The sequence below is a fragment of the Saccoglossus kowalevskii genome, chromosome 8 (genome assembly GCF_978046115.1).
Source record: "Saccoglossus kowalevskii chromosome 8, keSacKowa6.1, whole genome shotgun sequence".
Taxonomy (NCBI): Eukaryota; Metazoa; Hemichordata; class Enteropneusta; family Harrimaniidae; genus Saccoglossus; species Saccoglossus kowalevskii.
The window spans coordinates 14,061,573-14,183,468 of record NC_140648.1 but is presented as its reverse complement, the minus strand read 5'-3'; the positions used below and the strand labels follow the sequence as shown (position 1 = coordinate 14,183,468).

The 121,896-nt window shown below is 35.1% G+C and overlaps 6 protein-coding genes across 8 annotated transcripts; 2 read left to right on the top strand and 4 right to left on the bottom strand.

Annotated features, from left to right (window-relative positions):
* Positions 1 to 533: 533 nt before the first annotated feature.
* Positions 534 to 17,346, bottom strand: LOC102803195 (uncharacterized). Its single transcript, XM_006818176.2, has 11 exons — positions 17,224 to 17,346; positions 11,680 to 11,796; positions 11,447 to 11,558; positions 8,770 to 8,833; positions 8,239 to 8,322; positions 6,831 to 6,976; positions 6,439 to 6,588; positions 5,812 to 5,851; positions 5,535 to 5,603; positions 4,296 to 4,423; positions 534 to 3,854 (listed from the first exon to the last, which is right to left on the bottom strand). Exons 1-11 carry the CDS (start codon positions 17,309 to 17,311, stop codon positions 3,818 to 3,820), a joined length of 1,035 nt encoding a protein of 344 aa, XP_006818239.1. The 5' UTR covers positions 17,312 to 17,346; the 3' UTR covers positions 534 to 3,817.
* A 10-nt stretch (positions 17,347 to 17,356) lies between these two features.
* Positions 17,357 to 20,556, top strand: LOC100370514 (rRNA methyltransferase 2, mitochondrial-like). The gene is made up of 3 exons (XM_006818175.3): positions 17,357 to 17,874; positions 18,039 to 18,192; positions 18,741 to 20,556. Exons 1-3 carry the CDS (start codon positions 17,719 to 17,721, stop codon positions 19,166 to 19,168), a joined length of 738 nt encoding a protein of 245 aa, XP_006818238.1. The 5' UTR covers positions 17,357 to 17,718; the 3' UTR covers positions 19,169 to 20,556.
* Positions 20,557 to 20,863: 307 nt separating this feature from the next.
* Positions 20,864 to 66,357, bottom strand: LOC100329056 (regulatory associated protein of MTOR, complex 1). Of its 3 annotated transcripts, XM_085502218.1 has the most exons (32): positions 65,917 to 66,357; positions 62,626 to 62,728; positions 60,707 to 60,789; positions 60,341 to 60,499; positions 56,878 to 57,025; positions 55,969 to 56,161; positions 53,704 to 53,763; positions 53,411 to 53,511; positions 53,045 to 53,189; positions 50,671 to 50,845; positions 50,137 to 50,220; positions 49,542 to 49,652; positions 49,248 to 49,322; positions 49,006 to 49,071; positions 48,316 to 48,507; positions 47,920 to 48,060; positions 44,693 to 44,822; positions 43,805 to 43,903; positions 41,800 to 42,074; positions 40,742 to 40,842; positions 33,899 to 34,079; positions 33,601 to 33,702; positions 32,888 to 32,996; positions 32,479 to 32,593; positions 31,555 to 31,679; positions 30,531 to 30,632; positions 30,308 to 30,414; positions 29,871 to 30,001; positions 29,612 to 29,698; positions 29,337 to 29,453; positions 28,811 to 28,940; positions 20,864 to 23,426 (listed from the first exon to the last, which is right to left on the bottom strand). In XM_085502218.1, the coding sequence occupies exons 1-32, from the start codon at positions 66,064 to 66,066 to the stop codon at positions 23,361 to 23,363; spliced, it is 3,963 nt and encodes a 1,320-aa protein (XP_085358344.1). In that variant the 5' UTR covers positions 66,067 to 66,357; the 3' UTR covers positions 20,864 to 23,360. The 3 variants fall into 3 exon arrangements, with proteins under 3 accessions (XP_085358344.1, XP_085358342.1, XP_085358343.1); XM_085502216.1 differs by lacking the exons at positions 56,878 to 57,025; positions 60,341 to 60,499; positions 60,707 to 60,789; positions 62,626 to 62,728; positions 65,917 to 66,357 and having other exon boundaries at positions 32,888 to 33,029; positions 55,969 to 56,164; XM_085502217.1 differs by lacking the exons at positions 43,805 to 43,903; positions 56,878 to 57,025; positions 60,341 to 60,499; ... (1 more) ...; positions 62,626 to 62,728; positions 65,917 to 66,357 and having other exon boundaries at positions 32,888 to 33,029; positions 55,969 to 56,164.
* Positions 66,358 to 68,847: 2,490 nt separating this feature from the next.
* On the bottom strand, positions 68,848 to 75,039 carry LOC100371384 (small ribosomal subunit protein uS4). The gene is made up of 4 exons (XM_002741179.4): positions 74,954 to 75,039; positions 74,063 to 74,288; positions 73,463 to 73,649; positions 68,848 to 69,124 (listed from the first exon to the last, which is right to left on the bottom strand). The coding sequence occupies exons 2-4, from the start codon at positions 74,268 to 74,270 to the stop codon at positions 68,947 to 68,949; spliced, it is 573 nt and encodes a 190-aa protein (XP_002741225.1). The 5' UTR covers positions 74,271 to 74,288; positions 74,954 to 75,039; the 3' UTR covers positions 68,848 to 68,946.
* A 6,542-nt stretch (positions 75,040 to 81,581) lies between these two features.
* On the bottom strand, positions 81,582 to 99,472 carry LOC100372444 (uncharacterized). The gene is made up of 10 exons (XM_002741186.4): positions 99,323 to 99,472; positions 97,860 to 97,951; positions 95,555 to 95,664; positions 90,397 to 90,519; positions 88,756 to 89,107; positions 88,243 to 88,393; positions 86,845 to 87,038; positions 85,474 to 85,662; positions 84,537 to 84,612; positions 81,582 to 84,266 (listed from the first exon to the last, which is right to left on the bottom strand). Exons 1-10 carry the CDS (start codon positions 99,399 to 99,401, stop codon positions 84,112 to 84,114), a joined length of 1,521 nt encoding a protein of 506 aa, XP_002741232.1. The 5' UTR covers positions 99,402 to 99,472; the 3' UTR covers positions 81,582 to 84,111.
* A 19,098-nt stretch (positions 99,473 to 118,570) lies between these two features.
* On the top strand, positions 118,571 to 121,097 carry LOC100372293 (tubulin alpha-3 chain-like). Its single transcript, XM_006824632.3, has 3 exons — positions 118,571 to 118,668; positions 119,499 to 119,721; positions 119,910 to 121,097. Exons 1-3 carry the CDS (start codon positions 118,666 to 118,668, stop codon positions 121,034 to 121,036), a joined length of 1,353 nt encoding a protein of 450 aa, XP_006824695.1. The 5' UTR covers positions 118,571 to 118,665; the 3' UTR covers positions 121,037 to 121,097.
* Positions 121,098 to 121,896: the final 799 nt, after the last annotated feature.

Here is a 121,896-nt window from a genome sequence, read left to right as displayed (position 1 = left end):
CTATGTCACACTATGGTGTAGCCAACTATGTCACACTATGGTGGAGCCAACTATGTCACACTATGGATGAGCCAACTATGTCACATTATGGTGGAGCCAACTATTTCACACTAAGGTAGAGCCAACTATTTCACACTAAGGTGGAGCCAACTATGTCACACTACGGTGGAGCCAACTATGTCACACTACGGTGGAGCCAACTATGTCACACTACGGTGGAGCCAACTATTTCACACTAAGGTGGAGCCAACTATGTCACACTACGGTGGAGCCAACTATGTCACACTATGGTGGAGCCAACTATGTCACACTATGGTGGAGCCAACTATGTCACACTATGGTGGAGCCAACTATGTCACACTATGGTGGAGCCAACTATGTCACACTATGGTGGAGCCAACTATGTCACACTATGGTGGAAGGATGGTGAGAATTATGCAGGAATATGTCACTTTTCATCAATTGGTTATAATGGACATGTATTATTCTGCTCACTGCTGTTGGTGATAAGAAATTTATTCACATCTATAAAGTTGTGGTACAATTATTTTATTTAATGTAACCAAAAACCTGACACAAGAACAAAGCAACTAGACCATGCATGACTAATAAACAGTCCCTGTATTGTGTAAAATCAACAATCACACTAATATACTTGGTAATAAATAATCAAAAATATAAAACATATTGACACTGGCATACATTTGTACTGGCGAGTTAAATATATACATAATATTTAGGTTCAAAAACTATTTTTAAAGATACAAAATCAGAAATACAAGGTGTTATGACATTAATGTTACATTATTGTTGGTAATTTTTAAGTACATTCAGTATTAGTTTACGATGTAGACAACATTTTCCTAAAAATGTTTGTGTCCCGTACACAACAAGAATATCTATACGTGGTCCAAAGTGGCATAGTCAGCAGTTCCAGCATGATCTGATAGCACTGCAGAAAACAAACTAAAAAGCTGCTACTTCATAACCGTGAATATTGTAATAGGTATATGGCCAAATTATTGAACTTTTATACATACATTTTCTCATGTTGCATGTAAATACATAAAACAAGCAGCCTATCGGCTGAGATAGCTCCGCTGTTAGCAATGCACATTTCAATTAAAGAACTGAAGACATCATTAGAAAATGAACAATATGAATAGTATCAAAGCAATCGGACTTACAGTTTTTAACAAGAAGTCGAAAATATCACTTTTTACCAAAAATTACAAAAATATTCACCAAAATAAATTAATTAGAGAATTGAAGATATCATCACAAAACGAACAAATCTGAGAGAGGTCCACATGTAGTACCTATATATGTAATATCAAAGCAATCGGACTTACAGTTTTCAACAAGAAGTCGAAAATATCACTTTTCACCAAAAAATGACAAAAATATTCACCAAAATTAGAGAATTAAAGATATCATTACAAAATGAACAAATCTGAGAGAGGTCCACATGTAGTACCTATATATGTAATATCAAAGCATTTGCACTTGCGGTTTTTAACAAGAAGTCGAAAATATCAGTTTTTACCAAAAATGACAAAAATATTCACCAAAATTAGAGAATTAAAGATATCATTACAAAATGAACGAATCTGAGGGAGGTCCACATGTAGTACCTATATATGTAATATCAAAGCAATTGCACTTGCAGTTTTTAACAAGAAGTCGAAAATATCAGTTTTTACCAAAAATGACAAAAATATTCACCAAAATTAGAGAATTAAAGATATCATTACAAAATGAACAAATCTGAGAGAGGTCCACATGTAGTACCTATATATGTAATATCAAAGCAATTGCACTTGCGGTTTTTAACAAGAAGTCGAAAATATCAGTTTTTACCAAAAATGACAAAAATATTCACCAAAATTAGAGAATTGAAGATATCATCACGAAACGAACAAATCTGAGAGAGGTCCACATGTAGTACCTATATAGGTAGTATCAAAGCAATTGGACTTGCGGTTTTTAACAAGAAGTCGAAAATATCAGTTTTTACCAAAAATGACAAAAATATTCACCAAAATTAAAGAATTAAAGATATCATTACAAAATGAACAAATCTGAGAGAGGTCCACATGTAGTACCTATATATGTAATATCAAAGCAATTGCACTTGCGGTTTTTAACAAGTCGAAAATATCAGTTTTTACCAAAAATGACAAAAATATTCACCAAAATTAGAGAACTGAAGATATCATCACAAAATGAACAAATCTGAGAAAGGTCTACATGTAGTATCTATATATATAATATCAAAGCAATTGAACTTTTGGTTTTTAACAAGAAGTCGAAAATATCACTTTTTACCAAAAATTACAAAAATATTCACCAAAATTAGAGAATTGAAGATATCATCACGAAATGAACAAATCTGAGAGAGGTCCACATGTTGTACCTATATATGTAGTATCAAAGCAATTGGACTTGTGGTTTTTAACAAGAAGTCGAAAATATCAGTTTTTACCAAAAATGACAAAAATATTCACCAAAATTAAAGAATTAAAGATATCATTACAAAATTAACAAATCTGAGAGAGGTCCACATGTAGTACCTATAGATGTAATATCAAAGCAATTGCACTTGCGGTTTTTAACAGGAAGTCGAAAATATCAGTTTTTACCAAAAATGACAAAAATATTCAGCAAAATTAGAGAATTAAAGATATCAACATGAAATGAACAAACCTAAGAGAGGTCTACCCAAGGTACATATACACCAAGTATCAAAGCATTTAGGCTTGTAGTTTTCAAGAAGAAGTCGAAAAAGTAAAACATTGACACGGACGACGACGACGGACGACGGCGACGGACAATCACTCATATGATAAGCTCCGCTTGACAAAGTCGACAGCGGAGCTAAAAATGTCAAAACAATTTTTATTTCATTTTATTATATATTAAACATCGTAATGAATAACTTCAATTATTCTCAACACTTCAGCATGGCAAAATCCCATATTCAGAATCTTTTGTATTAAAAAAGAAATAGAAAAATCAGCATAATAATATGTCTATTATAACTGAACAGAAATAAAATTTCTTGCAATACATCCCCATTTCAGAATACAGTGAAGATATACACCACTCACAAGGTGTGAGGTGTGCATCACTAGTATACTGTAAAGGGGGTAATTATTCACTGGGTTTTAATTTAGCTTATTTCGCTGACTGGAAAAATGCGCTAAATTAAAACACAGTGAATATGTAAAATTTAGCATAGAACACATTATCACATAAATGACAAAACCGTGAATTTAAAACCCACTGAATATGCCTGAAATGGTAAATCAGTGAAATTTAAACCAAGTGAAAATTAGTCATTTTACAGTAATTTGCAAGACGCCTTTAGTTAGTTTGCTTGTCTTGGGCTCAGGAGCTTTATTTAAACTCCATAAGCTAATAAAATAAGGGACTTCTTCATTTTAAAATTTGTCTGTAGAATTCTTATTTAAAAGCTAAACAAAGATGCACCCTGCTGATGTGAAAAGATTTTATAATTGGTTACAAAAAAAAATAAAAAACAAAAAACAAGATCTGAATGATACTGACATCCTTTTAAAGGAGAGTGTCTATTGCATCATACTGTGTAGATCACCACAAATTTATCTCAGTTTATTGAAACCTCGATGAAATCTAAGTATGCTATTCTGGACTTAAATGATAAAAAATATTTGGATTTAGGACTAAAAGAAAGCATTAGCAATATGATTCTTCAATGTACTTTATGTTTCCAATATTAATGAGAAACAAAGCATTGAATTGGTAGTACAGCGTTAACTATTAAGAGCACATGCTTCTATTTCGGCAGTGGTTTTCTGTCAGGAGGAATAAAGCTGTGAATAAAAAGAGTATAAATAATAATATCCAAGGAAGAAAGGATTTTTCAAAATCTGATACAGTAAATGATGTTGCTGAGATGGTGGTAAATTGGTTCGAATATTCAAATTTTTCAATATTTTTATTACTACCCGGAATGGTTGCAAGCACTCTGGTTGGTACACAATTCAGCGTGTCATTGCAACTTTTAAACAATTTTGTGTTCACTAGCACCCTGTTGTGAAAACTGCCCATGTGAATAGGAAGTGTTAAAAAACGAATATTTACATATTTATAGTGGCCAGCAATGTATACACATGTGGGTCAAATGAGTTAATTCACGTGACTATGATGAATACCGCCCTCTAACAAACATCAAGCTTTTGCTGCTGTTTTTCTTTATACCTGCGCATGTTACAGTGTACTGATTTGGTGACATTAATAACGGATATACGTACCTCGCAGACGCTTCCCATGAGTTGATTGTTTCTGGTGAATAGTACTGATTTACAAGACGGCGATCACTTAGCTGACTCTGCATTTCTAGAAACTCTTCAAATGTCATTTCTGGTTGGCACTGATTGCACTAATTAGACAGAATAAATTCATCAATATTTGTATAGACAATAAAAGACATGCTGCAGTGTTAAAGTAACTGTAACTATGAACTGTAAAACCGTATTTGCTCTGTATAGCACATGCATTTACATGAATCACAGAGGAATGTCATGTCATTTTAATGATTTAGTAGTATACAATAAAAGCAATCTGTTAATACATTTCTGAGATGAGCTTTTAATAGAACAAATACAGTACAGTTATATATATTATATAAAAGGACAATTGTTAAACAATCCAAAGAGAGCAACCAATCCCCTCACCAGCTAAGTCCACTCACCAGATGTGTAAGAGAGTGTGCTTAGTGTGTAAATGTGGATATACACTGTTAAAACAATGTGAGGTGAGTGTACTTGATGTAATTAAAATATATGATAGTAGTATATAATTAACCATTACCTTGACAGGACAATACATTATTTCTGCATTAGGGGTGAGGGTTATACTTTTGGATATATTTTTTTTTTGATCTTAGCTCATATGAAGAGGAAATAATTCAATTCAAACAATTTCTTCCCGATCATTTTCTTTGATTACATTTGTGCTTTAAACCTTTAAACAAAAAAACCTTTGGGAAAATTTGGTTTGCATAATATTGAAACTGCAGTTTTTAATAAAAACACAGAATCAAAATCATGATCAATGTTTCCAAATAGCATACACCACAAAATAAACTTCCAAAGACTGAATATTCAGCATGTGTTTGTCATATCACAGTCATCATTGTCCACAACATGAGAGTTTAAATTGCCACAAAAACAAAAGTATTTGAAATTGGAGATATGCAGATGTTGATATGCCTTCAATGGCTATCAACGTTTGGTTACTATTGTATTTGAAGTAAAAATAAAAGGTCAGGATTTTTAGGAGACATTAGAAATAATCCCATTTTGCAGATAAAAGTGAGTACCAGCAACGTATATGGCTTACATTATAAACTATAAGCCAGTGATTGTGATCGGATATTAACACTATCAACCATGACTACATGAATGCATATTAGATGTATTTTTTAGAAAGGATTGCAATGTCAGAGTTAATCATTGGAGGAATGTGATTAACCAACAAACAACTCCTACCTTTCTGATTGCATCAGCAACAAGATGAATATAGAATATAGTGACTGTTTCATGATAACCACGTTGAATCTAAAAGCAAGTACACAATATAAAGAGGACTGCATACATGTATACATGGGTTTCCTCCATCATAATCACAGATGTCAGCCTTCAATCCATTGCACAAGCCTCAGATTTTAATTTCATCACAAATAATGAATCAACTGGCAACAAAACTACTACTCAATTTAACAAAAACAACATTTAATGGCAATTTAAAATAGATGAATTTGCTTACCTTGTCCATGTTTTTTTCATTGTATTTTTTAATTCCCATTCTGTAAAAAATTAATTTCATTGCATTATGTTAGAAACTGGTTCTACCACTTCATTTGCATACACAGTGATTTGATTGCTGTTTCATTTTGAAGCATGAGCACTGTATTAAAGTATATAGTGTTTTCTTGATCACAGCCTTTTCTTACAGAGCGCCCTCTATCAAATTTGGGAACTCAATTGTTTTGTACAATTGCATGTGTTTGAATGCAGTCAATCATGATTATGATCAACAGCTTTTGTAATCACACTGATGATTGTCGTGATAGACATTAGAGAAAACAAGAAAAATCAACAAACAAAACTTTTCTAACATTTTTAAAACTCAAGGCAGTCACAAATATTCTGTGAGATTTCATAAAATTAGTTGCAGTGGTCAGAAAAAAACCTATTGTTATTACAATTATATGTCCATTTCCTGATCTAACTGTACTTGATACTGACTAACATATGATTACATCTAAATTAGCTTCTCTGAAACTATTCCTACTACTGTTATCTTGAAAAACACAGAAAAAGATGCACAACGAGACATTACTAAAATGGACTGGTTGAGGGTGCTCATTCATAAACAACCACTTAAGCTTACTTGATGAGCGGTGTAGCGTCATCTTTACCATGTTGTTTAATGTAGTTCCATGCCATTCGTAAGTGAGCTGCATGATCCCAATCGTCAAACAATAAAGTGGTTTCCTCAAACGCTTTCATAAAAATCTCATCCCCTACAGATCGATACGATCTAAATTAAAATCAGAAATAATTCATAAAAGTATATGATGCTCAAAAAGTTAATTTTTTTATTTATTGATTGGCAGGTCAAAATACGAGAAACTATAGTAGGATTTTATATGACAAATTTAATTTGGTCTAGGAAAATAAATGATCACACATTAAAAATGATTTTCAATTTTAAACAGTTGCTATATACAACCACTGTTGAATATTGGTTATTTTTATGTGGCATACACAATAAGCTTATACCTTTCCCAGTAGAGTAATGGCTCATCTGTGAGTTCTTCACTTGCCTCAACTACTTCACCATACCATACATGATGATCTCCTACAGCATGTACATGATGTGCTTTGCATTCTAATACTCCGGCCACACCTTTCAGAATTGGTAAACCCTACATGGAAAATAAAAAGTTGAATTTACTCAATCACTAGTAACAATGTTTTACGTTTTGCTATAGTGCCTCTGAACAGTTCTATCAGAATACTATCAAGGTAAGTTTCTCAGGTTTTGCATTTACAGAACTGCTCTGAGAAAATTTACAGACTGAGGTGAATAATAGACATTTGTATGTATAGGTTATAGACTGACAAGCAAACTACTGTAAAACATGTCTTTTTCGCGAGCATGTTTTTTTAACAAATTTAGCGAGAGAACTGATTTGCTCATTCAAGATGTCGCTAATGACTTTATCATCAATTCAAAATGGCCGCCAAACAAAGAAATAAACAATAACAAGAAAGTTTCGCTATATCAACATTTCGCTATTACGTCATTTTACAAAAATTCGCTAAAATTGCATGCCGCTTTTTCAACATGTTTTACAGTATACTAGGTATTGAGGTCATCATGAGGTGTGATCTGAATGGTGTTAAAACCTTGTATAGGAAGATTGTCATTCTATACCAGGCTTCTAACATGGTTACGGTCACAGTTGTGTTTATTCAGGATGACTTTTGTCCATCACATGTTAATTTCACTATTGATCTCACTAATGATACTTTTATTTTCACTATTATTGTGAATTTTGATAGTGAAATTGACATAATCAACTTTCACTGAAAATTAAAACAAAGAATACAGTTTGAAGCATGTGTTACATCACCCGTTCCAAATGATAATTTTCATATTTCTAAATTTCAGTTAATTTAGCACAGACATACTGCGATCTGATTGGTTGAAAAGGCTGAGCAACTTAGTGAGGTCACTGAATGCTAATAAGGCTCAGAGCAATCACACTGCTGTTCAGTGAAAAAAATGAATATTTGGAACATGGAAATCATATATAAGGTCACAAGAATATGCATTCAGACACGTTTCACTGTCGCTATGCAGTGGTCATTATACTGCTGTGATTAATACATATATAGGAATAATCTTATAACCACATCATTTATTACTACTTAAAGCGGGAGCGCTAGAATTGAGTCCCAAGCGACGATAACAACACACGCTAAAAACGCGAAGGCTCATGGATAGACTCTTGTTTGTAAACAATGACAAGCAATGCACAGGTGACGACGACTCCCTCGCATTAATATGTGCCCAGTCACATAAGACAATTCCTGACAAGAAAATTACACCAAAACTGACATTAAATTTTTGGTATATTCACTTTCAATAACAATCACAATACACATAAACCAGCTGGCTTACCATAGACGAGCTGTTGCATGGTATTTTATGAAACTGGTCTGTATTTTCACTAAATGGCTTTGAAAATCTACTTCCAAAATGTGCCTGTAGAATAAAGCAACAAAAAGTTGATCAATAGAAATTTGGGGAAGTGTGGATTTGGAACGGAAAGAATATTTTGAAAAAAATTACACAGGAAAGATTACATTTTTGGGAAAAAAAATTAGCAAAGGATTGTTACTACCCCTCCCCAACAGAGTTTCTACCAGTAATCATGACACTATGTAAAGATATAGCATGACGATAGAGAGATGTATTTGAGAATCCATTTTTGTGCTCATTTCAGAATTATTTACCTTTACATTATTATATGATATTTTTATTTATCAGTGATTTCATCATATTGCTCTACATTCAAAACACATATACTGTATTTGTTCTATTAGAAACACAAGATAAAAATTTGCATCAAAATATAGCCTAGATAATAGCACAAATACTGTAATATAGTTTCCTAAAAAAAAAAACCCAAACCTGATCAATACAACTAACCTGATCTTTTGCTAATATGTTGATAGCAAACTTTTGGGTCTTCAGTAACAGCTCATGCATGGGACTGTAAAATATGAAAACAATATAACTGTGTTAGTTCAACCATGGACAAACCGATACTTATATGTACAATAATGATTTAGCCATCACCAATGTCTCGTTTTAATATTCTAAAGTTTAAATGTTTTTTTGTTTTTTCTGCATTAAGTACAATTATAGAATGAATTCTACTAGCACTTGCCGTGATTGCTGTCATGTTTATGCTATTATACTGTATTGATCTGTATATACACCAACATGTCAGAATACAGAATATTATTATGACAGATAGGTTGGATACTTAAGGTGGTTCAGTTCAATTTCTATGTGACCAAATGATTTCAAGAATATTTAAATGGTGGAAATATTTTTTTAAAAATTTTCATGACCGACTTTTTTTCATTTTAAAATTTTCTATTCTATGTTGAAAGGCCATGTTTTCACTTTTCATACGTATTATTCATAATCAGACTAAAGTTTAGGGGTTGGTCAATTTGTGTAATCTTGGATTAGGGGGTGGATACCTGAATAAATACAGTATATGGAAATGGTAACCAGCTCGAAACACAAGACATTATTACTGTAGAAGCAATGATTTTCACTACTTTGATATTTGATCTTATTCACTAGGTTTTAAATTCAAAGATGAATTCTATTAAAAATGATCGCATTGATTTATTTTAGCTGATTTTATTTAACAGCAAAAATTAATGTGTTCAGTCTGAGCATAATTTTACATTTTATTTTCAAATACATACTGAACTAGCACTATAAATGGTACATTTAAGATGGAATGTATAGTGATTACCGGGGTAACTGAAATTATGATAGTACCCATTTTCTTTGGTGGTATTTTCTCCAGATTTCATACTGTACCTGGAAAAGCATCATACAGGTTACAGAAAGCCAAGTTTAGTTTTAACATGACACAGACCAGGAAAGCTTTGCAAAACTTGAGTTTATCAAGCAAGTGTCTAGCAATATCAAAATATGGTGGCTAATTTGCATATACACAAGATGGCTAATTTGCATATATAATGGTTAATTTGCATATGTATACAGTGGCATTTCCATATATGCATTGCCTAATTTACACATAGTGGGAAATTCACGTACATACAAAATATATATAAATTTAAATAAATATACAAATGTAGCATATTAATAACTCCATGGTATTCTTGATAATTTAATAGTGGCAGTGTCAATAAGTGTTTTTATATTATCAGACATAGACTTTACGCTATATTCATTGTATTAATCAAAATTATACCTTGAAATTTTGACTCCCTAGGTGGACAGAACACGAAACATATATTCATTCATATATTGAATACAAACAACAAATATTTACTAACAGAGCTTATCAAATTTATAAAAACAGCAAATACCATTAGAGAAAACCACCTAATAGGTCATTAATATTTTTTACATTATTCCATGTTACTGTATTGTAGTAGATTTTAGATATCTAACTTGTAATGTTTATTTTAACACTTTTATTGCATTTCATAAACCAAAATAGATATGTAATTCATTCTATAAGGTTGTAATAAAGAATTATCTTATCTTATATTGCATTCATTGTCCAACCTATTGTACTTAGTTGATGCAAGAAGAATGTAACATGAGGAAATTATGGAAACTCTTTGGTGAATACCCGCTTTGATATTTTCATTAAACGTATGAAAGATGTCACCTTTGGCAACTTGATTAAACAAATACACTGATATACATTGTGGGAGGTCACTGATTGGATGGTACCTACGAGCGAGTGCATACAACATGTGATCAGATTAAAATGAACACATGTATATAGGTTGATTATATTACACAAGTTGCCTTGGAGAGACATGTGTGTGTCATGTGACCTGAATAAACGGACATGATTGGATGGTATCTACGAGCAGGTGCATACGATACATGATTTGATTGTATGGAGGCCACTGATTAGTGGATTAGGACAACACTTGGTGTGCAAATATAAACACTTGGTGTCTATATAAACTGTGTTGTAATATTACATGTAGCTGATTTTCCATATGACGTTTGTATCTCGCATTGAGTTAAACAAAGCCCTGGGGAATGGGGAAGGTGCATGTTTGTGCTAGGTGAACTGTCTACGCCCATGTGTCTGTGAAGGCATTGAAAGACTACCATTTCATACAGGATAATGCTATTACATTGGGAATCTACCATGGTAACTGTGTCAACGCTAGTCTACGCATACATGAATACAGATGGTGAATCATTGAAAGACTGAAGAACACCTGGTAAGGTGATATTTGCACAAAGACAACACCAGATATTCAGAGTGGGGGTTTATTATGATGAATTGTATTAATGTGGGAGAAGTCTTTAAAATTTAGGTATTATTATTTTGATCTACTAGTGTATTTATTTATTACATTATGTTGTCAGCCAGGAATGTTATAATTTTTATTGTTTAATATTTGGTTGAACGTGTCCCTTGCATGTATGTATGAACTGGTCTATACAATAATCTCTCGTTTGTACATTGTGAGTCGCCCATGAATGTATTGAAGTTCTGTAGTGTACCAGAACCCACAAACAGGAGGGGAAAAGTATGTTAATTTATAGAGATTTTTTTTATAATGATTACTGAGTTGTTACTTACCTTGGGTCATGAACACAGACTGATATGATAGGTGGTTTGAATGATACACTAGTAAATGAACTACAAGTCATTCCTCTTTTTGCTGTATCATTTGATGTAGTTAAAACTATAACTGCAAGACAAACACAAAACTTGTTACTTGTAAAACCACCACGGGGATACATTTCAACAGAAATTAATCATGCATTAGGATTAATAATAACAAAAATCCGAAAAGTGATCATGACTGTTACCTGGTGAGGGTACTCGTCGCATGACATTGCCAAAATTTCTTAGAAGTGTTTCATGTGGGGATTTTGAAGAATCTTCCAAGGTATCCTTAAGTTTAGGTGCAGGCTGTGAAGGCACGGCTAAAAAATAAAAATACAATCGTTAAGTACTACATTTAGTGAGAGTACAGGCTCGTCTTTCAAACCAGGTTGATAAAACTTATGGTAAGTAAATGTTTTTATAAAAAAGAATACCCTAAATACTACTGGTAATATTCACAAATTGTATGTACTTAGAAGATACACACAAATTTTACTTCAGTAACTGTCACACGCAACGTAATATTACCGTAATTGGTATAGTACAGGTGTGATGGTTCAAATACCAAAATGGCAACAGCAACAGAAAGACTTCCCTGGCAGCGATGTTAACATGCGAACACGGAGCCAACAAATGAGGTTTCAACTGGTACTGGTATTATTATACTCTGCAAACATCAAGTACAATAACGCGGTAAAACTCCACTACTCCAATAACTAGATACTTAAACTCCAATACAATTCAACGAGATCTCCGATCTGAACTCAGTGCTGAACAACTCCCCTATATACACCCCACTGTCTATAAATAGACCATTACATCAGCATACATAATGAGTCTGGAATTTACTATAAATTTCTAGAATGTTCCATTACCTTCTATTGCCTCCTACAGTGTTCTATTACCTATTCAACCAGTTTCTTAAAAAAATCTAGAATATTCCACCCAGACACAGTACGGTTCTAGAACATTCTCAGTCTCTGAATGTTGTTAACCATATTTATGTACATGTATATGTTATCATAAAAGATACATAGACAATCTGACTAACTGTGACATTTCATCATCACACATGCCGGGGGAAACAAACTGGAGGGCCTCTCGAAGATGGGAAATGCTTTGTACACTTACAAAAAATAATATCTTTGTACAAATTACGGAAGAATAAAATAGCTGATTACATTTTACACCTTTCCCATGTCTACGAATTAACTTTTTTTATTTATGTGAATTACATTATTACGTAGAAGCTTAAGGTAGAAGCCTAGTCATAATTTTTGACAAAATTGGTCATAAATCGCATGACAATGTTCATTAGTTTATTATGTACAATCATGAAGCTAATGTCTCATGGTACAATGAAATAGCATTATTGGGCAGGACTCCAGAAGACGTACCTACACTTTATGCAAATTTCTTTTAATTATGCTAATTTATTCATGACGTAGCAGTTTCTGTGCTCATGAATATTCATTAATTTGTGGGTCAATACATTTTAAAAGGGGCGATATATTATTTTTGGGGGAAGAGTTAGAAAGGGGGATCAGTAATCATTAGGGGGTCAATACAAAAGAAGGGACCCATTTGGAGAGCAGCCATGCTCCTCGTGTCTGTTGTTGCACGTGACCTACAGCTGTCAACTGTGTTCGTTCTTCGTCGACTTCGACTGGCTTCCATGTGAGGTAGTATTCTTGTGTTCTGTTTTTCTGACTTGAGTTTTTGAATCCGCTGTTTATGTTTTTAACGTCTTTCATGTCTTTTGTAGGAGTGTCCAATCCGTGATTCGAACTTGCGATCTTTGAGTTCCCAGCGCACTGTCTTGTCCACTGTACCACGAGTGTCTTCACACAAATAATAGGATTTAAGTCCTATTCATAGGAGCACTGTCTTCACTAGCATTCAAAAATCTAACTAAACATACTGGATTCGAACCAGCGATTGCTCACATTGCTGACAAAGTACAAATCAACTGAGCTATATGGGTAGTCATGCAAATTGAATAATTTGTTGTCATATTTAGCTTTATTGCCAAATAGTGTTTGTGAGAAAAAGATGGGTAGGCAAGGGAATTGAACCCGGCTCCTCCTGATCACTATGTAGAGAACTGACCCACAAGACCACGATGGATTGACTGGTTGTCTTTGCAATTGATAAGAGTATATAGTGTGTATATATATAGAAATACAACATATTTCTATTATTGAGTTACAATTGTCCAAAAAATTTGCAATTTTGTGTTTTTACTTGTGTAAACTATATACATGGCATAACCCGTTAGAGTACATTTTGCCAATTGGGTGTTTGCCATTTGCGTTGCCCATACCTGACCCGACCCTAACCCTAATGCCAAGACACGTTCCTGTTAATAATTCCGTTGCCCATACCTGACCCAACCCTAAACATAATGCCAAGACACGTTCCTGTTTATATTTGCTCAATAATGATACTCTGTTTTGCACTGTCTGCGGGTAAGTTGCATTGATGTCAACTGATTAAACAAGTCGCGTTTAAGTAATTTCCACTATTAACAAGTGGTTAAATTGTGACAATAAATGTGTGGACAAATATTTGAGATTAATTTTGGTGTAGACAACTCGTTTAATTATTTTACACCATTACAAGTTGTTAAATTGAGAAAATAAATTTCTCAACAAATATTTAATACTTATTTTGGTGTAAACAACTCGCGTTTGATTAATTCCCACAAATACAAGTTGTTAAATTGAGACAATAAATGTGTGGACAAATATTTAATACTTATTTTGGTGTAGACAGCTCTTGTTTGATTAATTCCCACAATTCCAAGTTGTTAAATTGAGAGAATAAGTGTGCGGACAAATATTTTAGACTTATTTTGGTGTAGACAGCTCTCGTTTAATTATTTTACACCATTACAAGTTGTTAAATTGAGAGAATAAATGTATGGACTAATATTTGAGTCTTATTTTGGTGTAAACAACTCACGTTTGATTAATTCCCACAAATACAAGTTGTTAAATTGAGAGAATAAATGTGTGGACAAATATTTAATACTTATTTTGGTGTCGACAGCTCTTGTTTGATTAATTCCCACAATTACAAGTTGTTAAATTGAGAGAATAAATGTGTGGACAAATATTTTAGACTTATTTTGGTGTAAACAACTCGCGTTTGATTAATTCCCACAAATACAAGTTGTTAAATTGAGAGAATAAATGTGTGGACAAATATTTAATACTTATTTTGGTGTAGACAGCTCTTGTTTGATTAATTCCCACAATTACAAGTTGTTAAATTGAGAGAATAAATGGGTGGACAAATATTTTAGACTTATTTTGGTGTTGACAGCTCTTGTTTAATTATTTTACACCATTACAAGTTGTTAAATTGAGAGAATAAATGTGCAGACAAATATTTTGGTGTAGACAACTCTCATTTGATTAATTCCAACAATTACAAGTTCTTAAATTGACAGAATGAATGTATGGACAAATATTGACCATTATATTTGTGAGTAAATACCTGTTGTTTAATTAATTTCCACCTCTACAAGGTTGTTAAATTGAGAGAAAAAATGTGTGGATAAATATTTGATACATATTTAGGTGTAAGAACTCGTGTTTGACCAACTAACCCCATTGCAAGTTGTTAAAATAATGAAATAAATATACTGGTATCATTGGATATTTGATTTAATTGTGAAACTTTCTAACAAAATGTTAACAGCTGGCTTCAAACCCTCAATCAACAATTCCGCAGACACAGTATAAATTCCACAACACCACAGAAGATATTCGTCTGTTGCCTGAATTGTTTTCGTAATACATGTATAGGGAACGCCATCGACACTTTAACAAAACTTACCTTGACTTGGGTCTTGTTTATCTCTTGTGACTGGAAACTGTTGAACAAATTGCTCGTCGTCCAGTTTAAGACGTAAGTTATTTTATTATTTATTCATTCAGTTTTGTACGGTGGAGTTTTGTGAGGTTTATTATTTTTTCGCGACGTTCTTTGCTTACTTGTTTACGGTTTGAGAGATTTCAGTTTATTTGATTTACGTTTTTACGGTAGCTCTGAGCGGGACTCGAACCCACTGTCTTTTCAAGCTAATTTTGTTTTATTTTGATGGCACGCTTGTGTAGCACGCCACGACGTTGGTCATTAAGTGGTGTTCATTTTTCTAACTATTCCAGTGTTCCGATGAGTTGAACGGAAAAGCCAAAACGATTGCTCGTTTCTGATTGCTTCGGTTCTGGTGAGTGTGTATCTCGTGTGATTCGAACCCATGTCGTTTGTAATGGGCGGTTTTTTATTTCCCATGTTGGCTACGCCGTAATATGCAACCACTTCCCCGTTTTATTGTGATTTTGAGAGTGTTTAATGATGTCTTCCTCGCCCGTCACGCCATGACCCAGTTTCAACCACACGGCCATTTTGCAACAAGTGCGTGACCCTCGGCGTCACCCGACTGACTATATGATCGTTCTGTTCAACTGTTAAGCTAGGATTTATTACCGTTATTATCATTATATTGTCACATGATTTATTTTACCTTATGTGTAATGTCTTAAGTATCTTTATTGTAATTTGTATATACCAATTCGTATATACCGAGGAAACGACCCCGATTGAAGGTCATGTATTTTGTGACGTCACCAATTCGTGTGTAGGTACGGCTTCTAGATCCATGCCCATTATTGTGTGTGTTACAGTTATGATTTTTGAGAAACGTGTCCTAATATTTCTTGAAAATTGCTATTCTTAGAACAATTCAATAGAACACATTGTTAAAAAAAATTGCATTTTTTTGACACTTTTTTAAAACCCAGATCTTTTAAATAATTCAGAACAACAAAAAGTACTCCATCCTTAAGGTACAGCGCTCCAATATATGACAATTTCAAAACCCATGTCAATTACACAAGACTTTGTATAAGCATTCTTCTACATTATGGGTTTCTAAATTGCTAATAAAAATATGGCGTCACCGCACTCATTTCCATGGTAACAAAACTTTATTATGGCTCTTCAAGCCTGGACAAAACAGGTATATCACATCGTGTATCACTTACCACATCAAATAATAAATATTCAAGTTATTAAATCTCCCTTTACTTTAATGATTATTGGCAAAATTATCTAAAACTTTTATTTTAAACAGGTATGTGACCCTCAACTTTTTTTAGGTCAATATCTTTATATTGCCTTGGAGTACAATTTATTGTAAAATGAATTAATTCTGGTTTTTTAAATTTATTAGTAGGCTTCTACCTTAAGAAAATACTCCTTGTCGACCCTTCATCATAATAACGGAACAGGTTCAAAACGTATACACAGTGTTGATAAACAATTGTAATGTATGTAGATTATCAATCGAAGTTGTTGTTTTTTTTTTTGGTACAGAATTTAGATTTTTTGAATCGTACGAGTGCAACGTCACGTCTCTGTACGCACGTCACGAGTAACGTGTTCCATTATTAACCGGAAGTATTTAAATGTTTCACAACTTGGCATTGCATTAATATTATAATGTTAATATTGTTCAAATTCAGGTATAGTCCCCAAAGCTATTTATTATATGAAAACGTCAACGTTGTTACCATCTCTACGATTGTACTACCGCAGACTAGGAAACGTACTTTCAAGGTCAAGGATTCCCCAGTCCGAAAACCGTCGAGTAGAGTTTCATGTCTAGGCTTCATGGCCTAACTGAAGTAATGTCTGTCAGTCATGTATCCAAACTGGTATACCCGTTGATCACGTACCTGAAGAGCAGAATCTGTAGCTTTTCGTGTCACATACATCTTTAAAAAATAAACGAAATATCACGAGAGATCGTCGACACACTGCCATCCCGTAAGTGGTTTGTAAGTGGTCGTCTGCGCATGCGGATTGGCCATTACCGGTACGTCATAACACGTCACATTTTACTAGTAGTACGTCAGGGGGTTTCCTGGCTCACCTCATTTCCATTAATGGATTTTGTCGGCTACCATGCTTCCATGATATTATTCGATGTATTTTGCGATAATTAAGATAACGCTTGGTTTAATCGCTTCAATTATCATTGTGAATATTATTGGATCTTTTATAATATGGTTAACTAATGCCACAAGTCCGACAAAGAGTTATCGAGCGAAAGAAATTGAGGAGGAAAGTAGTAGCGATGACGATGATACCGACACTGATGATGATGATGACAACCTCCTTGTAGCCCAGTCTTCATACATGGGAGGGCGTGGTCGTCGTGGGTAATAAGTATGTTGTTGGCAAGCTTTAGCCGCGTGTGTACACGTCGATTCCACCGAACCACGACTGTCTTCAAAAAATCACCAACAGACTTGAAGGGGAGATCGAAAAGTTCTCAAGAATGGTTGAGCAGACAGTTGAACGACCCATACGTGAAAAGGGCACAGGTAGTTTTACAAGTTTTAACTTTTTAATCGATAAATTTGGAAGTTTATTCTTGGAATGAATTCTTTTACGTTATTATGTTATGAATAAAGAGGTGAAATTGAAAAAAGCTACAAACATAATAAATTCAAAACGTGTCATCATATATCTGTGTTTTTCCATATAGATGGGCAACTACCGGGCGAGGAGTGCTTTTAAATTAATAGAAATTGACGATAAATATGCTATATTGAGACCTGGCAGTGTGGTAATAGACTGTGGGGCTGCCCCTGGTGCATGGACACAGGTGACTGTTGAGAGAATCAATGCAGAGGGCAAAGGTCAGTATAGGTACCACATGTATCATTTGTACAATCTGTTTAGTCAGACAGGCTAAAATTTGAGAGATGTATGTTGACAAATTAACAGCTCTCAAGTTTCCAGTCATTATTTGTGTTATCTAAATTAATGAAATGCATGTACTAATAATACCGGTAGATAGAATTGTATTGCCTGTCATTTTTGTTATCTTCTCGTCTGAATTAGTAATGGTAGGAATTATGGATGTCAAAAATGACACACAGTGGCTTGTACTAGTAATACAATTTAACTGTGACTTTTATCAAACATTGAAAAACTGTCGACCCCTCTGTGAATCAGGTACTGTACAATATTGTTTGATAAAAGTTGTATTTAATGCTAACAACACTTAACAAGTGTTTTCCAGAGCTTTGCATATGAGTTGTGGAATGAGTTTGGTATTTTAGACTCCATGTTGAGATTGTAAGAAACATTCCTTTCTTTCAAATAATTGTATCGATCATCGCTGGTTCTTGCTTCAAAAATAAAAAGATATGGATTGAAACAGTTTGTATTCATTCATTTTCAGATGCCAGTCATTCCAAAGGCCAGGTTATTTCAGTTGACCTCAAGTACTTTCAGCCAATCAATGGCGCTGTAATTATTGACCAATCAGATTTCACTTTAGAGAGCACCCAGAAATTGATCTTTGAACAGATGCAAAAGAACCAGGCTGATGTCATAATCAGTGACATGGCCCCTAATGCATCAGGCATGCATGCAATGGATCACGAGAACATCATGGTACTGTGTCAAGCCGCTTTTGGATTTGCTAAACAGGTTCTGAGAAATAATGGAATATTCTTGTGTAAATTGTGGGAAGGTGGACAAAGTGGAAAATTCAAGAAAGATCTGGCTAAAACTTTTAAAACCGTAAAGATTGTAAAACCAGACTCCAGCAGAAAGGATTCAGCTGAAATGTTCTTTCTTGCCAGAGGTTTTCACAGAACAGTCTAGACTGGTTTAAAAATGCATTTAAGGTTTTCACAGAAGATTTGGTTTAATTATATGGATAGCTTTGTTCATGAAATCTCACTGTTAAAATATTTGCCCAATTATAAACCTGATGAGAAAGTGATTTATAAGCATAATTTACATATGCAGCGGTTTCAGAGAATCCAATTGAGATTGTATTCAGCTCAATCATTTAAGACGATAGTAATACGTTGTGACTTGTAAGGGTTTGCTGTTTTCATACCCATGCATAGTATGTGATTTAAGAGTCTAAATGATAGGACATTATGGAAAAAAGAATCTGAGAAAAACACAATAACCACTTTTTCATTTCACACACACATTCAGATTTTGTGGTTAGCTTGCAGTTCACATGACTTTAAATTTGGTCTTCGTTCTACATATATCACACCTGTTGCATACTGTATGAATTCTAGACACTGAGCACACCAGCAGACGGCACATGGAGTTTTTGACCACTGAAAAGCTTTAGTAATCAAATCAACAATGAATTAATTCAGCACATACTCAGGAATAAAAACTTTGCAGTTTCTAACTGAGAAAAATTCTTTGTAATTCATTGATGTTGATTCGTCAGTAAATGTTGTTAAACATGAAAATCACATAGAACTTTCTTTGAGTAGGTCAATTCCAACCAATTTGAGGGGCAATGGTTTATATGTGATTATAACAAGATAAATACTTCATGGTCAACAAAATACATTTTAAAATTTGTTATCGCTTGGATTTGAGGTTGTTTTTTTTTACCATAATTTGAAATCAACCAATATTTAAATTAATTGAACCATTGCTACATTCATAAGATGTTTTTATGGTGATTCATTCTGTAAGCATTGAGTGAATGCACTGAATCAGTCTTTTTAACATTCATGTACGATTAACGCTTTAATAAACATCTTTAGTGATAATGCAAAACAGTAGAAAGAGACCATTTATCTCACTTAACCAGAAAAACATTTGTTTTCTTCACTTTATTCAGAACAGAATGCTACTTACAACATTCAGGCATTTCTCACGCTAAACTTTCCTGTTTGAGGTAGGCATCAACGGCAGTAATTAATTGAGGCTTAGAGAATGAAAGTGAGTCGGAGTAAGGGTTAAAACAGCATTGTTGTTCTCTACTTTAATTACAACATATGTAGCATTGCTAGTTAGTATTCAAACCTATCGTTAATTTACCAACAATCCGCTTGGAGGGGGATCATTACCATGAACGAATTTGCTGATGGACATTGCTCATTTAAAGGTCAAAAATTGATTGACTCCTTCATTCTCATAACTTATGACCATAATTTAACACATGAACTGACATGTTTCTTGGCTGTACTGGTGTGGACGAAATAAATGAATGATTCTGTATTCATATACCATCTTTTCGCAATTACATGTACTGAAAAGTACTATTAATGCTTGTATATAGTAAAACAAAAACTAATCATAAGACGCATCCAGATTCATGATGTAATACCAGTTGTGTAGAGTTTTCAATCGTAAAAATGGCCACCAGTCAGTCATTTTTTTAATGCCATGCACATGTGCCCTGTTTTATATTTCACCAAATTTTAATCATGTAGAGTTAGATAATGCATGTTACATACATGCAACAATCTATGCACACAACGATAGACTCTTAAAAACCAAACATATAAAATACACTAAAATAAATCAAATGCAAACTGATGCAATACAATTATTTAATATTACAATTACTGAAAATTACAACATAAAATGTATCCAATAAAAGAATACAGCAAGTAATGAAAATATGGAGATGACAAATTAAAAGAAACCCCCTTTTCATTGCTCAAACTTCAAATAAATTAGTAAAATGTTACAATGAAATTATTTCATTTATCTCAAGGTATTCTCCACAATGAAGTCTTTACTTCTGTTCACTGTAACACGGTTGAGCCCACTGTGGATGTTACTATTGAGAATATATAGACGTATTTCAGTGATGAATTTGTTTGTTATTTCTAAACTGATCACCAGCTTAAACTACCGGTACTATATTTCTCTGTGATACTCCAGGGAGAATTCATACCCCATCTACTTCATGTGAGGTCCTATACTGGAAAATGGAAGCTAAGCATAGAGTAGCCATGTAAAGGAGTTTAAAAGGGTGGTGGTCATTGCAACTGAACATTTGACCAACATCTTTATACTACATGTAGTATGGAACCCATATTGTACATTATCACGATGACCACCTCCCGTTTAAAAACTTCCTAATTTTCATATTTTTGACTAGTAACTATTTTTTACATGCGACATGATTCGCATTGAAATACTTCTAATAATAACAAACAACTGTATTTATTTTTAAATTTATGAAAGGATCACATTGACTTGATTTATATGTATACATTCTGCACATAAAAAAAGGATTCTTGGAAAGTAGTTGTAAACAAAGTAATCATTTCATTGAAAATGTTACAAGTAATGAATGCTGATTAAAGCATTTAATTTAACCGTATAAAAAAGCTATCGTAGCTACATCAGGTGTACTGGTAGTCACAAAGAAATATACAAAATTCGTAACTTACAAGATATTACACTTTTTATGCCAGTTACTTATTTGGAAGGATCGTTTTGGATATGATGTTTGGGAGGGAGAGAGGAAGTGGTTACATTGTAATGTACCTTAATACATTTCAATTGTAGTACATATTAGCTTTACTAGATGGGCATACACTTCAAAAACAGTCCACACAACAGAAGACATTGTTAGTTGGTTTTACCATGGAGGTATAAACAGATGGTTTTACAAACAAAATAATTATATATGTGCTTCCTTGGGAGATGTAGAAACACAGTAAACAAACTCACTATGCAATTACACTGCGCATGGAAACTCTCAGCTGTACAGAAACATATTAGAAGATGAACAGTTGTTTTATAAGCATGTTATAACTATTTAATTGCATCTCAGTTGACCACTGATCTTTTAACTAGTGAGATAAATTAATTCTAGACATACTAAAAATCCCCCTCCCCCCATGTTAAAACACTGTAACATGTTATAAAAGAACACTGATTGACTACAGTGGACGCAAATGAAATTTGATAACTTACTCAATAAAGGCCAATGAACTTTCTTTGCCGATATAAAGATTATTCTAGTGAACAGGTCATGCTATAAACTCATTTATCTCCTCTTTGTATCACCATATTGCAACAAGTGACCTGATTGCTGTTGAGATTTTCTGAGGGCATATTATAACACCACCAACCTGAGTTTCCTTTAAATACATCAGTATCTATCAGTATACAAGACTATAGAAAGTATTAAAATATTATTTCTGGAAACTGCATTTGCAATTCACTAACTTTTAAGTTAAAGTTCAATATATAAATTATTTTTTTTAAATCTAGTAAAACCCCAAAACAATCGTAAAGTGTGCAGCTGGAGACCTCCTGTGTCGATAACAATATAGTATACTACTATCCTGGCCTGAATTTCTGCCATGTTTACATTAACCTCGTACATTTAATTTTTGAAGTTGAACATTGCTTCAACGATAAATCACACAATCAGCTGCATTTTATCTTAAATTACATATATACAGTATCAAATCACCCCCTTCTAAACCCTGAGCACCCTCACGTCACTGTCAGAAAATAAAAAAAAATTGACATCTTGCATTAAGTGTGCTGCATCAAAAGCACAGGGATCCAACATTGGCAATATGAGTGATGAGTGAATCATCGACTATGATGAGCTAAAATTCAGCAACTGAGTCTTGTTTTTGTTTTAGCTACCAAAAAGACATCCACAATCGATACACATCTGGTCAGTGAAAAGAGTTCCGTTTCCTTCTTTATTTTACAAAAAACATTTCTTCAGATGAATTTTCATCTCATTTACCTAATATTACAGATGACCACCTGCAACCCTACGTTGATTCACTTGAGTATTTAACCATAAATTTGCCAACACGCTTCTGATACTTGATAACCACACAATACAGGCAGTTCATTTTTAAAGCCATACCACATATATAATACTAATAGTTTGTGAAAATCACACCCAGATAAAAAGCTGTTTTCCAGCATACGTTGGTAAGTTGCAATGATATAATGTGACTGACTCAACTAAACAATCAACTCAATGATCACCTAGATTGCGTAAAAAATCTTGTTTAGTTTCCTCATTGACTTCTTCTGTCCTTGGTTACCGTTTTTTATCTGTAGTATATATAGATAGGAAGGAGTCCGTGCTGCCAGCTGCTAGTAAAACCTGTGGTGAGGGAGAGATTAAATATTGAAATCGAGACATGGATGCAGTTGAAAAATACCAAAATGTGTCATTCACATGCCGTACAATGAGTGTGATCTAACTTCCAGTGATTCAAATACCTATATAGAATGAAGGCCCTATAGAAAAACATGGTAGTATGGAGACCCTATAGAAAAACATGGTAGTATGGAGACCCTATAGAAAAACATGGTAGTATGGAGACCCTATAGAAAAACATGGTAGTATGGAGACCCTATAGAAAAACATGGTAGTATGGAGACCCTATAGAAAAACATGGTAGTATGGAGACCCTATAGAAAAACATGGTAATATGGAGACCGTATAGAAAAACATGGTAGTATGGAGACCCTATAGAAAAACATGGTAGTATGGAGACTCTATAGAAAAACATGTAGTATGAAGGCGCTATAGCAAAACATGGTAGTATGGAGACCATATAGAAAAACATGGTAGTATGGAGACCCTATAGAAAAGCATGGTAGTATGGAGACCATATAGAAAAACATGGTAGTATGGAGACCATATAGAAAAACATGGTAGTATTGAGCCTCTATAGAAAAACAGTAGTATGAAGGTGCTGTAGAAAAACATGGTAGTATGGAGACCATATAGAAAAACATGGTAGTATGGAAACCCTATAGAAAAACATAGTAGTATGGATACCCCATAGAAAAACATGGTACTATGGAGACCCTATAGAAAAGCATGGTAGTATTGAGACCATATAGGAAACATGGTAGTATGGAGACCCTATAGAAAAACATGGTAGTATAGAGACCCTATAGAAAAACATAGTAGTATGGAGACCCCATAGACAAACATGGTACTATGGAGACCCTATAGAAAAGCATGGTAGTATTGAGACCATATAGAAAAACATGGTAGTATGGAGACCATATAGAAAAGCATGATAGTATTGAGACCCTATAGAAAAACATGGTAGTATGGAGACCCTATAGAAAAACATGGTAGTATGAAGGTGCTATAGAAAAACATGGTAGTATGAAGGTGCTTTAGAAAAACATGGTAGTATGGAGACCCTATAGAAAAACATGGTAGTATGAAGGTGCTATAGAAAAACATGGTAGTATGAAGGTGCTTTATAAAAACATGGTGGTATGGAGACCATATAGAAAAACATAGTAGTATGGAGACCCTATAGAAAAGCATGATAATATGGAGACCCTGTGGAAAACATGGTAGTATGGAGACCTTGTGGAAAACAATAGTATGAAAAGCCTATAGTAGTAAGAAAAGCCATAGTAGTATGGAGACCATATAGAAAAACATGGTAGTATAGAGGCCCTATAGAAAAACATAGTAGTATGGGGACCCTATAGAAAAACATAGTAGTATGGAGACCATATAGAAAAGCATGGTAGTATAGAGATCCTATAGAAAAACATAGTAGTATGGAGACCATATAGAAAAACATGGTAGTATAGAGGCCCTATAGAAAAACATAGTAGTATGGAGACCCTATAGAAAAACATAGTAGTATGGAGACCATATAGAAAAGCATGGTAGTATAGAGATCCTATAGAAATCAAAGAAAGCTTAGAAAGAACTCCCATGTGCTGAGAGTATTGGAGACACATTAAATATAATTCGAAATTACTTAGCTGAAAACTAATTATGCAAATCAGAAAATTAATATGACCAGATTTGAGTGTAAAACTAATGAGGTCTGCGCAATGTAACAGAAAATCTATGTCTCCAAGTTTAATTGAAATGTGATTAGAACCAAAAAATTATGAATTATTATGCTTATTAGGGAATTAATATGAACAGATTTTTACCCCAAACTAATTAGGTTTGTACATTGTCCTAGAGCATCTTTGTACTAAGTTTCATTGAAATGGAATAATTAGTACCGTGAAAACTCCAAAATTTCGACCCCTCTAAAAATTCGATTGGCTATTTATTTGCCGGGTTTCGGTGTTTTATTTACCTCCAAATTTTCGACTCCACTAAAAATTGCCGACTCATTCTTATTCGAAAATTGCGACCAGTTTTAGTTTTCCCCCAAACGAAAAAAAAAAACCGATGTGAGCGTTCAAACGGGACCTTCCTCAAAGGCATGAATCCGGGTTTCTGATTGACTGAGAGATTTTTATTTTATTGGTAACGAAAATATATTCTAAATAAACGAAGTTTCAAATAAAAACGAACACAAAAATCTCGGCATGCTGCGTTTCTGAATTGTTGATTATTACTGTACTCAGTAGTGATTATAATAATGTACACAAAATAAATTTGTTGAATGGTTATGAAATACAAATAAAAGTCAACTAAGTTTCATCGTAAGCGAATGATTCCGGTCTCGTATAAACGTTTGATGCTGTAGGATATCCGCCATGTTCTCTTAGGTCAAATAGGTCAAATCGCTAATTAACCAATCAAAAAGCTGGATGATGCCAACGTGTTCAAATTACCATAGCTTATTTAAATATGTTAATGTTATTGAACGCAATGCGAAGAGATTGATGTTGTAGTACGATATTTTGGCTTGGATTTTGATGCGAAAACGGCATGATTTTTTTTTAAATAAAAAAATTAGTTGTTTTTAAAAAATAAACTGGTCATCTGAAGAATAATTTAACATTGTTCACAGTGATAACAGCTCATTCTCGAAAGGAAGCTTACCCGCTCACGCTAGTCACGATAAAAATCATACACGTGTACTCTTGAATAGACAGACGTCAATGACTACGGTAAAACTTAGACTCTATTTTAGCCGGCAGGATTGATTGAAATGTCCGAAAAATGACGCCAAAATACACCTTAAAAGTCCCATTTTATTTTCTTAAATCCCATTTTATTTTTTAATCCAAGGGCGAATTTACGGCAGAATTTGGTCCCTCAAATAAGGGACACGTGAGCTTTGATTGTAACCGGATACATTGCACTGGGTCGGGGAGATAGTTTGCTAAACTTCCATGTATCTTTTGTCCAATGGGTACCTGTACTTCGAACATTCGCAAGTTTTCCTAGGTAGTGCGAGACAGCTTTGTCTTTTGACCTATTAGTTTTGTGCTGACCTCTTCTGCGCGTCTTGATGTTTTGTTTTGCTTGTCATAATACTCACTGATTGATGACTTTGTTTAGATTTTGAGTTACAACTCGGCCACGACTCTAAAAACATGTCACATTTCTAACGCAAATTATTTAAAACCGGTCGAAATTTTGGAGTTTTTACGGTACTTTAGATATCAGTGTGAAAGCTTAAAATTGGTTAATTATGCAAATTAGGTAATTAATATGTACAGATTGTAACCCACAATTATTCAGGTCTGTCTATTGTCCTACAGCATCCATGTACATTCATTGATATGTGATGTATAGTACCTGAGATATCAGTGTGAAAGTTGGTTAATTATGCAAATTAGGTGATTAATATGCACAAATATTTACCGGAAACTAATTGGGTCTGCATAATTCTAGATTCATTGAAATGTAAATGATTAGTACTTTAGATATCAGTAGAAAAGCTGAAATTAATTATGCAAATTAGGTAATTAATATGCACAATTATTTACCCTAAAACTAATCAGGTCTCTGCATAGTACTAAAGGATCTATGTACCAAGTTTCATTGAAATGCGATGATTAGTACTTGAGATACCCATGGAAAAGCTGAAAATTAACTAATTATGCAAATTAGGTGATTAATATGCACAAATATTTATCGAAAACAATCAATCTCTGCATAGTCCTTGAGTATGTAAGTACCAAGTTTCATTGAAATGTAATGCTAACTACTTATATCAAATGCTGAAAATTAATTAATTATGCAAATTAGGTAATTAATATGTACTGATATACCATAAAAACTATCAGGTCTGTGCAGTGTCGTATGACATCTATGTACCAAGTTTCATTTGAAATGTGATGATTAGTACTTGAGATATCAGTGGAAAAACCGAAAATTGACTAATCATTATGCAAATTAGGTAATTAGTATCCACGGATTATTACCAAAAACTAATCAAAACCTAGCATTAGTTCAGAGCATCTATGTACCAAGTTTCATCAAAATCCAATGAGTGGTTGTTTAGATATCAGTGGAACAGTCATGGAACCACTAAAAAATAGCTAATTATCATGTAAATTAGGTAATTAATATGCACGGATTTTTACCAAAAATTAATCAAATCTGCGCATATGTTCAGAGCATCTATGTACCAAGTTTCATCAAAATCCAATGAGTGGTTCTTTAGATATCAGTGGAACAGTCATAGAACAGCTAAAAATTAGCTAATTATCATGCAAATTAGGTAATTAACGAGCATGGATTTTTACCAAAACCTAATCAAATCTGCGCATTGGCCCAGAGCATCTATGCACCAAGTTTCATCAAAAACCGATGTATGGTTCTTGAGATAGCAGTGGAACAGTCGGACACACATACACACATACACACATACACACATACACACATACACACATACACACATACAGACACACTAACTGCAAAGACTCCCATTTTGTGCTTCGCACATGGGAGTCAAAAACATGGTAGTATGGAGACCATATAGAAAAACATGGTAGTATGGAGACCCTATAGAAAAACATAGTAGTATGGAGACCATATAGAAAAGCATGGTAGTATAGAGATCCTATAGAAAAACATGGTAGTATGGAGACCATATAGAAAAGCATGGTAGTATAGAGATCCTATAGAAAAACATAGTAGTATGGAGACCATATAGAAAAACATGGTAGTATAGAGGCCCTATAGAAAAACATAGTAGTATGGAGACCATATAGAAAAGCATGGTAGTATAGAGATCCTATAGAAAAACATGGTAGTATGAAGACCATATAGAAAAACATGGTACCGTAAAATCTGTATTAGAAGCCGCATCCCTAATAGAAGTCGCATCCATTCTATTTGAATAGTTGAGAACCAAAAATTCATCATTTCTCATATGTGTAGATGCTCTAATAGAAGCCGCATCCCCTCTGTTGCATTGTACCATTTTAATAGAAGCCGCGGCTTCTAATACAGATTTTACAGTAGTATAGAGGCCCTATAGAAAAACATAGTAATATGGAGACCCTATAGAAAAACATAGTAGTATGGAGACCATATAGAAAAGCATGGTAGTATAGAGAACCTATAGAAAAACATGGTAGTGTAGAGACCCTATAGAAAAACATGGTAGTATAGAGGCTCTATAGAAAAACATAGTAGTATGGAGACCCTATAGAAAAACATAGTAGTATGGAGACCATATAGAAAAGCATGGTAGTATAGAGATCCTATAGAAAAACATGGTAGTATAGAGACCCTATAGAAAAACATAGAGGCCCCATAACACTATGCACCACCTTATAAAGCCATGAAGGTACTTTACTTACCCTATGTGGATGCATAGCCATACAACTAATAGGTCCAATACGCTGACCCATAAAGCCGTCATGGTATTTAATAGTACTTAAGTTATCACCTGCTAAGTTGTATACACTAATAATTTGATTGCTTGAACCACTGGAAAAACAAACAAATAAATGATTGTGTTATCAATTTTAGTTGAACAAGTCACTGTCAATGATATAGTTTTATTATAGTCAATTTTTTTCACCAAAAAGATGTACATATGTACCCACTAAGTCATGCTTGTAATGTAATGGCCTTTATAGCCAGTTGTATCATTTTAATAGAAATCAGCTCTGCCATTCCATCGTTTCAAGTCAGCAGTTAAAAACAGGAGGCAGACCTTGAAAGACTGGCAAGAACACTGTTTACCTCATTGTTCATGGAAAACCAAAGACAAGGGTGACATAGAAATATTTTTAAAAATAACTAGTCATTGAAGTGCCAGCAACGTAACAAGAGAAAACATGAAGATGGATAAATAGATATAAATATCAATGAAGGACTCACCATGCTAAAACTTCAGCTTGTTCATGAACTTCTAATGATGTAAGAGACTGCACTGTATTGATTGTATTCACTGATTCTGTAAATCGTGGATCCCAGAATTTAACATCACCAGCAACACTGAAACATTATATGAAAGATTTACTTCATTTTGTAAGTGATATAAAAACCATCATGTGATTTCAAACAACATCTTCATAGTCAATGCCAGCTGTAAAAAAGGTGAATAATCTCAAAATAGGATTGTTGATAGCTCAAGTATGTACATAAATTCCTACCTTCCACTTATAATATTGCCATCACCACCTTTTTGTAAATGTACCTTAACTACCCATCCTTGGTGTTCTCTTAATGTCATCACACGACTGTGAAAGATAGAAAGGAAAATTATGATTATCTCACATAAAAACATTTCTTTAGGAATAATCAATTTTGTTTAATGTAGTAGTACTTAATGTACTATTGTGCAGAAAAGATGGTAGTGATGATCTACCTACAGAGTCACATGCTAGACTGGTAACGCAACTGTATACCTACCATTCCTGGGGCCCTAATCTTCTATCGTAAAGTCTCACAGACCCATCCCCACATCCTGCTATAAGTAATGATCTACCTACAGAATCACATGCTAGACTGGTAACGCAACTGTCAGCACCGGTTGGGATATCCTAGAAAATAAAAATCAGAGACAACTTTTGTCAAGCAGTGTAGCATGAGGTCACCATTTGTCATTCCTGTATCTCTATATTCCTATACTCCTGATTTTTTTTTATACATTTTGTCACATTCCGTATTTGGGACTATATAGCAAAAATGTGGGGTCATCTTTTTATTATAGGCCCAGTTGATGTTAACAAAGGTTCCTCAAACTGGTATCTGTAAATGAATCTCAGCAAGTGAATTTATTTGGACCTTTTATTTGGTGTGATTTGAGCATGTGAGCTTAGATATAAAGTACATGTCAGCATAGTTACCTGTAACCTTAACTCTCTCTGTGTATCCCATACCCGGATGATCCGGACATCACCAGATGCTAGTAACATACCGGATTCTTGCTCCCAATCTATCACTAAACCAGAACCTGAAAAAAAAGATACACAATCAAACAGAGATACCAAAGTGTGGAACTGTGACCAACACATACAGTGAAGTTTCTTAATATTGGTAAAACATGGTGAAATCAGCAACAAAACTTACCCCTTGTGGATGGCAACATGTCAGTTAAAGCTTGCAATGAAGTTACTAACTCTAATTTACGGTCTATAGAATAATTCCTCCATATCCGTACAGCACCATCATCTAAAACAAGCATACATTATTAGCTGCACTTAAATACAAAAGAAGATAATGTCACAATAATATAAGGTTATTACGAGGATACTGCAAAGTACGCACGAAGACAGTACAGTGGGAGTATCGACTGATGCGTAGCGAAGGTCGATGCAACCATGGACTGTCTGAGTGCATAATTTGCTGTATCCACGTAATAACCTTATTATTATACATCTTTTCCTCCCAGAAATATATAATGAAATGCCGAAATCCGAAATGTTTAGAGCAGATTTAGTGAACTTCTTTGTGATTGGCCTGCTCAAACCCTGTAGGCAGCCAAGTTAGTTTTTTATTATTACAGGACGCGTAATCGTTCCATATTTGGAATTCGTGTTTCCTAATATGGTAGGATGAAAATACCCAGTGCAATACCGTAAAATTATGGAACGCTGTAACTTATGGCATTACGGGACAAATGTGTGATAATTTCTGTTATCACCATGTCCTTGTCACCTTCAATGTTAACATTATAGTGGTTAAATTATATTCAGAGATTGTTACTTTATTTGTTTATTAGATATCTCTAAACTGCAATTTCTATTACAATGATGCAATGCAACAGATTGGATGAGGCTTCTATTAGCACATTCACACATTAGCGAAATGGTGAATTTTTCGTTGTCAATTATTAATAATAATAAAATTATGGGTGCAGCTTCTATTAGGGATGCGGCTTTTAATACAGATTTTATGGTAGCACCAGTAGGACTCAAACTAGATGCTGCTACATCCTATGAAACTTTTGTAAGTAATACTTTGAGGAGACAAATACTCAAAGAAAAATTTGTAGCAGAGGTCATTTCACTGAAATCCAGGGATAGTCACAGTGACTTAATTATACACCTTCAACTAACAAGATTGCAAAAAACATAAACACAAGTAGACATACCCGATCCTGTGAGTAAAAGTCCTATATCATGACCATTCATGAAGTCTATAGAAGTTATTCGAGTAGGTTTCACATTTCCATTAAGAAAGTAATTAAGTTTGGCACCTTGTTCCCAATTCCATGTACTGCAAGAAAAATATACAGTCAGAATCAAACTTAATTCTAATATATAATAATACTGGTTATCATATGAGGTTATTACGAGCATACCTCAAAGTATGCACAAAGACAGTACAGCGGAAGTATAGACCAACTCGCAGTGGTGGCCGATGCGACGATGTACTGTCTTTGTGCATACTTTGTGGTATCCTCTTAATAACCTTATTATTATACATCTTTTCCTTCTAAGGATACATCATGGGAATGCCAAAATCCGAAAAGTTAGAACAGAATCAGCAAACTTGTTTGTATGGAGTCCGATCAAACCCTGGTGGCAGCCATGTTTTTTTTGTTTTTTTATTCCTTGTTTTTCGAGTTTTTATAAGGCAATTTTTTTGAGGAGGGCGAAAAAATAAATAAAATTAATTCTTTTTTTCCATTAGATTTGTGTGATTCTCAAAGTATTGTAAGTGAGATTATTGATCGGAGAAAAGAAATTTTATTCTATATATAACCTTGTTTCTCATTTGCGCAAGACTTTGATCATGATACTCCCATGAAAATACAACTTGGATTTGGTATGAGGTGGGCGGTAAAAAAAATGAAGATAAAAATAATATTTTTTTAGCAATTTTTTTGTGTTTACAAGTTGGCGGGCGAGAGAAATTACGCTGAAATAAAATGTTATTTTTATTTCATTTTCGGCTCATGTTTATTCGGCCGGTTTGCAAAACAAGGGATAATAAAAGTCTGGCCTAATGCTGCAATAGAAGAACAAATAAATATGTATGTGACCTAAGTATTTGTAATATATGCGATACTAACCATATCCCTTCTCTGTCTGCAACAACCATGTGAGGTTCATACGGATGAAATTTTAAAGCAAGTGGCACATTTTGATTTTTGTTTATAAAAATTTGGTCGTCCAGACGACTGAAATCTGAGAAATAAAAACAAAGGATACATGTTAGTAATTTTGGAGAAAAGGCAACCCAAATGTCGAGTCAAACTATGGACAAATGTTATGTTTTCATTTCATATGTCACATCAGCTCGAGAATAATGGTAATGTTTTACAATATAAGAAATTATAAAAGCATAAAATAAATTTTTCACTCAAAAATTTATTAGTTGTTAGAAAACAATGTGTTTAAAATGAAGTCCACAGACACTTTGGTCATTTTAATGATTTTGCCTGACGTAGCCAATTCTTTCAAAATAATTCTTAAACTTACGAGCTTTAAGCTGTAGTTCTCTGGCTTCTTTCCGTACCCGAGCATTCCTAATAAACCGAAATTCCCTTTTGTGGTGTAGCACACTCTCGGGATCAATCTCCTCAGGCATCTGAATATTGAGAGCAACAGAATGAGACAACGTCTAGACAAAATAAAAGTATTAACCATGCAGTAGACAGATATATAACAATCAGAGAGAGAAAGAACACTTAGATAGGGGATTCTGTCAAATTACTGTAAATGACTTTGCTTTCAACAAATGTTTGCGGATTCTAGTCAGAAAAACTGACAAAAGTTCTAGCAGTGAACTTTGGATCTTTAAGACCAAGAGTTGCAAACTTTCATTCACTTGAGTACCGTCAAATTAGCAAATCGAAGTTAAATTATCAAATTACAGAAACATGAAAGAGTCTACAGTATTGCTACACCAATACAGACAAAGAAAGGAAAAAAACCAGAAGGAGTGAGAAGATTCTATTCAGGAACTCCAAACTGATTTCACAGCACTAGCATGTTTTACTTGTATTGTTTGCCATGCGTAATAAATAAACCATTTTTATCTGAAGAAGGCATTTGCAATTACTATAAATTTATCTGTTTTGTTCTATGTCAAAATTATGAAGTAGAACATTCACACAAAACTAATATAACAGGTACAACATTTCTGCTAATGAAAATGTTACAAGTTTTATATAAAATTATAGAATACATACCTTCATAACAGATTGTGCAAAGTACTTAGAACTCCACTGTGGAAATTCAGTGTCAATTGTAAGTCTTTTTGTTGATAACACTTCATCTGAATCTTCATATGTCTATAAATAGAAGACACTTATAAGTTATCTCTGTACTTTATAGTACATGTATCTGTGTAACACAGTTTACACGAGTTTTTTGTGTGGACAGACATATGCATAGACAGATGTTTTTTTGAATTCAACTTTTTTGAATTCAGATTCTAAAGTAAAAGAGAATATTCAGGTTAGCTTTTATGAACACTGCAATACTTACTACACTAGGACCCTTGCCAAACATCTTACGGGATCGTGGGAATTGATGGGAATGAAGAAACTGTGCTCCTATAGGTGGCGGGTTCTGCGGACGAGATGGATGTGGTTGCTCACCAGGTCGTAATGCTACTGGTCTTGCTATTTCATGAGGTATGTGTAGTTTATCATTTGGAGGTGAATCACTGCAAGGAGGAAAGAATATTTATTTATACAGCTCTTTCAGGAGCAGCATCCGCATTGCAACCAAGACAGTTCACACTTTGATGTTGATACAATGTATCTAACCATGTAGATTACTTCTACAACAAAAGCGGTATTACCACTGTGGCACCAAGTGAGATTTGTTTTGTCTGAGGAGACTTAACTTACGTAAACATACTATCGATTAACCTAGATTAAAACACACAATGAATGTTTGCAATCGCCATTTATTTCAAAAGAGGGTTATTTTTAAAAATCGTGATTATACAATTGAACGCAAAAACAAAACAAAAAACAAAAGAAATGTTACTATCAAGTATATAAAAAAAGGTTAGATTAATTAGTGAAAAAGCATGCACACAGTTGAGCAAATCAGTGTAAAAAAAACACATACAAAAAACTAATTTAAAAAGCTAATGATGTCGAGTTTGTGTTTTATCGGTTGTTTTTATATATGGAAACATGTATTCAGTGTTTACGGACGGGTTTGGCAACGACTGTTCGGTAGTTGACGGTGGCATCATGCTTCCCCATGGATATGGATATGCGTATGAGTACTGATAGTACATGGGGTAATACGGGTTGTACACGTTATTTAAAGTCAGTGTAATCCCGTACGACTGCGTCATCAAACCATCGTTCAGTGGTGCTATCGGTGGCGGTCCAGGTGCTATCGGTGGAGGTACGGGTGCGATCGGTGGAGGTATGATGCTTGTAGTACAGGTCGTCAGTACTTCGCATTCGGGCATATTTTGTTTCTCGATGTTCGGTCGGCTAGCTTCTTTGGGGTATTTTTTGGGAAATTTCACGGGAAATACCGAGTTCGTTTCTAGCGTCTTTTTTACTGGATTGCCATGTGCCGGTTTTGTTTTCTTCCGATTTTTTGTTGTTGTTGAAATTGTCAATAATTGTTTGGAATAACGCAGATTCCTCGTTTGTCGGCACTTTCCCTTTGAAGTGTTTATCTAGAATTGCCTTGTCGACATTCAGTACGGCGATTCGTGTGGCCAAACTTCCACTTGCTGTTTGAAAAAGATATTTTTTCTGGTTGCTACGAATCAAGGGTGCGATTTTTTCTCTAAACGTTGATTGCGATGACTCGTATGCCCGTTTTGTTTACGTCTAACGCCGTTTTCTTCCCTTTGATTTCTGTTAATAACTTTGATATTTTACCATTTAGTTTGGCGACGTCCTTTTTTTCTTCCTCGTGACCACGAGCATTCAAATCACCGCACTGCTCCGCTGTAGCGCATTTGTCGTTATGACATCGGTTGGCACGATGACCAGCGTATAGGTGGCAATTTCCACATTGGATAGTGCCAGGGATTTTTTTCTATTTGCTAGCAGTATTTGTTTGTAAGATTTCTGTGCTGGGACTCCAGATCTTGGAATTCAGTTTCCATCTTGTCAACTTCTTTTTCACGTTCACGGAGCGAGTTTTCGATTGGTGAACTGTATGTAAACGTGTCAAAAAAATCATCAGTGGCTTCCCGCGTATGACTGCCGTCTTCTAAGTCTGCGAACAATGTGCGGGGCTGGAGAGCGTCACTTTCGTTTCGCCGAGTTGATACTTTCTCTATTGGCTCGTTGTGTGGATACTTTCTCATGTGGACTCTCAATACCCAAGCGTGAGGTCGGTGTCTGTAGCTTTGCTACAGCGTTGACGATCATACGTTGATGAACTGCGCTGACTTTGGTGGAAAACAGGTCCAGGTCTTTCGGCTTCAGGTATTTCAAACAGTTGACATTCGTGAAGTCATGGCGAAGAAAATCATCGAGATATCTAAGTAAGCCCTTATCGATCGATTTGATAAACTCAAATGTGGTTTGCCGTTGTGGAGTACTGGGTGTGTTGCTTGCCATGTTGTCGAAATTGAAATGAATAGATAGTATTAGTGTGGTTAATTAATCTACAGAAAAATCGTTACGTAATAAATGTGTATAATTTTGAATAGGGGTGTACAGAGCAGGAACACTTATTTTAAAATTATTCTAAGATGAAAAAACTTAAAAATAATGTTTTTGTTTTGTTTTGTTCTGTTTGTAAACAAGATGTGACTATTTTGCTTATGAAATCGAAATTGTGGATCCCCATTGTAAATGGATCATGGAATATGCCATGCATTTTGATAAAGTCGGGTTGTTATCTCATGGGCAGAAAGCAGCACACCTGATCTACATAGAACTGCCACTGCTTTATTTATATACGCGCTTCATAGATTTGTAGAAATGGCCCTTTTTGTTCTAGAAAACTCAGTCATCAAGGGTCACCATGCATATCACAGTAGAGTGTTCATGGGCAAAAACTACCAGAGTTGGATCGAAGATTTCAATCCGCAAGATGTGAACGCAGTTGGAGTTTATGATGATGGCGTGTTGGCAGGTCACGTACCATACCCATCCAGTACAGCGTTTTCTAGGATAGTACAGCTCTACCCCCGATGTTACTGTATACAGTAGGGTTGCCTCGTCCAAGCGAACAACCATGGCCATGGATGTGGGCAAGGGGTGGCGGGATTATTATTGATTGCCGTTACATTGTTCATTCCAGTGCCACATATCAAAACCAAGTTTTTGATGATTTACAAAGCGTTACACAAGCTCTCCCACAATGCTGCCTACGTGTTGTATAACATAGAACATCACGTTCAAACCAAACGGCCCTTTTTAGGGCCAACACATCCTTCAAAAAGAGAAACACCGTGCAATATAAGTGTAAAATAGTATGAGTGTGTTCACATAACCAAGTTTAATAAAAAAAACATAACATAACGACAATAAATAACACCACCCATCACATCTGTGATGGTACATTTGTGGTACTAGTATTAAAGCAGTTTGACGTTAACCATAGACAGAGGGTCTATGCGTTAACACAATACAACGGGGTGAATGAACCCTTAAAAAGGAGATTCACTTGTCTCTGATTTTTTTAATTTAAATGCCATCAATCGAGGTCATGAACGTTAGAGGTCAACAACATAAATATTACTGCTACGCTTAAAAAAATTAACAAATAGTTCATGTATTGAGAATGCACTATTAATTCAAATTTAACTACTTCTTCAAAGTAATGGAATGGCCCACTTTCCATAGTTGGAAACGCGTCCCGGGACCCCTTTGTGTGTACACGTGATTTACTTTCGTATTCTAGCTCTGACTACAAATCGAAGCGATCATCAGATATTATGGCACTTAAGCAAAACACCAAAAATCGAATGTATGAACCAGGGCAGTTTTTGAGTACTGATTTGAGAAGTTTGATCATCGAAGAAGTAAAAAACAGAGGAGGACATGTTGAGTCCGGTGAACTCCCTCGTGGAACATTGGCGCATGTTGGTAGGAAATTCAAAGTAGACGAACGTACAGTGAAGCGACATTGGACAAGATATTGGCAAACTGGGTCCTTCCAAGCTAAGCGTCGTTCAGGTGGAAAGGACAAAATTCTTGGAAGACAAGAAATCGCGCTACTCGAAGGCCTTAAGCGAGAACGACTGTCTGTTTCACTCAATGAACTCCGGGACGAGCTGCTGCAATTCACACCCGTGCTTGGGGTCTCATAGGCAACGGTTTGTAGTACTGTGAAAAACGATTTCAGTGACGATAGCCGGCCAAGGAAAAAAATGGCAATCACGCGAGGAGAGAGATTTACGGACCGAAACTTGCGATACACCCAGGCATACTTGGATTACATCCATACAAAGGATTCATACAGAATTAAATTTATGGATGAGTCTGGCATGAAAGTGAGTTGCGGTCAGCCTAAGTATGGACATTTGAGAACAAGCAGCCTGTCGGCTGAGATAGCTCCGCTGTTAGCAATGCACATGGCATTTAAAGAACAGAAGATATCATTAGAAAATGAACAAATCTGAGAGAGGTCCACATGTAGTACCTATATGTATAATATATCAAAGCAATTGGACTTGCGGTTTTCAACAAGAAGTCGAAAATATCACTTTTTACCAAAAAATTACAAAAATATTCATCAAAATTAGAGAATTAAAGATATCATTATGAAATGAACAAATCTGAGAGGTCCACATGTAGTACCTATATATGTAATATCAAAGCAATTGGACTTGCGGTTTTCAACAAGTCGAAAATATCACTTTTTACCAAAAATTACAAAAATATTCACCGAAATTAGAGAATTAAAGATATCATTACAAAATGAACAAATCTGAGAGAGGTCCACATGTAGTACCTATATATGTAATATCAAAGCAATTGGACTTGCGGTTTTCAACAAGAAGTTGAAAATATCACTTTTTACCAAAAATTACAAAAATATTCACCAAAATTAGAGAATTAAAGATATCATTACAAAATGAACAAATGTGAGAGAGGTCCACATGTAGTACCTATATATGTAATATCAAAGCAATTGGACTTGCGGTTTTCAACAAGAAGTCGAAAATATCACTTTTTACCAAAAATTACAAAAATATTCACCAAAATTAGAGAATTGAAGATATCATTACAAAATGAACAAATCTGAGAGAGGTCCACATGTAGTACCTATATATGTAATATCAAAGCAATTGCACTTGCGTTTTTCAACAAGAAGTCGAAAATATCACTTTTTACTAAAAATGACAAAAATATTCACCAAAATTAGAGAATTGAAGATATCATCATGAAATGAACAAATCTGAGAGAGGTCTACCCAAGGTACATATACACCAAGTATCAAAGCATTCAGGCTTGTAGTTTTCAAGAGGAAGTCGAAAAAGTAAAACATTGACACGGACGACGGAGACGGACGACGACGACGGACAATCACTCATATGATAAGCTCCGCTCGACAAAGTCGACAGCGGAGCTAAAAAGAGAACCCTGCGTTGACGTCAGTCGCCATGCGGCCGGTGGTGTCAACTTCACAGTCAACCAACTAATTAGAGCTGACGACGTCAAGTACTGTAGCGTTGTCGAGGGTCCGTCGAATACCAACCGTTTCATCAATTTTTTTGTTGAAGCAGTGGAAAATTATACAGATGACTGACAACAAATCTTACAACCTGGGGATTTTGTTGTCCTCGACAACGCCCCAATTCACCATAATGAAGCTGAGGTTATACTTTCTAACTGGTTTGGAACGATGGGCATCGAATATATTTTTTTACCCACTTATTTCCCAGACTTCAATCCCTGTGAAAACTGTTTCGGTAAGATGAAAGAAATACTCAAAAGGGAACATTATCGCCGTCTCTTGCATGCCATGTATGATGCTGTCGGCGAAATTACGCCAACTGACATTGCCGGTTATTATAACCTGACTGGATATCTCCAAGTCTAACTTCTTTGTCTATGACATAAACCAAACGGCCCTTTTCAGGGCCACTAAAATATTCAAACAAGCAGCCTATCGGCTGAGATAGCTCCGCTGTTAGAAATGCACATTTCAATTAAAGAACTGAAGACATCATCAGAAAATGAACAATATGTATAGTATCAAAGCAATCGGACTTACAGTTTTTAACAAGAAGTCGAAAATATCACTTTCTACCAAAAATGACTAAAATATTCACCAAAATTAGAGAATTGAAGATATCATCACGAAATGAACAAATCTGAGAAAGGCCTACATGTAGTATCTATATATGTAATATCAAAGCAATTGAACTTTTGGTTTTTAACAAGAAGTCGAAAATATAACTTTTTACCAAATATGACAAAAATATTCACCAAAATTATAGAATCCAAGATATCATCACGAAATGAACAAATCTGAGAAAGGTCTACATGTAGTATCTAAATATGTAATATCAAAGCAATTGAACTATTGGATTTTAACAAGAAGTCGAAAATATCACTTTTTACCAAAAATTACAAAAATATTCACGAAAATTAGAGAATTGAAGACATCATCACAAAATGAACAAATCTGAGAGAGGTCCACATGTAGTACCTATATATGTAATATCAAAGCAATCGGACTTGTGGTTTTTAACAAGAAGTCGAAAATATCACTTTTTACCAAAAATTACAAAAATATTCACCAAAATTAGAGAATTGAAGATATCAACATGAAATAAACAAACCTAAGAGAGGTCTACCCAAGGTACATATACACCAAGTATCAAAGCATTCAGTCTTGTAGTTTTCAAGAAGAAGTCGAAAAAGTAAAACAATGACACGGACGACGACGACGGACAATCACTCATATGATAAGCTCCGCTCGACAAAGTCGACAGCGGAGCTAAAAAGAGAACTACCGTAATACATTGCTTGTGTTTGTGTCTGTTTGGTGATTATGTGTGAGTTTATGTAGTACTAGTATATTAGCCCTGCGTACAATGCTGTGTGTAGGGGAACGCGTCCGGTTGATAGATGTCCCTCACCACAGCCCTGCATACCTTCCACGTTGTACGTAATTCCTTCTTAGACAAGTGTCAATAAGTACACATTGGTGTGTACATGTTTTGTTTATTTTACTAGTTACTCCTATCAGACTTTATCTCAGTCAAGGTTGCAATGCAGATGCTGTACATGAAAGAGCTGTAAACTCAAGAAATAAAATGAGAGGACAGGGTCACTGGTAACACTGCAGGTATGATCGTTATACAAATTTTAGATAACCAGGAAGTGATTTCAGATGGACACACAAACAAGGACAAATTAACAATTTAGGAATACTCACTCAAGATAGCCAGGTCCAAGTTGTCTGTTTGTGGGGCTGGAGGGAGCTGAAAAAGTTCTTCTGCTTTCTTTTACTCGTTGAGGTTTGGCCGTAACTGAAGCCTGAAATGAAACACACACGCATGGTACATGAACGTATCTGATGAGGTTTGCCTGTAACTAAAGCATGAATGCCGAAAAATTTACTATATGTTAAGGGACTACAGTTGTCAACATCAAAAAGTTTCTTCATTCTAGCCATATTGTTATACATTGTTAGTATATAGGTGCATTTAGAAGGAATAGACCATTCAGTACAAATATTAACATGCCATGCATGGCACAGTCCTCGTTAGTTATCAAACTTAAGATATATAGTTTTGTTTATAGTAATATAGTTGGAACATAAACATATCAGAGATATGGATCCAGAGGCTGATGGTTGATTATGATGATTTTTTAACATTGATATGATCGACATTCAATCATATTGTTTCTGAATTGAGTACTTGTTCATATTGGAAGATATTGCTTTGGAACAGCATTAACAGCATTTTGAGCACATATGTATATCTATAATATGATGTATAGTGAATATATAAAAATTTGAACATAATCAGTCAAATCATGTCAAAAATATGGCTCTAGAACCGCATTCGTTAAAACAAAATGGCCGCCAGTCAGTCATTTTGAATCCAATTTGAAAAATAAAATGACATGCATCAAGGTCCCATAATGCCCAATGTATGTACCAACTACCAAACAAAATCCATCCAGAAATTCTTGATTTTGATGATTTTTCAGCACAAAAATGGCCGCCATTCAGCAATCTTGAATCAGATCATGAAACAAATTGATGTGCATATGTATAATATTATGTATGATATATGTGTAGTGTGTATGTAATCGGTCAAGGCATGCACACAGGTCAATCAATAAGTCTTCGTTTTCAAACGGGAACCAGAACTAATTACAAGATACTATTTTAACAATGTTAACATTCTAGCTATATTCCTAGTTAACTCAGTATTTCCTGCTGACTGTCAACACATAGCCCTGAAATATGATATTAAGACTCACCTTAAGGTTTATTGCACCGATAATTTTGGCAGCTAAGTCCCTGACATCGGGATGCGGATCACTGGCAAGAAGTATGATACTCTTCCAGACCTGTGCATACACGTTACCATATGCTGGCGCCCAGAGAGACGAAAGTGAACTCCCAGATGGAACTCTACGGATTTTGTCTGGTGTGTATAGAGTCTGGGGTACGGGTAATGGAAGATCTGCACTGCCCGCACCACCATTGCTATGGCTGCCCAAACTGCTGATGCTGTTTAATGGTGAAAGCGGGCCTGTTTAGCGGTAAAACAAGTTTTAAGTTAGTTTGTACTAGATTGAATAAATAATGCAATAACACAATCACGAAAAACATTAAATAGGATCTCCCAGGAAATCAATAGATGCAACAAACATGAATTTATATAAAACTTATGCACATTGACATACAGGCATTTTATATAATTATATATAACTTACGACCCTATAACTTGAAAATAAAGTAAGCATAAAATAAGTTATAAACTTTAAAATATGGTTAGTAGAATAAAACAGACAACTAAATAAGTAAGACATTATTAAATTAACAAGATCAAGATCTAAATAAAAGTTCAAGTAGTTTCAATCAATACCTTAATATATTGATTGGACATAAGGTAAATATGGTTGAACATAGTAAAATAATGGCTAGCAGTAAAATAAAGTTTTTTAAAAACACATGCAGTGTACTGAAATGTACAAGATGGGAACTCAAGGAACACTGGAGATTAAAACACAAAACAACATGTAATGAAAAGCATGATGTGATACTGAAGTACATGTTGTTTGTAATACAAAAAATCCTCATCCTCGACTTAGTCTCAAAAATTGTAAGGTATAAAAACAGCTACATGTCCTTTGTTTACCTAGTATCTATATCATTACACTGTGACATATATAACAAACTGTTTGGGGACATACAATCAGTTTGTTTTTGTGAAGTGTTCATTATAACAAATACATTGCGTTGGAGTACATAAGTGGGAAACATGCAGTGTGTTCATTACATCAGAAAATTTATTATAAAGGTAATATTACCGGTATAAGGTTACAGTGTATAATAATTCATATAATAATGTGAGTGTCAGTCATTCTTTGTTTTTCTATTTCATTTATGAGGTTGTATAATCTAAGCATTCAATGCCAACTCAATTTTTGTTAATGATTGTTTACTGCGTATGAATTTCATCTGATTACATCCTGAAAATGAGTTTTGTTGACCTGGTCATAATGACGTCAACTAGTAATCTAAGTCAAACCAAATGTTGCAGACATAATGCCTTTTGTTTCCATGAGGTATGTGGTGGAATCTTTGGTTAACAATTAAATTTATACAAAACACAGAATATCACTTCACTAGACATGTTAAGTAGCTTTTGTATTCACAGATTTTTTAATGAAATCTTCAAAAATACCTGGAATCTATTTTAATAACAAGGTTGTTCCAGAAAGACCACTCAGTATGCACTCAGTACTAAGATTGCACTGATCTCAGTGACGAGATGGCACTGATCTCAGTGACGAGATTACACTGATCTCAGTGACGAGATTGCACTGATCTCAGTGACGAGATTGCACTGATCTCAGTGACGAGATTGCACTGATCTCAGTGACGAGATTGCACTGATCTCAGTGACGAGATTGCACTGATCTCAGTGACGAGATTGCACTGATCTCAGTGACACTATCACACTGATCTTAGTGCTACGGTCACACTGATCTCAGTGCTACGGTCACACTAATCTCAGTGCTACGGTCACACTAATCTCAGTGCTACGGTCACACTGATCTCAGTGCTAAGGTCACATTTATCTCAGTGCTAAGGTCACACTGATCACAGTTGCAATGCTCAACCTATCTTAGTTGTTACATCTGGAACAATGTCTTTATAGCCACACATTATTCATACATTGTCACTACTCAGCAAAATACACATCAAGTGAACGATGTAGAGAATTCATAGGAAGATTAAAGTAGAAGGTCTCACCATTAAGAAGATTACTGGTACTATGGCTAAGAGGTAAGGCAGTATTCACTCTACGTAAAGAATTCGATGAGGCACCTCTTCTCATACCCAGGTCACCATCTTGAGAAAGTCACGAGGCAAGAAATAACAAGCGAATAAACAATAATACATTATGGGATGTAATACAGGAAAGTGATGGTGCGGCCATTTTGAATAATTGTTGCAAGCAGAAAATAACTTTTTCGAGGCTGGCAACAACTTTTCAAAACAGGTGAACTATAACAAAAGCACAAGTATGTAATATGACAAAGACGATGATATAACAGATACAACAAACAAATATGTATTGCAAGCCAAAAAGATATTTCACATAGTACAACAGGAAAGCAAGATATTTTGCAATTAAAGAATCTGAAGAGAAATCCTTTTTACCAAGCCATTCACAAAATTTGTCTTAAATGCCATACTATCAGTTACTATGACAATGTATATAACTTCTGAAAGCTAAGACATTAAAGAACTTTAGACATATTTTGTAAAAATGTACAAGAAAATAGTTGCGTCTGAACCATCTGTGTATAGCACATAGAGTATGAGATGTAGGTAAAGCTTTCAGAAACAATATGGGTATACATTGTCATGGGTACAAATCAAGTACTAGTATTTACATAAAATGCACAAAACGATCCCATAGGCAGTATAAATAGGAATTCCTTGTCAATCAGATTCCAGTTAATGCAACCCTACCACTATATAAAAACTTATGATAGTGAAAGTTGAAAACAGTACATGCACTCAGTGATGTGAAAATGTAAAGATATTACACCACATATGTGTACCCTGTTTATAACCATAACATGAAATAAACTACAGACTGGGAAATGAGTCAGGTGCTATTAATATTCATACCTGGAGGTGGACCATCAGGACTTTGTAACTCCTGTGATCGTTTCTGTTCTCCTTCTATCCATTGCATTGCTATCAACACAAAGTGACTTTCAAACTGACATACAAACTCATGTAATGAAACTGCTAACTCCTAAAAAAAGAAAAGACAATACTTTTGGAATCAGAATCAGGTAATTCAGAGCAAGGAGGACTTTTATTCTGAAAGCATTAGAGCAAAGCAAAGCATTGTGGGTGTAAAGCAAAACATTGTAAGTGTAAGGCAAAGCATTGTGGGTGTAAGGTAAAGCATTGTGGGTGTAAAGCAAGATATTGTGGGTGTAAAGCAAAGCATTGTGGTTGTAAATCAAAGCATTGTGGGTGTAAGACAAAGCATTGTGGGTGTAAGGCAAAGCATTATGGGTGTAAAGCAAAGTATTGTGGATATATAGCAAAGCATTATGGGTGTAAAGCAAAGCATTGTGGGTGTAAGGCAAAGCATTATGGGTGTAAAGCAAAGTATTGTGGATATAAAGCAAAGCATTATGGGTGTAAAGCAAAGCATTGTGGGTGTAAAGCAAAGGGTGAGGGGATAAAGAAAATTATTGTTGGTGTAAAGCAAAGCATTGTGGGTGTAAGGCAAAGCATTATGGGTGTAAAGCAAAGTATTGTGGGTGTAAAGCAAAGGGTGAGGGGATAAAGAAAATTATTGTTGGTGTAAAGCAAAGCATTGTGGGTGTAAGGCAAAGCATTATGGGTGTAAAGCAAAGTATTGTGGGTGTAAGGCAAAGCTTTGTGGGTGTAAGGCAAAGCATTGTGGGTGTAAAGCAAAGCATTATGGGTGTAAAGCAAAGTATTGTGGGTGTAAGGCAAAGCTTTGTGGGTGTAAGGCAAAGCATCGTGGGTGTAAGGCAAAGAAGTATTGTGGATATAAAGCAAAGCATTATTGGTGTAAGGCAAAGTATTATGGGTGTAAAGCAAAACATTGTGGGTGTAAGGCAAAGCATTATGGGTGTAAAGCAAAGTATTGTGGGTGTAAAGCAAAGCATTATGGGTTAAGGCAAAGCTTTGTGGGTGTAAACCAAAGTATTGTGGGTATAAAGCAAAGCATTATGGGTGTAAAGCAAAATACTGTGGGAGTGAGGCAAAGTATTGTGGGTGTAAAGCAAAGCATTATGGGTGTAAAGCAAAATATTGTGGGTGTAAGGCAAAGCATTATGGGTGTAAGGCAAAGCTTTGTGGGTGTAAAGCAAAGTATTGTGGGTGTAAAGCAAAGTATTGTGGGTGTAAGGCAAAGTATTGTGGGTGTAAGGCAAAGTATTGTGGGTGTAAAGCAAAGCATTATTGGTGTAAAGCAAAATATTGTGGGTGTAAAGCAAAGCATTGTGGGTGTAAAGCAAAGCATTGTGGGTGTAAGGCAAAGCATTGTGGGTGTAAAGCAAAGCATTGTGGGTGTAAGGCAAAGCATTGTGGGTGTAAAGCAAAATATTGTGGGTGTAAAGCAAAGTATTGTGGGTGTAAGGCAAAATATTGTGGGTATAAAGCAAAACATTGTGGGTGTAAGGTAAAACATTGTGCGTGTAAGGCAAAGCATTATGGGTGTAAAGCAAAGTATTGTGGGTGTAAGGCAAAATACTGTGGGTGTAAAGCAAAGTATTGTGGGTGTAAAGCAAATCATTATGAGTGTAAAGCAAAGCATTGTGGGTGTAAGGCAAAGCATTATGGGTGTAAAGCAAAGTATTGTGGGTGTAAGGCAAAATATTGTGGGTGTAAAGCAAAGTATTGTGGGTGTAAAGCAAATCATTATGAGTGTAAAGCAAAGCATTGTGGGTGTAAGGCAAAGCATTATGGGTGTAAGGCAAAGCTTTGTGGGTGTAAAGCAAAGTATTGTGGGTGTAAGGCAAAGTATTGTGGGTGTAAAGCAAAGCATTATGGGTGTAAAGCAAAATATTGTGGGTGTAAAGCAAAGCATTGTGGGTGTAAGGCAAAGCATTGTGGGTGTAAAGCAAAGCATTGTGGGTGTAAGGCAAAGCATTGTGGGTGTAAAGCAAAATATTGTGGGTGTAAGGCAAAATATTGTGGGTATAAAGCAAAACATTGTGGGTGTAAGGTAAAACATTGTGCGTGTAAGGCAAAGCATTATGGGTGTAAAGCAAAGTATTGTGGGTGTAAGGCAAAATATTGTGGGTGTAAAGCAAAGTATTGTGGGTGTAAAGCAAATCATTATGAGTGTAAAGCAAAGCATTGTGGGTGTAAGGCAAAGCATTATGGGTGTAAGGCAAAGCTTTGTGGGTGTAAAGCAAAGTATTGTGGGTGTAAGGCAAAGTATTGTAGGTGTAAGGCAAAGTATTGTGGGTGTAAAGCAAAACATTGTGGGTGTAAGGCAAAGCATTATGGGTGTAAAGCAAAGTATTGTGGGTGTAAAGCAAAGCATTATGGGTTAAGGCAAAGCTTTGTGGGTGTAAACCAAAGTATTGTGGGTATAAAGCAAAGCATTATGGGTGTAAAGCAAAGTATTGTGGGTGTGAGGCAAAGTATTGTGGGTGTAAAGCAAAGCATTATGGGTGTAAAGCAAAATATTGTGGGTGTAAGGCAAAGCATTATGGGTGTAAGGCAAAGCTTTGTGGCTGTAAAGCAAAGTATTGTGGGTGTAAAGCAAAATATTGTGGGTGTAAAGCAAAGCATTGTGGGTGTAAAGCAAAGCATTGTGGGTGTAAGGCAAAGCATTGTGGGTGTAAAGCAAAGCATTGTGGGTGTAAGGCAAAGCATTGTGGGTGTAAAGCAAAATATTGTGGGTGTAAAGCAAAGTATTGTGGGTGTAAGGCAAAATATTGTGGGTATAAAGCAAAACATTGTGGGTGTAAGGTAAAACATTGTGCGTGTAAGGCAAAGCATTATGGGTGTAAAGCAAAGTATTGTGGGTGTAAGGCAAAATATTGTGGGTGTAAAGCAAAGTATTGTGGGTGTAAAGCAAATCATTATGAGTGTAAAGCAAAGCATTGTGTGTGTAAGGCAAAGAATTATGGGTGTAAAGCAAAGTATTGTGGGTGTAAGGCAAAATATTGTGGGTGTAAAGCAAATCATTATGAGTGTAAAGCTAAGCATTGTGGGTGTAAGGCAAAGCATTATGGGTGTAAAGCAAAGTATTGTGGGTGTAAGGCAAAGCTTTGTGGGTGTAAGGCAAAGCTTTGTGGGTGTAAACTGTTAATTTAAAGAAAGTGAAATATTATGTTTCTATAGTGTTCGCATACCTTCCTGACAATTGGACTGCCATCATGCTGTACACTAAGTAGAGTTAACCCTACGTTGTGATCAATATTATTGGCATGGTCTGTCCTCTCAGCACAATTACCAATAAATGTACCCAAAGCAAGAACTGCGGCCGCTCTAACCTGAAAAGTAGAAATCTTTTCAATTGTTTTGGAAATTTAAATTGATTTTCATGATTTTTCAACTGCTAATTTAAATTCTGTATGTTAACCACCCAATTAAGATTCTACAACAGCAAGTGGGTATCAAAAACCAGTACACAAGATTTTAAGGGAGGCAAGTATCACAGATTAAAAACAATATTAAACAACATTTTTCCAGATTCCTTGATACAGTCTGAGGAACTGACAAATTCCTAATTAAATTCAGTAACCCACCTCCGGTAAAGGGTCATTTAGCAGTGAATAAAGTTTTTCATGTGCACTATCACGTACACCACACCATCGAGCTGCATCAAAGTTTGTCCATATCCTAGCGAGACACAGTGCAAGCCATTGTCGCAATAAATGATGCTGATCTGATAGTTGATCTAAACATATTGCAATAAGATTTCCTTGTAGACATGCTTCCTACAGACAAAGAATATAGCAGGGTAAGTGTGAGTGAAAAATATACAAGCATTAGAATAATAGCCTTGAAGAAAATCTAATTAATCCTTGGGCTAATTCAGACACAGAACAGGGCTAACCTCAAGGCCTTGCAAGTCACGCCTCTGAAATCATTCATGGATGCAAACTTCACTCATATACAATTTATCATCATAATTACAGCATAAAATCACTGCTATATCCACTACAGGATATGTAATGACTAATAAGCGACAAAAAGATAATTTGATAAGGACATGTTTTCCAAAGCTAAACTTGAAAGGAACTGATCTTGATTGTTTAGGGTTTATCATCAAACAAACATGTCAGTGTAGTGTTCTGTTCTGATCACAGTTATTATGGTATCACATAATTTCTCTCAGCAATATACAAAGCATTTAGTTGAGAAGATCTTCATCTACAGTAAACAAGTATACAAAGATGTGTGACTAGTATATCACAAATGGAAAGTTTTCATACCTGTCCATTGTTATAGTTATGTACTATCATAGCTAAAACAAATGCCGCCATTGTCCGGTGTTCAGCCTGAAAATAAATAGTTTAGTTGACAGTTTTCTATCATGTCAAAAAAATATGATGTATGATAAAGGCTTGCTTGTTCCATTTGGTCCCATGGGAGTAAAACACATTATGATACTTTTACATGACATTTTAAAACATAAACACAAAGTTACAGTCACTAATAAAATTGTCATACTTACTGGCATGTAGGGATCTGCTAAAACTGATAAAAAGTACTTGTGACCATTGTCTCTGACAAGATCACTTTGGCACGACTGTAAGAAATCCGATATTTTCATATTCAAAAAATTATTTTTAGGCAAGAAATTTATTACTGTCAAATCATACATATACAATATTCAATCGTAAGCTAAGTTTATTTCCTGTAACGATGATGGTAATACTACTTTTTTTTGTACTAGAATTATTAAGAAATCAAGATAAACTTAAAGCATGGATGAATAGGAGACATAAGGTTATGGTTTTGCACTTACACTATCGACAGCAAGAATCTTGGCCCATATAAAAACTAAAAGTGGCCTGAGTTCTCGTGCTGAACTCTGGAGAAGTTTAAGAACATAAGGAAAGATACCAACAGATAAAGCCTGCAACAAAAGATATTATAGATTGTTAGATAAAAATATATATCACACACGAGCTGAAAAGTACATGGAAAATATGTGGCAAAGTTACTTGCTCCTCCAGAGCTATCAAAATATGGTCTTTTCTATAGTGCATACAATATACCGTATATACCAGCAGCTACCAATGAAAATACCCTCCAAGGCCTCTCAAATCAGAAATAAGTCATTGACCTACATCTTTTAATCGCAAAGTATTGTGTTCCATATGGGTCCCATGCAATATGTAATGTACAACATTTGAACAAACGCAGAAAATGACTGTCACTTTAGATTAATGAATGCTATTCCAAGTTAATGTGAAACTTGTGAAGTGAGTCTCTACCACTACTAGTACAGAAAATCATAAAACTATAGAACTTTCATAATGCATGTACAGGACAGAAATGAACAATGTGATCAATCAGTGACAAACACTTTGCATCCAGTATCAAACACAGACACTTACAAGACTGACAGCCCATGGACCAAGGTCAAGAAACCTTCCGAGAAGATCCAACGCTCTCAGTCTGTGAACTTGGCTTAATAGCACCTGCAAAGAGACACATCAAAGATAAGCATGGAAAAACAAAATGCATATACTCACGTACATATAAGTATTATTTTCAGCAAATAGTGGTCAAAAGCAATGTGTTCACCATCTCACCCTGTGGCATTATGAAGGCTATTCATGAAATTTAGAATTTTGAAACCAGTATTGTGTAATAACCTAGAATTACTACTGTTTTAAATACATGAATGTCAACAATTTAAATGAAAACTTTTTCACTATTTGACATTGTAATTCCAGAAGTCTACTAGAATAAAACAGTGCTGAAAAACTACAATCATCAAAACTCCCATAGCTCTACAGAGGACACTTTCATGACGAGTCTGTCCTCCTTCATACAACCCTGTCGATTTGTCTGATGTAATCATTGTAATGTTTTAATAGATATAGACTGGTGGTGTTCATCTCTCCTCTCAAACCAAGTATACCAACCTGTAAAACAATTGGTAATTGTTCTGGTGGGTTTCTTTTTTCATCACCCAGTGTCAGCCATACTTGAAATGCAGTTAACTGTTCAGCAAAGAACGGACTGTGTTTATAATCTGCCTGTGTGCTTGTGGTTGATAACTGTGATAGACAGTGATCCACTGCTAAATCCCATGCTTGCCTACAATTAGAAAACAACATTACTCCCAGTGAGAATCTAGATACCGTATTAAATAAGAAATAAGAATTCAGGATGGACACAAAGTGAACTGGTTGTTTATATGACTTTGAGGTTAGAAATTGAATAAATGATTGGTACCAGTAAGTATTAATACTTGTACCGTATTACCCCGGGCACGCGCCCCTCCCTGGGCAAGCGCCCACCCCCCTGTTTTCACAAAAGTTACATGTTGGGGACATCCTCGGTTAAACGCCCAGGGTGATTTTTAGCCAAGAATTAGGTCAACAATAAAGTTGTATTTGTCAAAAACGAACGAGTTTGATTTATTTAAATAGTGTGTTCGTTACGGTAGTTCTCTTTTTGGAGTGTGTGGTGGCCCTGAAAAGGGCCGTTTTGTTTGTGTTTTTACGTAAAAACTCATTTGAAGAGCATCGCCAGGCGATGGACGCGGGGCTCTTTGGCAACGACCAAAAACGTATCCGTGTCCAGCCATTGGTTGGCCACGTAGAGGTCAAAATACGCGTTCTATTTTTACGCGTTAAGTTTGGCTCTTCCGTTTCACCCCATCCGGAATGTTCTACTTTCGCAGCCTAATCGCAGGTTTTTCGAAAAACGTCGAAAAAACACAAGAATTAGTGGAAATGTTTCTATTTGGGGCGGATTATTGATAATGTCTTTACAAAAATGCTGAAAAACCGTGAGTTTTTGCCTTAGTTATTTTTTTATCGGCGAAAAACTGCAAACTCGGCAAATTTGGTTGCACAACTTCCCTCTATCATATACACCCAGCGACACCGATGCCAGCTGACTGTGAACGGGAGCTAGCACTTTTGAGACATTGCTACTTTCTTTCCATCCCTCATCACAGCTATGGCATTACGGTCATGTGGATTATTTTTCTGTCGTTGAAGAAAAACACATTTTGACGACCTCAAGTCCATTACGATAACCATAATGAGGCATGCCGACGATGGGAACTTGTTGCATCATAATTTTGTCTTGTGTGTGGGTGCGTGAATAAATCATGTTAATGAGGTCGACCAGAGTTTATTTTCAGTCTGTTTTTTATGTATCGCCATTTGGATATGTTTATGTATTCACAATAGTTTGTAAACATTTCACATCAGTAATAAAAGTTTTTTTTGTTTCATAACCCTGTCTGCTATTCTTCAGTAATTACGATGTGATGTATCAATACGTGCGTGAACAAAATTATGCTAATGAGGTCATCGCCTTCTTGGATTACAAGCGGTAGTTTTTCCCGGTCGTTTCGACTTGCACTGATCACGGTTACTAAAAATGTAACCGTGCATTGATTACAATATTTACCATAGTTTGTAGTCAATTTCAGTGAGTAATACAACTTCATTCGCTGACATAAAATAAGTTTTATTCTTGAAATTCGACCCTGTGTCTTAGTGTTCCCACAGATCTTGACCGAGTACTCACATTTATTGAAACCTCACATAAATCAAGAAATAAGTATGTGTACAAAGTGTACGAAAGCATTCCTTTATTTGACCTTATCATACGATCACAAAAACAACTTTTTAAAATCTTTTTTGGGGTGGTCCTCGGGTAAGCGCCCACCCCCAAATTTTCCCGATTTTGTACGTTCAGGCCCCTGGGCGCGTGCCCGGGGTAATACGGTATAATAACATTTTGAACCTTTAATATACATACTGTATTAATCCCAAGGTCCCTTATAGATTAACATGAATTACACAGAAGCTCTCAAACAGTACAGCCATATATCTAAGCACAATTTTGACAGAAAAAAATGACAGAAAAATGCATTTATAATACATAATGTAAAACATATCTGGATACTGCACTATCTAAGTAACAGATCTCTGGAAGGATAGTACTGACATCATGCTCTCATGATCAGCAGTGAAAATACATTCTCTGTACTTATTTCTATGTCTAGCAAATGCTTTTTAGCCAATTTTTTCCATTTGCATTGAAAAATTATATATGCTAGTCACACCAAAACTGAACTTGCTTGATATTTTACAAGCTTTTTAAGTTTGCAGATGATCAGATAAAAATTTCATATCAACAACAAAAGACTATTCAGTCATATTTTCACCATGCCAAAATATTGGCAAGGTTAAAAAGAAAACCACTGAAAGCAAGCAATTACTGCTCAGAAAACTGCATTCAGTAACTACCAGATAGTTCTTTTTTTTTTCTTACCACATTGGATGGTGATACATTGGTGGCAGTCGTGGACTTGATACAGGTGTACAGTTATATGACCTCATTATTCTCTCTGCCAGCAGAAAGTTACGAAATAAACTAGCCACAAGAAGATCCTGACGAAAGAGCTTCTGAAACAATTCTGAAAAAAAAAATCAAAGCAAGAAATATGTAGAAGTAAAAAATGTGTAATAATAAAAACATGTATATTTGCATTCAATAATATAATATAATAATAATTAGGGCCATAAATAAATGTACAGGGTTTATATGTTGACATATTTATAATAGAGTAGTGAGGATCTTGATAATACATTATGCAAATTGTGTATCAATATGCAAATTATTAAAATGATTGGTCACCTCTTGGAAGTACATTCCACGCAATAGTGTCTGTGATGGCAGTGAATATCCAGTTCAGTTCACCAAGAGGTGTCCTCCTATCATTCAAACGACCAGGAATCCTGCAAAACAGATAATTGACACCATCAACATAAGTACAGTATGAGAATATTCTATTTAGTATAATAGTAAAAGCATTCTCACAGAGTAAGTTGTCATGTGAGAAAATTACACACAATAGAGATATGCAACAATCATAAAGGAGTGACCAGGACTGAGATTGTCATAACTATTCATCTATGGTGGGGACTTACTTGTCAATAAGCTCCAGTGTGACACCAGGAACCAATTTACTGCTTTTTTGATTACAGAACCTACAATCAGAACAGGTTTGTTATATTTCAGAATATGAAATTTCCACTATCACCACTCTAGAGGCACACCAACTTTAACATCATACACACAGGGACAGGGACTGTCGCATATACCATATTATTTCTATTGCAAGTGCACTCCCAATAGAAGTGCACACCAACCAAAACTTACATTTATGGTATGATGAATCATTAATTAAATGATTAATTGACCATTAACACAATGTCATTTACATAATTACACACTCTATAGCAAATATGGTAATTTTTAATGTATTGATAACTTACTACAGTAAAATGACTAATTCACTGTTTTATCATTTAGATATTGTGTTCCATGCTCAATTTTACATATTCACTTGGTTTTAATTTAGCGCATTTTCCAGTAAGCTAAATAAGCAAAATTAAAACCTGGCGAATAACAAGTCATTGTCAATGACACGTCCCCGTTCCGTTCATATTTGAGTGACATATACATTCAAAGCAGATCATGACCGAAATGCACCTGCATATGTACAACACATTGTGCTAAATCTGAACAAAATCCATCCATGCATGACTGAGATCCGGTTCTGGAATTGTGAAAATACGTGATTTTGATGCATTTTCGGCCTTAAAATGGCCATCATTTCGCTATTGTTAAGCAGATCATGAAACAAAGGCACATATCTATTTGTGACATGATGTACCATGTGTGTGTGAAGTTTGAACTTGATCAATCCAGACATGTCTTGGATACGGATCCAGAACTGAATTCTTTAACAAAATGGCCGCCAGTCGGCCATTTCGAACTTGATCCGAAAAAAAAAGACGTGCATCAAGGTCCTATTATGTTTAATGTATGTACCAAATTTGAATGAAATCAGTCCATGCATAACTGAGATCCGGGTCCGGAATGGTGAAAATGTGCGATTTCAATGCATTTTCGGCCTTAAAGCGGCCGCCATTTGGCTATCGTTAATGAGATCATGATACAAATGCACATACATATTTGTGACATGATGTACCTTGTGTGTGTGAAGTTTGAACTCGATCAATCCAAGCATGTCTCGGATACGGATCCAGAACTGAATTCTTTAAAACAAAATGGCCGCCAGTCGGCTATTTCGAACTTGATCCGAAAAAAAAAATGACGTGCATCAAGGTCCTATTATGTTTAATGTATGTACCAAGTTTGAATGAAATCCGTCCATGCATAACTGAGATCCGGGTCCGGAATGGTGAAAATGTGCGATTTCAATGCAGTTTCGGCCTTAAAGCGGCCGCCATTTGGCTATCGTTAATGAGATCATGAAACAAATACACATACATATTTGTGACATGATGTACCTTGTGTGTGTGAAGTTTGAACTTGATCAATCCAGACATGTCTCGGATACGGATCCAGAACTGAATTCTTTAAAACAAAATGGCCGCCAGTCGGCTATTTCGAACTTGATCCGAAAAAAAAAATGACGTGCATCAAGGTCCTATTATGTTTAATGTATGTACCAAATTTGAATGAAATCCGTCCATGCATAACTGAGATCCGGGTCCGGAATGGTGAAAATGTGCGATTTCAATGCATTTTCGGCCTTAAAGCGGCCGCCATTTGACTATCGTTAATGAGATCATGAAACAAATGCACATACATATTTGTGACATGATGTACCTTGTGTGTGTGAAGTTTGAACTCGATCAATCCAAGCATGTCTCAGATACGGATCCAGAACTGAATTCTTTAAAACAAAATGGCCGCCAGTCGGCCATTTCGAACCCGATCCAAAAAAAAAAATGACGTGCATCAAGGTCCTATTATGTTTAATGTATGTACCAAATTTGAACAAAATCCATCCATGCATAACTGAGATACGGGTCCGGAATGGTGAAAATGTGCGATTTCAATGCATTTTCGGCCTTAAAATGGCCGCTATTCGGCTATCGTTAATCGGATCATGAAAAAAATGCATGTGCATATGTCCCATATAATGTGTGATGTATGAGTGAAGTTTGAACTCAATCGGTCCATGCATGTTCGAGATACAGGTGATCACGGACGCACGGACGCACGGAAGCACGGACGCACGGACGGACGGACGCACACAGGGCAAAACATAAGTCCCCGTTTTCGGACTGCGTCCGAACGGGGACTAATTAACCCCTTTACAGTATTTCATGAACTGTAGCAACACATACAGAATGGAGACTAGTGAATAGTAAGCTTACCACTTGAGTGCTATTTTAATAGGCGTACTGAGACAAGATGTAAACAAATCAGCTGGTAGTTCTGGGTTCATAGGTAAAAGCTGCGTGGAACTACACGCTGCTAGCTGTATGCAGTTCTTTAATGGAGGTGGCATCGGCATGTTGTTATGAATACCGGAATGATTACGGTTGATCTGCGCCAGCTGGAACAGAGACGTCGATGAATAGAATATGTTTGCTAATTTACCCTCACTTTTAGGTGAGTCATCTAAACCGGCACATCAATAAGATGCAAATATAATCTAACTATTATCAACTGCTGTAAGCTACAGTAAACTACTATCAATTATTGTAAAACACTGCAAGCTGAGAAATACAAGTCAATCGTAATTGGTACTGGCCCTCCTCCCCCCAAAAACAACTTGTAACATCGAATATACATGTACTTTGTTTGTAGCATTTGGCGTATGAACTAGTATATGCCGTATACCAAATGCAGCATTTACTATAAACAGCCGAACAGTGTCAAGCATACATGTAAATTTGGATGTGATAGAATTTTCATCAGCTTAGGGCATCAACAGGTCAATTGAATTGTACACAAAGTTGACGTCTCTTTATTGAGGCCCACCTGATTATTAAGAAGCTAGTCAGCAGATTTGTTTGATAAACACCCATTTCTCAAGTTAACCTGTCCCCTTCTTTCTAAATTTATACATGACATATGAAATTTCAACAACTCAAGGAAATGCTGATATTTTGTGCAATTTTACTGACATTCTTTGAGTGACAGTGATTTTAGTGAAATTCTTTGACTACTCTCAAATTATAAAATTATAAACATTGGAAGGCGGCAAAATGTCTTCAACATACACAGGCAGTGTAATATGAAAAAGCAGCATTTTTAAGAGAATGTAATTTACATACTTACTTCATACTCCTGTTCCCTTTGTATACAAAACTGTTTAAATGATTCTAATATTATCCCAGCATGGGAGCAATCATACACAAATATAGAGGGACTGCCCATCCAGGTTTGTAGATCATAGATGGACAGCGGGATGTACTGTGTGTAGCTCTGTAATCAAACCATATGACAACACTATGTGATATGTGAATCTGCTCCCTTTATTAAATGCATTTCATGATGAGATACATTTCATTCTGGAATGTGCATGTTTTAAAATTGAAAGACAATCTTTATTTCTAGAGTGTAACATCACTGATAAAATCGCAAGCAAGAAAAATGGAGATGTTTTTCTTGAAATAATGAAGCATGATCTTGCCCTTTCCAAATTTCACATTATTCAATGGAAATACGTAATTATGTAAATATGCATCCATGAGAGAACCAATGTCTTTTCTATGCAATGTCAGTTTTAGTATTTTATACTTTATTTTTTCTATTTTGTCCTATTAATGTTTTACTTTTATTTAGTTAGTTTTATCATTTTGGTTTTTTATTATTTTTTATTTTTACCCCCTGATCGTTTTGGTTGTGTAATTAAGTTAGTATTATTAAAGTTATGGCTTTGTAAAATTTAGTGACATGGCTGCATCACAGAAGTGAGTGGTTTATGACACCTTTTATCATACACCTCGTATTGCCTGGCCTTGCAATGCTATGCGCTCACAAATCAGGGCAATAATTTCCTGTATCCCCCCCCCCCAGCTTTCATCAAACAAAACAAAATACTTCATTCTAAATTACATTGTGTGTTTGAAGTAACACTACAGTAAAATTGTAACTACACCTATTAGGTATAGGATAAAACCTTTATAGACTGCATACGGCTTTTGCAACCTGATGTCGTGAGACAGGCGCCAAGCTTGCGAGGATGCATAATGTACATTACAGCAGAACACAGTGGCAAACTGACCATGTGTCAATTCAAAATCACTAATACAGAAAAGTACAAATGTAACATCCAAAATTACCTAATCAGCAACCTCTTTTTTTTTATTTTCAGGGTAATTGTTTGATAGGCTAAGTCATAGAATTCATTAAAATGCATTAAGGATGCTGTACACCTTTTTTTGCTTTGAAACCCAAAATTCTATTTTTGTATTTTTCAATGCTGGACTACAAGGAGCAAACACTCAGTAGGAAAAATAGTGAATTGAATGTTTTTATAGGGTGTAAAAATCAATTTTTGTTAATTAAAAACAAAAGCACATGTCATTGTTTTGAAAGCTATGTTTTAATTAATCAGCCAAAGACATATTAGACAGATAATTTGCATAATAGTCACCACCCATAGCAAATATAAACAGTCTCTTGCATTCAGTACAAGCTCAGACTAGTAATACAAGTATTAGTAGTCCGAGGTACAAGTTACACGCACTCCATTTACGATCGTCCACAAATTTAATTTCGTTGAATTTCTCGCTCTTCAAGCAGTCGACTATGAAACCGTCTTGGGGTCGACTATGACAGTGACGAAAGAAAACGAATGCAAGGAAATTTTGAGAAGAACGTCGACAGTATGTAAAGCGATTATTATGAAAATTTAATCATGGAAGGTACCTTCCACGATTTAATTGATCAGACCATGGAGGTATAAACAGAAGGTAGAAAATTTGAGCACATGGCAGACTTAGTTTTCGTGACCAAATTACGTGTCATGGACTCCGACCACAATGAGTCGGAAGTGAAACACTTGGGCCCGGACTTGGCTACACCATGGCTACACGTAAAGCCCGAGACAAGCAGCTGTAAAAGCGTGTGTGTGAGCATCCTTGTTTTACCTGTTTTATTTTTCTTTATCTTCACATTCTCAATAAATAATTTGACGGATTCAATGAAGTTAGATTTGTTATACATGATATAGAAATTGAACTGAATGTTAGATACCGACAGTAGTCCCCGCCAGCAGTTGTTCCGGTACTATGTATTACGCATTGAAGATGGAAAAAGAATCATCACACTAATTTTGTCAACAGTTTTGGCAACTAAAAAACGGAAAACACGATTTATGGCGAACAGGTTATTTTACAAATCAACAAAATAATAACGGAGCAAACAAACTGAAAATTCACCGCCCGATCAACAGACAACTTTAAACCTAAGCGATCGCATCTCCTGATTCAGTTCAGCACTCGCTGTGACTTTTATCCCCCTCATTGCCATTCAAATCAGATAATACAGATCTTCGTCGAGACATCTCGCAAAACAAAAATCTTGGAAAGAAAACTACATGTAGTTGACTCTGGTGGGGCGTTCAGCCACGGTTATTGGTTCAGCAGCTGAGCAAGAGAATGACCTTTCATGGAGGGCAATGTATGGCAATGAGTCTTCCAGAAAAGGAGTGTCTCCTCCCACAACGTATTAATGAATATGTAAATCATGACATCATTTTGGCGCGGCTTTGTCACGCCGTGAAACAGTGTATCCTATTGGATTCGGGAGCATAATTTTGTACTTTATAACCAATTGCGATCACGCATATCCACACATCTGCGTGATTATGACAGACAGATACCATGACTATTTGTTATGAGTTTGTTTTGATCCATGGGACAAATGGATTTTGAGTTAGCCGACGATACGTTGCTACTAAGTTGTTTTTGCCGTTTTCTCGGTGAAACAAAACAGCAATTCACGGCAACTGCAGGCCTTTGATCTTGAGTTTTAGTGGACGCATTATACCAATTTTTCGCACAGACACTCTTCGATATGTTCCCTCTCAAGCCGCGCTGGGATTTTTCTATTTTCCTATTTGTTTCGAAATTACGTTCTAATTTCTGAATACCGGAAAGAACCAGATTGCATTGTTTTTTCAAGATAGCTAAATTATTATTTCTTCTCCAACTATCATGTCGATATATATCTCAATTAACGCGGAATGGTGGTGAGCGTCGTCTGAAAAACTGTTTTGTTGCCAATGTTCCACTAAATTTGTTTATTCATTGGTTCAATTATTTTTTACCGAAAATGGCTTTCTGTGTTTACACAGAGATCACGTGACTATACACGTCCATACACACACTATCTTGTCGATTTCATATCCAGTGTGAAATAAGCTTTCCATCAATATATAGCTTTGTGTGGTTCAGTAAATATTTTATATGAAAATATCAGTTTAGAAAATCAATACCAAAAACGTGTACAGCATCCTTAATGCATTAAAATTAAATAAATAAACATCAAATCTGCTACAATAAAACTCAGTGAATATTCCTCTTTTAACAGAATCACTTAATTCCATAACATACATGTGCAAATGAGAAAATTAACATAAATTAATAATATTAGATATTTGAATTATTATTTGAATATTAGATGTTTGAATGAAGCTTTGTGGGTACACTTACATTTGATAGAATAAAATAGGCATGAATTAAATGACTAGAAAGTCAATAGACAAGCGTTGGAATCAAGGTTAACAATTACCTTGTTGAAAACCCATATTTCACCATTGCTAGTGGGTTTGGGTACACCATGGCCATTGTAATGGAATAAAACTCTCTCTTCTTTGGCATTTCTCCTCAGCGAGGTACATAACTTTTTCACTTCTTCCACGGTTGGATCAAGACTTTGCTTATACCTAGCCTGAGGGTGAAACATGTTTGTTTTTTTAATTTGATACATTTTATCAAGATTGAAATGAAGCTCATTCCAATGAAAATATTGTCACCAGGCAATTATAGGCCCTTCTGTTAATTCACAAAATTAGCAAAATTCACTAAAATGGCATGTAGCTAAGAGGGGTTTGCCTAAAGAGAATTTTGTGTGAACCCCTGCCTAGCCACTACTTACTCTAGGTTGCCATCTTTCGTATTGTTTCTGCAAATTACCACCAATTGCTTCCAGCGCTTTTTGTGGACTCAATGCCAGGGGATCTGTAAACAGTCATAATCAAGTATAAAATGACACAAATCACAAAACCAATGTGTTTTCATGCAATTTTGCCTTAATAAAGAAAAAGAGGTTGTCAAAATATTTGTTTTGCTACACAACAGTTCCCTACATTGAATGTGTCCTTTTCAACCTTTTTGATAAGCAAATTATTAGTGCTGATGACACATACATAGCACATTTCGACATAAAACCACATTCCTTATTAGAAATCACACGACAGGACTGCGTCTTTCTATCATATGGCAGTGTTCTCCCCAGACTCTAAGCCAATTATCGCGGCTAATTTACATAACAATACATCTTATTTGCATAATTTTGTTTGTATAATAATTAGTTTCCCCAACAAACATTATAACTGAAATAAAGAAGAGATACATATCTCATATATTTTTTATCATTTACATTCATTGTGTTTATGTGTGCATCAAGTCAAATAAAGTTTGAAATAGAACAGGAAAGAAATGGAAATACTTATTATTTATTTGATATTTGTTTGTTAAATTTGTAAAATCTGTATGAAGAAATTAATAAATCAATAGTGACATTTTACTAAAAACTAAAGTCAGCGATTTTTCATTGATCTATCTATTATTTGTGTAACGCTACGATCACTGTAACATTGTCAGCTGACGGCATTGCGTTGAACGGGTATTCACCGCTGCTGTTGCGATCATCGGTTCCTGACTTTTTGTTTAAAAATACACAAACTTAGAATGTTTGCTTAATTAAAACGATTCATTGATGATTAACTTAGAAATTACATCAAAATCGCCAACGAAATGTTGTTTTTAAACATCGCGGAAAAACATGCACTCTGCGCAGCCATCTTTGTTACCTCAATCAAAATCTCCGTTGTAACCCAGCATGCATCGGTTGTGATGTCACTACATGCATTACGTCGCCTTAGGGTGGCGTTCCTCGGTAATGACGCACTATGAATGAGGTATTTCTAGAGGTCAGGGTTCGTTTTTTCCTCGTCCGTCTCGTCTGCAGTTGAATAATTTTTACTTTGATTTATTTACAGTTTTTTTTTTTCCGATGCGACTTAATTTCACTTGTTTTTTTAATTCTTGGTAATTAGTGTCACTGGCGATGAAGTAGTAAAAACGCAATTAATCGCAGTGCAGCAACTCGGGATAGACCATCCCGACGCAATGGGCAAATTATTACTACCGTAGTATTTTGGGGTTTGCCAGCTCCGCACCCTTGATAGACTTGGTAACTTCTTGTAGACTTCCGTTTTTATCACTGTTTTTGTAAGGCTAACTATGTACAAAAGCGGGATTACCTTTCGATCAATACATGTTACTGTTTTAAAGATGTGCTAGACGAGGCTGACACTTGTAAACAATACAATGTGAATAAGCATCGCGGGCACGATTTCAAGGATCGTGGGCGAAACAAAAGCGACGCGGCTGTTTGTCTAGGCGACGCGGGCCCGCAGTGCTTGAAAGGCCTGGGGAGAACACTGATATGGCTTAATGGAAAGTTAATTGCTATTCTGGTGACAACCAGGGCAGGCCTTGTGACAAACTAACATCATAGAAGACACCAGATTTCTCTCAGGGCATTAAGGTTGGATAAACAATAGAGACATTGTATTGTAACAATGAATACAATAGAAGTGATTAATATGTTATATTGTTAGACAAATTAGGCAATACACCAAGGCAGTTTTCAGGGAAAAACTCTGATTCACCCAGAATAAATAAACGTATACCTGTAATAAAGAAAAAGAAAATGAAACGATATGACAGTGTGTTATAGACTAACAGCACACAAATTACAAATGAAGTGGTAGTAAAACAGCCACTCACCGATCCAACATTCCAGCCTTGCACAAGGTGTGGTTTTAACAATATCAGGGGGATCAACACCAACATTCAAACAGAGAACAAGCGCTACACTCACAGTTTTCATCTGAAAGTGAAAGTGAAAGCAGAAATTATAATAGCGGCTGTATACAAACAGATATATTTATAATCATAAGGAAGGATTTAATTATGACTTTACATATAATAATTTATTTACATAAAAATAAGTTATTAAAAAAATAGATAATAATTATTTAGCCAAACCACCATCACACAAAATTCAAGGGTAGAAGATGTCAGTCAATTTTGTACAAAGCAAGTCAACGTTCAATTTTGTATTCAGTATACAAAGCCAGTTAACAAGTGTGCATTGTCCCCTTGAAAATTATTCAAAGGAAATACTTAATTATGTAAAAACGCATCCATGAGAGAACCAATGTCTTTTCTATGCAATGTATGTTTTAGTATTTTATACTTTATTTTTTTCTATTTTGTCCCCAACTGGTATCATATAATAATTTAAATCATTCATATTTTCCAATTACAACTCAGTAATAGAATTAACTGATGATGCTGAAACTGACACAAAATCAGAGAATTAGTCGGCCCAATTCTTGTACTTTCTAATGGAATAGCCTGTAACTCCATGTAAGGCATGCATACTGTGACACAAGTATCATCAAATAGAAATCTTTCTTATTGCCTCTTTGCAAAAAAACAAACACTGCAACAAAGTACACACAATATGATATTTGCAAACACAAAACTGAATCAACATAAGTTACTTCCTCAGTGACTTAGATCACTTCTTCTTCGGCTAAAATCACCTCCAAAACATAATTTGTTTTTAATATTTGTTTTTCTATTTTTTTATGCAATTGTATCATAAAATATCTTATCCTATCATATCAATTGTATTCATTCACACTTTCAAACACTGGGGCCTAACTGGCTACTTTTATTTATATAGACTGACGAGGTCGAGTGAGTTGCGCACTCCGCGGTGTTCCAAACCCAACACACGCCTGACAGAACGATGTACATTTTCACTTCCCCAGACGATTTTTGGTCGGTACCAATCAAATTGCAAGAATGTCAGCAACAGCCATCAAAGAGTAACCATTCTTGGCAGATTTTATTTGTTTGTTGACATAATGTGTGATAAGGCGCTGTCAAATTTCCACAAATTTTTGACTAAATAAAACACTGGTACCATACCATATTTTAAGATTATATTTTTCAAATAATTGTCCCTTTTGAAATCAAAGAAATTTAACTATGCCATAATTGCTTCTTTGTAATAATGCCAAAGGAATTAAACAAAAGTTTCAATCTGAGGATAGTTTTATGGACGATAATATTCAGTTATTAAAATTAGCAACTTCAATGATTAAAAAAATGTCATATAATACTACCAAAGAAATGGTATTTTTCTTGATAATCAAACCATAAAACTACCCCTAGTGTAGATATCCTCATCTGACACATGGCAGTTTTTACTTCCTGTTAAATAGCTACATATCTACAACATTTATTTTTAGATCATCATGTCACCATTTGAAGCAAAACATCTGCAGTGATCAAGGTCAGGGTTTAGTGCCCTCAGATTAAACTGAAAACAAACACTGTCTTTGTTGAAACCAGAGGTCAAAGAGATATCAACATAAATCTTAATTTTGTATAGACTGTGAATGGATTTTGTTAAAATCCAATTTTATGTCACACTCACAAGTTATGTATATGTAGAGCTCAACAAATAGATTTTCAATGGCAATTTGAAAAAAAAAAAGATATATTAAGTGTCGACAACAGATAACTTCCTCACAAATACCATTACACCCTCATTTTTATTATATGTCACATGTATGAATAAAAATCCATATAATTAATTTTTATTTTCTTTAACCTTGTACACAGGACTGACTTCTCAAATATACTAGTGTAATCCCAGAGTTATAGAAACAATAATATCATTACCAAATGCACTGTCAAGATTGGCAGACAGCTGTCTCAAAAGTTCAAGGCTAACCATACATTTCCAATACCAGGTGAACATGTACCTGACCCAGAACAGCAGGTGGGAACTTCTGTGTAATTCAAAACTGTATCGAATACCAATACAAAACAATCAAGCAAGTAAGGCAACAAGATGGAGCTAAAGAAAGAGCTGTACAACTAACTTTAAAAATGACATGTGTCAGTATCACCATGGATGTAGTACATCCATGGTATCACTAACAGCACTGAGGTGAACTATTGTATTTAAGTTTAGATTAAAATATAATTTTTATTCAAGTTTATGTACGAGTCTCAACCCCTTTTTGTATATCATGAATTGTCATCACATATTACAATAGACAGATAGATATTACAATATCATATTAAAAATAACCATAGAACACACAGACAATATTGACAATTTCAACCAAAATATGTTACTTTGCAATGTTATTTGATCGGAATCCTAAGAAATGTTAGAAAACCCTTAATGCCACAACAGTTATAAATTTGTCTGTTGATATTTAGTTTGTCTGCAGCAAACATTTTTGTGAATAACAAACCTCAATGCTTGGACTTTTCAGGATGAAATATTGTAGGTCTCTAAGCCCCGGTGTTAAGATTTATTACAGAGACAACATGGGCCTTTAATCTTTACTGGGACCCCAGACAACTGAACAAACAAAATAATCAATGATTATTGTTTTTGGTTTGAATTGAAGATTAAGTCTACAGGATGTGTGCCACAACAGACTGGTAGTAAGTTGAGATACATCTCTAGGAGATGTATTTTTTTTCTTTTTTTGAAAATAAGTTAAAAATAAAAAATATTATGAAAGCATTCGAAATATTTTGGGGATCTTCATGGAACGACCCCCTAACCGGAAGCATGTCATGCTATGTGTTACTGTTCTCGTTATTAGCAAGATGTCCTCCTTTGACCACGCAATGAGCTTCCGGCCGTTTCACATCTCGGTCACAAAATCAAAACAAACAGTGATCGAATAACAATAAAGAAAAAAAGACTCCCACTCTCGATTTGTTTAGGTTAACACATAACTGAGATTTGCACACTAAACTGATCTCACAATAACAGATCTTTCTTATGAACGGAAAATCCTGAAATCATGACCGGCGTTTTTAAGAGTAAATAAGCGGCCATGATAATCCAACAGAGGAAACTCTCAGGTCAACGATAAACTGTGAACTTGTCCACCGATCTGAACTTTACACAGACACACATTTTGTGGTAATAACACATCAGAAAAAGAATTCCATTTCGTTCTTGATTCTCACCCTTTCTTTGAGTCTCCATGTTTGCGACACCGTTCTACTTCCCACGATCTCCTCCGTATGGCGTTTCTTCATGAAAGCCAGTGGTAACTGCCAGTCGCATAGTTCGCTCTCTTCTGACTCGGTAATTTCAATATCAAATCCCGTATTCATCTTGAAATCGTCCCTTTCGTCGAAAGAAGTGAATTACATAGCAATCGTACAAACTGTTTAGTCGTCACTAAACATGACCGTCATGTGATTATTAGTAAAACTGAAAGTTGTGATGTCACGCATTTACTACTCCTGGCGGTCGCCATTTTATTTGCACACGTCACAACGATTTGGTGACTTATGGGTAAGACCAGTTGGGTCAAATAACAAAGGTCAGGTCACCTTGACTTACTTGTAATTCATAACCTTCACTTCTTCACTGACACATTATTTCCCCAAGATGACGTTGTAAATATTGTTTGTTTTTTCTATAACATGGGGTCAATCAAAGATTATTATTATTCACATAATATTTTATATAAACCTCATGCAACAAAATAAGCGGCATGGTTAAGAACTTTTTTTTTTCATTTTTTAATTTGAATCACAGGGATCCATCCACAAATAAACTATTTGAAGGTGGGAGATATTAAAATGTTATCATAATGAATATTTTCTGGTTCTTGTACAGAGTTGTGAAACCAAAGCGTAGTACTCAGTTTTATATTGCCAACAGCCATGATAATGAGGGGGCATTCAATCCTAAATGCTTCAAACACTAGACTGCTGTTGCCTTAGAACATTACTACCTGGACCACTATGAAAACACCGTCTACTCTTGGTGCATCAAAAGTATTCTCTTCATCTTTATCAACCATCCAATCAATGAGCACAGTGCACAACGATACCATTTGAAAACAATCCAATGTAATTTAATCTGCCAATAGTTACAGTTAAGGGCATAAAGCTGTGGTTGTTACTGTGAAAGGCAGAAAGCTGTATCTTATTTTATAAACATATTTAAAACAATCTGCTTATACCAATCATCAGCTTTCATTAAAATTAAACTGGCTGGCTCAAAGGCTCTGCATTGATTATGCCCATAATGCAGACAAGCCTTCAGGTTACCACGGTTACTAGACATCGTGAGGTGATGTAGTAACTGCAACTGCCCACTTGAAAAATTGATGAATATATATAACAATGAATGGAATATCTTCAGCCTTTGTTGTGCTGAGAATACAAATTTTTAGACAGTATTAATCAGACTGAAAATGCACATTACCCACTCACACCATCATTTCTGTTCAACAGATTAGATACAATTAGACATGGAAACGAGGAATATGTCAGTTGTAATGAAGAAATCTCTCCTCTTTGCGTTAAGAACAAAATCTTTCACGTACACTGATATTAACAGTACAGAGACAGACAGCTTTACGTCCCCCTCCACTCTCCCAAATACCACAAGCCTCTTTCCAGTGATGCGTGTTCAGCCAGCCATGGGAAGCGAACACATGATGGCTAAACATGCTAACCATTAGGCTACACATCAGGTACTGCACATGAAAACATAACATTACTAGGCACTTCCTGGGCTAATGTCAACTTTTCTAAACTCGGATGGCCCAATGTTGATATAAAACCAGTTTTACCTAGAGTTCGACAGAAAATTTATACTTTCCGAAACACTGACATTCAAAGGGTCGAGTCCAAGTACTTCCTAATGGTGTCAGGCAAAAGAGTTTTTTGGGCACATTTTAATGTCATCCCAGTACAAGAACAGCAATTTAGGTGCAATCAAACCTCGCAAGTCTACAGGATTTGGGGAATACTCCGATGCAACAGACCATTGTGCAAATTTCCAATTCAGCAATGAATTACAATTTAAAGAGTAGCTAATGCTGCAAAAGTTTACATGAAAGGAGTAGGGCATGGAAGGTACTAACGTTAGTACCTTCCATGAATAGGGTAAACAACCTTTATATGAATGCAGCAAAATCCTTAGATTCCAGTAAATTAGTAAATTGAGAAAGCTACTGGGGCCGATAAATGCATGCAGTAGCAGGTAATGGTAGTTCTTGGTAATTATTCAGTACAACTTGTTTAAGGCAAAGGCCCTTCTTCAGTGCAATTTCTGAATGAAGCAAGATGCATCTTAGAAAAACTATTAAGCAAAATCTGCTATATATTAATTCCACATGAACAGAAATAATTTTCCTGCCAAGTTTGTGAACTTAAAATCCAGCGAAATTGGCCAAAATTTTTATTGTGATGCAAATATTTTTTTTTATTCATTTGGGTTTTGACTGCACAAAATCAAATTACCGGTAATCTTTGCCACAAGATCGAACATATCAATAAAGTTCTACTTTTCATGGCATCCTGTAAAATTTCAGCAACCTCCATTCCAAACAGATGTACCGTACTACAGCCAATATCAAATCGTCAACTTCATTTAGATGATGTACTGAAGGACAATTGCATGAAAAATCTGGTTATATTTAACTATCACCCAGGGTTTGCGCTTGCGTCTTAGCAAGACGAGTCAGACTTGCAAAATTTTACGAAATTGAAATTTGACCCTGGATAACTTTATTAGAGATTGGACCCCAGCTTGCCCGAAAAACTGGGTCCCTCTTCAATTATTGGAGTCCGGGAAGCAAAATATGGGGGTTATCCCTGTCACCATTTGCATAGGCCATTGATAAAATGTAGTGTAGTGTAGTGGCAGGATATGGAAAAGCAAACAGTGCTTCTATCTACTGGGTACAACATCTCATTGCACTTCTCACTTTGGGATAGTTGCAATAACTTTATGCAAGACATTCAAGGTCACACATCCTGTACTTTCTGGGGGTACTGTTGCCCTACTATGACAGGACATGCCACCTTTGGAGAGTCTTGCATATTGACACTGCCTTAGGTAAAGGTAAAAAAAAAAAAAAGAAAACAATCAGATTTGCTGTTATTTGTATTTATTCATTGGTGTAATGCATTAAAACATCTTGCATTAAGTCCGCAGTTACAGATAGCAATGCAAGAATGACAAATTGCTTCTTAATCTTCATCCTCCTCTTCTTCAACTGCACCAGCATTCTGTGCCTTTCTCATGTTCTTTCTCTTGACACGTCCTGGACGACCACCACCATATGGCGATTTCAGGGAGAAGTCAATGTGTTTCTGCGAGTCCAAACGTACAACAAAGGACGGGATATTTACAACTTGTTTACGTACCCTGAAAGAAAATAAAGGAACAATCTTTTCCATTATTCATTACTTATTCCAATGAGGAATAAAACCTAATTGGTCGGCATTATATGACAATACTATATACGTTCTGCTTAGATTGCATACTCCAAAACTTGACAGACAATTATATGTAAGCACATTTGCTAATATGGGTGGATCATTAAGTACTCTGGGTGGGGGCAATCACAGAAAAACAGCAAAATATTCCTCCCCCCTTACTTGTTTTTTCTTCTTCAAATCTGCATCCAACTGAGTGTTTAATGGTCAACCGTTATTGTTGCATACAGTCCCTACTACCGTATTTGTCTTCAGTTAAGCGCCACCTTCAATTAGGCGCCAGTGTCACGAAAACGTTGCATTTTACACCCCAATTAGGCGCCAGACAGAATTGAAATTTTGGCACGCAATGATCGTGAATTAGGCGCCAGCGGTCCGACTCGGGAACTTCCTGAAGTTGAACATCCTGTTGACTTCCCGTCCCATCTTATCAATGTTTATTTCAAAATAAAGGGCCCATATGAAGGCGTTTTGTTTTTCTGGCGAAGTGTGAATTATTGAATGACAGACGACTGTCAATCATGACTCTGATTACGACACGTAAGTATCATTTTGTGTACAACGCAATAATACATGTAAATAGACAACAGTATTGTACATTCCTTCCCTAGCACATTGATACATAAAAAAAAATATGGAACAAAAAAAATACCATTGACACGAAAACCTGCAAGTTGCGCCTCAAACTCCGAAAGGGTTACCGGTTAGTAGCGATAGACGCAATCGCGGAAGTCCCTCACTTGCTACTGTATGATGGGTTTTTATGCAAAAAAAAATTGTTTTGTTTTGTTTCTAACAAATGTTAAGAGATCGGTTTATATTCACTTTAAACATGTCTCCTTTGTCTATTGTGCATGTAAAACTTGAAAAGGGTTAGTCATGACACGCCACTTCGATATTTATTTTTCTTATATTCACTTCCGTACGTCAGCATGTTTGACCTTCAAGTAGACAACCAATAAAAACGCTTGTAACATGTTTTTCTCTTGTGCTTTTACGCAATAAGACCGATAATTGGTCACCACGCCACAAGTTGTCGCCGTGCATGGCTTCATTTGAGCATGGGGATAACCAGTATTTATTCTTTTTACATCATATAAAAATGCTTTAAAACTGACAATTTTGTCAGCCGTAACAGTGCGTTTGCGTCAAAAAATATTTAAACACCAGTTCTGTATTGAGTTCTTAATTAAAGCATGGCGAACACAATTTCAAGCCTGAAGAATATGTGGCATTCAGAACCTTTTAAAAAATCAAGATTGTTTTCAGTGTTTTGCGGCGGGTCTGTGAAAGCACGTGGTTCCAATGTGGTAAACATTTGACGTGCATATAATTAGCATAACATTAACGCGATGTCTGCGTCGTTACCGACAGACAAGCCGCTATTTCTCGGCGACTCAAGCTATTAAAATGTATAGAAAAGGTGTTTTCTATTGTTTTATTGAACATAAATACACGATCATTCCATCATTACTTCACTCATTACTGATTCTCTTGTAGACAGTACATATTATTTCGCAATCGACAATCATGCCAGAGAGTACTCAACCGAATTCCATTCGTAATTATTTTTCTGTACCAACTGCTGGTTCTCGACTGGTTCATCCACCAGCTTCGCAACCTCGAATGTTGTTTCCAGTATTCCAGAGAAAAATTGGGGTCTGCAGAACCAAGCTTGGTAAACAACTGTACCGTGAAACATCAACTAATTCAAATAGTGGTGATGGCGACGATTTGCCAAAATGTGACACGAGACATCGATACACTGTCACAAAAACGGCATGTCATTGTGTATGCTAAGCAACACGGTCAGCGTGCAGCTGCAAGACATTACCGTATCCACCACAAGAACGTTGGTCGATGGCTTAAAGAAGACACATCGGGCAAGCTTAACATTCAACGCGTGTCGAGGTATGGCAATGTTCCAGGGGCTGGTGGAAAGCTTTCCTACCCAAAGGAAATTGATGACAACCTTGTGAAATGGATTTTGGAACTTAGAGACAACCAAATTCCAGTGTCTGTCAACATGCTTCGCCAGAAAGCCAAAGGTTTTATTCGCCCACACAATCCAGCATTCAAAGGTTCAACAGGATGGGCACGACAGTTTCTACATAGACACTCGCTATCAGTTCGCCGCCGAACTTCAGTCGCACAACGTTTACCCTCAGAACTTGAAGAAAAAATTACTGCTTTTCACGAGTTCGTCGTACAACAACGGCATAAATTCTGTTTGCCCTTGGAGCTGATAGGGAATATGGATGAAACACCAATGTATTTCGATTTATTGCCAAGCACATCCATTGAACATAAAGGAGCAAAGACTGTCAGTGTACGTGGCACAGGAGCGGAAAAACGTCATTTGACTGTCATTCTAACAGTCTAGGCAAATGGCGTGATGCTCCCTCCCATGATTATATTCAAGGGTGTACGGAAACTGAAACTCAATGTACCTGACGGAATAGTCGTGGAAGTGCAGAAGAAAGGGTGGTGTGATAAAGATATGATGAAGATTTGGTTAAGACGCATATGGCTACCATACACCAAGAGTCGCCAGTCTTTAATCATATTTGATTCATTCCGCGGCCATCTTGAAGACTCTGTTACCGCCAGTCTACAGTCTACCAACACGTACAGGGCCGTAATTCCAGGTGGTTGTACATCTAAGCTACAACCCCTGGATGTGTCCATTAACAAACCTTTCAAGGATTATATAAAGAAGGAGTGGTGCAACTTTATTGAACAACAGCTCCGTACACTGAACCCCGACGAAAGACCCAAGACGGCGACAAAGCAGGAAATAGTTTATTGGATTGCACATGCCTGTAAGAAACTGAATGAACGACCAGACATGCTGAGAAAATCATTCGCAGTTACTGGTTTAGCTAACAATCTTGATGGTTCTGAGGACGCAATATACAGGTCCGATGAAGCCCAACAACAAATTGAAGAAGCGATAGCATCTCAACTTGGTGTTGATATCACAGGTGACACTTCATCGGAAAATGAAGATGACATCGACAGCGATGATGACTTACCCAGCGGCTCCGACAGCGATGATGATTTGCCAACATGTGCTGAAATAATTGAACGCTATTTCAACTCTGATGACAGCAGCTCTAGTGACTTTGAAGGGTTTTAACCCATGGACAACAACAACACTAAAATAACTGAAATTGACACTTGACAAAATTGTCCAAGTCTATTTAGAATAAAGTAAAACTCACCGTTAATTTGTTCTTTATTTACAACAAACAAGATTCTCTAAATTATTTTTACCTGTGTTTTTATGCATTTTTTACATGATACATTATTTTTTTTATAATCGTGTGATTTTTCTTTATTTAACATGTTGTAACAATAAAAACATTGTTTTGCAAAATTTTGCTGTCTGCATTATATTATTGAAGCCCTAAATTACCCCTTGAAAAGGAACAGCAGTAGTACAAAATATTACCAATAAGTTGATACAATGTATCACCAGAATGTAGCATGAACATAGTTAAAAAAAATCAATGACTTGAAATAAGCGCCATTTGAAACAAAGTTGCCCAAATTTAACCACAAATAAGCGCCACTATGAAATGAAAGTGTATCAAAGTGGCGCCTAATTGAAGACAAATACGGTATTTAGGGTTAGTAGTGTACAAAGCAGAATTTATGTTTAACACAATCCATGTGGAGTAGTAATGTTGAGCAATGGCAAGACAGATTTCTTGTATGCAGTCAATATTCCATACCTGTCACACCACTATCATTTCCCCTCAAATTACTTGGGATTAGTTGGTTTACATCAACCATTCATGCCTACAACCATTGGTAGATTGAAGGCATGAGGTGTGCATGCACAACCTTATTGGCCTTCATGAATATTTAGTTTTAAGAAACTCAGGCAATATTTTCAGCTATTCCTGGTGAAATTAAAATTTGTATTAGTACAAGGCTTCTATCATTGTCAAATCAATGTGTACATCTAAAACCAATAAGGAAATATCGAGATTAATGTCCTGTGGGGGCAGGGGGTTACATCTCGACCTGACAGCCAGACTTGGACTTGTGAATACATTATGTGGCTATAGACTACTTCGGGAATTTAAAAAGGAGAGTGCAGTAGACCCATTGAAAAATCAACTTGCAGATTTATAAGTTACTAATACATCAAAATAAAAATTCTACAAGTACCAGGAAAACCCTGTGAGGCAGTGAACTTGGGCTTGGAGAACAAACATATACAATGATTTGATCATTTAATACCAACAGATATTCTTACCTAATGTGACGTTGACGAATCAGAACACGGGCATGGTGAATACTTTTTGCAAGCCCCAGTTTAAAAACTTGCGTCTGCAAGCGCCTCTCCAGAAAGTCTTCAACACGAAGACCCAACACGTAATCAAGCTTCATTTTGCCTTCATCAAGGACACCAATACGTACCAGACGCCTCAAGAGGGCATTACCTACAAGTAAAAAACTGAATTGTTACTTTGGTAAAAAACAGCAAAATATTGTAACTACGGTAACTTAAACTGGTAAAGTAGGCATGATTACGTAAACACTATTTATGATAGTATTCAAAATAAATTCATCCCTGTTATTGCATTACTTGACTTGCACAGGTTATGATCTAATCCAACTGATTGATTCAACAGCTCATTATTGTCCACGCTCATTTTGTACACACATGCTGTGAATCATATCTGAATGTGATGTAGTACCTGTTAAATATTTGCTGATTGATTTCGTTCAAAATTTTAATGATTGGCTTGAACTCTTCACATTGCGCACACAACCTTTCATGTGACTTTACAGTGATTACACCCATTTACAATAAAATCTTTCAAAATAGGAAACAATATTTAGTATGACTTGCCTTCAAACAGACGTTTTTGATCCTTCTCGTCCAGCGTCAGCAACTCACGGGCAGCCTTACGGATCTTAGCCAGCGTCAGTTTCACACGCCATACTTCTCTCTTGTTTCGGAGACCAAACTGACCAATGAGTTTCAACTCTTGATCAAGACGTTCCTTTTCAAAAGGACGTCTTGGGGTGACGTACGTCTTGCTACCAACAATCCTCATCTTGGACTATGTTACCACCTGTAAGGTAATGAATAAAATAGTAAATAAGTAATGAGTAAAACAAGTCTATAAACTGTCCAATACAAACACTTCACAACACGTACTAAAATAAAAACATTTATCAGTGCAACAATTTCTCCATCTATTTGGTGTACAGCTTGATAAATTCATCGTCATTGGTATAAGAGTTGAACAATTGCTAATCTTGCCGAGTAATGTATTTCTCAAGTTAGACAAGTATATTCATAACTATTAAACATATTAATTTCAGGTTAAATTTTATTCTAACACGTATTTTGGAAGTAAAATATCCATCAAATTCTTAAAAATACAAGTTGACGCCGTTTTTCATAATGTCAAATTTACTTGCTAGTCATTTTTTTCTCATTCTTTGAAGCAAGTCAACAGTGGTGTCAGTTTTTTCATGCAAGTAGGTATAGCTGAGTAACAGATTAATGCAGAATCCATGTGCACGCATAGCCACATGTGCGTTGATTACTACTCCGCCATGACAGCCGCCCGCACATGGGGAAAGTAAAACGTGGGAAAAAACATCAAGGGTTTAGATTTGCGTGAACAAACCAGTTTGAGAACGATCTATTAACATTCAGTAGTGTTTTACCACATTAATTCCCACAAGAATATCCGTCTAAGACTTGATAAAATTATTATAATCGCCTCACCTGAGAAACCACGTTTCACAAGATGGCTGATGGAAAGGAAAGAGGTCGGTCAACCACATTCCTAGTGTATTCATGAGATTCATGCGCAGTGTCGAACAAAATTGGTTGAACTTTAAAAGAATACTGAACTAATTTATTGAAACTCACGCTTGCTATACCAAAACGAGTTGAAGCTAAAATTATTAGATTCATGAAAAGCATTTTAAATAAAATATTGAATAGGGATTTATTTCACTTATTGTATACGGTGAGTGATGAGTCTAACTTCCGGTATTCCTGTGAAGCGCCATCTTGAGAACATTATGATGAACTACTTTTGTTTTTTTTGTTTTACAGAAACTGTACACAAATGAAAAATGCTCTTATTTTTTTTATATATGAGTTTATTATAAACTATGTTATTACTGAAGACTTTACACTTTGAATACATTAATTAATAATCACGGAACATTAGTACAACTCAAACAATACATTGCCTGGCAGAAATAGATATCCTAGTTATAAATATTTGTAAATACCAACTCACCTTTCGTCCAAATTCAATTCTCTTCTAGTTTGAATTAAATTTTGCTGAGAAGGTATTTTAGTTGTTTTGTTTGAAGTTTAATTTCACTGATTTTTGATGAATTGAACATAAACTATAAACAAATACATTCTGAGTGAAAATATAGTATTTTACAGCACGCAATTGTGATTGATTCAACAGCTCATTATTTTCCACGCTCATTTTGTACACACATGCTGTGAATCATATCTGAATGTGATGTAGTACCTGTTAAATATTTGCTGATTGATTTCATTCAAAATTATGTATTTGATAATCTTCACATTGCGTACACAAGCTTTCAAGTAACATAACAGTGATTGCCCACTGTCTGTCTAAGGTCATATTTCAGAACCCTCAGGATCAAATTCGTTCATTCTTTACATGTTCCTAGTACTTCATGTGGGACATATACATATGTAGTGGTTTAGCGATTCGATAAAAGATGGCCAACTGGCAGCCATTTAAAAAAAAATATTGTTGGTATCTTGAACATGCCTTGTCATTATTTGTTAAAATTTGGTACATACATTATACATGTTAGTATACATGTCCATGACAATTTGTTATACAAAGATAGTCAACTGGTGACCATCATGCTCTTTGGCCTCACTACTATATTTCCAAGACTTATGGACCACTTTCATATTTGGCACATACATTATACATACATGTATTAGGATACATGTTTGTTTCATAAACAGATCAAAGATGGCCGACTGGCAGCCATTTTCTTTTTTAGCCATACTACTACTAGTATATTTCTTTCACCTATGTCTTGCTTTCATTGATATTTAGCACATGTGACGTCACAAATAAATATATGTTCATTTTGTGATTTGATTTAAGATGGTCTCTGGATTGTAAGGATACATGTGCATGATGGTTTGTTTTATGATCGGATCCAAGATGGTCTACTGTCGGTAATCTAGCTTCCGTTTTGGGTATACTACTATATATAGCCTAATAATGTTATCACATACAGCATAATACACACCCATGTTTATTTGTAGGCATATTTTCCAAACATTGTATTAAATGTTCATATTCAAATAATATATTCATATAGTAAAAAACATTCTGCTAGGGAGAAGCAACTGATTTGAGCACAGGGAGCCCAGGAACTGTACATAGTATCTATGAGCGGGGGTGGAGGGTGTATCGGCTGGTATCTAGTAAGAAATATATATTACCAGTCGATAACCCCCGCCCCCCAAATAGGTACAGTTTATTATAGTTGGCTCCCTGTGATTTGAGGTAAACACGCAATCCATTGCTTTGATAGCGCCATTGATAATGGAAATTACTTCACCATCAAATTTATCAAAATTAGAAAATATGCTGATAACTTCTTGATATGAATAAATAAGGCGAGGAAAACCTGGCCGGGAATCCGCCTGCCACATGCGAAAAGTAATGGAACACTCAGTACAGAAAAGGTCAAACACTAACTAGGAAAACTGAACATGAAATTCACCCAAAATATTTATATGGAAGAATTCTGAGTCATGGATTCAAGAAGCCACAGACAATAAGCGGTGAATCCCCTCGTGCTAGTTGCCGTCAGGTATTAAAAATACATCCGGTCCATTCGTCCCATGATCTACCCGAGCTGGGCCCGAGCTCAAAGCTTTCAGTTCCGGTCAATACTTACATTTGAATTTCTACCAAAAAATCCACAAATCTCAAAGTATCTCGTACTAGATGCAGTAGCTAATGTACGAACACAACCCGACTCTTGTCATCTGATGTCAGCTGTAGTTACTGTGAGAAGAAACACAATTTTAGCAAAAAGCCAGGGTAAAATACTGAAACGTGAACAGGCATTCTGCCTTCGTCTGCTTTTTCGCGCCAAACCATTCAGAAATATGCGCACATCAACTCACAATCTGACCTTAACTACTTCCAGATTTCATCCTTAAAATGACAGAGCATCGTGGAATTGTACTGATCCGCGTTTTCGGACCACCAGCTGTAACAAAACAACATTTGCCATAACAACGATATAGGGATTTGCTGCATAAACGGTGATGGCGATGTAACAATAAACGTATCCCGATAAAAACGATAACATTTAGTTTATAAACGTTGGTGGTGCTGTGTAATTTCCGGATTTTATAACAAAACAAAAGAAGTCAATAATATGCTCGTTGGTGGTGATATCTAGCAGTTATGATAAAGGCAACAAAAACAAAAGTTGTTAACATTGACACTTGTGGCGCTATTTTATTATCCGAGAAGGGAGATAAACGAATGAATTTAAACAGTTGGCGTTGGTGGCGCAGTCACAAAATTTGAATGACGTAAAAAAGAATATGGTGTACATATGGAACGTTGGCGGCGTAGTTTACAATATGGAATACTCATTACAAAACATAAACGACAGTATCATAAATATTGAACGATGGTGGCACCACACGACAGATATAAAAACAATCGCAGTTGCATATTTCGCCCGTAGAAAGCGCTATACATATGTTATTTGCAAGAAAAATCGCAAGGTACATCTAGTTTCGTTGCAAATGTTTACATAAGTTTTCACCGCTAGTGTCCGTGGTTATGAAGCACTATCATACCTGTATATAGGACATTTTCAGTAAAACTTTTTTTTTTTTTGCAATTTTTGGCAACATTGACTTTGCATTCGAAATGAAGCCATATTGTTATCAAGGGTTACTTACGTAGTGCACGGAGAAACGCGAATACTGCCATCTTGAATTTCCAAGGTGAATGACGTTGCAATTTACCGGTATAAATACAAAAGCAAAACATATATATGTATGTTTTTTTTTTGTTTCGACGATATTTAAAGATTTCCTGTCATGTTCTACTAAAACATATTGTTTGACGATCGTACCTAGGCTAGGCTGATTCTGTGTTCATCATACCTTGCGGGTTTAAATACAGACCCATTCGTCTTTTTTTATTTTTATTTTTAGAGGGACTGTGTTTTTCTCTATTTCTTTGAACAAGTTTTGCATGAACTTTGCTCAAAGGTAAGACACTTAATTGTTTTAGGCATGAAATTAGAATGACTGGTGGTTATTTTATTTTTTTTTTGTTCCAAAAAACACAAAATTTGAACATTTTATCAACTAATACCATTTTCATTCATTTACCTACAATTTATTTATCAAATCTGGTAGTTTTCAATAAGAATTTGGAAATTTAGTTAAAATTAACAAATAAAATAAAAGCCCGCCTAGTACAGTATCTACATCAGAGCAATCAAGGAGGTTGTCATTTATAGCCACGAGACTTACATGCAGAACATTAACATCTACATGAAGTGACAGAACTGAATCCATATATTGTCATGCGAATTTGAAAATTGGAACTAATACGTGATCCATTTGATATCTAGGAGAGAGTTGGAGGAAATTATTCAATCGCATATTTAGTTCTTCGACAAAGACAGAGATTCTTTTCTCCTGAGAGCTTGTCTGAACATAATTTTTTTCTCCAATAAAGTTTTTTTTTCAAGAACTGGTGAGAGAGCAATTTTTTTTACTTACTATTGTGTATTGAGCCTGTGAATTTTGTTTTCCCTCAAAAACATCCAGCCCCCCCCCCCATAGTTAAAATGAGTTACCCTGAATATAATATTTGCTGCAAACTGTGATACCAGTAAATTGGGCATATTCTTTTCAGATTCTCTGTAGTCAACAAAAGACACATATACGTACCGGCAACCACTATACTGTTTATTCATGACCTATTTTTCTTTTCAAATTTGTAGCATTATCTCAATGTGTACATTGAAGTGGTATATTTGGAAGATGAAATAATCTGAATATAAAAATGATTTGAAACTAAAAGGTAATACAGCAACAAATTAAATGAGCAAATCGCCATCATTATCCCGCCCACAAAAATACAAGGTAATAACAACACATATTTACCGATACTTCACATACAGTACATCAGCATCGGAAAACAATATTTTACTTTTATAGTACAGTATATTTTATTTGACACTAAATAATATAGTTAGGTACATCATCTTACTGAGGCAATAGGCGAAATTTCAAATACATCGCCAATTTGAGAGGATAAGTCTTTCTCTGGTGGCTGTCACTGGTGATTTTATGTGCCAATTCTCATAACAGCGTTGTGTGTCATAATTTTCTACGGTTCCATCACGTGACCACTCAACAAAAATGTAGACTACTCGACCCTTAGTTTTCACATTGCATATCACGTGACATTAGCCTTGTGTAGAATCACTTTGTCTATACAATTGTGTCTAAGACAATGATTCCGTGATATTTGGTCATTTTTATGTAGATTTCTGTAAACAAAACAATGTTCAAAATCACAGCTATTGTCACTATAAGTCTGAACCATGGTTTATGATGTATGGTATTACTTCAAATAAAACATTTTTAAAAATTCCTAATTAAAATCAGTACACATTATTGACATGGATCATGTAACAACTGACCCTCCCACCACTCAACTGCAAGTCATCCAAAATGTTATTTTATTACATTTTTTGTAAATTTCACCATCAACTTAAAGTGAGGGAGTTGTTACCTGCATATGCGACAGAATGCCATAGCATGTCTTTGTTTACAAATCATATGCTTTTGCTTAGAACTCAATACCTACATGTGGGCCAGTAACAGAACACCCCTCCCCCCCCCCAAGAATTGGCAAAAGTATTCAAAAATTTTATGACAATATGAAATATTTTTTAAAAAGGCTACTGTAGGTGTGGTGAAAGGGTTAAAAGTAGATTGTATAAACAGAAGATAAAAACGCATTTTGTTTCATCTTGTATTTTTAATTCTAATTCTTTTTGTTATATATTATTATATTAATATATTATTTTTTATCAGTGTGATATAATTTAAAATTTTAGTAAAATAGCTAGAACTATGAAAGTATGATAGAAACATGCATAAAAATGCACAGTACCATAACTCAGATTCACCATAGACCTTGTTTTTTAAGGTCTATGGATTCACAGATACAAATTACATACGAGTAAATTGTTACAGACACTGTCATATCTATCATCTGCTATGCAACTCTTAAAAAGAAGCTGTATGCAATGTGCAGGTCCCTATATCATCAAAGTCTGATAACATAAATGAATAATTTAACCAACCCATCACCAAACTGTTCCATTTTAAAGCAATTTGTTTCCAATTTTCCAAAATATTCTCCATTGCACTATATACATTATGCCTTCTTGCGAAATGTAGAAATGATGATGCCATGTGACTGGTTGTGTCAGATATTCTCAACTACTTTGATGTATTCTTAATGATAAGTAGCCTAGAACTAAAATCTATTAAGATCTCTACAAATAATGCCTAGAATTTATGCACTTTTATAAGATGGGGGGGGGGGGGGCAAGGGTTATTTTCGTTTAACGTAATTGCAATATATTTTTGTTCGTACAACGTAAATTGAAAAAATAAATTCCGTAATTCTGTAATCACAGGCTAGACGTACAGCGTAATCAATCAAATATTTTTTTCGTACACTGTAAAAATGTGTAATTTTTCTCGGTACGTATAAGAATTTACATCCAAATAAAAAAATCGTAAAGAATAATCCAGGGAAATTACATTTTTAAATCTGTAAAACGACTACATGACACAATTCACTACAAAATTGAATGTCGAGACGTAAAAGGCCCTCTAACCGAATGAAGAGCATTACGAGGATAATATGCGCGTGCATCTCTACACACGGCGCAGCAATGGCGGAGAATTTGAGTCGGAGAGCTCTTCAGACCATTCAATGTTCCATTTTTTAACACTGTAAACACGTATTTTTTTTCCTTGTAAATTGTAAAAAGCCCTTTTTATTTCCCGTAAAACTGTACCAGCTACCCCCCTTGCCTCCCCTCTTATAAGTATCCAAAGTTCTCTACAAATAATGCCTAGAATTTATGCACTTTCATATGTAACAAGATCTCTACAAATAATGTCTAGAACTTATGTACTTTTATAAGTATCCAAGATCTCTACAAATAATGCCTAGAATCTACAGATGGTTGACAGCATTTTCAATCAGTTAAATGTACTGTGTTGTTGACTATCATACCTATGCATTTATTATAGAGGTAACTAGAGTTGAAAAGGTTCATTTTAATGATAAATAGGCACCAATTAACATTAGACAAAATCAGATATAGCAAGAACAAATTCACCTTTCCACAGAATAATAGCAATTCATCTGAAACTCAGACAAGCTACATTTTGCTCTTGATGGCTACTAGTAATAGACAGAAAACATGCTTTCAATATGTGTGTCTATGATGAAATAAACTTGTGTGAAAGAGTATGTTAAAATCACTGTATGAATGGTATTTAGAATAGAAAACATTGTGTAGACGAAAAACAGTACTGTAAACAAGTCATTGTCAATGACACGTCCCCGTTCCATTCATATTTGAGTGACATATACATTCAAAGCAGATCATGACCAAAATGCACCTGTATATGTACAACACATTGTACTAAATCTGAACAAAATCCATCCATGCATGACTGAGATCCGGTTCCGGAATTGTGAAAATATGTGATTTTGATGCATTTTCGGCCTTAATTCATTCAGCTATTGTTAAGCGGATCATGAAACAAATGCACATATCTATTTGTGACATGATGTACAGTGTACCATGTGTGTGTGAAGTTTGAACTTGATCAATACAGATATGTCCGGATACGGATCCAGAACTGAATTCTTTAAAACAAAATGGCCGCCAGTCAGCCATTTCGAACTTGATCCAAAAAAAAATGACGTGCATCAAGGTCCTATTATGTTTAATGTATGTACCAAATTTGAACAAAATCCGTTCATGCATAACTGAGATCCAGGTCCGGAATGGTTAAAATGTGCGATTTCAATGCATTTTCGGCCTTAAAGCGGCCGCCATTTGGCTATCGTTAATGAGATCATGAAACAAATGCACATACATATTTGTGACATGATGTACCTTGTGTGTGTGAAGTTTGAACTCGATCAATCCAGGCATGTCTCAGATACGGATCCAGAACTGAATTCTTTAAAACAAAATGGTCGCAAGTCGGCCATTTCAAACCCGATCCAAAAAAAAAATGACGTGCATCAAGGTCCTATTATGTTTAATGTATGTACCAAATTTGAACAAAATCCGTCCATGCATAACAGAGATCCGGGTCCGGAATGGTGAAAATGTGCGATTTCAATGCATTTTTGGCCTTAAAACGGCCGCCATTTGGCTATCGTTAATGAGATCATGAAACAAATGCACATACATATTTGTGACATGATGTACCTTGTGTGTGTGTGAAGTTTGAACTCGATCAATCCAGGCATGTCTCAGATACGAATCCAGAACTGAATTCTTTAAAACAAAATGGCCGCCAGTCGGCCATTTCAAACCTGATCCAAAAAAAAAATGACATGCATCAAGGTCCTATTATGTTTAATGTATGTACCAAATTTGAACAAAATCCGTCCATGCATAACTGAGATCCGGGTCCGGAATGGTGAAAAAATGCGATTTTGATGCATTTTCGGCCTTAAAATGGCCGCTATTCGGCTATCGTTAATCGGATCATGAAAAAAATGCATGTGCATATGTCCCATATAATGTGTGATGTATGAGTGAAGTTTGAACTTAATCGGTCCATGCATGTTCGAGATACAGGTGATTACGGACGCACGGACGCACACGGGGCAAAACATAAGTCCCCGTTTTCGGACTACGTCCGAACGGGGACTAATAAAAACTTGTGGAAAGGTGAGTATTTGTCTGTTCAATTAAAGTCGTTGTGCAACATATGTTACATATATAATTTTGTGTACACAATGCTGCATTTTACTTACATGGCACACGTTGCACAGGACTCACATCAACACGATATGGTGTGACTTTAGTGCTTTACAAAGTGAGAGACAGTTCTCTCTAGCTTTACAAACTATACATGTAAATTACATTCTATACATTGTAATAAATTAAATTTACAAAATTGGCAGAATTGATTCACTTACTGCCCAATTACAGTAGTCATCAGTTGAGTTTATGCTAAAATAAAAGTATCGATTAAATACAATAACTAAAAGAAGAAAAATACATAACATTACGCCATATCAAAGTAAAATACATAACAATGATTCTTTCTGTTTAAAGTTATGAAAAATAAATTTGGCAAATGACAGTAAAGTATGAAGGCTTTCAGGATTTACAAAAATCAACAAATTTAACCTTCTCCAAAATACAGTATCACAATCGTCTAGTATGCATAGTCCTGTTTGCTAAGCTAAATTGTACACACTGGTGTTAATACAAACAGGAAACATTTTGTAGCAACTGTAATTTAGTTTTTTGAGGTCAAAACTGTGAAGAGATAGAATTTTTAGATCCAAAACAATGGGAGCATGTCAAAAGGACTGATATTCCAATCAAAGGCATTAAATTTATGCCTAGGAATAGTGATACACAAGTATGTTCAGAAGCTGCAATGATAATTTTGATCCAAAAATGTTGATACATTTTGCTTCAAGTTTTAATTGTTGAAAATTGAAAATATCCTGAAATCTCAAATGCTAATTTTTGATCAAAAATTTTAAAAGTTTTCATATAAAATGTATGCATTATACAGCAAAGACTCTAATCTTTACATACTTCATCAATATCAGCGCAGACTTTCCTGACTCGATCGGATTTATTTACATATTTTCCCAAATCCAATCCTAACATGTTGGTAAGACATGCAACTTCTCCGCACTCCATACAGTGATACAGGGCTGACAGGGCATAGTAAGCTGTGGACAAAATTAAACAAAATAATAAGGCATTTTTTAAAAGTAATTTCCATAAAAATTATGAAATTATTAAAATCAAAGATATTCAAGCAATGAATAGTGATGAACACCTGTCAGTTTAAATCACATGATATTTTACATCCACTTCGATACCAGAAAGAACATTGTTATCTCCACTACATGTACTTTTGTTACACTCATCCTGATTGGCTATCTATTGTGTGTTGTCAGTTTATGAGCCAATGATAATGACTCTTACAAAGTACTTACATGTATTTTCATCCAGATCACCATTCAGACATTGTAGCAATGCACTTCCTAATTCAACAGCTGTGTCATCAAATAACTGAAAAAGATAGTATATAATGTAAGCCTGAACTGAATTACAGGCATCAACACAAGTTTGGTAGATTACAATCCGATTAGATTGGCAAGCATTGGGGTGGATCATGGTTACTAGTACACGTTTTTTTAGTAACCGTGGGTGGATAGAAACACAAGTTACTCAAATCCACTTTACATATATAAATATTCATGAATTAACTTAGCAAATGGAGTATGATTTATGCTCTGTTTAAAGGTCTCCATTTATTAACATATACCTGTAGGCAATAGTAAATTTTTTTCAAAGTTAGCAAAGAAAATTTTATAGAAAAACACATAAGAAATGATGCACTAAAACATTGGCAGGAAAAACTATTGTGTTACAGTTGTACTTTGCAATCATTCACAGAGATTTTGGGTGATGCCTTTATGTGAAATATTTGAATGTCTGATAGGCCAGAATACTGCCTTATTTCTCAAACTTCGTTAGTGATATGACCTTCTTTGGAATTACTGCAGCTCATAGTAATTCGTAACAGACGCAAATTTCTGCGAATCCACAAGTGTTAGAACACACCCATTCAGAGGTGTAAGCAATGGGAATTCAAACACACAATCAAATTGGGTAGCCAAAGTGATCACCAGCAATCAGACTGGCTAAAGAAAGAAATCTGACTGCTTATTGAATATTTCCAACAATGTGTGCAAATTTTGACAATCAAATATGTCACATGACAGTCCTAAGACCTCAATAAAGCTTTTCTGAATGCTTGGAGAATGAAACTTTTAAAACAGAGGGTGCGCCATTCATAATACAGTAGTTTACAAGATTTAGAGGTTGAGTGGCCAATTGACACTCCAGTAAACACCCAGGATATCTCACCTTATACTGTCCCAGGTTGTGCATACAGGAGGCAGCAGCTTCACAGAGTTTAACACTACCACTTAATAAATTAGAAACAAGTAATCTATTGATAATTCTACCATTGCAAGTATTTCTAGAATCAAGCAGCCAATCAGCTGTTGACGTTGACCAACCAAAGCCTTTTCTACAATGACACACGTTACAAAGCTGAAACAGTAAAACATAAACATGTATCAGAGACAAGTACATAAATTAGACAGCCTCTACAGATATTTTGCAATGTTTTATTGATGTATCAAATATTATAATATGAACATTTAAAGATAAGCTATGATAATTTTTTTTTGGTTGGCAGTGTATAGGTGCATTATCCACATTAGAATTTTGGATTTAAAATTGTATAATATGCCCATTTTTAAAGCACTCAAATTTTAAAATAGGTTATTTATTTCTTAGATAAATAAATTAATATACACACACATACTAGGCACTCAAAATCAACATCCAGAACATCAAAATACACTTTGTATGGTGTGCATGTTTTCACTAAATTTTATTAGAGCAGGCACCATGCTACAACGGCTTTGAACTCCCGATCACTGGACTGGTTTGCATCACATTGGTTGAGAGAACATATTGAAAAAAGCTTGTAGTAAAGTTTGATATTACAGCAAGTCTCAGAAGTATTGGGGCAGCCAATTTGCAAACTCGCTAGCAAATTGGCTAACTGCTTGGGTTTTGACTAAACGGTTGGCTTTCAAAATTTCGTTGGAGCCGTCTTGCGGAAGACGAATCTATGTAACAGTAGGGGACGGTTTGTAACCGCGTCCACTCTTGGCGAGTCTATATTGCATTAGGGGACATAGTTTTTTACGCATCCTCAGGCTGGTACATGTCTTGATTCCCCTGAATGATTTGAGCCCGAAAATGGCCACAGTCAGCTGGCGTGATAATATTATAAATGCGATTAATACACCAATATTTAATATATGAGGGTAACCCATCTTGAACACTGCTTGACACTAAATAGAGAAGTTGAGAAACAGTTTCCTACAAATCAAGGAGAAAATAACAAACTTTCACACTCAAACGATCCGTTGGGGTAACATTAAGCCAACCGCTGAAAAAATCGACCTCATTCGTCGTTTTGGTGTGGACACGAAGAGCATAGAACACTTTCCCTGGTATATTTCAAAGCGAAATCGCCATCCAACTGTAAAACCGTTGCTGATTAGCTCCTAAAGTATGAGGATCCTCCCCTACTGTTACATAGATTCGACTTAAGTGGGCGTGACCGCAAGATAGCTCCAGCGAGATTCGAAAGCCAACCGTTTGCAAATTGGCTGCCCCAACACTTCTGAGACTTGCTGTAAAAAAAATTTGACTTACCATTCTGGTAAGTGAAAGTAATAATTCCTCACAATATGACTGTGATGACATGCTAACTTGATTGATCCATTTCATCAATGTATGCCCCGTAGTTAATGAATCTAATAGTTCACTTCGTAACGCCATTGCTTGTAGGATGTCCACTACGATAACAAGCTCCTGTGAGGCAAGTCCAGACTCCATCAACATTTTATCTAAAATACAAAGTAAATGGTAAAAATTGATTAGGGCTTATGATACTGCCAAATTTGTAATGACATTTTTTTTTGTTCAGCTTTTTATTTGTTTGATAGGAAGAATCACACTGTTCTATCTAAGTTTTTTTTTTTCTTCCGCCATTTTTTCTCCCAAAATTGGTCAGTTAGTTCAGTAGCCGACTCTGAGGGTCTAGGCATTCTGCAATTTTTCGTTGTAGTTTTATTGGGATACTGGCTACCTATTTTACCAATAAAAACTTTAGTGCTCATGCGACTTTTGTTTTTATCACTAGACATTCTGACATAAAATTTTGTTTTTTTTATTTCTTTCAGACAGGAAGTAGTTTTTTACTAATATCTCAATTATCCTTCAACATTTACCATGTTGTATCTCTCAACTGAGCGTTTTCAGACAGTAACAAATAATTTAGTCATTCACATCCCATTCACGAAGGTCTCAATGGACACAATTATTCGGAAAAGTAAAACGATGTTGAAAGACCATTTTTGACGTTTCTAAGACCACTACTCAAAAGGAATATAGATTAATTACTTCAGTGTTGCAACATCGGGATTTATCGTGAGTAAATAACAGAATAGAAAAGATGCGAACCATGTTCCGTACGTTCGCCGGCCATGCACTCTGAAATTAATGGAGTTTTCTCGTAAAAGCAGGAACCAAACTACTGTACCAATCACGATTATTATGCAATGAAATACACTTTTTACATGCATATATTTTAATAAATGTCTTCGACGCCCGGTAAAAAACCCCTGGGCCTATACTCGGGAATCCCTTCAACTTGTTAAATGTCTAAAAACAAAGGGTAGGCTTATACTCGAGGAGGGGCTTATACTCGGGGGAAGTACGGTATTATGAGCAGAAAAAACGATCTGACAAAGCTGTTACACATTAGAAACCGATTAAATGACGTTTTAATATTACTCTAAGTTGCATTACTATTCATATAATTTCAGTGGGATCTCGAGACTATTATGTAAAACACTGCATGGTATAAATTTACAGGAGATATTCGAGGAAATGCCTCGACTCATTCCAAATTACAAATCATCTTGCATTGGTATCAATTGAATAAATTTGGATGTACACACAAATAAAACCCAACAAATTTTTAGACTCCATCTGGTCAGAAAATAGAGAAACACAACAATGGTTAAAAGCAAATAATGCTATACATACCTATAATTGGGACAGATTCCATCGCTGGTCTGTCTTTTGTTCTCGGCTCTGCTAGCAAGTATTCAGTTATTTGGTCTAACCATTTTATTTCCTCCATAGAAAGAAAATTATCTGGTAAACTACTTTTTAATCTTGAAACTTGGATTTCCACCTGTCATAAAGAAAAATCAATTACTTGAACATGAATTCTATTATATTCTATATTCTAAAACAGAACACTATTTGATATTAAGATATCTGTAGAATAACGAAATAAATTTATTAGATAAGTGCTATATCAAAACCTAATCATGTATGTGATCATTCAATAATTGCTCTATAGTTAGTGCATACATTATGTAAAATAAGTCATATTTTAATGATTCTGTATACAACACTTGCAATTTTTGGTTTATATTTGCTTTTATTTGGGATGCACTAGAAAAACTAGTATACTCACAGTTTCAGTTACTCAAGTAAATTGCATTTGATGCATACACACACAATTTAGAATTTCAAAAAATTAAAACTTACATCAACTTCTTTAAATAAAACCAGCGATGACTGACTGACTTCAAACCCTCTATAAGTTTCAGGATCATCTTGAAGAGCACTAAATGCTCTATCCCCAATGTACTGAGATGCAATATTTGCTGCTTCCATTCTGGCTGCAGTCCTGTCATATACTTCTGAAGGTAATACTGCATGGCCAGTCTGTGCTGCAGGTGTTCTTGCATCACTTTTGGGATCAGTCCCTCCATGGGCTTCAGTTCCTTTGTTTGTTTCCTGCTGCTGTGCTGCTTGCTGAGGCATTCCTATTGGTTGTCCACCAACTGGCGTGACCTGCATTGCATCTATCATCGGTTTTATCATTTGACCTAGTGGCCTGACAAAAAAAGTAATAGATCAAACCTCAACAATCATCTATTGTAAGAATGAGCCAAGCAGTCTATTGGCTTGTTATAATGGTGAGCCAGTCCTATTGCAATGGTAAGCCAGTCCTATTGTAATGGTAAGACAGTCCTGTTGTAATGGTAAGCCAGTCCTATTGTAATGGTAAGCCAGTCCTATTGTAATGGTAAGCCAGTCCTATTGTGATGGTAAGCCAGTCCTATTGTAATGGTGAGCCAGTTCTATTGCAATGGTAAGCCAGTCCTATTGTAATGGTAAGACAGTCCTGTTGTAATGGTAAGCCAGTCCTATTGTAATGGTGAGCCAGTCCTATTGTAATGGTAAGCCAGTCCTATTGTGATGGTAAGCCAGTCCTATTGTAATGGTAAGCCAGTCATATTGTGATGGTAAGCCAGTCCTATTGTAATGGTAAGCCAGTCCTATTGTAATGGTAAGCCAGTCCTATTGTGATGGTAAGCCAGTCCTATTGTAATGGTAAGCCAGTCATATTGTAATGGTAAGCCAGTCCTATTGTAATGGTAAGCCAGTCTTATTGTAATGGTAAGCCAGTCCTATTGTAATGGTAAGCCAGTCCTATTGTAATGGTAAGCCAGTCCTATTGCAATGGTAAGCCAGTCCTATTGCAATGGTAAGCCAGTCCTATTGCAATGGTAAAACAGTCCTGTTGTAATGGTAAGCCAGTCCTATTGTAATGGTAAGCCAGTACTATTGTAATGGTAAGCCAGTCCTATTGTGATGGTAAGCCAGTCATATTGTAATGGTAAGCCAGTCGTATTGTAATGGTAAGCCAGTCTTATTGTAATGGTAAGCCAGTCCTATTGTAATGGTAAGCCAGTCCTATTGTAATGGTAAGCCAGTTCTATTGTAATGGTAAACCAGTCCTATTGTAATGGTGAGCCAGTCATATTGTAATGGTAAGCCAGTCCTATTGTAATGGTAAGCCAGTCATATTGTAATGGTAAGCCAGTCCTATTGTAATGGTAAGCCAGTCCTATTGTGATGGTAAGCCAGTAATAATGTAATGGTGGGCCAGTCATATTGTAATGGTAAACCAGTCCTATTGTAATGGTGAGCCAGGTCTATTGTGATGGTTAGCAGGAACTTGCAATACTTGTTGAGTCTCTTCAATGTATCCTGACAGTCTATTTTTTGACACATTCCTCCGCACAATTAATTTAAAAATAGCATTTAACAGTTTCAAGTATTGTATGCATAAATAAAAGACAATGCAGATAATGTAATATCTATAAATCCACTACTTACGTGTCTAGCACCTCCTTTGGCAGAGACGTTATTTGTGATGGTATACATTGTCCAGTTAAAAACTGTGCTACTTCATTAGTGAACGTGTTACAATTGTGATCAAACAAGTGATACTTTTCTGAACTGAAATAAAGAACATTAAAAAACTATTTAGGCCCAGCACTTATAAAAAAAATTCAGATTTGTTTGGAGAGCTAGGTTTTACTTCTATGAATTAAAAACAGATTTCGCTGTGATGCCGATTTTTGGTAGGTCTGGCCATTATTTGCATTCCATAAATACTGTAGAATACTTTATTTTCGTTTGGAATTTATTTTCGCTATTTTCGCTGAAGGGAAGATTCCGTGAAAATAAAATCCAGCGAATATACTTTTTTTCCTATATTTCACATTAAACTCATCAAAAATCAGTGAAAATAAATTTCATACAAAACGCCCAAAAAGCCTTTTCAGCGAAAATTAATTCCAGCGAAAATAAAGTATTCCACAGTATATCAGCTAATGTATAACAAGGCAAACAAGGACAAGACTATTATTAACCAGATTTAACCAATTGCAAGACATTTATCTTGTATTGGGGTGCTTTTGAATTTAATGCACAGAAATACTGATTCAACCCTTGGGAACTGTGTTATCGCTCATGTCTGGTCAAGTGCCCACACCCTAATTTTGCATGATTTTGGGGAGGGGTCACATTCACCAAAACACCTTTCCTTTTGAAAATGATGACATTTCTAATAATGTTTAAGTCATAAATTCTGATGGTATGTAAATAATATTGTAATAAATTATGCATATTTTGTTAACTTTTGTGTTTGTTGTTCTTTGTAAAAATGTTGTTTCATAAAACAATAGTTTATTGTAAAATATGCCTCTAATATGTCACGTAGCGAGACAAATTTTCAACACTTTCTTCTGAGAGGGGTGCTCAGCTAAACACCATTGAAAATTGTTGAGGATACAAACATAGCCAAGAAGATATATGCTATGACTAATACTAACACACAAAGACATACACCATGATTGTTAATTCAAACACCAATATGGGGAGAGGGGTTTACAGTTCATTAAAATTATGTACTCCTTGGACTCATTAGTAAAGTAAAGAATGAAGAAAAATAATATTACATTAAATGTGTTAACCTTAATGTCCCTCATATAAATGACCAACATTTAATACCAACCAAAATATTTGAGTACAATCACGTGCATGTATTTGTTGAATTTTTGGGAGAAAAAAAAATTATACATCATACTCCAAGTATCAGATTTTAGAAAGTTACAGTATGTATAATGTCAAGTGTTCTATTATGAACAATGGTTATATTATAAGGTGAATAAGTTTCAGATGACAGGGAGAGACTATTTCCACTATTTTTCACACAGTGAAACAATAACCAAGGCCATCAAGCCATCATATAGCAATGTTCATCATTATCCCAGTAATCCAATTTGTATGCAGCTTTTTTGAAACAAATCTGAACCTTTATCAACTTTCATTGAAAAAAAACATTCCACTGCTATCAGTTTTTTCTCAGTTGAACCCAAGAGAGTTAATTGTTTCTTCAACACAGCAAATATTTTTCACTTTAGAGGTTATATAACTTTATCATCATTCAAACAAAGCTATAAGCAGCTAGGGGTTGTACAGGTCAGCAATATTATTTATTTCACAGTGGGATATAATACTGCAATGTGCTGTCTGTTCTGCCGACATAGTAATGTACATCAGTGGATTTATTATTTGGGTCAGTGATGTGGGACAGCGATGAAAGACGCACGTAGCTTGAATTCCTATCTTTATATGATGTCTGATTTCATCAATGGGTTAAACATTAATAAGTTGTGTAAATATGATAATGCGTTGATGTAATAATAGCGAGATGCAATTAGTTTTAATGGGCATGAAAGTGATTAACATCTGTGAAGGGAGGTATCTGTTAGTTAATGTGTTTATTATCCAAGAATAACACCTTGTTTAATATTTGTCTATTATAGTCAACAGGGATTTCTCTCCAATAATGCATTATGTGCTTAGCCAATGCAAAACTTGAATTTCTCTCTAATAATGCATTATGTGCTTAGCCAATGCAAAACTTGAATTTCTCTCCAATAATGCATTATGTGCTTAGCCAATGCAAAACTTGAATTTCTCTCCAATAATGCATTATGTGCTTAGCCAATGCAAAACTTGAATTTCTCTCCAATAATGCATTATGTGCTTAGCCAATGCAAAACTTGAATTTCTCTCCAATAATGCATTATGTGCTTAGCCAATGCAAAACTTGAATTTCTCTCTAATAATGCATTATGTGCTTAGCCAATGCAAAACTTGAATTTCTCTCCAATAATGCATTATGTGCTTAGCCAATGCAAAACTTGAATTTCTCTCCAATAATGCATTATGTGCTTAGCCAATGCAAAACTTGAATTTCTCTCCAATAATGCATTATGTGCTTAGCCAATGCAAAACTTGAATTTCTCTCCAATAATGCATTATGTGCTTAGCCAATGCAAAACTTGAATTTCTCTCCAATAATGCATTATGTGCTTAGCCAATGCAAAACTTGAATTTCTCTCCAATAATGCATTATGTGCTTAGCCAATGCAAAACTTGAATTTCTCTCTAATAATGCATTATGTGCTTAGCCAATGCAAAACTTGAATTTCTCTCCAATAATGCATTATGTGCTTAGCCAATGCAAAACTTGAATTTCTCTCCAATAATGCATTATGTGCTTAGCCAATGCAAAACTTGAATTTCTCTCCAATAATGCATTATGTGCTTAGCCAATGCAAAACTTGAATTTCTCTCCAATAATGCATTATGTGCTTAGCCAATGCAAAACTTGAATTTCTCTCCAATAATGCATTATGTGCTTAGCCAATGCAAAACTTGAATTTCTCTCCAATAATGCATTATGTGCTTAGCCAATGCAAAACTTGAATTTCTCTCCAATAATGCATTATGTGCTTAGCCAATGCAAAACTTGAATTTCTCTCCAATAATGCATTATGTGCTTAGCCAATGCAAAACTTGAATTTCTCTCCAATAATGCATTATGTGCTTAGCCAATGCAAAACTTGAATTTCTCTCCAATAATGCATTATGTGCTTAGCCAATGCAAAACTTGAATTTCTCTCCAATAATGCATTATGTGCTTAGCCAATGCAAAACTTGAATTTCTCTCCAATAATGCATTATGTGCTTAGCCAATGCAAAACTTGAATTTCTCTCTAATAATGCATTATGTGCTTAGCCAATGCAAAACTTGAATTTCTCTCCAATAATGCATTATGTGCTTAGTCAATGCAAAACTTGAATTTCTCTCCAATAATGCATTATGTGCTTAGTCAATGCAAAACTTGAATTTCTCTCCAATAATGCATTATGTGCTTAGCCAATGCAAAACTTGAATTTCTCTCTAATAATGCATTATGTGCTTAGCCAATGCAAAACTTGAATTTCTCTCCAATAATGCATTATGTGCTTAGCCAATGCAAAACTTGAATTTCTCTCCAATAATGCATTATGTGCTTAGCCAATGCAAAACTTGAATTTCTCTCCAATAATGCATTATGTGCTTAGCCAATGCAAAACTTGAATTTCTCTCTAATAATGCATTATGTGCTTAGTCAATGCAAAACTTGAATTTCTCTCTAATAATGCATTATGTGCTTAGTCAATGCAAAACTTGAATTTCTCTCTAATAATGCATTATGTGCTTAGTCAATGCAAAACTTGAATTTCTCTCTAATAATGCATTATGTGCTTAGTCAATGCAAAACTTGAATTTCTCTCTAATAATGCATTATGTGCTTAGTCAATGCAAAATTCGGTACAAAAACGATAAAAGGCAATATATATACCGGTTATTAAAGCTGACAAGCTGGCAAAGTATTTTCCAATCTGGTCTTGCAGTTTATCAAATTTCTTTTTCTTTGGTTCTTAGATTTCCAACACCAAATAATTTGAGTCTACAAATTGTTGAACAGCTGACTTAACTTGATAACTTTAATATGTCACAATGATTCTATTAGTTACACATCTCCATCATCTGACCCACCTGATTTATGTTAAAACAGTTTGTAATTTTCCCTAGCAATTTAATCACCACCAGGTTCACCATGTGCCATGTTCAGAATATCTGAATATCAATCTGTCTAGACATTTGTTTTTATTGTTGAGAATTAATACTAGTTAGTGGTACACCTTTTAATCATTATTAACTTGAAATTACCTGGAAATCTTTACCACTAAAACTCGCACACAAAAAAAAACGAAAAAAACAATTTCTTCTACCCACAGAAAATAATTATTAATGTATGATCCAATTATTGCAGGGTGTCCAGTACAACTATTCATACATTCCTATTTTCATTAGAAATGGCTGAACTCACTGAAGACCAAAGTTAACTGTTATCACCATCAACCAAATTAATTTTCTCCATTTTTCCCAAAAACAATGTTGATCAAACCCATCAGCAACATAAAGTTATGTTAATTTGGTCCAAAATTAAGTCTATGTAACAAATTTTTGTTTGAATACAGAATATATGCAATCATTGTTGTTTTATAAAAATAACTAGGAAATGAAAATTATGGAACAGTCAAAAAGCAATACATTACAGATTAGAATTTGATCAAAAGTTTTTGAGATTTTGCTTACACAGGCTGAAATGAGATAATTAATATGCAAATTAGCTACTCAATATGCATGGACATGGCACCAAAACATAAATTTGATCAAAATCAGCTTCAAAGTTTTTGAGAGTTTGACAGACAGACATGAAAGCTAAAAAGAAATTCTAAAATTTAAAACGGTACTCTTAAATGACCATGAGTTGCGTTTTTTAAATATTTCTTAATCATTATGTAATGCAGTGTGTATTAGATTATTACCACAAAAGTTATTTTGGTTCAGTAATACATGGATAAAAAAAAAAAACAAGAGTTCATGACCCTGCAAGACATATGGTAATACAGATTTAATAATTCCGGGATGCTGATTATTTAATATCATTAATACACACAGAATTCTAAGATACAATACCAACACAAAACATTAGGCCAAAAAATACTAAATATTATTGAAACAGTTATATTCTATAAATCAATTGCTTTCTATGAAACAATTATTGATGGAAATAAACATTACCTGAATGTGTCCCCTCCAAGCGCAGTTAAATAATCTAAATATAGACTATAGTTGACCTGTGTCTCGCCAAGGTCATGGATGGTATCTGGAGCACCCAGGATAGTTCCACCCTAAGAAAACAAAGTTGTGAATCTGAAAAATCTGGGACAGTAATGTTAGGCATGTTGAAAACCATTCTAACAATTTATCAGACAACCCTGTGGGAATCATCCTTGGTATAATCATCAACGTTTTACTCAGCTGTCAAGGATGTACATTAGAAAGAGGTTTATTGGAGCATAAAGATGAGTAATATGAGAATATTTGACTCCATGAATTGTGGGAATAATCAAACTTAAATATTCAACAATTTCAGTGCTTCCACATGGTAGCAAACATTTCTGCTCAGGATATCAATTCGATTTGCAATAATGAATTCCATTTGCTATTACAATGTACTTTTGAACCATGTTTCAATGTACCAGGGGTATCTGGATTCACAAAGATGCACCTTAGTTTTGAATTACTGCAGCGATCTGAAACAATGGTGATTCCAACTGAATCCTCACATATTAATCACAATTTATGCATATTCATAAAATCAAATATGACTCATAATATAAGTTGTATTATTATACAACTAAAGCTGAAAAAAATAGAATTCACCCATCTGCAAAACGTCATAAGGATGAGTTCGAAAGTGTTACGAACATCTTTGAATGTCTCCCATATTTAGTATTTGTGTATCATGTTTTATGTCACATTTAAAGACTTTCCTTTGTTTACTTTAGATGCAGAAGTGCTGTCAGTGTGTGATCAAAATGGAATTTGGTCATTGAAAGTAGATGTTAACACAGTGCGAATTGTTTTAAGTAAAAATTGTAAAAATTATTTTTAAATAAATCACTCACTAATGTATACAAAATAATACAAACATCAACTAAATACAACAGGCAGTTTCAGAGCAGATGTCAAATTGTACTAAACAAATTGTCCATGTACTGATTACTTCAACTTGAAGTTAACAATAAACTCAAGCATATAACAAGTCCAGCGGTTACACACAGACACAAAAATAACTTAAATTCGCATATTAACAACAAATTCAGGAAATACAAAACTCCAATATAAGTTTTCTACCGGATCTATGACTAGCACACACAGTGTGAGATGTCACACTAAAATCTATAAATAGATTATGAGCAGTGATGTGAAAAAGAGTTCATTAGACAGCATGTACAGCCATATAGAATTACACACATCTGGATGTAACATAGGACTGGGTTTTTTGATACCCTAAAGTACCATATAATTACCCACTTCCACAAATATAACTTATATGCTAAAATGACACATTTATTATTAATTATTAGTATTCCTATATTTGTTTCAGCTTCCCAGTCTCCCAAGGTCAATGGGTTATTTCATTCACCCCATTTGTTTTCCTTAAGTATTCTCACAAACAGTTTATGGTGCCTATAAGGCTTCACCCATTCAATGAATACAGACTTGGTATGTTTTTGTTGTCGTTGACGTCGTCGTTGTTACTGATTGCTCATGATTCAGACGTCTTATTGCTGAGATACTTTTCACCAACAGACGAGTGAAATGCTTGCCAATGTAAGCTGTGATATAAGGTTACTATTAATGTTTTCACATCATTGACACGTTGCTATTCATATGTTTAAAAAGCCATTTATTACATGCCTTAACTTTCATCAGAGGGCAAGGCCTGTGCAACCATTACTATTACAATGAAGAGAATAATTATTATTGCTGGATTTTATTACCTGTTAAGGTGTATGACTAATTATATCATTAGAAAACATATATGGCTCATAAAGGAAGTCATTGTTTTGAGTGAATAATTGAACATATTGCCATTAAATGTACAAAATACTGGTCTTCCGCATCTCCATTGCTGGTTGTCAATAGCGAATTCATTTTAGATTAGGCTACCACAATTATATATCACTTTCGGCGCCGATAACTACCATACTCAATCTGGCTTAACGCCCGGGTACTTGGCTCCAAAAATCATGTTTATTAGGCGGTTGGGCGCTTACCCAAGCAGCCCTCGGAAATATGTGCACCATGTGACAGATTGAGGCAATTATTACGCCCTACATTTTAAATGCAATTTGGATGAAAACATGTATTTTTCAATATTATTATTTGATACTGTATTGTCATCCATATTGCATCTTTAATATATTTCTTTCCCTTGAATTCTAATTGAGACAAAGACATCCACCTCAAGGACCTGATAAGTAAATAGTCAAAAATTCATAATATAATGAAATGTTTATATCTATTTATGACTTACAGGGGGACAGCTTTCTATGCCGCCTCCACCATAGAAATACTCCCGTCCAAATATAACAATAGCAGTATGCCATATCCCTTCTATATGCTTCCCTAAAAAAAAATAAGAAATAAAGAATATGAATTAATATCTTCTTTGCCTACACAATGTCACCTCGTAATTGCCTCAAAGTACTTAAGTCTACTCATAAAAATGGCAAAAATTGTGGGCATTTTGTTTGCTTTATCCAGAGACTGTGCTTTAACCAATCATATTGGCAAATAACATATATGACCATAGCTTCTCACAACAAAAAATATAATAATGGTTTGTCAGCCATTTTGAATTTCTGAACAAATTGGCCACAATTTGGAGCATTTTTATCTCACGAATATTTAACCGATCAACTTGCTATTTTGCATATACATTTTATGACCAAAGCATCTTCTTGAAAATAACATAATATAAATCAGTGGATACATATCAAAGGCATATTCATGGCAGTCTTCAAACTTGAAAGACAGTTTTAGTTTTCATTTTGTAACTTTCAATCTCAATAGGTCAAAGGTCCTGGACACAACCATTTTCAAATAGGGTTCATATCGTATGGATTTGAATTCAAAATGAAGTTGGATTTTGCATACAAGAATTTCATGAAATAAGCAAATGGTGAATTATAATCCTACAGGCATTCTACATTTGAACTTGGTAAATTTTTATTTGATCACAAGCATAGAATTTTTAATTTAAATTCAAGCACTTGGTCAAATAAAGTGCAATGTTTGAAATGCAAATTATTGTTATTAATTAGTGTTATTTAATTTACAAAAGGTGAAGGCAAAGTAAGCACTGGCAAAGATCTTAGCAATATATACAGGGAAAGTAGATAGGGAGATAACAGTTTCCCTGATCAGTTAATTTCGTCGCATGCTGGTAGCCAAGCAAAATGTATGTACGGTAATCAATAAGACTATAGTCCAGTAATGACGAAAGTAGGCAAAACGATTTCATCAACCATGATTCAGCAATTAAGATGATTGTAGACAAGAAAATGTAGTAACATATTAAAAGCAGCAGTCAAATGATGTATTACTTAAAAATAGTTTAATGTTGAATCACAAAGATACAAGATAAATGTACAAGACAGCGTTACTTCTGATTCTAGTAAAGCCATGCCCACTACCCCCACAGAAATAATGGTCCATCCTTTTACTAGTGTCAAAATTCATCTCAAATTTCTGCCCCCGTACGTGTGTGAATATCATTATCCGTAAAGATCCGTATTATTTTAGAGACGAGATCATAACCCCAAAACGGTGCATATCGATAAACGCAAAAAGTCTTTCCTTGGTGACATGTGGAAAAACACCCTACGTGAATGGAATTCTTAACATTTGTAAACAACTGAACTCGCCCACAACACAGGACGCCGATCAAGCAAATTTCAGATCCCGTTGAAAATGATGAAGCAAAATATGACTTACCAAGAAATCCCTGAGACATGGCCCTTGCCATCCCTTTGCTTATATCATATATAAACAGTTTGACAGGTTTAAACTCCATGATGCGTTCTGTGATTGCTACTGCCGGTGAATGAATTTCTGCTTACTCAAACATGACGTCTGCAACTCGAGGAGAACTCCATTATTTGCCGTAAAACGTACAGCACATTTTTGCGACGAGCATGTACTGGTGTTTAAATGCCGTAAACATGAAATAAAAATAACCGAACGCATGTTGGCGATATATACATTTTTTTCAATCTGATAAAATGTAACCGCACGCCGCGCACAGCACCCCCTACAAAAAACATTGCCAGTACAAATAATTAAACATAATTAATCGTAATTTTAATGATTTTATTGAATAATATAAATCAATACGTTTACACAAATGTTGATAAGTGTCATTGAACATGTTATTTCCAACTGTCATTTGAAATTTGTAAACATATATAAATATTGTATATAAAAAAAAACATTCAGGCCTTCATGAAATTCACTGTAGATGAAATGCACTCTTATTCATGTGACAGTTCCTTCCTCCTGCTCAATCCACCGGGGGAGTCCATACCATTATTGATGGTAGTGGGATGGGCGACCGGGATCCTGGGTTGTACCAGCGATAGATTGCAGTAAAATAATAATATTGTTTTGGCAGTAAACGTAGCAGTATTTGTTCGATGAAATAATGAACACGTAAATGCGAATGCTTCCGGATTTACCTGTACAGATAATGTGAATCGCTGTCGTTTTCATTGTAATCAGTACTATTGCGTTTCATTTTTACAATAAACTTTAACCTAATATTTGTATCGATACAACATTTTTTAAACATGTTCAAAAGCACTATGGGAATTACTTTGTGGTTATTCTGGGATTGCCGCAAAGCCTGGCTATGTGCGAAGAATGTACGACAATCGTATCGACCGTAGCGTAGTTATTCTAAATTTAATATGACCAATGCGTTGTCCACAACGTGACTCATCATCTCTTCAATGTAAACTTCTGTGTGGAAACATAAATTGAAAACCGGTGAACTGGGCGTACACATCACAACTGCTAATGTTGGTGTTATGCTCATCGACACATGAGATTTTATCATGGAATAGTTCTGGAGAGTAACAGTTGACTTCAATGAGTTTACGTAGATCCGACATCCGATCATGCCTCTGTCAAAATGATTTTATACATGTTTTCAAAAATAACCAACTCTTGTATTTAATTTTTAGCTTAATTTTTATTAATACTTCGCGAATTAAAAATGTTTACTCTGCCAAAACAATCATATTTATTGCGGATACGCATTTCAAAATTGTCATGGCAAATCACAATAATTTTGCGCAAACGACCGACGGGGTCACCATATCATGCTTAATATCAAGGTATTTATTATAAAATAAAGGACAGTACTAGCCAAGTATGTACCAGCTAGTAAAATGGAATGGTCAATAATGTACTAGCTAGTAAAATGAAATTGTTAATAATATACTGGCTAGTATAATGTAATGGCCAATAATGTACTAGCTAGTAAAATGGAATGGCCAATAATGTACTAGCTAGTAAAATGGAATGACCAATAATGTACTAGCTAGTAAAATGGAATGGCCAATAGTGTACTAGCTAGTATAATGGAATGGCCAATAAAGTACTAGCTAGTATAAACGGAATGGCCATTAATGTACTAGCTAGTAAAATGTAATTGTTAATAATGTACTAGCTAGTATAAATGGAATGTCCAATAATGTACTAGCTAGTAAAATGGAATGGCCAATAGTGTACTAGCTAGTATAATGGAATGGCCAATAATGTACTAGCTTGTAAAATGGAATGGCCAATAGTGTACTAGCTAGTAAAATGTAATTGTTAATAATGTACTAGCTAGCATAATGGAATGGTCAATAATGTACTAGCTAGTAAAATGGAATGGCCAATAGTGTAATAGCTAGTAAAATGTAATTCTTAACAATGTACTAGCTAGTAAAATTTAATTGTTAATAATGTACTAGCTAGTAAAATGGAATGGCCAATAATGTACTAGCTTGTAAAATGGAATGGCCAATAATTTACTAGCTAGTATAAATGGAATGGCCAATAATGTACTAGCTAGTAAAATGGAATGGCCAATAATGTACTAGCTAGTATAAATGGAATGTCCAATAATGTACTAGCTAGTAAAATGGAATGACCAATAGTGTACTAGCTAGTAAAATGTAATTGTTAATAATGTACTAGCTAGTATAAATGGAATGTCCAATAATGTACTAGCTAGTAAAATTTAATTGTTAATAATGTACTAGCTAGTAAAATGGAATGGCCAATAATATACTAGCTAGTATAAATGGAATGTCCAATAATGTACTAGCTAGTATAAATGGAATGTCCAATAATGTACTAGCTAGTATAAATTGAATGTTCAATAATGTACTAGCTAGTATAAATGGAATGTCCAATAATGTACTAGCTAGTAAAATGGAATGGCCAATAGTGTACTAGCTAGTAAAACGTAATTGTTAACAATGTACTAGCTAGTATAAATGGAATGTCCAATAATGTACTCGCTAGTAAAATGGAATGGCCAATAATTTACTAGCTAGTATAAATGGAATGGCCAATAATGTACTAGCTAGTAAAATGGAATGGCCAATAGTGTACTAGCTAGTAAAATGGAATGGCCAATAATGTACTAGCTAGTAAAACGGAATGGCCAATAATGTACTAGCTAGTAAAATGTAATTGTTAATAATGTACTAGCTAGTATAAATGGAATGTCCAATAATGTACTAGCTAGTAAAATGGAATGGCCAATAATGTACTAGCTAGTATAAATGGAATGTCCAATAATGTACTAGCTAGTAAAATGTAATTGTTAATAATGTACTAGCTAGTATAAATGGAATGTCCAATAATGTACTAGCTAGTAAAATGGAAGGGCCAATAATATACTAGCTAGTATAAATGGAATGTCCAATAATGTACTAGCTAGTATAAATGGAATGTCCAATAATGTACTAGCTAGTATAAATTGAATGTTCAATAATGTACTAGCTAGTATAAATGGAATGTCCAATAATGTACTAGCTAGTAAAAAGGAATGGCCAATAGTGTACTAGCTAGTAAAATGTAATTGTTAACAATGTACTAGCTAGTATAAATGGAATGTCCAATAATGTACTCGCTAGTAAAATGGAATGGCCAATAATTTACTAGCTAGTATAAATGGAATGGCCAATAATGTACTAGCTAGTAAAATGGAATGGCCAATAGTGTACTAGCTAGTAAAATGGAATGGCCAATAATGTACTAGCTAGTAAAACGGAATGGCCAATAATGTACTAGCTAGTAAAATGTAATTGTTAATAATGTACTAGCTAGTATAAATGGAATGTCCAATAATGTACTAGCTAGTAAAATGGAATGGCCAATAATGTACTAGCTAGTATAAATGGAATGTCCAATAATGTACTAGCTAGTAAAATGTAATTGTTAACAATGTACTAGCTAGTATAAGTGGAATGTCCAAGAATGTACTAGCTAGTAAAATGGAATGGCCAATAGTGTACTAGCTAGTAAAATGTAATTGTTAATAATGTACTAGCTAGTAAAATGGAATGTCCAATAATGTACTCGCTAGTAAAATGTAATTGTTAATAATGTACTAGCTAGTAAAATGGAATGTCCAATAATGTACTGGCTAGTAAAATGGAATGGCCAATAGTGTACTAGCTAGTAAAATGTAATTGTTAATAATGTACTAGCTAGTAAAATGGAATGGCCAATAAAGTACGAGCTAGTAAAATGGAATGGCCAATAATGTACTAGCTAGTAAAATGGAATTGTTAATAATGTACTAGCTAGTATAAATGAAATGTCCAATAATGTACTAGCTAGTAAAATGGAATGGCCAATAATGTACTAGCTAGTATAAATGGAATGTCCAATAATGTACTAGCTAGTAAAATGGAATGGCCAATAGTGTACTAGCTAGTAAAATGTAATTGTTAATAATGTACTAGCTAGTAAAATGGAATGTCCAATAATGTACTCGCTAGTAAAATGTAATTGTTAATAATGTACTAGCTAGTAAAATGGAATGTCCAATAATGTACTGGCTAGTAAAATGGAATGGCCAATAGTGTACTAGCTAGTAAAATGTAATTGTTAATAATGTACTAGCTAGTAAAATGGAATGGCCAATAAAGTACGAGCTAGTAAAATGGAATGGCCAATAATGTACTAGCTAGTAAAATGGAATTGTTAATAATGTACTAGCTAGTATAAATGAAATGTCCAATAATGTACTAGCTAGTAAAATGGAATGGCCAATAATGTACTAGCTAGTATAAATGGAATGTCCAATAATGTACTAGCTAGTAAAATGGAATGGCCAATAATGTACTAGCTAGTAAAATGTAATTGTTAACAATGTACTAGCTAGTATAAATGGAATGTCCAATAATGTACTAGCTAGTAAAATGGAATGGCCAATAATTTACTAGCTAGTAAAATGTAATTGTTAATAATGTACTAGCTAGTATAAATGGAATGTCCAATAATGTACTAGCTAGTAAAATGGAATGGCCAATAGTGTACTAGCTAGTAAAATGTAATTGTTAATAATGTACTAGCTAGTATAAATGGAATGTCCAATAATGTACTAGCTAGTAAAATGTAATTGTTAATAATGTACTAGCTAGTATAAATGGAATGTCCAATAATGTACTAGCTAGTATAAATGGAATGTCCAATAATGTACTAGCTAGTAAAATGGAATGGCCAATAATGTACTAGCTAGTAAAATGGAATGTCCAATAATGTACTAACTAGTAAAATGGAATGGCCAATAATGTACTAGCTAGTATAAATGGAATGTCCAATAATGTACTAGCTAGTAAAATGGAATGGCCAATAGTGTACTAGCTAGTAAAATGTAATTGTTAATAATGTACTAGCTAGTATAAATTGAATGTCCAATAATGTACTAGCTAGTAAAATGAAATGGCCAATAATGTACTAGCTAGTAAATTGTAATTGTTAATAATGTACTAGCTAGTGTAAATGGAATGTCCAATAATGTACTAGCTAGTAAAATGGAATGGCCAATAGTGTACTAGCTAGTAAAATGTAATTGTTAATAATGTACTAGCTAGTATAAATGGAATGTCCAATAATGTACTAGCTAGTAAAATGGAATGGACAATAGTGTACTAGCTAGTAAAATGGAATGGCCAATAATGTACTATCTAGTAAAATGTAATTGTTAATAATGTACTAGCTAGTACAAATGGAATTGCTAATAATGTACTAGCTAGTATAAATGGAATGTTCAATAATGTACTAGCTAGTAAAATGTAATTGTTAATAATGTACTAGCTAGTATAAATGGAATGTCCAATAATGTACTAGCTAGTAAAATGGAATGGCCAATAGTGTACTAGCTAGTAAAATGAAATGGCCAATAATGTACTAGCTAGTAAAATGGAATGACCAATAGTGTACTAGCTAGTAAAATGTAATTGTTAATAATGTACTAGCTAGTATAAATGGAATGTCCAATAATGTACTAGCTAGTAAAATGGAATGGCCAATAATGTACTAGCTAGTAAAATGCAATTGTTAATAATGTACTAGCTAGTATAAATGGAATGTCCAATAATGTACTAGCTAGTAAAATGGAATGGCCAATAGTGTACTAGCTAGTAAAATGTAATTGTTAATAATGTACTAGCTAGTATGAATGGAATGTCCAATAATGTACTAGCTAGTAAAATGGAATGGCCATTAATGTACTAGCTAGTAAAATGGAATGGCCAATAGTGTACTAGCTAGTAAAATGTAATTGTTAATAATGTACTAGCTAGTATAAATGGAATGTCCAATAATGTACTAGCTAGTAAAATGGAATATCCAATAATGTACTAGCTAGTAAAATGTAATTGTTAATAATGTACTAGCTAGTATAAATGGAATGTCCAATAATGTACTAGCTAGTAAAATGGAATGGACAATAGTGTACTAGCTAGTAAAATGTAATTGTTAATAATGTACTAGCTAGTATAAATGGAATGTCCAATAATGTACTAGCTAGTAAAATGGAATGGCCAATAATGTAATAGCTAGTAAAATGGAATGGCCAATAATGTACTAGCTAGTAAAATGTAATTGTTAATAATGTACTAGCTAGTATAAATGGAATGTCCAATAATGTACTAGCTAGTAAAATGGAATGGCCAATAGTGTACTGGCTAGTAAAATGTAATTGTTAATAATGTACTAGCTAGTATAAATGGAATGTCCAATAATGTACTAGCTAGTAAAATGGAATGGCCAATAATGTACTAGCTAGTAAAATGGAATGGCCAATAATGTACTAGCTAGTAAAATGTAATTGTTAATAATGTACTAGCTAGTATAAATGGAATGTCCAATAATGTACTAGCTAGTAAAATGGAATGGCCAATAATGTACTAGCTAGTAAAATGGAATGGCCAATAATGTACTAGCTAGTAAAATGTAATTGTTAATAATGTACTAGCTAGTAAAACGGAACGGCCAATAATGTACTAGCTAGTAAAACGGAATGGCCAATAATGTACTAGCTAGTATAAATTGAATGTCCAATAATGTACTAGCTAGCATAAATGGAATGTCCAATAATGTACTAGCTAGTATAAATTGAATGTCCAATAATGTACTAGCTAGTATAAATGGAATGTCCAATAATGTACTAGCTAGTAAAATGGAATGGCCAATAATGTACTAGCTAGTAAAACGGAATGGCCAATAATGTACTAGCTAGTAAAACGGAATGGCCAATAATGTACTAGCTAGTATAAACGGAATGGCCAATAATGTACTGGCTAGTATTAACGGAATGGCCAATAATGTACTAGCTAGTAAAACGGAATGGCCAATAATGTACTAGCTAGTAAAACGGAATGGCCAATAATGTACTAGCTAGTAAAACGGAATGGCCAATAATGTACTAGCTAGTAAAATGGAATGGCCAATAATGTACTAGCTAGTAAAACGGAATGGCCAATAATGTACTAGCTAGTAAAACGGAATGGCCAATAATGTACTAGCTAGTAAAACGGAATGGCCAATAATGTACTAGCTAGTATAAACGGAATGGCCAATAATGTACTAGCTAGTATAAACGGAATGGTCAATAATGTACTAGCTAGTATAAACGGAATGGCCAATAATGTACTAGCTAGTAAAACGGAATGGCCAATAATGTACTAGCTAGTAAAATGGAATGGCCAATAATGTACTAGCTAGTAAAACGGAATGTCCAATAATGTACTAGCTAGTAAAACGGAATGGCCAATAATGTACTAGCTAGTAAAACGGAATGGCCAATAATGTACTAGCTAGTATAAACGGAATGGCCAATAATGTACTAGCTAGTATAAACGGAATGGCCAATAATGTACTAGCTAGTATAAACGGAATGGCCAATAATGTACTAGCTAGTAAAACGGAATGGCCAATAATGTACTAGCTAGTAAAACGGAATGGCCAATAATGTACTGGCTAGTAAAATGGAATGGCCAATAATGTACTAGCTAGTAAAACGGAATGGCCAATAATGTACTAGCTAGTAAAACGGAATGGCCAATAATGTACTAGCTAGTAAAACGGAATGGCCAATAATGTACTAGCTAGTAAAACGGAATGTCCAATAATGTACTAACTAGTAAAATGGAATGGCCAATAATGTACTAGCTAGTATAAATGGAATGTCCAATAATGTACTAGCTAGTAAAATGGAATGGCCAATAGTGTACTAGCTAGTATAATGGAATGGCCAATAAAGTACTAGCTAGTATAAACGGAATGGCCATTAATGTACTAGCTAGTAAAACGGAATGGCCAATAATGTACTAGCTAGTAAAACGGAATGGCCAATAATGTACTAGCTAGTATAAATGGAATGTTCAATAATGTACTAGCTAGTAAAATGTAATTGTTAATAATGTACTAGCTAGTATAAATGGAATGTCCAATAATGTACTAGCTAGTAAAATGGAATGGCCAATAGTGTACTAGCTAGTAAAATGAAATGGCCAATAATGTACTAGCTAGTAAAATGGAATGACCAATAGTGTACTAGCTAGTAAAATGTAATTGTTAATAATGTACTAGCTAGTATAAATGGAATGTCCAATAATGTACTAGCTAGTAAAATGGAATGGCCAATAATGTACTAGCTAGTAAAATGTAATTGTTAATAATGTACTAGCTAGTATAAATGGAATGTCCAATAATGTACTAGCTAGTAAAATGGAATGGCCAATAGTGTACTAGCTAGTAAAATGTAATTGTTAATAATGTACTAGCTAGTATGAATGGAATGTCCAATAATGTACTAGCTAGTAAAATGGAATGGCCATTAATGTACTAGCTAGTAAAATGGAATGGCCAATAGTGTACTAGCTAGTAAAATGTAATTGTTAATAATGTACTAGCTAGTATAAATGGAATGTCCAATAATGTACTAGCTAGTAAAATGGAATATCCAATAATGTACTAGCTAGTAAAATGTAATTGTTAATAATGTACCAGCTAGTATAAATGGAATGTCCAATAATGTACTAGCTAGTAAAATGGAATGGACAATAGTGTACTAGCTAGTAAAATGTAATTGTTAATAATGTACTAGCTAGTATAAATGGAATGTCCAATAATGTACTAGCTAGTAAAATGGAATGGCCAATAATGTAATAGCTAGTAAAATGGAATGGCCAATAATGTACTAGCTAGTAAAATGTAATTGTTAATAATGTACTAGCTAGTATAAATGGAATGTCCAATAATGTACTAGCTAGTAAAATGGAATGGCCAATAGTGTACTGGCTAGTAAAATGTAATTGTTAATAATGTACTAGCTAGTATAAATGGAATGTCCAATAATGTACTAGCTAGTAAAATGGAATGGCCAATAATGTACTAGCTAGTAAAATGGAATGGCCAATAATGTACTAGCTAGTAAAATGTAATTGTTAATAATGTACTAGCTAGTATAAATGGAATGTCCAATAATGTACTAGCTAGTAAAATGGAATGGCCAATAATGTACTAGCTAGTAAAATGGAATGGCCAATAATGTACTAGCTAGTAAAATGTAATTGTTAATAATGTACTAGCTAGTAAAACGGAACGGCCAATAATGTACTAGCTAGTAAAACGGAATGGCCAATAATGTACTAGCTAGTATAAATTGAATGTCCAATAATGTACTAGCTAGCATAAATGGAATGTCCAATAATGTACTAGCTAGTATAAATTGAATGTCCAATAATGTACTAGCTAGTATAAATGGAATGTCCAATAATGTACTAGCTAGTAAAATGGAATGGCCAATAATGTACTAGCTAGTAAAACGGAATGGCCAATAATGTACTAGCTAGTAAAACGGAATGGCCAATAATGTACTAGCTAGTATAAACGGAATGGCCAATAATGTACTGGCTAGTATAAACGGAATGGCCAATAATGTACTAGCTAGTAAAACGGAATGGCCAATAATGTACTAGCTAGTAAAACGGAATGGCCAATAATGTACTAGCTAGTAAAACGGAATGGCCAATAATGTACTAGCTAGTAAAATGGAATGGCCAATAATGTACTAGCTAGTAAAACGAAATGGCCAATAATGTAGTAGCTAGTAAAACGGAATGGCCAATAATGTACTAGCTAGTAAAACGGAATGGCCAATAATGTACTAGCTAGTATAAACGGAATGGCCAATAATGTACTAGCTAGTATAAACGGAATGGTCAATAATGTACTAGCTAGTATAAACGGAATGGCCAATAATGTACTAGCTAGTAAAACGGAATGGCCAATAATGTACTAGCTAGTAAAATGGAATGGCCAATAATGTACTAGCTAGTAAAACGGAATGTCCAATAATGTACTAGCTAGTAAAACGGAATGGCCAATAATGTACTAGCTAGTAAAACGGAATGGCCAATAATGTACTAGCTAGTATAAACGGAATGGCCAATAATGTACTAGCTAGTATAAACGGAATGGCCAATAATGTACTAGCTAGTATAAACGGAATGGCCAATAATGTACTAGCTAGTAAAACGGAATGGCCAATAATGTACTAGCTAGTAAAACGGAATGGCCAATAATGTACTGGCTAGTAAAATGGAATGGCCAATAATGTACTAGCTAGTAAAACGGAATGGCCAATAATGTACTAGCTAGTAAAACGGAATGGCCAATAATGTACTAGCTAGTAAAACAGAATGGCCAATAATGTACTAGCTAGTAAAACGGAATGTCCAATAATGTACTAACTAGTAAAATGGAATGGCCAATAATGTACTAGCTAGTATAAATGGAATGTCCAATAATGTACTAGCTAGTAAAATGGAATGGCCAATAGTGTACTAGCTAGTATAATGGAATGGCCAATAAAGTACTAGCTAGTATAAACGGAATGGCCATTAATGTACTAGCTAGTAAAACGGAATGGCCAATAATGTACTAGCTAGTAAAACGGAATGGCCAATAATGTACTAGCTAGTATAAATGGAATGGCCAATAATGTACTGGCTAGTAAAATGGAATGGCCAATAATGTACTGGCTAGTAAAACGGAATGGCCAATAATGTACTGGCTAGTAAAATGGAATGGCCAATAATGTACTAGCTAGTAAAACGGAATGGCCAATAATGTACTAGCTAGTAAAATGGAATGGCCAATAATGTACTAGCTAATAAAATGGAATGGCCAATAATGTACTAGCTAGTAAAATGGAATGGCCAATAATGTACTGGCTAGTAAAATGAAATGGCCAATAATGTACTAGCTAGTAAAACGGAATGGCCAATAATGTACTAGCTAGTAAAATGGAATGGCCAATAATGTACTAGCTAGTAAAATGGAATGGCCAATAATGTACTAGCTAGTATAAATGAAATGTCCAATAATGTACTAGCTAGTAAAACGGAATGGCCAATAATGTACTAGCTAGTAAAACGGAATGGCCAATAATGTACTAGCTAGTAAAATAGAATGGCCAATAATGTACTAGCTAGTAAAACGGAATGGCCAATAATGTACTAGCTAGTAAAATGGAATGGCCAATAATGTACTAGCTAGTAAAACGGAATGGCCAATAATGTACTGGCTAGTAAAATGGAATGTCCAATAATGTACTAGCTAGTAAAATGGAATGGTCCAATAATGTACTAGCTAGTAAAACGGAATGACCAATAATGTACTGGCTAGTAAAATGGAATGGCCAATAATGTACTGGCTAGTAAAATGGAATGGTCCAATAATGTACTGGCTAGTAAAATGGAATGGCCAATAATGTACTGGCTAGTAAAATGGAATGGCCAATAATGTACTGGCTAGTAAAATGGAATGGCCAATAATGTACTGGCTAGTAAAATGGAATGGTCCAATAATGTACTAGCTAGTAAAACGGAATGACCAATAATGTACTGGCTAGTAAAATGGAATGGCCAATAATGTACTGGCTAGTAAAATGGAATGGCCAATAATGTACTGGCTAGTAAAATGGAATGGTCCAATAATGTACTGGCTAGTAAAATGGAATGGCCAATAATGTACTGGCTAGTAAAATGGAATTGTCCAATAATGTACTGGCTAGTAAAATGGAATGGCCAATAATGTACTAGCTAGTAAAACGGAATGGCCAATAATGTACTAGCTAGTAAAACGGAATGGCCAATAATGTACTAGCTAGTAAAACGGAATGTCCAATAATGTACTAACTAGTAAAATGGAATGGCCAATAATGTACTAGCTAGTATAAATGGAATGTCCAATAATGTACTAGCTAGTAAAATGGAATGGCCAATAGTGTACTAGCTAGTATAATGGAATGGCCAATAAAGTACTAGCTAGTATAAACGGAATGGCCATTAATGTACTAGCTAGTAAAACGGAATGGCCAATAATGTACTAGCTAGTAAAACGGAATGGCCAATAATGTACTAGCTAGTATAAATGGAATGGCCAATAATGTACTGGCTAGTAAAATGGAATGGCCAATAATGTACTGGCTAGTAAAACGGAATGGCCAATAATGTACTGGCTAGTAAAATGGAATGGCCAATAATGTACTAGCTAGTAAAACGGAATGGCCAATAATGTACTAGCTAGTAAAATGGAATGGCCAATAATGTACTAGCTAATAAAATGGAATGGCCAATAATGTACTAGCTAGTAAAATGGAATGGCCAATAATGTACTGGCTAGTAAAATGAAATGGCCAATAATGTACTAGCTAGTAAAACGGAATGGCCAATAATGTACTAGCTAGTAAAATGGAATGGCCAATAATGTACTAGCTAGTAAAATGGAATGGCCAATAATGTACTAGCTAGTATAAATGAAATGTCCAATAATGTACTAGCTAGTAAAACGGAATGGCCAATAATGTACTAGCTAGTAAAACGGAATGGCCAATAATGTACTAGCTAGTAAAATAGAATGGCCAATAATGTACTAGCTAGTAAAATGGAATGGCCAATAATGTACTAGCTAGTAAAATGGAATGGCCAATAATGTACTAGCTAGTAAAATGTAATTGTTAATAATGTACTAGCTAGTAAAACGGAACGGCCAATAATGTACTAGCTAGTAAAACGGAATGGCCAATAATGTACTAGCTAGTATAAATTGAATGTCCAATAATGTACTAGCTAGCATAAATGGAATGTCCAATAATGTACTAGCTAGTATAAATTGAATGTCCAATAATGTACTAGCTAGTATAAATGGAATGTCCAATAATGTACTAGCTAGTAAAATGGAATGGCCAATAATGTACTAGCTAGTAAAACGGAATGGCCAATAATGTACTAGCTAGTAAAACGGAATGGCCAATAATGTACTAGCTAGTATAAACGGAATGGCCAATAATGTACTGGCTAGTATTAACGGAATGGCCAATAATGTACTAGCTAGTAAAACGGAATGGCCAATAATGTACTAGCTAGTAAAACGGAATGGCCAATAATGTACTAGCTAGTAAAACGGAATGGCCAATAATGTACTAGCTAGTAAAATGGAATGGCCAATAATGTACTAGCTAGTAAAACGGAATGGCCAATAATGTACTAGCTAGTAAAACGGAATGGCCAATAATGTACTAGCTAGTAAAACGGAATGGCCAATAATGTACTAGCTAGTATAAACGGAATGGCCAATAATGTACTAGCTAGTATAAACGGAATGGTCAATAATGTACTAGCTAGTATAAACGGAATGGCCAATAATGTACTAGCTAGTAAAACGGAATGGCCAATAATGTACTAGCTAGTAAAATGGAATGGCCAATAATGTACTAGCTAGTAAAACGGAATGTCCAATAATGTACTAGCTAGTAAAACGGAATGGCCAATAATGTACTAGCTAGTAAAACGGAATGGCCAATAATGTACTAGCTAGTATAAACGGAATGGCCAATAATGTACTAGCTAGTATAAACGGAATGGCCAATAATGTACTAGCTAGTATAAACGGAATGGCCAATAATGTACTAGCTAGTAAAACGGAATGGCCAATAATGTACTAGCTAGTAAAACGGAATGGCCAATAATGTACTGGCTAGTAAAATGGAATGGCCAATAATGTACTAGCTAGTAAAACGGAATGGCCAATAATGTACTAGCTAGTAAAACGGAATGGCCAATAATGTACTAGCTAGTAAAACGGAATGGCCAATAATGTACTAGCTAGTAAAACGGAATGTCCAATAATGTACTAACTAGTAAAATGGAATGGCCAATAATGTACTAGCTAGTATAAATGGAATGTCCAATAATGTACTAGCTAGTAAAATGGAATGGCCAATAGTGTACTAGCTAGTATAATGGAATGGCCAATAAAGTACTAGCTAGTATAAACGGAATGGCCATTAATGTACTAGCTAGTAAAACGGAATGGCCAATAATGTACTAGCTAGTAAAACGGAATGGCCAATAATGTACTAGCTAGTATAAATGGAATGTTCAATAATGTACTAGCTAGTAAAATGTAATTGTTAATAATGTACTAGCTAGTATAAATGGAATGTCCAATAATGTACTAGCTAGTAAAATGGAATGGCCAATAGTGTACTAGCTAGTAAAATGAAATGGCCAATAATGTACTAGCTAGTAAAATGGAATGACCAATAGTGTACTAGCTAGTAAAATGTAATTGTTAATAATGTACTAGCTAGTATAAATGGAATGTCCAATAATGTACTAGCTAGTAAAATGGAATGGCCAATAATGTACTAGCTAGTAAAATGTAATTGTTAATAATGTACTAGCTAGTATGAATGGAATGTCCAATAATGTACTAGCTAGTAAAATGGAATGGCCATTAATGTACTAGCTAGTAAAATGGAATGGCCAATAGTGTACTAGCTAGTAAAATGTAATTGTTAATAATGTACTAGCTAGTATAAATGGAATGTCCAATAATGTACTAGCTAGTAAAATGGAATATCCAATAATGTACTAGCTAGTAAAATGTAATTGTTAATAATGTACTAGCTAGTATAAATGGAATGTCCAATAATGTACTAGCTAGTAAAATGGAATGGACAATAGTGTACTAGCTAGTAAAATGTAATTGTTAATAATGTACTAGCTAGTATAAATGGAATGTCCAATAATGTACTAGCTAGTAAAATGGAATGGCCAATAATGTAATAGCTAGTAAAATGGAATGGCCAATAATGTACTAGCTAGTAAAATGTAATTGTTAATAATGTACTAGCTAGTATAAATGGAATGTCCAATAATGTACTAGCTAGTAAAATGGAATGGCCAATAGTGTACTGGCTAGTAAAATGTAATTGTTAATAATGTACTAGCTAGTATAAATGGAATGTCCAATAATGTACTAGCTAGTAAAATGGAATGGCCAATAATGTACTAGCTAGTAAAATGGAATGGCCAATAATGTACTAGCTAGTAAAATGTAATTGTTAATAATGTACTAGCTAGTATAAATGGAATGTCCAATAATGTACTAGCTAGTAAAATGGAATGGCCAATAATGTACTAGCTAGTAAAATGGAATGGCCAATAATGTACTAGCTAGTAAAATGTAATTGTTAATAATGTACTAGCTAGTAAAACGGAACGGCCAATAATGTACTAGCTAGTAAAACGGAATGGCCAATAATGTACTAGCTAGTATAAATTGAATGTCCAATAATGTACTAGCTAGCATAAATGGAATGTCCAATAATGTACTAGCTAGTATAAATTGAATGTCCAATAATGTACTAGCTAGTATAAATGGAATGTCCAATAATGTACTAGCTAGTAAAATGGAATGGCCAATAATGTACTAGCTAGTAAAACGGAATGGCCAATAATGTACTAGCTAGTAAAACGGAATGGCCAATAATGTACTAGCTAGTATAAACGGAATGGCCAATAATGTACTGGCTAGTATAAACGGAATGGCCAATAATGTACTAGCTAGTAAAACGGAATGGCCAATAATGTACTAGCTAGTAAAACGGAATGGCCAATAATGTACTAGCTAGTAAAACGGAATGGCCAATAATGTACTAGCTAGTAAAATGGAATGGCCAATAATGTACTAGCTAGTAAAACGAAATGGCCAATAATGTACTAGCTAGTAAAACGGAATGGCCAATAATGTACTAGCTAGTAAAACGGAATGGCCAATAATGTACTAGCTAGTATAAACGGAATGGCCAATAATGTACTAGCTAGTATAAACGGAATGGTCAATAATGTACTAGCTAGTATAAACGGAATGGCCAATAATGTACTAGCTAGTAAAACGGAATGGCCAATAATGTACTAGCTAGTAAAATGGAATGGCCAATAATGTACTAGCTAGTAAAACGGAATGTCCAATAATGTACTAGCTAGTAAAACGGAATGGCCAATAATGTACTAGCTAGTAAAACGGAATGGCCAATAATGTACTAGCTAGTATAAACGGAATGGCCAATAATGTACTAGCTAGTATAAACGGAATGGCCAATAATGTACTAGCTAGTATAAACGGAATGGCCAATAATGTACTAGCTAGTAAAACGGAATGGCCAATAATGTACTAGCTAGTAAAACGGAATGGCCAATAATGTACTGGCTAGTAAAATGGAATGGCCAATAATGTACTAGCTAGTAAAACGGAATGGCCAATAATGTACTAGCTAGTAAAACGGAATGGCCAATAATGTACTAGCTAGTAAAACGGAATGGCCAATAATGTACTAGCTAGTAAAACGGAATGTCCAATAATGTACTAACTAGTAAAATGGAATGGCCAATAATGTACTAGCTAGTATAAATGGAATGTCCAATAATGTACTAGCTAGTAAAATGGAATGGCCAATAGTGTACTAGCTAGTATAATGGAATGGCCAATAAAGTACTAGCTAGTATAAACGGAATGGCCATTAATGTACTAGCTAGTAAAACGGAATGGCCAATAATGTACTAGCTAGTAAAACGGAATGGCCAATAATGTACTAGCTAGTATAAATGGAATGGCCAATAATGTACTGGCTAGTAAAATGGAATGGCCAATAATGTACTGGCTAGTAAAACGGAATGGCCAATAATGTACTGGCTAGTAAAATGGAATGGCCAATAATGTACTAGCTAGTAAAACGGAATGGCCAATAATGTACTAGCTAGTAAAATGGAATGGCCAATAATGTACTAGCTAATAAAATGGAATGGCCAATAATGTACTAGCTAGTAAAATGGAATGGCCAATAATGTACTGGCTAGTAAAATGAAATGGCCAATAATGTACTAGCTAGTAAAACGGAATGGCCAATAATGTACTAGCTAGTAAAATGGAATGGCCAATAATGTACTAGCTAGTAAAATGGAATGGCCAATAATGTACTAGCTAGTATAAATGAAATGTCCAATAATGTACTAGCTAGTAAAACGGAATGGCCAATAATGTACTAGCTAGTAAAACGGAATGGCCAATAATGTACTAGCTAGTAAAATAGAATGGCCAATAATGTACTAGCTAGTAAAACGGAATGGCCAATAATGTACTAGCTAGTAAAATGGAATGGCCAATAATGTACTAGCTAGTAAAACGGAATGGCCAATAATGTACTGGCTAGTAAAATGGAATGTCCAATAATGTACTAGCTAGTAAAATGGAATGGTCCAATAATGTACTAGCTAGTAAAACGGAATGACCAATAATGTACTGGCTAGTAAAATGGAATGGCCAATAATGTACTGGCTAGTAAAATGGAATGGTCCAATAATGTACTGGCTAGTAAAATGGAATGGCCAATAATGTACTGGCTAGTAAAATGGAATGGCCAATAATGTACTGGCTAGTAAAATGGAATGGCCAATAATGTACTGGCTAGTAAAATGGAATGGTCCAATAATGTACTAGCTAGTAAAACGGAATGACCAATAATGTACTGGCTAGTAAAATGGAATGGCCAATAATGTACTGGCTAGTAAAATGGAATGGCCAATAATGTACTGGCTAGTAAAATGGAATGGTCCAATAATGTACTGGCTAGTAAAATGGAATGGCCAATAATGTACTGGCTAGTAAAATGGAATTGTCCAATAATGTACTGGCTAGTAAAATGGAATGGCCAATAATGTACTAGCTAGTAAAACGGAATGGCCAATAATGTACTAGCTAGTAAAACGGAATGGCCAATAATGTACTAGCTAGTAAAACGGAATGTCCAATAATGTACTAACTAGTAAAATGGAATGGCCAATAATGTACTAGCTAGTATAAATGGAATGTCCAATAATGTACTAGCTAGTAAAATGGAATGGCCAATAGTGTACTAGCTAGTATAATGGAATGGCCAATAAAGTACTAGCTAGTATAAACGGAATGGCCATTAATGTACTAGCTAGTAAAACGGAATGGCCAATAATGTACTAGCTAGTAAAACGGAATGGCCAATAATGTACTAGCTAGTATAAATGGAATGGCCAATAATGTACTGGCTAGTAAAATGGAATGGCCAATAATGTACTGGCTAGTAAAACGGAATGGCCAATAATGTACTGGCTAGTAAAATGGAATGGCCAATAATGTACTAGCTAGTAAAACGGAATGGCCAATAATGTACTAGCTAGTAAAATGGAATGGCCAATAATGTACTAGCTAATAAAATGGAATGGCCAATAATGTACTAGCTAGTAAAATGGAATGGCCAATAATGTACTGGCTAGTAAAATGAAATGGCCAATAATGTACTAGCTAGTAAAACGGAATGGCCAATAATGTACTAGCTAGTAAAATGGAATGGCCAATAATGTACTAGCTAGTAAAATGGAATGGCCAATAATGTACTAGCTAGTATAAATGAAATGTCCAATAATGTACTAGCTAGTAAAACGGAATGGCCAATAATGTACTAGCTAGTAAAACGGAATGGCCAATAATGTACTAGCTAGTAAAATAGAATGGCCAATAATGTACTAGCTAGTAAAACGGAATGGCCAATAATGTACTAGCTAGTAAAATGGAATGGCCAATAATGTACTAGCTAGTAAAACGGAATGGCCAATAATGTACTGGCTAGTAAAATGGAATGTCCAATAATGTACTAGCTAGTAAAATGGAATGGTCCAATAATGTACTAGCTAGTAAAACGGAATGACCAATAATGTACTGGCTAGTAAAATGGAATGGCCAATAATGTACTGGCTAGTAAAATGGAATGGTCCAATAATGTACTGGCTAGTAAAATGGAATGGCCAATAATGTACTGGCTAGTAAAATGGAATGGCCAATAATGTACTGGCTAGTAAAATGGAATGGCCAATAATGTACTGGCTAGTAAAATGGAATGGTCCAATAATGTACTAGCTAGTAAAACGGAATGACCAATAATGTACTGGCTAGTAAAATGGAATGGCCAATAATGTACTGGCTAGTAAAATGGAATGGCCAATAATGTACTGGCTAGTAAAATGGAATGGTCCAATAATGTACTGGCTAGTAAAATGGAATGGCCAATAATGTACTGGCTAGTAAAATGGAATTGTCCAATAATGTACTGGCTAGTAAAATGGAATGGCCAATAATGTACTGGCTAGTAAAATGGAATGGTTCAATAATGTACTGGCTAGTAAAATGGAATGGTCCAATAATGTACTGGCTAGTAAAATGGAATGGTCCAATTGCTGTTCTAATGCATAATATTGCCAGGTGGTGTTAAGTATATAAAAACGAACTTGTTTTAACTTTGTCTCATTTCCACGGTCACTATAGTTGTCTGCCTCGTGGATCCTTGGTCGGCAGAACGCTGCTTTTAAGTCACTTCGAGTTCGAAAATGGTAAGTTTGGTTGACTACTGTGATAGTTCGCACCTGTTGATACGAAAATTCACTGGCTGTGAAAAAGACTGCATTTTTATACGCAGTAATTCGCGTATCTATGTGGGGAGGGGGGTATTTTTTGTGCACTTCACCAACGTTCCGTACGGTTAAATCGCGTTGTTACGAGGTAGAACTGAATAGTCCCTATTCCTGTCAATAGGCTATATTTATTTTCCATTTTTGGGGCAACAATTTTGTAAAACTGTCTGCGTAGTCTGGCATAACAGATAATTGCTATCCACCCTGTTGCGTAATCGTGGCTGTCGGAGGTCGTTCATCTTCACCGTGATTGGTAAATTGAAAGTGTAGACAGGTGACACTATTATAACGTGCTGTGTAGTGGATTTCATTGTATTCGGTCTGTTGCAAATTCCGCTGTACGTCTTTGTACATTTATTTGAACCTAGACATCCACCAGACATCCACCAGAAAACGTTACGGATACAGGTTTCCGTTCCCTTCCCTAAGTATAGCTTTATCATATTTTATTGGGAGGTTTATGCGCTTCTGACGTAGCGAATTGTTTTTGTTTGTTTTTTTGTTATTTTTGTAGATTCGATATTATATAAAGGTGGGTATTGTGATTGGTCGATAGGTACTGAGTTTATTCGAAAGGGCAGACGTTATAAACAGTGGCTCGTGGATACAGCAATCGCATACCCCTAATTGTGTCAAGCGTGAAATGCTGGTTCCAGAGTGGTGCGTAAATATCACGTGCGCCCTCAGTCTGATTAACTTTTGTGTATGGTCGTGATATTCATTAAATGTTCATTTCTGCTTCATTTTAGCGTGAATGTATATCAATGCATCTTGGCCAAGCAGGCGTACAGATGGGAAATGCATGCTGGGAGCTCTACTGCCTGGAACATGGTATCCAACCAGATGGTCAGATGCCTAGTGATAAAACTGTTGGAGGTGGTGACGATTCCTTCAATACGTTTTTCAGCGAGACTGGGGGTGGCAAGCACGTGCCACGTGCCGTCTTCGTGGACTTGGAACCAACTGTCGTAGGTGAGAACTAGAAGCACTGCATTATAACCATTGTTGTAGGCCTTTTAGTTTTAATAAGCCCACTATTTCAAAATGCACATATTCACCAATATTGTGAATTTGGACACTGATTTCGAATTCAGCAATTTGCATAGCTTTTGGGTAACTATTAATTTTCTTGTATTAATACTTCCAATTTAATATTGCAGACGAGGTGCGAACCGGTACCTACCGCCAGCTATTCCACCCTGAACAGATGATCACCGGTAAAGAAGATGCTGCCAATAACTACGCCCGTGGCCACTACACCATTGGTAAAGAACTGATTGATTTAGTCCTGGACAGAATTCGTAAGCTCGCTGACCAATGTACTGGTCTGCAAGGATTTCTCATCTTTCACAGCTTTGGTGGCGGTACTGGTTCGGGCTTCACATCACTGTTGATGGAACGTCTATCCGTGGATTATGGCAAGAAGTCGAAATTAGAGTTCGCTATCTACCCTGCTCCACAGATCGCTACTGCTGTCGTAGAGCCGTACAACTCTATCTTAACTACCCACACTACACTGGAGCACTCTGACTGCGCCTTTATGGTTGACAACGAAGCGATCTACGATATTTGTCGTCGTAATCTTGACATCGAGCGTCCAACGTATACAAATTTGAATCGCCTGATTGGTCAAATAGTCTCTTCTATAACTGCTTCTCTTAGATTCGATGGTGCTCTGAACGTGGACTTGACGGAATTTCAGACCAATCTTGTTCCCTATCCACGCATCCACTTCCCGTTAGCTACCTATGCCCCTGTGATCTCTGCTGAGAAGGCCTACCATGAGCAACTCTCGGTGTCCGAAGTGACAAATTCCTGTTTTGAGCCGTCAAATCAGATGGTTAAATGCGACCCTCGTCACGGAAAGTATATGGCGTGCTGCATGTTGTATCGTGGTGATGTTGTTCCAAAAGATGTCAACGCTGCCATTGCAGTTATAAAAACGAAACGTACCATCCAATTCGTCGACTGGTGTCCCACTGGTTTCAAAGTTGGCATAAACTACCAACCTCCAACCGTTGTACCCGGCGGTGACTTGGCTAAAGTACAACGCGCAGTCTGCATGTTGAGCAACACCACAGCCATCGCAGAGGCCTGGGCCCGTCTGGACCACAAATTCGATTTAATGTACGCCAAACGTGCTTTCGTCCACTGGTATGTCGGTGAGGGTATGGAGGAGGGAGAGTTCTCGGAAGCACGGGAAGACCTCGCTGCATTGGAAAAGGATTATGAAGAAGTTGGGGTAGATTCCGTCGATAACGGAGAAGAGGAAGATGAGGAATATTAAATTGAAAGTGAATAATTGTACAAAAATGATGATGTAAATTTAATAAATGAATTGATATAAAGTTTGCCATTTTACTGTGTCCTGCACGATATTTCCGCCTCTTAATTTAGTATGTGTAGTATGGGGATACACTCCCTCAATGCTATTATAATTGTCTGACACTGACTACTCAGCAGCTTTATTTACTTCAGTGCCTTGAATAATTCTACCCTTATTACAACAAATGGGGAATATTGCAAGCTAGCTGCCGGAGCATTGAATGTACATTTTGAGTAGGCGTTCATTACTATCAATATAGTAAACGACCCTGGGAGGACCATTTTGTGCATTAATAATGTTGTTCGGGCGACTGGATTTAGCGACAGCTTAGTAGTCTACCAGTCGTCCATTAGCAATTCCTTGCGTCGTGAAATGACTTGTTAAAACAAGCACGTTGTTGACTCTTCCAATAGAAGTGAAAAGAAATCTGCTCGATGAAGGTGTGTATGGTCAATTCTCTAAATTTACAGGGGAAAATGTACGAGCGCTCGGTTTTCAAAAAAAAAATGTTTCAAACAACTTGAGTGTACTATGTACTAGTTTGTCTGGTATTAGAAGCAGTTTCCAATTGAGATGAGCAGTTTGTAAAATAGTAATACTACATACTAATGTGGGTTGGAATTTAAACTTCCAACTTCTCATCTCGGGCCACGGGTACACAAGGCGTGCGTTTGAACATGAACAGACTTGTACCCATAAATTCAGCCGATACTGGCTTGCTACATTGTTGGTTAACCGGTCGCGGCGGCATGGGGGTGGTGGTGTTTGTGGTGTCGTCCCCCCAAATCAAAATGGAATCCTTTGTGTCAGCAACATTTTCC

Coding starts and splice junctions, on each gene's coding strand:
- LOC102803195 (XM_006818176.2), bottom strand. CDS start 17,311: ATGGCAGTGTGTCGACGATCTCTCGTGATATTTCGTTTATTTTTTAAA. Junction 11,559..11,679: donor GCGACGAGTACCCTCACCAG/GTAACAGTCATG, acceptor TTTGTCTTGCAG/TTATAGTTTTAACTACATCA. Junction 8,834..11,446: donor GTCTGTGTTCATGACCCAAG/GTAAGTAACAAC, acceptor CATATTTTACAG/TCCCATGCATGAGCTGTTAC.
- LOC100370514 (XM_006818175.3), top strand. CDS start 17,719: ATGTTGTTGGCAAGCTTTAGCCGCGTGTGTACACGTCGATTCCACCGA. Junction 17,875..18,038: donor CATACGTGAAAAGGGCACAG/GTAGTTTTACAA, acceptor TTTTCCATATAG/ATGGGCAACTACCGGGCGAG. Junction 18,193..18,740: donor AATCAATGCAGAGGGCAAAG/GTCAGTATAGGT, acceptor ATTCATTTTCAG/ATGCCAGTCATTCCAAAGGC.
- LOC100329056 (XM_085502218.1), bottom strand. CDS start 66,066: ATGAATACGGGATTTGATATTGAAATTACCGAGTCAGAAGAGAGCGAA. Junction 60,790..62,625: donor AAGGCTGGAATGTTGGATCG/GTGAGTGGCTGT, acceptor GACTGTTTACAG/ATCCCCTGGCATTGAGTCCA. Junction 49,653..50,136: donor GTCCATGGGCTGTCAGTCTT/GTAAGTGTCTGT, acceptor CTTTTGTTGCAG/GCTTTATCTGTTGGTATCTT.
- LOC100371384 (XM_002741179.4), bottom strand. CDS start 74,270: ATGAGGATTGTTGGTAGCAAGACGTACGTCACCCCAAGACGTCCTTTT. Junction 73,650..74,062: donor TCAAAAACGTCTGTTTGAAG/GCAAGTCATACT, acceptor TTTTACTTGTAG/GTAATGCCCTCTTGAGGCGT. Junction 69,125..73,462: donor ATTCGTCAACGTCACATTAG/GTAAGAATATCT, acceptor ATTTTCTTTCAG/GGTACGTAAACAAGTTGTAA.
- LOC100372444 (XM_002741186.4), bottom strand. CDS start 99,401: ATGGAGTTTAAACCTGTCAAACTGTTTATATATGATATAAGCAAAGGG. Junction 90,520..95,554: donor CTTGGAGGGGACACATTCAG/GTAATGTTTATT, acceptor TCTTTATTTCAG/TTCAGAAAAGTATCACTTGT. Junction 88,394..88,755: donor TTTTATTTAAAGAAGTTGAT/GTAAGTTTTAAT, acceptor TCTTTATGACAG/GTGGAAATCCAAGTTTCAAG.
- LOC100372293 (XM_006824632.3), top strand. Junction 119,722..119,909: donor CTTGGAACCAACTGTCGTAG/GTGAGAACTAGA, acceptor TTAATATTGCAG/ACGAGGTGCGAACCGGTACC.